At 40.0% G+C, this 126,712-nt stretch overlaps 2 protein-coding genes and 1 pseudogene across 5 annotated transcripts; 2 read left to right on the top strand and 1 right to left on the bottom strand.

Moving 5' to 3' along the window:
• The first annotated feature begins 19,470 nt into the window (after positions 1–19,470).
• Positions 19,471–41,647, top strand: LOC125396605 (uncharacterized). The gene is made up of 4 exons (XM_085692403.2): positions 19,471–19,598; positions 38,913–39,039; positions 39,243–39,303; positions 39,777–41,647. Exons 1-4 carry the CDS (start codon positions 19,596–19,598, stop codon positions 41,365–41,367), a joined length of 1,782 nt encoding a protein of 593 aa, XP_085548529.1. The 5' UTR covers positions 19,471–19,595; the 3' UTR covers positions 41,368–41,647.
• Positions 19,490–113,553, top strand: LOC125396602 (uncharacterized). Of its 4 annotated transcripts, XM_048428581.3 has the most exons (5): positions 92,998–93,129; positions 100,139–100,230; positions 109,301–109,427; positions 109,629–109,689; positions 110,234–113,553. In XM_048428581.3, the coding sequence occupies exons 2-5, from the start codon at positions 100,228–100,230 to the stop codon at positions 112,086–112,088; spliced, it is 2,046 nt and encodes a 681-aa protein (XP_048284538.2). In that variant the 5' UTR covers positions 92,998–93,129; positions 100,139–100,227; the 3' UTR covers positions 112,089–113,553. The 4 variants fall into 4 exon arrangements, with proteins under 4 accessions (XP_048284539.2, XP_048284537.2, XP_048284538.2 ...); XM_048428582.3 differs by lacking the exons at positions 92,998–93,129; positions 100,139–100,230 and adding an exon at positions 19,490–19,598; XM_048428580.3 differs by lacking the exon at positions 100,139–100,230 and having other exon boundaries at positions 92,994–93,129.
• Positions 82,375–83,615, bottom strand: LOC125396609 (large ribosomal subunit protein eL18 pseudogene; annotated as a pseudogene).
• Positions 113,554–126,712: the final 13,159 nt, after the last annotated feature.

The raw sequence follows: 126,712 nt of genomic DNA, 5'->3' as shown, positions 1-126,712 counted from the left end.
ACTACAGCTTTGGAGCCTCTCTTGGAACTAGCTGTTGTAGACCAGAATGGCCTTGAACTCACAAGAGATCTGTCTGCTTCTGTCTCCTAAGTGCTGGGGGATTAAAGGCATGCACCACCACTTCTTGGCTAATCAATATGTCTTAATATCAATGTACTCAATTCACCTATAAAAAGCCACAGATTAACAGTATGGATATGAAATGAGGATCCATCCTTCTACTGCATACAAAAAACACACCTCAACTACAAAGACAGACATTACCTCAGAGTAAAGTGGTTGGAAAAACACTTTCCAATCTGGTGGACCTAAGAAACAAACAGGTGTAGCAATCCTAATATCTAACAAAATAGAACTTCAAACTAAAATCAATCAAAAGAGAGAGAAGGACACTTCATACTCATCACAGGAAAAATCCATCAAGATGAAGTCTCAATTGTGAACATCTTTGCCTCAAGTACAAAAACATTTTCATATGTAAAAGAAACATTACTAAAGGTTAAATTACATATCAAATCCCTCACACTAATAGTGGGACACTTCAACACCCCACTCTCACTAATGGACAGGTCTGACAGACAGAAACTTAACAGGTATCATGATTCAAATGAACTCAACAGAAATCTACAGGACATTTCACCAAAACACACAAAAAATATACTTTCTTCTCAGAACTTAATGGAACCTTCTTTAAAATTGACCATGTACTTGGTCACAAACAGCAGAAACATCAACAGATACAAAAAATTGGGATAATTCCCTGTATCTTATCTAATCAACACAGCTTAAAGTTTTAATTCAACAACAATTGCAGTAAGCTCATAAACTCATGGAAATTGATCAGTGCTCAACTGAGTCACCCCTGGGTCGATGAAGAAATAAAGAAAAAAATTAAAGTCTTCCTAGAATTTAACAAAAATGAATGCACAACATACCCAAACCTGTGGTACACTTTGAAAGCAATACTAAAAGGAAAGTTTATAGCACTAAGTGCCTACATAGAGGAAACGAAGATATCTCACATTAGCAACTTAACAGCATACCTGAAAGATCTAGAACAAAAAGAAGCAGACTTATCCAGGAGGAGTCGACAGGAAATAATCAAATTGAGGGCTGAGATCAGTAAAAAGAAACAAAGAAAACAAAACAAAGAAATTAATGAAACAAAGAGTTGGTTCTTTGAGAAAATCAAGAAGAGAGAAAAACCATTATCCAAACTAACCCAAAGACACAGAGAGAATATCCAAACTCACAAAATCAGCTATGAAATGGGGGGCAGCATGATAAACACTGACGTATCCAGGGAATCATCAGGTCATACATCAAAAACTTGTACTTCACAAAATTGGAAAATCTAAAAGAAATGGGAAATTTTCTGAATAGATACTACATACCAAAACTAAATCTAGACTAGATAAATGATTTAAATAGGCCTATAACCCCTGAGGAAACAGATGCAGTCCACCACAAAAGTCTCCCAACAAAAAAAGTTCAGAGTCATCAGATAGTTTCTGTGCAGAATTCTACAAGAATTTTAAAGAGCTAACACCTGTTCTCCTCAATTGTTCCATAGAATAGAAACAGAAAGAATATTGCCAAACTCTTTTTATGAGGCTACAGTTACCCTGATACCCAAATCACACAAAAATACAACTAAGAAAGAAAATTACTAACCAAACTTCCTCATGAACATTGATGCAAAAATACTCAACAAAATACTGTCAAACCAAATCTAAGAACACAACAAAAAATCATTCAAATGAAAAAATAGTATTTAAATAAATTAAAAATAGTTTTTTAAAATAAATTAAAAGATAGTTTTTTAAAATAAATTTTAAAAATTTCAGTGAACAAAATCTTCTACCATGGTCATGGTGGCTTCTTCTCAGAGATGCAGGGATGGTTCAACTTACAAAAACTTGCTTATGTAATCCTCCATATACACAAACTGAAGCAAAAAAAAAACCTACATGATCATCTCACTAGATGCTGAAAAAGCCTTTGACAAAATCCAACACCCTTTATAATAAAGGTCTTGGAGAGGTCTACGACACAAGAAACATATCTAAACATAATAAAAGAAATATACAGCAAGCCAACATCCAACATCAAATTAAATGGTACTCGAAGTTCTATCTGTAGCAAAAAGACAGTAAAGGGAAACTAAGGGGGTACAAATTGGAAAGGAGGAAGTCTTTTGTTATTTACAGATAATGTGATAGTATACATAACTGACCCCAAAAATTCTACCAGGGAACTCCTACAACTGATGAACACCTTCAGTAATGTGGCAGGAAGCAGGATCAACTCAAAAAAATCAGTAGCCCTCCTATATACAAATTACAAAAGGGCTGAGAAAGAAATCAGAAAAATATTACCCTTTATAAAAGCCACAAATAACATAAAATATCTTGGGGGTAACTCTAACCAAACAAGTGAAAGACCTGTATTAAAAGAACTTTAAGTCTTTGAAGATAGAAATTGAAGAAGTTATCAGAAAATGGAAATATCTCCCATGCTCTTGGACAGGTAGGACCAACATACTAAAAATGGCAATCTTACCAAAGGCAATCTACAGATTCAATGCAATCCCCATCGAAATCCCAACACAATTCTTCACAGACCTTGAAAGAATAATACTCAACTTTGTATGGAAAAACAAGTAACCCAGGATAGCTAAAACAGTACTATACAAGAAAGGAACCTGTGAAATCATCACCATCCCTGATTTCAAGCTCTACTATAGAGCTACAGTAAGGAAAACAGCTTAGTACAGGCATAAAAACAGACAGGTGTGCCAGTGGATTCTAATTGAAGACCGTGGTATTAATCCACATACCCATGAACACCAGATTTCTGACAAAAGTATTAGTTAAAAGTATACAATGGAAAAAAAAATCTTCAACAAATGGTGCTGGCATAACTGGATTTTGACATATAGAAGAATGCAAATAGATCTAAATTTATCCCTGTGCACAAAACTCTAGTCCAAATGGATCAAGAACTTTAACATAAATCCATCCACACTGAACCTCTTAGAAGAGAAAGTGGGAAGTAGCCTTGAATTCAAGGGCACAAGAGACCACTTCCTTAATACAACCCCAGTAACACAGATATTGAAAGCAACAACTAATAAATCAGACCTTCTGAAACTGAGACGCTACTGTAAGGCAAAGGACACAGTCAGAAAGACAAAACAGTGACCTACTGAATGAGAAAAGATCTTCAATAACCTCACATCGGACAGAGGACTGATCTCCAAAATATATAAAGTACTCAAGAAACTAGACATCAAAATACCAAATAATTCAATCAAAATGGGGTACAGATCTCAACAGAGAATTTGAGGTCTCTCAATGCAAATGCAAATGGCTGAAAGACACTTCAGGAATTGCTCAACACACTTAGCCATCAGGGAAATGCAAATCAAAATGACTCTGAGATATAATTTTACAACTTTCAGAATGGCTAAGGTAAAAAACACCAAAGATACCTTATGCTGGAGGGGATGCAGAATATCAGGGGAACACTCCTGCATTGTTGATGTAATGGCCAGAACCTGGAAACAATGTAGGTTCCTCTTGACTGAAGAATGAATAAAGAAAATGCTGCACGTCTACACAGTGGAGCACTATTCAGAAGGAAAAAAAAACAAAAACAAACAATGCCATCTTGACTTTTTCATGCAAATAAATAGCACTAGCAAAAACCATCCTGAGTGAGGTAACCCAGAGCCAGAAAGACAAACATGGCATGTACTCAGTCACAAGAGGTTATTAGACATAAAGCAAGGGATAAACAGCCTATATTCCATGACCCAGAGAAGTTTGGTAACAAGAAAAATCCTGAGAGACATGCATGGATCTCCCTAGGAAGGTGAATTAGAGAAGAGCTTCTGAGAAAATTGGGTGTATGCAGGGATGGAGATGGGGTAGAAGGGAAGACAAAGGGGAGGGGGAAGGGAAAAGAAGGAGAGGGAAGAGGAGAGCATGAGGGAACCAGCTGGTTGAGATGGGGAAGGACAGAGAAGGAGAGCAAAGAAAGAGATATCTTGATTGAGGGAGCCATTATAGGGCTGGCACGAAACCTGATGCTAAATAAATGCTCAGGATTCCACAAGGATAACTCCAGCTAAGATGCTAAGCAATAGTGCAGATGGTGCCCAAACTGGTCTTCCCCTGTAGTAAAATTGCTGCCTACCTTAATTGTCATAGACCTGCCATCCACTACTGATGGAAGCAGTGCAGAGATCACAGTTGAGCACTGGGCTGAGCTTCCGGATACCAGTCCAAGAGAGGGAGGAGCAATACTATCAGCAAAGGGGTTATGACCATAATGGGGATACCCACAGAAACAGATGACCTGAGCTAGTGAGAGTTCACTGACTCTGGACTGTTAGCAGGGAATCCTGTATAGGACCAAACTAGGCCCTCTGAATGAGGGTGACAGCTGTGTAGCTTGGGCAGCCTATTGGGCCACTGGCAGTGGAACAAGAATTTATTTCTAGCTTGAATTGGAATTTTGGAGCTCATTCTTTTTGAAGGGATCCTTTGCTCAGCCTAAACATAGGGGAAAGGCCTTGATCTGCCTCAGAGTGATGTGTCAGACTTTGTTGACTCCCCTTACCCTCCCCTATCCTCTCTGAGGAGTGGATGGGAAGCTGGGGTGGGGGAAAGATGGGGGAGCGAGAAGATGGGAGGGAGTGGGAACTGGGATAGGTATGTAAAATGAGAAAGGATTGTTGTAAAGAAAAAATAAACTCAGGGGCTGGAGAGATGGCTCAGTGGTTAAGAGCACTGGCTGCTCTTCCAGAGGACACGGGTTCAACTCCCACCACCGACGTGGCAGCTCGCAACTGTCTGTAACTCCAGTTCCAGGGAATCCAACTCCCTCACACCAATGCACATAAAGCAAAGCTAAATAAAGTGCTAAAAACTTTTAAAAAGATAATTCCATAAAAACGAAAAAGAACAACAACAAAACAAACAAAAGAAAACGAAAGGTAACGTGGTGGCCATCATGTGGCTCAGCTTTGCTGGATCTTTGTCAGGCAGTTGTTCTGGCTTTATGGCTTTTGCTGTTCCCATAATATATGGCTGTGCCATTAACCTACCCTACAAAAGCCCATGTTACTCCAAGCAATAACATGGTCAGGTCTATCACAACAATACCCTAGTCCTTGCTACCAACATCTTTCTCAGTTAGGGTTTCTATTGCTGTCACAAGCACAGCAACTTTTATGGAAAAAAAATTAATTAACGTAGCTTGCTTACGTTTTCAGAGGTTCATTCCATTATCATCATGGTGGGGAGCATGGTGGCATGTGCAGGCAGGCGGGGTGCTAGGGAATTAGCTGAGATTCCTAAATCTTGCTGGCAACAGGAAGTCAACTGAGACACTGGGCAGTATCCTGAGCACAGAAAACCTAAACGCTCCCCACCACAATGACTTACTTCCTCTAAAAAGGCAATACCATTTCAACAAGGGCATACCTCCTAAGTGTGCCACTCCCTATGAGATTATGGTGAGCCAGTTACATTCAAATGACCACAAGCTTGTGCATCATTTTTTTAAAAATTAGCACAAATATTAAAATAACACATATTAGATTTATTTCAGGTTTATTATTGTAAGCCTTGGAACATTAGACAAAGAGGTGTGAGACAGATTCTGGAAGAATATTGAAAAGGCATATAAACAAGGGGAAATATCCCTGTTAAATTTTGGGTTACAGGCACTAATTTATACTCTTATCAAAACATTAAAGAAAGACAAACAGTATATTGATTATAAAAAAAATGGCAAGTTCCTTAAATGACTATAAACTAGATGATCAAACTTTTAATTTGGTAGGTAAGACCAAAAAGGGGATTTTCCCAGTGCAGACAAAATTTAAAGTAAACAGTACCAGGGACTCCTATGCCAGTGAAGATCCTGAGTTGCCTAACAGAAGCCTCTCTAAATATGAGTCTTCCATCGCCTGAAGACAGCCATTGAGCACCTGGTGGGAAATCTGGTAATATCATTTTGAATTTTCTGTATTGTTTGAGGAGGGTAAAGTAGAGCATATGAACATGCTAGCATTACAACCAAGGCATGCTTTGGCACAGCAGGGGAAAGGAATTTGTTTACCAGTTCATCCCAGACTCCTATAGTGGGCTTGATGTTTCCAGTGCAATTTCACCAAAATCAAAATATTTTTCATGGATTAGATATGCTTTAAAAAGCACGAATTTCTTATGCACTTACTGTTCTGTATAGTTATGGATATATTTTTAATTGCAGCAATGATGAAGAAGTGTTTCCATATGATTGTCATATAAGTGATAAAATGGTTCTTAGCCCTTCCAAGTTTCTTCAAGGGCAAACGTGGCTTACAGATAACATCCATTAAAAAGTCAACAACTAGAACTAAATGATAATCCTGGAAATATCACATATGAAATGGTGAGAGGAACTGGTACATAGATAGCAACAGATAATTTGTTACATAACAAATCTCTTACAGCCTTCCCACATATTAGGGACATAGCGTGGATACATAGATGAATACTGATACAGAATCTCACAGTGGTCTGCTTATAAAAAAATTTAACAAGTTCCCTCTGAGCTGTATGTTGATTTCATAGGGAGACTCAAAGATGGTATAAAGCAACAAGTAAAAGTGGAAAAAATTCAAGAATTATTATTGAAACAGCTGTCTTTTGGTGATATTAATGAGGGTCTGGTGCCCAACGTGGTCTACTAACTTCATGTAAAACCTAAGAAGGCTTAAAATGAAATTCTAGAACAAAAAAAAATTGCAGAGTTTAACACAGCTTTTTGCTGTTTGCTGGTAGTGTGCAGCAGAGAGAATTTCCTGACTTAGCATCTGTACAAAAAAAACATAAGCCATGCAGTTTTAAAATGCAGCTTCCTGGGCTATGCCGCCAGTACAAACACCAGCTATTAAGCATGTCAATGGCATTTGTGGGCCCTGGGCGTTTCTGTGCCCACTAGGGTTGGGAGGAAAGTGGCTGAAACCATGCCTGTGACTCAGTGCTCCCTGCCTGGGCAGGCAGTTGGATGAGGTTTACTAGGCGTGCACAAGCAGGAGAGCATGGCGGATTTCTGCCACCATAAAGAAAGATGTTTCCAGGCTGTGCAGTGCTCTGCCTGGCAGATTTGTCTATAACTCAGATAAAAAGAGTTTCTGTGCTGCAAGCTCAGTCTCAGAGTTAAAGTGCTGAGTGTGGCTCCTACCTGGCGGCCCCAGAGCTAGCAGAAATGGTAGGTCCACCATTTTGAAATTGGAGAGAGCTGGAGCCAACATCCAGAGCAGCTGCAACCTAGCTGCTTAGCACTTTAAAAGCTCTTCAAGACAGTAAAGAATTACAGATTCACAATAAAACAGATTCAGATATAAAAGACCTCTAAATGGGTCACAGTGTTGGATAAATGTATGTAGACTGAAAGAGTCAAGAAATAAAGAGTATAGAGAATCATAAAATAAAGTTATTGCTTTAAAAAAGGGTAAAGTCTTTAAAGAGACAGAGTACAGATAGTCATAGATTAAAAAAATAAAGAAAAATAAGCCACGTAAAAATAGAAAATTCACAGAGAGTATGGATTATGTATTTTATTGTGTTTTCTTTTAATTTTTTGACTGTAAAGGAGCTAAGTACAGAGGCACATCTCATTGTGTGGGCTCCTAAGATAAACCAGGATGTATATTATAAAGGTATCTTGTCTTCGGAATTTGAGTCTAAGGATATGATGCTTTGGGAAAGAGGTTCTTCTTTTGTTTTCACAGAAGATGAGACCCTGTGGATTGCTTCTAGACCAATATGGTTTCATGGACCCCTCCCTCCTGAAAGGTTGCTGTGAACACCCTCAAAAAATTACTTTGCTCAATTGCTGACTGAGAGGAACCTAGCAAACAGGATACATGAAAGACCTGATTAACAGCGCCCCCATACAGCATGAAGCAGTTTGGAGAGAAAAACTATGCCCATATTCCCAAATATTGTTTATAAATGTTCTTTTACATTTAAAGGGGGATATGATATAGATATGAATAATTTGCATTGGTATGGATTTTGCTTTATTGATATAAATTTAAGGTCAATCTTGTTATATGTATATTTCTGCTCTTGATTAAGGTATTATGATTATGTAGCTCATTTAAAAATGTAATGTATAATTAGGAAATATACATTGTTACTGGATAATCATCTATAATAGTCAAGCTTGTAGTCATGTTAGTTATATTTTCTAGATATATAGAGATATATTTCAGTTATATAGGCACTCTTCATGTCTTTCAAAGACTGCAAAATGTGGCATTTAAAATGTTTTAATAACTTAGGGCTTTTCATGACAATGAGACGTGTCTACTCCTGGCAGCACCAAGTTACTTCAAGAGGAAGATGGGCATCGAAGAGGCTCCTTATGAAGTTGATAACCCACTTGGGCAAGAAACTGCTCTTGCCTGGACTGTTGCATAAACTGGACATGAAGAACCCACAGAGAGAGAACTGCTGAACTTGCCTAAAGGTGAGATGATCCTTTGGGGTTCCTGTTTCATGAAAGAATCTGTGAGACATTCTGCAGGACACAGAAAAAAGTGACTGAACTGTCTTTAAAATTTCCTGCTTTATGGAAATGTCTGCTGGATACTATGGGCCTGTAGGCTGAAGATGGATGTCCCAATGGTAAAAAACAACTTTGAGTGACTGTCCAGGCAGCAATATGTCTCTATCATTTCTAGAGTTTTGGAATTTGCTTACAATCCATTTCCTGTTTACTTAGGTAATATTATATCTTTCTGAAGTCTTTGATGGAGTTGAAGAATGGTTAGTTATAGTTATAGTTTTCCTTTGTTATGATAAAAGATAAAATAGATAAAAATATTGTAACTGTAATTCTTGCTCAATAACTGTTTTGTTATATATAATTTTACTATGTTAAAGTGAAAGCCTTTCTTTTTTGTTTAAACAGAAAAAGGGGAAATAGTGTAGGAGGTCCTTCTGTATTTATATTGCTTTCATTGGTTGAATAAAGAAACTGCCTTGGCTTTTTGATAGGGCAGAACTTAGATAGGTGGAGTAGACAGAAAAGAGTGCTGGGAAGAAGGGCAGTGTGACAGATGCCATGATTCTCCTGCCTGAGACGGACGGATGCTGTTTAGACTCATGCTGGTAAGTCACAGTCAAATGGCGATACACATTAATGGAAATGGGTTAAATCAAGATGTGAGAGTTAGCTAATAAGAGGCTAGAAATAATGGGCTAGGCAGTAATTTAATTAATACAATTTCTGTCTGGTTATTTCCAGGGTTAAGCTAGCAGGGCGGGATAGAACAAAGGGCCCTGAGCTCCCTACAACAAGGGTCATCAAGAATTAACCATATCTCAGAGAAACAGGAAATGTTATCGACTTTCTAAATTATGTAACTATGTGAGGACCTATAAATATAAAACAAAATTACCTTCTTTAGGAACGTATGCTCTTCAAAGATAGATATTGGCAAAGTGATTGAATTACTGCCAATCTTGCCATTTAAAGAAACAATGTAAATGGACCTCACAAAAAAATGAATGCTTAGAATCAGTGGCCTTATGACTTATACCTTAAATGCAAGGAAGGAAAAGAATGTGCTAAGAAACATAAAACTGAAAATGATAATGGGACCATTCATTGTCTAGCAATACCACCAATACTATAACAATACTGTTGGAGCCCATGTGGCTCCAACACAAATATCTATTTTCCCTAACTGTACTGGTACGGAGGCACAAGGAATAACCAGACACAACTTACACCATTATTACGGAAAAGGGCATCTCAGGCTTCTTCCTCCTGAAGATCTCACCTGAAGATCTCTCCTGAAGATCTCTGCATTTATTCTTCAAACATCTTTTATACCAATACATAAACTGGGTGGGAAAATACATCGTCATACTGTCTCCTAGGTAACCAGGTGAATCGCCTTTTGTCATGTCCACATCTACCTGTCTGCTGAGTATGCCAGCTGTCACATAGGCTTGAATTAGCATCTCTATAAGGTATCCTCTAAATTACAAAGAAAGGGAGCAGTCAACATCCTGACCTTTGTCAGGCAAAGAGGGCCTATCTGCAGGGCTATGTGATCACTTTGGATGAGCCCAATGGCTTCAGAGCCTGGCTGCTATACCATAAAGAAATATGGGCCTACACAATACCAAACAAGGAGACTGGGAAATAGATTGATGGGCTCTCATGTCTTGGTTAGAGTTTCTATTGCTATGAAAAGACACCATGACCGTGGAAATGCTTATAAAGGAACACATTTAAATGGTGCTGGCTTACAGTTTCAGAGGCTCAGTTCATTATCACTCATAGTAGTGAGTACCCTAGTATGTAGACAGACATGGTACTGGCTACATTGTCATCCCAAGACAACAGGAAGTAAACTGAGACACTGGGCATGACTTGAGCTTATATGGGACCTCAAACCTGTACTCCACAGTGACATATGTCCTCCAACAAAGCCACACTGCTAATAACATCTCCCTGTGTGATTATGGGACAATTACATTCAAACAACCACAGTCCACTCCCTGGTCCCCATGAGCCTTGTAAGAACATAACAATGCAAAAATACGTTTAATCCAACTTCAAAAATCCCTGTAGTCTATCAGAATCTCAACAACGTGATAAAGTCCAAGGCTTAAAGTCTCTTCTGAGAGTCATACAATCTCTTAACCCCTACAAAATCAAAAAGCAGGTCACCTGCTTTCAACATATAGTGGCACCGGATATACACCACCAGGTATCAACAATTTCGATAAGGCACACGGAGAATAGTTCACACCTGTCTCAAATTCACAATATTGGCCAAAATTTTAACACTTGCCCAACCTTCTGTGGTGGTTCCCGTCCATCATGCCAGCAATTTGGTGGTAGAAGCAGAACACTAAAATTTAAAACAGTTTGGTATTGGGAGGCTTTGTCAGCCAGTCCTAACCTGACTGTACTGTTTTTGCCTGCCCAGAAATGAACCGACCTATGCCAATCATTTACTCAGACCACAGTAGTGATTTACACAGCTCCCCTGGGATAGGTAAAGAAACTTAATATAAAATCAGGTGCGACTTAAAGGCCATTGACATTTTACTCTGACTCCGAGTAGCCTGTAGGTGAGATAATAAAAGGATAATGGCTATGAGATATTAACAGCTACCTTTGCTCCTGTAAAAGGGAAACTGTGGAAAGTGATGAATTGGTCTTTTGATTGCTCTATAGCAGGAAGTAGAACAGTGTTCCTGCACAGCTGTGAAGTCCATGGATGATAGGGGAGTTTAGCCAATCACATTCTGTTTGTGGGGCATGTGACCCTTAGGCAAAAGTTTACCTATAAACTGGGCGAGTGCGCTTCCTCTCTCTCTCTCTCTCTCTCTCTCTCTCTCTCTCTCTCTCTCTCTCTCTCTCTCCTGGCTCCTGTGTCCGGACGGATCGTTGGGATTTTGGTGTAAGTCTTTTTTTTTTTTTTTATTAAAGTTGTATATTTTGTATTAAGCTAGTCTGGCGGATCTTTTTATTACCGATCGCATGGCGCCCCATCATCAGTTACTTCAGGCCTTAGTCAAAGTTGGTTGACTCAACATTGAATACGAGACTTTGGGTGATTGCCCAGGTATTCAGTTGTCTCTTCCATTTGTTGCACATTTCGGAAGTTTCCCGCTTGTACTTCTGGGCTGCTTGAGTAAAATTATTTCCCTTCTCAGATCTTTGATGGAGTTGAAGATTAGATAGTTGTAGTTACCATCTATAATATTTAGACTCCCTGAGATAGAATGTTTAGTAAAACTTTTGTTATATGTTTCTTGCTTAATATTGTTTGTTATTTGTGACTTTATATTTATTATTTGCTTCTATTGGATATAGTTGTATTTGGTTTGGTTCTGTCTTATTTTAGAAAAAAGGGGGAGATGATAGGGGAGTTCAGCCAATCACATTCTGTTCATTGGGCGTGTCGCCCTTAGGCAAAATTTACCTATAAACCTGGCGAGTGCGCTTCCCCTACCCGCCCCCCCCCCTCTCTCTCTCTCTTTCTCTCTCTCGCCTGGCTCCTGTGTCCGGACAGATCGTTGGGATTCTGGTGTAAGTCTTTCTTCTGTTTATTAAAGCTGTATATTTTGTATTAAGCTAGTCTGGTGGATCTTTTATTACCGATCGCACTGCGCCCCATTACATGGATGGTTGTAATACTCACCTTTCTGATATCTGCTTAAAATCCCCAATTTAACCCCCTTCCACACAGTGCGCTGTCTTCCATCTAAGGCTGCCTCCCTTCTGAAAGCTGGCAGTAAGAGTAAATTCATTTAATATAAATTGGAATAGAGTCTAAGTCTTTGGTATTTCCCTCTGAAATGGAACACCAAAAGATTCCATGATCAAAACCAACAGAAATTGGGGTCCCCAAAGTGGAGGTGTCCCAGGTGAGGAGCTGGGTTGAGAAGATAAAGGTAGACGATTGGAATTAGTAGGTCTTGTTTGAGCTGTTGGTTCATGCTTGACAGAGCACAGTGCAGGAGTGGTTCCCATCCACCAGGGCTGCAGGGTGAGGCTGTGACAAAGAGCATGACACAAAAGTACTTATTAGTGTGGCTTATGTTTTACTAGTGATGCAGAATTGAGAGAAAAATAAATCTGTAGACTTATATGTCAAGTGGGTAGTAAAATATGTGTAATTTAGTCATCAGAATATTAAGAGCCTCTATAGTAAATGTGGAGTGATTAAGTAGAAATACTGTAGTGGCATTTCATTTGTATTTTAATAAATAAAGCTTGCCTGAAGATCAGGTCTTCTGTCTCTGAGTTCTTATTAATAGTGCTTCAAATATTCTGTAGGGTTTAGTTGACTAAAATTCTGTATTTACATTGATGGACCTTTTCTACAGAATAATTGTTCAAGAGATTGCAGGGTATTTTTGTAGCATTAATAATAACAACCTAGAGAAAGTGTAACATGAGGGGGCCTGTTTGTTGGGGTTTTTTTTCTGTCCTGCCTGGCCCCCCAGCTGTTTAGTCCAAGAGAAAAATCACAGAAAGGACTCTGTAAGTTATAAAGCTGATTGGCCCTTTAGGTTAGGCTTCTTATTAGCTAACGTTCACATCTTGATTAACCCATTTTTCTGATCTATGTTAGCCATGTGGCTGAGTACCTTTTTCAGCGGGGCAGCTCACATCCTGCTGGTTCTGTGATCTGGGCAGGAGTGGGGGAATCAGCTTCCTCCTCCCCAGAATTCCTCCTGCTCTCCTTGCATCATTTCCACTTCCTGTCTGGGTTTCCCACCTACACCTCCTGCCTGGCCAATCAGCATTTATTTAAAACATGATTGACATAATACAGACAATTCTCCCACACCACTTTTCTGTAGGGTTTAGTTAACTAAAATTCTGTATTTACATTGATGGACCTTTTCTACAGAATAATTGTTCAAGAGATTGCAGGGTATTTTTGTAGCAAAGTCTTCCCTGGAACCCCACAGCATTATTACCCTAGAGAAAGAAATTGGGATTCAATCCCAAAATCAGAAAAGTAAAGCAGCCAAGCCACTAGAGAAGTCTTACCTTTACCAAGTGTCCCGCGCTACCGTCTCGCCAGCAAGAACCACGCGGTACACATAGGATCCTTCTGCAGTAAAGCTTTATGTCTCTTGAGAGGGAGAGCATAAGCTTACATGGCGGAGACCCAGATAAGATGGAACCCATCCCTTATAAAGGAAACAGACCCCGCTCTGGACGTGTCATTCTTTGATTGGTCAACTGCTCCCAGTCCCAGGTGAAACCTTGGAAGTAGTGGAAAATACCAACACATGTGAGCTTTCTAGCTCACCTGGCGGTGCAGCGCCATCTATGGTGGAAAGTGTGGTTGCGGCCCTCTACATCTCCCCCTAATTTTACTTCTTTGCAGAAAGGCAACTCCCTAGGAAGGTAAAGATAGAGGTCGCACTTCCCAAAATGAAAACATTAAAATGGGCTTACACGGAATCTGTCCCTAGGCTCATGACACCTGGAACCTATCCGGCCTGCCCTCTGCCAATTTTCTGGGAAAGGGAATATATGGCAGGAAACCCTTAAGCAGAGCGACTTATCTCTCAGAGAGGGCCATTCTCTGTGCGATGCTCTTCAGCTCGACAACCTTCAGGGCTAGCTAAGCCAAGCACTCCACCCTGTTCAATGGACCACAGTCCTAGGGGTGCAGGAGCTGGTTGGCTTAAACCTTACTGCTTTAACATAGATAACCACACATCAGTAGAGGCCCCCTGTTCCAGGGCAGCCAGCGCTGTGCAAAAACCACTTTATCCCTATGGCTTTGGGATTAGAGTCAGCAGACCATCCAGAGGAGAAACACTATTCCATAGCATAGGACTGTTCCAAACATTCCAACCCCCACCCATTCTTTGAAGTAGGAGATGAAGGACACAATCCAGGACTGGAATTCTTTGGCCAGGCTTATGTCCACTCGCGTGTAGTTGATTGTCATGATGGACCATTTCAAGGAGGACAGCAAATCATCAAAATTCTCCTGTAAGATACAAAGACAATTCTCGGGACAAGTTAGCCACTTTTATAAAGTTCTCATATAGTACACTGGTCACACATAAGGCTGGAGTTTTCCATTCACAGCCCAATTGGGCAAGCTGCCATAAGCTATCCACCTGTTCTTTATTTTACCTCTAATAGATGTATCTATGGTAGCCTGTTGATCCAGGGCTGTAGCCATTGTGGTAGATAACTGATTGAGGGTCTCTGTTTTTTATGATATAGGCCGTGCTGTCCCAGTGGCGCCTAGGAAAAACCCAGGCCCTGTTTGTTGATATTAGGTTTAAGATTTATTGGCTCCCGTACTCCTTGCCAGTACGGTGGCCTCGGGTTCCAGAGCCCGCCCGCCATCCAAGGGCTGTGTGCGGCCCTGGACCTGCTCGCTGCGCGGCTCCCCGTGTCCCGCTGTGCGGCTCCGCCTGTCCCAGGCCAGGAAGTGGCGGCTCCACCCCCAGGCGCCCCTGCCTTCCCCGCGGGGCTAGCCTAGTTCTCTGAGGCTGTGTTGGTGGCGGAGTGTGCGGGAGCCGACACTCAGACCGAGGCGGCACAGGCAGCAACATCTCAAGGTCCGCGCCAGAGCCGCTGCGGCTCAAGGGGCCAATGGGAGAGGCGGCGAACAGGGCCGCTTTCCTACTAACCAACTCTCAACACCTGTGCCACAGCAAAAGCAGCTGTAAACAAACTCTCACAGACCCAGCCAACGACCCAATCACCTTAAAAATCTAAGGGCTTTTTGCATCTACCTCCCTGTGGATCCTGAAACATTAGATTTAAAACCAAATAGTTGTAAGCTGCCATGTGGTCACTGGGGAATTGAACTCACGACCCTTGGAAGAGCAGGCAGCATTCTTAACCCCTATGCTATCTCTTCAGTTCCTTATTCAGATGGAAAATCTCTCGGGCTAGTAGCCAGCATTGTTCGCCCCGCCCGTTGCCCCAGGCTATTGGTCCGCCTTTGTTACCTAGGATCAGCACAGCTCAGCTCAGCCAAGCGGAACAGAAGCCACTCCAGCCTCAGAGCCCCTCACAGTTTCAGGCACATTGCAAGCCTTCTGACCTGGCAGCTTGTGGCACCGTTCTCATTCTCGGTACTGCTGTGATACCCTCCAGGCCAGGCACCAACTGAGCCAGTGCGACGTGCCCCCCACCATAGCCATCCAGCAAAGCTCCGCTCCAGCCACCCTCCAGCCGCAGTTGCATTCATTCCGAGTCCAAACTAGTGCACGGAGTAAAGCAGAACTCAGAAGCAGACTTGCTGGTCTGAAACCACTGTAACATAAAGCTTTTGACCTTGTAGGTCAGTCTCCCCCATTCTTAGAACCACCGGGGGGTCCTTTTTTCTTATTTCCTTTTCAGTCTCCCCCATTCCACCGGGGGGTTCTTTTTCCTTACTTCTTTTTCTTACAGGCGCACCTAACCTCTCACTGCACTCAGTTTCTGATATGCTATCCTGGACTTCCTCCAATACATTTTGTCCGTCTGCAACAACAGCCTGGCAGGATTTATCTTCTAAGCAATTTCAAAGTGATAAGAGAACTGCTAAGAAGTACCAAGGCCTCTACAAAATCTTTCCAAGGTGGAGACAAGTCAAGCCCAAAATCAAAAAGTCCAAGAATAGTCACACCTCTCTGAGCAAACACCCTGCAGTTCTGAATCCTCCTTGTGTCCAAGGGGTCTCCGGTGGTGCAAAGTTCTTCTTTTTCTTCTTCCCGGGTATGGCACCAGATGTCCCGCGCTACCGTCTCGCCAGCAAGAACCACGCGGTACACATAGGATCCTTCTGCAGTAAAGCTTTATGTCTCTTGAGAGGGAGAGCATAAGCTTACATGGCGGAGACCCAGATAAGATGGAACTCATCCCTTATAAAGGAAACAGACCCCGCTCTGGACGTGTCATTCTTTGATTGGTCAACTGCTCCCAGTCCCAGGTGAAACCTTGGAAGTAGTGGAAAATACCAACACATGTGAGCTTTCTAGCTCACCTGGCGGTGCAGCACCATCTATGGTGGAAAGTGTGGTTGCGGCCCTCTACAACCAAGGTTGAGTGACTGCAAACTAAGCAGATAGCCTCTCTCTCATTTTATATTCCCTCTAGTGCTGGGATTAAGGGCATATGGCTCCCTAGTGCTGGGATTAAAGGTGGAGGTCACCACCACCTGAATTTGTTTCTGCATTGATGTTGTGTAGTCCAGGGTGGCCTTGAACTCGCAGAGGTCCATTTGACTCCATCTCTCAGGTTAAAGGTGTGTGCCACCATTGCCTGACCTCTAGTGACTTTAGCTTTGCCTCTGGTCTTCAGGCAGGATTTATTTATCATAATACAAATAATATACCACTACAATTTCTGGTGCATACTTTTAATCAAACCTTCTTCTTCTTTCATTTTTGCAGAAATGAAAATCATAGCTGGCCTGATGCATGGCTGACTATGAAACTGGCAGATTTTTTTCCCTGTCCTTTCTTAGTTTCATAGCAAATCCAACTAGTGCTGAGAAACTACTCATCCGCTCCCATGAAGGTGGTCAGAGTTGCTCAGATGGTCCGAGCAAAGGTTCTAAGTACCACAGTTCTTTTTCTCTCTGGGATTTTGGGGAGCTTATCTCTTCACTCCGCAGGCTGTCACAGCGCTACAAAGGGCTTCGGGGCAGGGTTGGCTTGCCAGTCCAGACACTTGCTCTGACGGTGTTCTGAATGAGGTCTACTTTGGTCAATTGTTTAAGTACCATATAACTAGCCACTTTTTGGAGTTTTTAGTTTTGGTGATTTTTGTTTTTTCTGTTTTCAGTTTTCTTTTCACAAATTCTAAATTTGAGCCTTTTACACTTGTGTGGACACCCATGCCACAGCACGTGTGTGAAGGTAGGTCAGAGGACAAGTTGATCTCAGGCCCTTAGACTTGATTGCAAGAGCCTGTGCTCACTGAGTCAACTAGCTGGTTCCTGCCACAGTCCTCCCTTCTAACTCATCTGTTTCAGTATATTGGTAGTCGTTACTCTGTATTTTGGGGGGTACGGAATAATGTAAACTCATTCTAGAGCTCTCCTATGCTTGGCAAGCACCTGTCCACCGAGGTTTAAACAAAAAGTTATTTTGAGGCAGGGTCTGGTTATGTTGCCCACGTTTTTTTGTCAACTCAGACTGTAGCTATACCAGGCCTTAAACTTGTGATGCTCCTGCCTCAACCTTCCATGCTGTGGGGTTCCAGGACTGCACCACCACTCCCAGCTCTAAATTCATGTGGGAAATTAGCAATTTGAATCTGTCTTCTTTTAAAAGTAGTGTAGCTTAAGGAAAAAATCAATTATGGTTTTTAAAATTAACTTTTGGTGTCATTAATATTTTCTTATTTCCTATTATGTTAATTTCATCCCCAGTCTCGGCTAGTCTTTCTAAGCCTTTCCTTCCACGCATTGATCCCTTTGTTTCCATTTTCATACGTGTTTTTACTTAGGTTTGAGTTGGGCGTTTTGGGAGCCAGGCCAATCTAAGACTTTCTCAGATGCCCTGATGGAAGCTCCAAGGGAACCTTAGTTCTCTGTGTTTGTCCAAGGGCTGACTTGACAAGGTCTGGTCCAGTGCTTGAGTGAGCATCTTGAAGGAGACAAAGGAAGCAGGCCCGTTAGCCTGAGAGGCTGTTGTTATGTGTCAGTAATACTGTGAGCTCTGTCTGCAGTGCCCTGTACTCCTCTAACAATAAGTCTTAATTAGCTTTCTGCTGACAGCCCTATTCTGCCCCTACAAATGGTGTATCAAATGTGTACTTCTTAATAAACTTTCTTAGCATGAGCCATCAGCTTATGCACAACTGACTGATACCTCCCTGGCACCTTCAGTACCCCAAACCCTTGGTGTTTTATGTCATAGACTGAGCTGATCTAAAATTTGATGTCCTGGCTCTATGTACCCAGTGATGGCATGATACACCATTGCCATCACAGACACCTGGGAGTGTCTTTCTTTGTATAACAGCGTGCTACTGAGGGAAGCAGGAGCAATTCCGTGAGCCCTATTGAAATTGCTGATGTTTGGTGAATTTTAATCAGGTGGCTTAAATTTGACCTGGATGGGCTGGGCGCCATTTCAGCAGTCAGACAGGGGGACCACTTCAGTATTGGTGAAGTAATAAGTTGTGTATGCTAGATTCTGTGAATGGGAGAACAAAAAAGAAAGAAAAAAGGACAAGACTGGTCCCAGGTTTAGCCACCAGAATGAAAACAAAACAAACAACAAAAGCAAAACTAAAACAGGACTGACTGCTCCTAGGTCTGATAGAGGAGAAAGTTTGTTTTTGATAATGGGAAGACGTAGGGAGAGGCAGGGACATCTGGGAGAGTCCAGAATGGACATGAGCCTGAACCACATGAAAAGGGGATCGCGGAGAGACAGACCTAGAGGTCAGGAAGGTAAAGGGTAGATGAAGAAAACAAAACAAAAACAAAAACAAACCGGGTTATCAGATTGGGTAGATAGGGAAGAGCCGCTTATCTACTGGATTGGAGAACTTCGGGTTGGGGGTGGAGAGCATGGCAGTCATACCCTGTAACCAAGTAAGAACTGAAGAAGGCAAGGAGAACATGGCACCCAGTGTCTGTCTTTATACGTTAAACATGTACTTTAGCCTTTTATCCGAGGTTTGAGTCCTAACACCCTGTGCCCAGGTGGAAGAAGTGACTACTGAATACAGGAATAGTTCAGGGAAGACTTTGCAGTTCAGGCCCAAGTTCTGCTGCGACGCCAGTCTCGGCAGGTCTGTGACAATTCTGTGCGTGGGGTGGCAGCCAGGGCTGGGAACCACTGTGCGGAGTCCCTTCACAACACTCTGTAAGGGAGTTGCTCCTGTCACTCAGATCACATTAGCCAATCAGGACTCCTAAGAGGACTGCCAGTCAGAGTAGGGGAGGGCATTTCCGGTCCACATACTGGAGGTTCTGCTGCTCTGGACTCCGGGACTCTTATGTTCTTTGTGCCGTGCTGTGACCCGCTGTCGGGAGCTGTGGGGAGAGCGGGACGAGCTCAGAATCCGCCATGGTGAGCGAGGGCCGCCGTCCTCAAGCGGGGTGGAGCCGCGGGAGCGGGTGTGGGGTCCTCCCGGGGCTGTGGTAATCGGCGGCCGGATTCTGCACCCCTGAGGTCCGTGAGGTCCCTGCAACAAATAACTTCCATCTGCGGGATGCGGCTAGGGCTGCATCTAACACGATGGGGTACTGTGCATGCCTAGTTCCTTCTTGTGACGGCACTATGCAGCGTGCGCATAAGCGCCACTTTCATTATCGCCTTGAAAGGCAGATGATTTGCTAAACGACAGAGCTACTTTCTAGTGTCTTCTAGAAGTTCTGTACTTGGCACTAAACATTGAGGTGTAGGATCCGACTGCAGTTAATTCTGTGCAGGGTGTAAAGTCTGTGCAGTTAATTCTGTGCAGGGGATAAAGTCTGTGCCTTTAGCAAATCTGCATGGAGATGCCGGGGTGGACCAGTCATGTGTGTCAGTAAGGCCAGGCTTACTGGGTTTCTTGGCCTCATGTGTTCAAATCAACACTGTTTTAATTGTTATTTTGTTTCCAAATTCTCTCTTATGTTCCGTTGAGCAGCTTATTCTTTCCCAGACAGTACAATCTTTCTTGCAGTTGTACGGGAAGTTTTAAAGTCAGATGGTGTCACTGTGTGCTGTTTATTCCGTCTTGTGTTGACCAGTGTTTCATTCATGATGATTTTTGTCATCATTTTTCTGTTGTTGATAGGAAGATTGTTAAACTTTTGTTAGACTTTATTGGAGTGTTGCTGAATCTGTAGCTCAGATTCTGTGCCAAAATAATGTTTAGGCTTCCTGTCTGCAATCATGGAATTTCTTTCTGATCAAGTTTTTTTATTTCTTTAATTACATAAGTATAGTTTTGGCTACAGATATTTGTCACATTTCTGTGCATTTCTGACTTGTTTATCTATGATGACCTATAAGAGATATGAGAGTATGCATTTTTAATTTTTCTATATTTATTTCATGTGTATGAGTGATTTGTTTGCATATGTGTATGTTGACCACATGTGTGTTTGGTGTCCACAGAAGACAGAAGGAGGCATCAGATCCCCTGCAACAGCATCTAGGAATGATTGTGTGCACCATGTTAGTGCTGGGAACCAAACCCAGGAGGTCTACAAGAGCAACAAGTGGTGGTAACTGCTGAGCCATTACCCCAGTTGTAAACTTGGCAGATTTCCAAAACTTTATGTGTGCGCGCACAAGTACACGCTGAAAAGCCAGTGTCAAGAGAATTGAGGATTGCTTAAAAATCTGTGTTTGGGGCTTGGGAGATGACTCAGTAGGTATGTTGGTTAGATTTGGTCAGCTTGCCATAAGCTAGTCAGACTGGCATGTAGGCAAACCTATAGGGTATTTTCTTGTTTAGTGGTTGATATAATAGGGCCCATCCCACTGTGGTTGGTGCCACCCTGGGCAGGTCATCCTGAGTTGTATAAGGAAGCAAACTGAGCAGGCCACGATAGCAGGGGGCAATAAGCAGCATTTCTCCAGGGGGACAGCAGGTGTGGAATGAATAAGCCTGTGGTGTAAATGAGTTAGTACATCTGTTCCTGGACAGATCCTCCCTTTATTTGGTCAAGCTGGAGACTTGTGATTACTGAAGATATTTTTCTCAATGAATCTTTACATGTATGGCATGATTTCTCATTGTGATGGCACATTATTTTCAGAACAATATTTTAAGACAAAGTTTATCATGTTGACTTTCTCTGCCTTGATCCCGGGGTTGAGGCCCACAGGGCATTGACCCTGCTGTCCTCCTGACTCAGCCTCCTCAATTCTTGGTTAAAGGTTTGTAGCATCACACACTTCTAAAACTACCCATTGGAGTCACGGAGTGGGCTGTCCACTGCAGTAATAGAAAAGGTATTTGTGTGGAACACAGCTTCTCCATTGAGACCGGAATAGAAAGAATGGTTTATCGTATGCACTGCAGGGGAAAATAGGCTAGGCCATAGCTAGATTAGAGGTTGCTTAGTTATTTGACCTGTAGGTGTCTCTGTTTTAAAACAGGATCTGATTGGACAGAGTGAGCACCTTTCTGTCTGTTTTGCCAGTACGCATTAACTCATAGCATGTGCATGAAGGAAAACCAAATCTGTGGGTGCACAATTTGGGGAGGTTAGCTTGATCCACTGAAATTTTCGATTGGGCAACTCTGTCATGTTGATACGTACAGACCTGGTTGTCTCAGTTTAGTCAGGTGAGAGGATTGAGACGTTGAGCATTTGGCTGTAGCTTGTGTGTTGGCATCAGTTGTGTGTAGTACTTAGCAGCTAACATTTTACACAGCGCAGGGTCAAACAGTCTCTTATGATTGTGGACATGAGTTCTGTGCAGGATGATAAGTATAAATTTGTTTTCATTCTTCTACATGCAGACATCCAGTTTGACCAGCACCATTATTGAAGATGCTGTCTGTTTTCCAGTGTGTATTTTTGACTTCTTTATAAAAACCAGATATCCATAGGAGTGGGAATTCATGTCTGGCTCCCCAGTTTTATTCCATTGACTGAGGTGTCTGTTTCCATGCCGATACCGTGTGGTTTCTCTTGCCGTACATCTGCAGCACACATGCAGTCTGGAGTGCTGAGACCTCCAGCAGTTCTTCTGTTCTTCAGAATTGCTTTAGCTATTCTTGGTTTTCTGTTTTTCCATTTCAAGTTGGGAGTTTTCCTTTAGAGGTTGTAAAGAATTGTGTTGGGCTTTTGATGGGGTTTGCATTGAATCTGTAGGTTGCTTTTGGTAGGATTGCCAATTTTGCTATGTTAATCCTAGGGATCCATGAATGTTGGAGATTTTTCTATCTTTTCATATCTTCTGTTTCTTTCTTCAGAGAGTTGAAGTTTTTACCATAGACGTCGTCTACTTGCTGGGTTACAGTTACTGTGAGATCGTTTATATAGTTTGAGGCTATTTTGAAAAGCATTGTTTCTGTGCTTTCTTTCTCAGTTCGTTTGCCATTTGTTTATAGAAGAGCTACTAATTTTGTGAGTTAATTGTGTATCTAAACTACTTTGTTCAGAGTGTTTTTCAGCCATAGGCATTCCGGGGAAGTTTTAGGATCTCTTACATATCCTATCACATCATCTGCAAATAAAAATACTTCGACTTCTTTCTTTCAAATTTTATCCTTTTGATCACCTTCAGTTGTTTTATTGCTCCAGCTCAGACATCCAATTCTATATTGAGTAGGCATGGTGAGGGTAGATGACCTTGTGTTCTTCCTGATTTTAAGCAAATAACGTTGACTTTTTCTTCATTTAATTTGATATTGGCTACAGGCTTGTTGGAAATTGCTTTATTCTGATTAGGTATGTTCCTTGTCTCCTTTATCTCTGTAGAACTTTTGTCACGAAGGGGTGTTGGAGTTTGTCAGAGGCCTTTTCTCCATCTAATGTGAAATATAGTTTTTTTTTCTTTCTGATTGTTTATATGGTGGATTACATTTCCAGATTTTTGTATCTTGACCCATCCCTGAATGTCTTGAATAAAGACTACTTGATCATGGGTAGATGATCTTTTTGACGTTCTTGGATTTGGTTGTTGAGTGCTTTATTGACAACTTTTGTATCTATGTTCATAAGGGGAAAAGGTCTTTGATTCTCTTTGTTGTGCCTTTATGTGGTGTGGGTTTCAGGGTAACTGTTGCATGAAAGCTAGGGTGCTGGGGGTGTAGGTCAGGGGTAGAACACTTTTAGTATCTATGATGATGTAAACAAATACAACTAGACCATGCTCTTTAATAGCAGTGGTCAACCCCATACTACCACTGATATAGCTACACGTTAGTGATGAACTGGATTTTGGTGGGCTTGCGTCCTTATTACAGGAGTTGAGTGCCTTGAATGAGACAGATGGTCAACAAGCTAAGCTGTAAGGTAGGCGTGGGTGGAGTGTGGCATGTACCTTTCATCTCAGCACTGGGGATGGGAAATGAAACTGAACCCTTGCCAAGTTTGAGGCTATGAATGACTTTGCTTATGAGACTGTAGATATATTTTAATTTTTAAAATTATAATTATGTGTTTACTAGTTTGTATGGTATGGGGATCCCAGATAATAGCTTACATGAGTTAGTTCTTTCTTTCCAGTATGTGGGTTCTCGGGATCAAAAAAGTCAGAATTCCCAGCCATCAGGAAGCTGGGTAGGAAGAGCAAATTCGAGGCCATCAAGCCTGTCATCCTTTAACCACCGTGTCACACATTTTAAGTTCCCGACTGTACTCAGCCCTCACACCTCAATGCCCTTAATCCGCCTAGTCAGCCACCTCTGCAGTTCCAGGCCAAGTTCAGTCCCAATGGAGTCTTTTTCTCACATCAGTAGTATGCTAAATCTGTCTTAGCCAGAGGCTACCTTTACTTTGACATTCTCCAACTCCTAATCTGTTCTCTAACATCATAGTCTTACAAACACAAACCTTATCCTCTCATCTTCCTGATTCTGACCTTGAAATAGCTTCTCACGACACTAAAATAACTAGACAGTGGGTACCAGCATCGTGACACTACCGTCTCTGTTCAGGTTTTACTTTTGGCCACTTTTGGTTAAGGATACCAAAGTGTCAAGTTCATCCTGTAAATTCTGTTCTTTGTAGCCAATGATGTTAACAGCATCCCTTTAAACCCAGTGTTCTGGAGGCAGAGTTAGACAGATTCCTCTGAGTTCTGGCTGGGTCTAATGATGAGTTTCATTCTCGCAAGAATACATAGTGTAATACTGTCTCAACAACATAACCAAAGAACGAAGAATCAAGGCTGCATATAATTTGATAGCTTGGGCCAAGGAGATGACTGAGTGAGTGGAGGTGTTTGCGGGCATATGAAGCACATCGTGACCTGAATTCAGCCCCTAAAGCCCATGTAAAAGCTGTAAGGAGAGACTCCACAAAGTTGTCTTTTGAGCCCCACAAACACCATGGTGTGCAATGCCCCCTACCTCACAGAAACACAGGAACAAAGTATTTTTAAAGTGGGACAGGCTGGCCTTGTGATGAGTTTTATGTGTGTTCCTGCACCATGGACCCAGAAGATCCCGTGTTTCTGTTCTTATGGTATTAAATTTTATTTATGTGTATGGGTATTATTCTTATATTGTATATGTGTGCACCACATGCATTCAGTGCTCTGAAGAATCTAAAAGAGGGTGTCAGGTCCTCTGGGACTGCAGATTCAAGTCATTTTAAACAGGCGTGTATAGATACAATTAAGAGAAATTTGGTCCTCTGCAAGAGCAGACAGTGCTCTTAACACGATGAACATCCCTCCAGCTCTTTATTCAGATACGTACTACTGTATTTTTATTTCCAGGATCCACTTAGGACTCAAAATTAGGTCAAAACCATTTATTGCAGGGTGTTTTGAAAGCTTAGTTCTACCTGGCTGTTCTTCCAGAGGATTTGGGTTCAATTCCTAGCACCCACATGGCAAACATCAATTACCTGCAATTCAAGTCTCAGGGGATCCACCAAACCTCTTCTGATCTCTGAGGGCACTTCACAGATGTGAAGGATAAACATATATGTAGGCAAAGCGCCCATACATGTTTAACAAAGTTTACAAAAACACTTCTGTCTACCACTCAGTACTTTCTGTTCCCAGATGCTAAAGAAATATGTCTAGGCGCCCAACAGGTCTGGGGAAAAGAGCAAGGTATCCCTTCACCTGCCAGGCAAGAGCTGTCCTGGAGCTGCATACCGGCATAGCCCTCCGCAGTACAGACTGCTAGACAGCACAGCAGGCTGCTGCTGCTCCGCAGTGACTCTCAGGACGGCAGAGTGGGGCCTGTCAGATGGGAGGCAGGCAGTCAAGCCCTATTACACCTCTCCCACATCTATACAACACGGTAGTAGGAGGTGACCATGTGTGGTTGTCACCTTTCTGCATCTGTGTGGAGATCCCAGTGGTATCTGTGTCAGAGGCACCTGACAGCTGTTAGGAGGACTCATGCATGATCCAGCACTTTAGTCCCAGGGGAGTCACTGCAGATGTGTGTTCAATGGCCAACTCTTAAGATTACTATTCTTAAAGGCGAGAGGTGTCCATAATAAACTGTTCCCAACAGAAAGAAGCTTTATAATGAGCTGATGACCATAGAGCAAACTCAGTCTTCAATCTGGATGCTGTGTAAGCACTGCCTGGGCAGGTCTGACACAAAGTCCATACCACAGAGACAGACCTCCGTCATCCTGCTAAGGGACTGATTTAACAGACCCTGTGTTCATCATCCTTGTTATGAATTTCTTTGCTTTCCATCTTTCTTTCTTTGTTTTTCTTTCCTTTCCAGTTTGGAATAGAGTTAGTTGTTTAATCCAAAGGAAAGTACGTCAGAGATAAGGATTGTACGTCAGAGATAAGTATTGCTGTGAAAAACTATTCACCCCAAGGGAGCTCTGCAGTGCTAACTTGATGACTTGGTAGGAAGTGAACTGTAAATGCCTTGCTTCCTATTACCCTCCTGGCCATGTTCTGAAGGAGTTCTATTTTCGTCAGTGGTTGAGCTACAACAGAGCTAGCTATTTTGCTGGATGTTTTAGTTTTTTTTTTTTTTGTCTATCTTATTTTCAGTTTTCTTTTTAAAAAGTTGTGAATTTGGGCTATTGAGACACATGTGAGCACATATGCCACAGCACTTGTGTGAAGGTGAGGGGACAAGTTGGAGGTGTGGGTTTTCTCTTGGGTTTTGGTCTCAGGCCCTCAGACTTGGACAAGCATCTTTCCTCTCTGAGTCACCTAGCTGGTTCCTGCCTCAGTCCTCCCTTCTAGCCCACCTATTTCAGTATATTGGTTGTCATTGCTCTGTTTTCATTTTGGGGGCAGAGAATACTATGTACTCAGTCTAGAACTTGCTCATGCTTGGCAAGCATCTGTCCACTGAGAGTTAAACAAAAAGTTTATAATGTTTGTTAACTCCATTTCGTTTATAATGTCTGTTAGCTCTGTTTAGTTTTTGTCTAGGTTACCTTTCTATGGGGGAGAATGGAGTATCGATATCTCCTACTATCAGTTTGTGAGTTGTAGAAGTGTTATTTTTTATTTTTTATTTTTTTATTTTATTTTTTTAAATATTTATTTACTTATTATGTATACAATATTCTGTCTATATGTATGCCTGCAGGTCAGAAGAGGGCAACCATCATTACAGATGGTTGTGAGCCACCATGTGGTTGCTGGGAATTGAACTCAGGACCTTTGGAAGAGCAGGCAGTGCTCTTAACCTCTGAGCCATCTCTCCAGCCCTACTTTTTTATTTTTACTAATGAAGGTACCCCTTTGTTTGGGGAATACATGTTAAAAATTGAAACATCTGCTTGGTAGATTTTTCCTTTGCTGAATATATAGTTTCCTTCCCTGTAGGCTGAGGCTACTCATTCATTTCCCAGCTTCCCAGACCTGAAATAATCACATAGAAACTGTATTATTATAACCCTGCTTGGCCTATTAGCTCATGCTTTTTATTGGCTAGCTGTTATATCTTAAATTAACCCATTCTATTAATCTGTATATTGCCATGTGGTTGAGGCCTACTGGTAAGATTCCGTCCAGCGTCTGTCTCTTGCAGCAGCTACATGGCTTCTCACTGACTCAGGCTACTCTCTCCTCTTCTGTCTGCTTGGAATTCCTGCCTTGCCCTATTCTGTGCTGCAATAGGCCCAAAGCAGCTTCTTTATTAACCATGTATTCACAGCATACAGAGGGGAATCCCACATCACCTCTCCTTTTCTGCCTAAATAAAAAGGAAGGTTTTAACTTTAACATAGTAAAATTACATGTAACAAAACAAGTATCAAGCAAGAATTACAGTTACAATATTTACATCTACTTTATCTTTTATCATAACTAAGGAAAACTATAATTATAATCATCTATTCTTCAACTCCATCAAAGACTCCAGAAGGATATAATATAACCTAAGTAAACAGGAAGCATTGTAAGCAACTTCCAAAACTCTAGAATTGACAGTGACATCTCACTGTGTGGATAGTCACCCGAAGTTTTTCTGCAATGTTGGGGTATTCATCTTCAGCAGAATTTTTCATGAAGCAGGAAATTTCAGAGACAGTTCAGCCTATATTGGCAGTTTGTTAGTCACTTTCTTTTGTGTCCTGCAGAATGTCTGTCAGACTCTTTGATAAAAAGGAATCTTGAAGAACTGTCTTACCTTTAGACAACTTCAGCAGTCATTTTTCTGTGGATCTTGCATGTCCAGTTCATACAGCATAACATCAAGCAGTCCAGGCAAGAGCAGTTTCTTGCCCAAATGGTTAACCAACTCCATAAGGATCTTCTTTGATGCCTATCATCCTCTTGAAGTAGCTTGGTGCTGCTAGGAGCAGATGTGTCTCACTGTCATGAAAAGCCCTAAGTTTTTTAAAAAATTTTTAAATGCCATATTTTGTAAGTCTTTGAAAAATTTGAAGCATAACTATCCATCTAAAATATATCTCTGTATATCTAGAAAACCTAACTAATATGACTATAAACTTAACTATTATAGATGATTATCTATTAACCTGTATTTCTTAGTTATATATTACCTTTTTAAATGAGCTGCACAAACACAATATCTTAATCAAGAGCAGAAATATATACATAACAAAGTTGACCTTAAATTTGTATCAGTAAACCAAGATCCATACTAATGCAAAGAATTTATATCATGTTCCCCTTTAAATGTAAATAAACATTTATAGACAATATTTGGGAATTTGGACGTGGTTCCCTCCAAACTGCTTCCTGCTTTTTGTTGGGTGAAGTATTTTTTAGGGTTCATGCAAAGAAATTCTTTATTAAGCAAGGCAAAGAGACAGGTAGCTGAATCTGAATTGGACAGAAACAGTAGCAGGCAGCCTGGCAGCTATTCAAGAGGGAAAAGAGGTATATGTTAGAATGAGCTGGAATATATTGATAAGTTCTATATGGGTATTTTAATTAGGTTAGTCAAAATAATGAATTTCAGTCGCTGGAGCTTGACGTTTTAATAGTTGGACCTTGGCGATCTGTTGTTGAAGGAGACTGTTAATTCATTCCTGGCCATTCAGGCCCAAAATAATCACATAGAAACTATATTATTTAAATCACTGCTTGGCTAATGACGTAAGCATATTGCTAGCTAGCAATATATATAGATATAGCTTATATCTTTGGTTAATGTATTTATTATTTTATATTTTACCATGAGGCTGGTGGCCTACCTCCAAGGTTCCATCTGGTGGCTCACACTTTTCTCCTCTGGTGGCACCATGGCAACTCTGCTGGGTGGGACAGAAAACCACAGTCAACAAATGGTGCCAATGTGTGGACAGGTGCATCCACATAAAGCCTGAGAGAGCTTGGAAAGTTATTCTAGATAGAAAAGAATAGAGTTAAGCATGGCTTCTTGATAGCAGCACTTTCTCAGATGGGCTCTACTTGCTAGAGGCAAGCGCTCTCATCTAAGAGAGGCTTCCTGACTCAGCTTTAGGTGCAAAACCTTGCAGCTCTTTTAAGAGGTCTTGCCATGAAATGGTGTTGATGAGAAGCTGACCGCATGCTTTTTGGTGGTGGCAGGGACCTTGAAATGCCATAGAGTTATGGCAATAAACATGGCTCTGACTGGTACCTCCTTCATAAGTTTGGAATCTCAGAAAGCTAAGGAATGGACTGGATCCAGCCATCAGAGCCACTGCTTTAATCCTAGCCATATTGCGTAGCACATTAAAGGATAAAGTTCTTAAAATAAAAAGAAAGAGTAGTTGGGTATGGTGGCACACACCTTTAATTCCAGCACTTGGGAGGCAGAGACAGACAGATCTCTGTGAGTTCAAGGTGTGGTGGCACACACTTTTATTCCTAGCACTTTTGAGGCAGAGGCAGGCAAATCTCTGTGAGTTCAAGGACAGTTTGGTCTATGGAGTGAATTCCTGGACAGCCAGAAACACACAGAGAAACCTAGTCTCAAAAAAAAAAATTAAAAATAAAAAATAAAAATAAAAGAAATAGAGTTTAAAATAAGGCCACATAAAGATGGAAAATACACAGAGTGTCTGGATACTGTTTATTATTGTGTTGTCTTTGAATTGTTTGATGGCTGATGAAGGAGCAACATCTGCTAAAAGACATTTGTTTATAAATATGGCTGAATTAATCAAAGATAGGTATTTTGGAAATACCTTGACTTCAAAATTGAAGTCAAAATATATGTTACTTTAGAGAAGAGGATTTGCTTTTGTTTTTCCAGAAAATGAGAGGTCGTGGATTTATTCTGAGTTAAGAAAAATCAGGTTTGATCAAGAAAGACTACCTGAGAAATCTATGGTAGGAACAGATGGTCCAGATGTCAGAGTTCTGCATCCAGAACAGAGTCAAGACTGCTGCCTGAGATGATCAAGCCTCATAGGATAATCCAGTCATGACTTGATAATAATTCTAAATTTTCTTTAGGTCCCCATAAGATTATCAGCGCTCCCAATCAGCAGGAAGTAGTCTGGAAAACTATGCCCACATTCCCAAAAAATAGACTATGGATATTTTACTTTGTTTAGAATGTTGGTTGCAAGTTGTTATGGATAATGGTCAGGAGAAAAGCTAAACAAAGGATATTAGATTCAGAGTTCTTGTTTTAAAAAAAATGGGGGGATGCTGTGGGACAATGGTCGTTTATCTTGTCACTTGCATTATTTTTAATAAAATGATGATTGGCCAGTAGCCAGACAGGAAGTGTAGGTGGGACAACCAGACAGGAAGTAGAGGCAGGGCAACGGCAATTCTGGGAAAAGGGAAGTTTTTAAGTCCACAGTTGTGACCCAGCCTCAGAGGAAGCAAGATGTGACTGCCTCGCCAAAAAAGGTACCAAGCCACATGGCTGACTCAGAGAAGAATTATGGGCTAATGTAAGTTATAAGAATTAGTAAATAAGAAGCATGAACTAATGGCATCTTTCTCCTTTGAAAACTGTATGGCATCTCTCTAACTCTGCCTTCTTCCTCCCTGCATTCAGTTTAGTTATCCTGCCTATCTATATTCTTCCTTGTGATAGGTTGGTGTAGGAGGTCCTTCTTTATTTGTGTTGCTTTTATTGGTTGAATAAAGAAACTGCCTTGGCTTTTTGATAGGGCAGTGCTTAGATAGGTGGAATAGAACAGAACAGAATGCTGGGAAGAAGGGCAGTGTGACAGACGCCATGAGGCTCCTGTCTGAGACTGATGCTGGTTAGACTGATGCTGGTAAGCCACCGTCACGTGGTGATAACAGATTATTAGAAATGGGTGAGATCAAGATGTGAGAGTTAGCCAATAAGAGGCTAGAAATAATGGGCCAAGCAGTAATTTAATTAATCCAATTTCTGTGTGGTTATTTTGGGTGTATGCTAGCCGAGTGGGGTGGTTGAGACTGCAAGCAGCCCGCTTGCTCCTGTTACAATAGGTCAAAGGAGCTTCTTTATTAACCAATAGTAATAAAACATATTCACAGCATACAGAGGGGAATCCCACATGACCCCTACATTAAGGCTGAGCAAAGTATCCCACTTTAGGGAATGGGCTCCAAAAAGCCTGTTCATGTACCAGGAATAGATCCTGGTCTTACTGCCATGGGTCCCATAAACAGACCAAGCTGCAGAACTGTCACCCACATGCAGAGGGCCTCGTTTGGTCCCATGTAGGCTCCCCAGCTGTTGGGCCAGCGTGGGTAGCTGTCTCTGGGTTTCCCCATCATGATCTTGACCTGCCTTGCTCATATAACCCCTCTTCCCTCTCTTCAAATGGACTTCAGGAGCTGGACCCATTGCTTGTCTGCAGATCTCTGCATCTGCTTTCATCAATTACTGGATGAAGTTACTATGATAACAATTATGGTAGTCACTAATCTGACTACAGAAGAAGTCCAGTTCAGGGATCCTCTCCACTATTGCTTAGAGTCTTAGCTGAGGTCATCTGTGTTGATTTCTGAGAATTTTCCTAGCACCAGGTTTCTCTGTAACCCCATAATGGCTTCTTCTATCAAGATATCTCTTTTATTCCTCTCCCTCTCTTTCCCTACCCCAACTAGACCAACCCTTTCCATCATGTTCTCATCCCTCAACCCCTCCTCACTTTCCCCCACCCCCAGTTTACTGAGGTGATCTTATCTATTTCCCCTTTCTAGGGCAATCCATGTGTGTCCCTCTTGGGGACTGCTTGTTACTTAACTTCTCAGCCCAGTGATCCTTTGTTTTACAACTAATATCCACTTATGAGTGAGTACATACTGTATTTTCTTTCTGGGTGTGGGTTACCTAACTCAGGATGATTTTTTTCTAGTTCCTTTCATTTACAAATTTCATTTACACTACAAATTTCATAATATCTTTTTTTTTTTACAGTTGAGTAATACTTCATTGTACAAAAGTACCACATTTTCCTTATCCATTCTTTGGCTGAGGGGCAGCTAGATTGTTTTCCAGGTTCTGGCTATTAGGAATATAGTTGAGCAGGTGTCCTTTTAGTATATTGAGCATTCTTTGGGTATATGCCCAAGAGTGGTATTACTGGGTTTTGAGGTAGATTGATTCCCATTTTTCTGAGAAACCACCATACTGATTTCCAAAGTGACTGTATAAGTTTGCATTCCCATCAGCAGTGCAGAAGTGTTCCCCTTTCTCCATGTCTCTCCAATATAAGCTGTCATCAGCATTTTTGATCTTAGCCATTCTGACAGGTGTAAGATAATTCTGAGTCATTTTGATTTGCCTTTCCCTCATGACTAATGATGTTGAATAGTTCCTTGAATGTCTTTTGACCATTTGAGATTTTCCTGTTGAGAATTATCTATACTCCTTTATTAATTGGATTGTTTGGTATTTTGATGTCTAGTTTCTTGAGTTCTTCATTTATTTTGGAGATCAGCCCTCTGTCAGATGTGGGGTTGGTAAAGATCTTTTCTCATTCTGTAGGCTGCCATTTTGTCTTATTTACCATATACTTGGCCTTACAGAAACTTCTGTTTCAGGAAGTCCCAGTTTTTAATTGTTGCTCTCAGTGTCTGTGTTCCTGGTGTTATAGTTAGGAAGTGTTCTCCTGTTCCAGTGCATTCAAGGTTACTTCCCACTTTCTCTTTATCAGTTCAATATACTTGTATTTACATCGAGGTCTTTGATCCCCTTGGACTTGATATGGATCTATTTGCATTTTTCTGCACGTTGACATCCAGTTATACCAGCACCATTTGTTGAAGATGCTTTTATTCATTGTACAATTTTGGCTTTTTTGTCAAAAACCATATGCTCTTAGATGTGTGGATTAATGTCAGGGTCTTCAATTAGTCCACCTATCTGTTTTGACAACAGACACCAAGCTGTTTTTATTACTATAGCTTTATAGTAGAGCTTGAAGTCAGGGATGGTGTTGCCTCTGAAAGTTTCTTTATTGTACAAAATTGCTTTGGCTTTGCTGGGTTTTATTTTTTTTCATAAAAAGTTGAGTATTTTCTCTTGAGGTCTGTGAAGACTTGTGTTGGGATTTGATGGGAATTGCTTTGAATATGTAGGTTGCTTTTGGTAAGATTCCAATTTTTACTGTGTTGATCTTACCTATCCATGAGTGTGGGAGATCTTTCCATTTTCTGATATCTTTTTCAGTTTCTTCAAAGTCTTCAAGTTCTTGTCATACAGACTTTTCATGTGTTTGGTTAGAGGTACCCCAAGATATTTTATGTTATTTGTGACTATTGTTAAGGGAGATATTCCTCTGATTTCTTTCTCAGCCCATTTACCATTTGTATATAGGAGGGCTACTGAGTTCTTGACTTACTCTTGTATCCTGTCACATTACTGAAGGTGTTTATCAGGTGTCGGAGTTCCCTCATATAATTTTTGTGGTGACTTATGTATACTATCATATCATCTGCAAATTGTGAAAGTTTGAAATCTTCCTTTCCAATTTGTATTCCCTTGATCTCCTTTTGTTCTTATTGCTCTAATGAGAACTTCAAGTACTATATTGAATAGATATATAGTGGACAGCATTGTCTTGTTCATGATTTTAGTGATATCATCTTAACATTTCTCTCCATTTAGTTTGAAGTTTGCTGTTGGCTTGCTATATATGGCTTATATTATATTTAGGTATGTTCCTTGTACCACTGCTCTCTCATGAAGGTGTGTTGAATTTTGTTGAAGGTTTTTTCAATACTTAATGAGATGATCATTTTCTTTCAGTTTGTTTATATAGTGGATTACATTGACAAATTTTCATATATTGAACCATCCCTGCATCTCTGGGATAAAGCCTACTTGATCATGGTGGATGGTTTTGTTGTTGTTGTGTTCTTAGATTTGCTTTGTTAGTAGTTTATTGAGTAATTTTGCATTAATGTTCTTAAGGGAGATTGATCTCTAATTCTCTTTCTTAGCTGTGTCTTTTTGTGGTTTCCATATCAGGCTAACTGTAGCTTATTTCTTAAGTCCATTTGATTAAATTTTTTTCCCCAACCATTTACTCTGTGGTAATGTCTGTCTAAGACCTTCTGGCTTTCAGAGTCTCCGTTGAGAAGTCAGGTGTTACTCTGATTAAGTCTGTCTTTATTTATCACTTGTCTTTTTTCCTTTTTAGCTCTTAATATTCTTTCTTTATTCTGTATGCATAGTGTTTTGTGTTTTTTCTGTCCAGTCTATTAGATGTTCTGTAAGCTTTTTGTATCTCTATAAGGATGTCCTTCTTTAGGTTGGAAAAGTTTTCATCTGTGATTTTGTTGAATATATTTTCTGTGCCTTTGAGCTGGTATTCTCCTTCCTCTATCCCTATCATACTTAGGTTTTGTCTTTTCATGGTGTCTCAGATTTCCTCAATGTTTTGTGTTAAGGATTTGTTGGACTTAACCTTTTCTTTGACCAATGAATCTCTTTTCTCTATCATATCTTTAATGCCTGAGATTCTTCCATCTCTTGCATTCTGTTGCTTATGCTTACATATGTAGTTCTTGCTCATTTATCCAAATTTTTCATTTTCAGAATTCACTCAGTTTGTGTTTTATTTCCTGTATTTGAATTTTCAAATCCTGAATTGTTTCCTTCATTCTTTTTTTCTCTTTGGTTTCTTGGATTTCTTTAAGGAGTTTATTGATTTCTTCCAATTTTTGTTTGTCTTTTCTGTGGGGAGTGTGAGTTTTACAGCTCTGGAGCTACAAAAATGTCCTGACTTATCAGGAAGCCAGACTATACTTAGAACTGTAATAGGATAGCTGAAGTAGGACAACTGTGGAAGGATAGAGGACTGCTTTGGAGGCTGCAACCACAATAGAACAGCTCAGCCCTGGAAGGAAAGGAGCCCTGACTTTTTGAGAAGCTAGGCTACCTAAAGCCACAGCAGGACAGCTCTGGGTGGGTAGAGCTGCAGTAGAACAGCTGTGGAGGAGTAGAGCCATAATAGGACTTCTCTGGTGGCTGGAGCTGCAATAGGATAGCTTCACCCTAGAGGAAAAGGTGTCCTGACTTGTCAGGAAGCAAAGCTACCTGAAGCTGGGGTGCAGTGTGAAATGGTCTCCCAGCAGGATAGAACAATCCGGTTCCTCTCCTGGAGAGTCACTACAGCTGAACTCTGCTCTGTTTCCCTAAGGGGATGTCCTAGCAGAGTTATCAGTTTCTTCTCCAGACCAAGATATTACCTCTTTTGCTAACATTCTGCTAAAGGAGAAGCCACTGCAGAAATACAACAGTCTCCTTCTTCTTTGGCTAAAAGTTGTTACTTCTTTCTGCTCAGCCCTCCTAAGGGAACATCCCAGCAAGGTTCTGTTCTTCTGTTCTGCTCAGTCTTGCTCAGTGCCCAGCCCCCAAGGAAAAGTCTCAGCAAGGTTTTTCAGCTCAGACCCCTTCGGGAAGTCCCAGCCAGGTTCTTCTATTCTGCACTGGTGAATGAAGATTGTCGCCCAAGACTCTTTTGAGAAAGACATTTATTTGGGAAGGAGGATTCCAGGAGAGTGGCTGCCTTTGCCAGGGAGGTGAAACACAGCCCTCAACTGGACAGGCTTCTTAGGGGCAGAGTTTCCCAGGGAGAAAAGGGATTGGTTTTCTCTGCTCAGGGATTGGTTAGTTTTGTTGGTCAGGGATAGAAATGACTCTGATTTCAGTGCCAAACTTTGTTTCTTACACTGGTCCTTTCTGGCTCTAATCTTAGGGCCAGGGCACATTTCTTTCACTGGCTCTGATTCTAGGGACAAAGGGTGTTTCTTTGGCCCCAGTTTCAGAGTCAGGGCATGTTTCTTTGGTTTTGGGTTCAGGGATAAAGTTTTTGTTTTGTTTTGTTTTGTTTTTTCCCCTGGCTTAGATCTCACATTCAGGGTGTGTTTCTTTCACTGACTCTGGGTTCAGAGTCAGAGCCCTTAGGGATTTGTTGGAATCCTGCTCCAGTTGGCCCTTGTGCCCTACATTTTCCTCAACTTCTTTCAAGGAACTTCTTATCTCCTCTTTAAGGGCCTCTATCATCTTCATAAAGTTATTTTTAAGGCCGTTTTCTTCTGCTCCTTCTGAGTTGTGATGTCCAGGTCTTACTGTTGTAGAACCACTGGTGGTGCTAGGTCTGGCACTGCTGTGCACCCTTCTGGGTTTGGGCTAATTATAGGTACAGGTGGTGCCTTTAGCTTGGGGGGGGTCCTCTTTTCCTCCAATTGGTGCAGGTGGTTTCCATGCTTCAGGGTGCAGCTGCTGCCTGGGTGGTGGGGCTGCCATGGTGGGGGAGGGGCACAGGATGTGTCTCAGGGTTTAGAGTCTAGAGACTGGGGCTTTCCAGCTGGGACACCAGTGTCTCACCTCTTCCTCCAGTTGGTGCACATGGGATAAATGGCCTTTAGAATGGTTGGTGAGACTGCTGATTGGCTGCTGGGGCTGTGATGAGTGGGGGAGGAGCACAGGATGTACTCCAGGGCCTAGAGCCTAGAGACTGGACTGGTTTGGTTTAGAGACCTGTCGTTCACACCTCTTCTTCTAATTGGTGCAGGTGGAAGCTGTGCCTATGGGATCCTCTGATCATATTTCCTTTACAAATTAGGGTGCCCTTGTATTTGGGGACTAGATGTTAGAAATTGAAAGGTCATCATTTTAGATTTTTCCATTAATGAATAGGTAGTGTCCTTCCCATTTCTTTTGGATTAATTTTGATTTGAAGATCTTCAAATGCATTTTATGTACTTATGGGCATATTGATGAGCAATGAGGACGCATTTCTCCCCTGTGGGTTACGGATCAAACCCAAGTGTTTCACACATAATATGCAAATAGTCTGCCACTAAGTCATCTTTTACACAGAATTTCTTGAACTAGTTTTAGTGACACACAGTTGCAATCCCAGCACTTGAAAAGCTGAAGCAGAAAGATCACCACTAGCATGAGGCCAGACCAGAGTATAGACTGAGACTATGCTCTTAAAACACAAAACAATTTTGCGTTAAAGGGCCAAGATCTCACAAAGAAACATGCAAATTCTACAGCATATTATTGAGAAATGAAATCATGAGTTTTCCTAGTCCAATAAGAGACCAAGTGGTGATGCCTGTTATATGGTTAGACTTTCCATGGGCTAAAGTTAGAAGATTTAAAACCAATATGTCACTTTCACTTTATTTTTGCTATTCTTCAAGAAGTTGCCATATATCTCTGTATTATGGTTTGATTTAATTAGTGCATTAAATTAACAGAGCATGAGAGCACATACTTGCTATGCTCATAATTTGGAGGCAGATGCAGGAAGTTTAAGACTACTCTGACCCAAAAAGTGAGTTTCGGGCCTGCCAGAGCTACAAAGAGATCCTCTGCCCACAAGAAATAGAGATGTGTCTGAGTATAGGAGTGAGACCATCTGTGGGTTAGAATTCAATGGAGTAGTGCTGGTAGGAAAAGTAGGAAAAGTACTTGGTATGCAAGCCTGATGACCTGAGTGTGGTCCTAGGAACCCTTGGTAGAAGGAGGAATCAACTACTGAACACTGTCCTCTGATCTTCCAGTTCTCATTATGGCACTTCTGTGCCTGCCCTAACATACACATAACACACATGCAATACTACATTCTTAATTGTCTAGATGGGATAAAAGAATATGCTTTGGTCTTGAATCACACTTAAAATTTTTGATGGGATTAAAATATCCCATCAATTTATGTATAGATATTATTAAACAGTTAAGTCTTACAATGAAAATGACGTGTTTTATGTGGCACTGTGTCTCGATTTTTTTCCTAGAGTTCCTTTTAATTAATTGGGACCTTTATGTGTCACCTTAGAAAGACTTTGATTTTTTTGTTGTTTGCTTTTCTTTCTTTTTTGAAATAGGACCTTTTGGGTCAAAATCTGGCCTTGAAGTCTCATCCCTATTCTCTTGCTTTATTCCACTTCCCACTTGGTCCCTTTATTCTTTTTGATTTATTCAGATATTATAATTGACTTTGGTGCCTTCTTACATGCTTGCGTAAACTGTGTCTGCCTGGTACTCATGCAGACCAGAGTCAGATCCCCTAAGGGTGTAGTTATAGGTGGTGGTTGTGAGTGACTGTCGCTTGTCTGCCTGGTATCTACTGAAGTCAGAAGAGAGCATTGAGTTCTCTTGATTTGATGATAGGATTAGTTGGTAACTACAAGTGAGTGCTGAGAACTGGTCTAGGACAGGTGATCTTATGTGTTGACATATCTTTATATAATCCATCATTTTATTATTCTTTTTGGGATAAGCATTTACTCTACTAATGTTTTTGAGAACTCTTTGATCTGTCAGTCAGTAACTTACGAAAAATACATTGCTCCCTAGGAAGTATTAGCCGTACAATTCAGATTATGACTGAGAAGTACAGAGCTGGATTGAATATTTTAACTCTTTGAATGCTTTCTATTTGTTTGTTTGATTGAGACAGACTCAGTATGTAACTTTGACTGTCCTAGAAATCACTACACAGATGAGGCTATCTTGGAAATCATAAAGTATCACCTGCCTTTACCTCTTGAGGTTTGGGATTAAAGGTGGGCCCCAACATGCCCATATTGTCTACCTTTTTTTAAGTTGATAATTAAAAAAAATTACTGATGTATACCAAATAGTGTTATTCTGTTTACATGTCTCTCTGTATTTATTACTAGGTATTTCTCCTGCAATGACACATCTGTTTTAAGGCTACAGATATGGAAGGCATGATTCTCCTTTTCTGTTTCCTTTTAAAATGTGTTGGTTACTGCCTTTGTTATTTTATGACCAATGTGATACAATGTAATGAGCACAATGAATTATGTAAATATATTCTCAATGAAATATACATTTACAATGCAGTCAGTCTCAACAGTTCTATTATGTACATATGTGGGATACTTTAGGATGCAGTGACCTATGAGGATGTGCATGTGAATTTCACTCATGAAGAGTGGGCTTTGCTGAATCCTTCCCAGAAGAGTCTCTACAAAGATGTCATGGTGGAAACCTATTGGAACCTCATTTCTATAGGTAGGAATATGAGCTTTTTTTTACTTTTCAACTTATGAGACAATCCTCTCTTGATGATTGTTGCTTTTCAGTGATTTTGAACATGAAAGAAATAATCCAGTGAATAAATCAGACATTGTTCAATGATTCATGAAAGACAGGATATTCAACTATGCCTAATTTCCAATAATATATCATATACATTTTCTGGTACTGTATTTTAGGTTACATATGGAACGGCCACAATATTGAAGAAGATTATCAAAGTTCTAGAAGACATGGAAGGTAATTTTCATGTGCAAGCTGGTACATATATACCATGGAAGAAGTGTTACAACACCATGTATTCCAACGTCAGGTACCTGATTTGAAAACCATTCCTTTACGGATAAGATAAGGAAGCAATGCTATAGCACATGTCACAGTGTTAATCATAGCCATATGAAAAGCAGTTTGTAGAATTGTCCATCCCAATTATTATCCTGCCGTTCAAGCATCATATAAGGTATAGATATTGATAATGCAATTAATTACACTATGTCCAGGATCTTTTATAAACAAAACTTTCATATTAAACCTAGTGTTACTCATATACCTGTATTGAGTGACTTACCATAGTTTAGTGAGAGGAGCACTTTATGAGAGATGAGGAATTTATTGTGGTGTAGAAACCTGAATCCATACACACATCTGAGGCACAAAGTATTAGACTATGTGAATGCAATGTGAAAACTTTTATGTTATTCTTCATTTAATAGGCATGTCATCTGTCACTCTGGATACAAGCCATGTGAGCATCAGGGATACGGAAAGAAGCAATATACCTCTTTTCCTCCTGGAACAGTTAGAAGATATGCTGCAGTCCCCACTGCGGGAAGACATGACGGCTGTGATACAAGTTTACACTCTCACATTGGAGAAAACCCTGATGAGGACAAGGAATATGGAAACCCGTCTGTCTGTTCTGGTTCACATTGCTCATGCAGTATGACTCACAGTGTATGTTATACATGCAATCAGTGTTGTAAAACTCTGAGTTATTCCAGTTTTTTTCAAAGATATGAAAAAGCTCATTTTAGAAAAGGAAGTGAAAAATGTGAGCTTAGTTCTGAGGACTTTAGCCATCACAGGTATCTTCAAATACACAAAACAACCAATAATGAAGAGAATCTCAATGAATGTGATCAACATGATAAACCCATTCAGTATGATTCTACTTTAAAAGTACACCAAAGAACTCATTTGGAAGAAAAACCCCATGAATATAATCAAAGTGATAATGTCTCTGCATGTCATAGTTTTCATCAAGTACATAGAACTCATTCTAGAGAGAAACGTTATGAATATGAGCAATGCAGTAAAGCCTTTGAAAGTCCCAGTTATCTTCAAATATATAAAGCTATTTATACTGGAGAGAAACCCTATGAATGTAATCAATGTGGTAAAACCTTTGTACAGAAGAGTAATCTTCACAGGCATGAAAAGAGTCACACTGGAGAGAAACGCTATGAATGTAATCTGTGTGGTAAAGCCTTTGCACACAAGTATAAACTTCTCATTCATGAAAGAATTCATACTGGAGAGAAACCCTATGAATGTAATCAATGTGGTAAAGCATTTGTAGAGAAGTGCAATCTTCGTAGTCATGAAAGAAGTCACACTGGAGAGAAACCCTTTGAATGTAGTCAGTGTCACAAAGCCTTTGCACAGAAGAGTTCTCTTCGCAGTCATGAAAGAGTTCATTCTGGAGAGAAACCCTATGAATGTAGTCAATGTAGTAAAGCCTTTGCTCAGAAGAGTAATCTTCTCATTCATGAAAGAATTCATACTGGAGAGAAACCCTATGAATGTAATCAATGTGGTAAAGCCTTTGCTCAGAAGAGTAATCTTCTCAGTCATGAAAGAAGTCATACTGGAGAAAAACCCTATGAATATAATCAAAATGCTAACTCCTTTTCACAGAAGAAGAATCTTCTCATTCATGAAAGAAGTCATACAGGAGAGAAACCTTATGAATGTAATCTATGTGGTAAAGTCTTTGCAAGGAAGAGTCATCTTCTTAGTCATGAAAGAACCCATACCGGGGAAAAACCCTATGTATGTAATCAATGTGGTAAAGCCTTTGGACATAATAGTCATCTTCACAGTCATGAAAGAATTCATACTGGAGAGAAACCCTATGAATGTAACCAGTGTAATAAAGCATTTGCACGTAAAAGTCATCTTCATAGGCATGAAAGATGTCATACTAGAGAGAAATCGTATGGATATAATCAATGTGGTAGAGACTTTGCACTTAATAGTCATCTTCAAATAGAAGACAACTCATACTGGAGGCAAATTCTGTGAATGTAATCAATATGGTAAAGTCTTTGCATGTTGCAGTATCCTTCAAAATCATAAAAATATTCTCACTGGTGAAAATCTCCATCAATCTAATAAATGAGGTCAAGCCTTGCTGTCCACAAATGAAAAAGCCTACATTTTTATCTCAATGGTGCTTCAGTAAGATTAGTAGAGCCACTCCATAGTTAAAATATTGCCTCTTTTTCAAGTTGTAAACATTATATTCCAAGAATGTAGAAACATGATAATTTGAATAATAAAATGTATTTCCAATTGAAAGTAATATGTATATTGTCATCCCATTATTTTTGGGTCATGATACTTGGTTCTGAGATTAAATACGTATTTCTTATCATACTTTCAGAAACACAAATGAATGGCAGAGAATCTTATCAGTAAGGAAATGTGATTGCTGCTAAGCCTGATAACCTAATATTGAGTTCCAGGATGGTACTTGTTTATAGAGAGATCCTTTCTCAAAATCTCCAAAAAAGGGATCTGGAAAGATGGTTGCATTTTTTCAGGACCTGGCTTCAATCCCAAGCACAAACATAGAAGCTCAAAACTCTGGAAGTGTAGTTCTAGGGGATCCAACACACTTATGCAGGTATACATGCAGGAAAAACACCTTTTCATGTAAAATAAAAATAATCATTTTTAAATGTATGCATCACATTGTGGAACTTTCTGTTGCATAATATGGGCTCATTTCTAATCATCTAAATCATTTGTTGGGATCATTCACATCAAGAGAATTATGTTAACAACTAAAATAAGCAATGTGCAGAGTCTGTTCACAAAGGCATTAAATTCATTCAATTCGTCACTGAACAAGTAGCAAGGACTTTCATCACCTCCAAATGATGAGGATGGAATAAAGGAGAATATTCATTTTCTGAATTATAATGATATCTTTGAGAGCTGCAGAATTGACTCAGTAACATTGCATCTGTAGGGCATTCAAGTTTGGTTCCTCACACCCACATGAGGTGGCTCAGAAGTATCTGTAAATCCTGGTCCAGGAGATGTGATGCACTTCTTTGCCTTCCTTGGGAACCAGAATGTTAATGTTATAAAGGTAGATATATACATACATATACTTAACATACATATACATGTATATGTATATGCATATGTATATACGTGTATGTGTGTGTGATAGGAGAGAGACTCCATATTTTAAAAAGCTTTTTTCATGTATGTGTTTTTTCTTAAAATTGTTTTTGTTCAAGTGTATTATTGGAACACTGTCCTAGTTGAAGTTATGTGAGAATTTTGAGTATTTGTGTTTATACTTCAAAGAAACAGGACAAGCCTATTGTGATGTAAGTTTCTGCAAAACACAACGTGTTTTCTTGTTCCTTACAATATAGCAGTTAGGAGTGAGTTTACTTCTTTTTAGTCATTACTGTTTGTTGTTTTTATTTAGTTAAATTATACTTTATATGCCTTCGTGGAAAAAGTTGTTACTGTTCCATGTGTGTTGTTCATTTCCAGGCTGCTCAGACTCAAAATAATTACACAGAAACTATATTATTTAAATCACTGCTTGGCCAATAGCTTAAGCATATTGCTAGCTAACTCATATCCTAAATTAACCCATTTCTATTAATCTGTGTATTGCCATGTGGCTGTGGCTTACTGGACAAAATTCCAGCATCTGCCTTTTCTGGTGGCTACATGGCTTCCCACTGAGTCTGCCTTCTTTCTCCCAGCATTCGGTTTAGTTTTCTCACCTGTCTCTACTCTTCCCTATCACAGGCCAAAGCAGCTTCTTTATTCATTAACCAATAAAAGCAACACATATACAGAAGGACTTCCCACACCACTTCCCCTTTTCTGTCTAAATGAAAAGGAAGGTTTTAACTTTAACATAGTAAAACTACATAAAACTAAACAGGTATCAAGCAAGAATTACAGTTAAAGTATTTATATTTACTTTATCTTTTATCATAACTAAGGAAAATTGTAACTATCTATTCTTCACCAAAGACCCCAGAAGGATATAATATTACTGAAGCAAACAGGATGTGCGTTGTAAGCAACTTTCAAAACTTTAGAATTGACAGAAACATCACACTACCTGGACAGTCACCCACAGGTAGCATCTGTAACACTGGGGCATCCATCTTCAGCCTACGCCCATAGTATCCAGCAGACTTTTCCATGAAGCAGGAATTTCAAAGACATTTCTGCCTACATCAGCAATTTGTCAGTCACTTTCTTCTGTGTCCTGCAGAATGTCTGGCAGACTCATGAAGCAGGGACCCGAAGGACCATCTTACCTATAGGAAAGTTTTGTTATATGTAATTTTACTACGTTAAAGTTAAAACATTCCTTTTCATTTAGACAGAAAAGGTGAAATGGTGTGGGACATCCTTCTGTACCAATTGAGCTTCAATTTCATCCTGGGAAAAATCACAAACATCCCCTCTTCCCATACCCAAGTAGTGTTGGGACATCAACCCATGGATGGATCTTTCCATTAGACCTGAACAAATTATGTTGTGGTGTTTTCATGCCAAAATCTATTCACATTTTAAAAATATAAAATTTTAAATAAGACATGTATGGTTATAACCCTAACTCTACCTTTTAATTTTATTTTTAATTGAGTCTTACAACTCCCATGTGCTCTTTCAAAATTCCTTGACCCTGCAAAGTACATCATCTCATATCCTTAAGATGAGTTTTTTCCAGGCTGATATCAGGGGCTTTGCATCATTAGCATAATGGTACCCAGACAGTAATTATTTATTCAAGGCATCAACGACCAAAATCCCTGTGATGACAGAAAGATAAATTCCCCTTTTACCTAGCATTCCTGGGAGAAAACAGGGATGATGTATTCATTTCTGCAATTACTTCCTGCTGACCTTAGGATGTTATTCTCGGGGCCTGGAAGGCTAGAATGTTAGTCAAAGGCAACGAGGAAACTTAGAAGTATCTGGTTCATAGCCATGCTGAAAAACAGCAATCACATTGGCTGGATTGGTCCACTTCAAGTTTCAGCAAGTTCAGTGTTCATAGTTATTTGGAGTAAGGTGTTGACAATTGATGTTTGGATGGAGTTGTTAGCCAAATAGAAACCTGTTAAGAGAGATACAAACTAGGAACAGATGTTAACATTTATTAACTTATTTTAAAACTGTAGACTCATAGTCTCAATAATTAAGGAAGAAGAAGAGTCCCAAGACCAGGAGAGAGAGAAAATACCATAATCCTTTTAATTTGAGAGAAGTGGATCCAAGTTGTATAATTCTCTTGATTTTCTAAAGTTTGTTTGAATCTTCATTTTATAAAAGAAAAACATAAAAGTTGTAGATATATTGGCATTATCAATCTGTATTGAAATCCATATTGTAGAACAAGCAGGTAACAAGTATCTGTAAAATAGCCAGAATAATTCACATCCTTGGGTTTGAGCAAAAACTAGATTTGGGTTAAACAGCATGTAAACCTATGTTCAGAAGATAACCAAAAGAAATTTAAAATCTTGAGCTTGTGACTCAAACAGTAAGCAGTCATTGCTCTGTTAGTTTGTCAGAACTCTATTAATGTTAAATTCTGAACTTTTGAAATCCTAGTATAATAATATTATGGAAGGGAAACAAATTCTGTAATATTTGTATATACAGCTTAAGCCATTATTTCTTATAAATTGTATCTATATTTTTCAGAATATCCTCTCAGACCCATATAATCTAAGCTTTTATGCCTTCAGGTCCTTATTGATGTCCTAAGGCCTTTATATCTTTAGACTCTCAGAGTTTATATAAACTCATAAGCATTTTGTCCTATTATTAACCATTATAGGAGCAGTTAGACTGCAGTTTATATTTCCAGACCACAGATGTGATGTTGGCAGTTTTTAATAAACATATTTGGACTTGTCCATGAACGTCTGAATAGCTAAGAGCATTAGCTTTGTCAGTTCATAGGAGGCCAATCATAAAATCCTATAACTCAGGGGGTTGTAATACGTTGATTAATTATTAACTTGTATTTTTAACCTCAGTCCTTTTACATTTCATAGGAGGCCAATCACAAAATCCTATAGCTCATGGGGTTGTAATATGTTGATTAATTATTAACTTGTATTTTTAACCTCGGTCCTCCTTTTGCATTTACAGATCATGATCTCATTTTTAACATAAATATTCTGCAGTGAATAATCACCAGCATTTTTTATGAAGAAAATCAATCAGAATTAACATGATGAAATCTCCAACATTATTTATAGTTTTCCTTAAAACTCAATAGTTTTAAGATGAATAAAGAATTCATTGACAAATTCCTTTTACTGTATTATTACAGTCTCTTGTTTGTCCCCTAATCCTTCAGAAAACGTGCAAATCTCCATCAATGTTTCCTGTTGTGATTTCTTCCAGCAGTCCAGAACATTACATAGATACATTTCAAACAAGTGCATGTGTGTGTGTATCACTCACAATAAGAATAACTTAAATTTGCATTAACATGTAAGAAAACCTGTACCAATGTGAAACTTTCAAAACTAGCAGCAGTTTTTTAAATCTTTATTTTAGTTTTCTTAATCTTAATAATAATTTGTACCCAATTTCCTTAAAAAATGATTATTTTTAAATGATTAAAACCCACATATTTTTCTTTTCCTGTGCAAACAAGAGCATAACTTTCCCCAAACATAATGCATCTTTAACTTTTAAAAATCAATGCTTCTCCTCTCCCTCACCTGCCTCAGCTTCTCTAGCCAGCCAGCAGGAGAGGTCCTTGCAGGTAGGCCATTCCAAAACCCCAAAGACACAGACAGTGCAAGGATTGGACCAAGATGCCAAGACACTACTGGCATCAATTGAAGGAAGAGATGGATAGGCACCAATGCAAGAATTCACCCAACAACTGAAAGCAACATGGTAACACCAGAATCCAGTGGTCATATAATAGGAAGGTTTGATTATCTTAACCCAGAAGAAGCAGAAGAAAATGATTATAACATAACTTTATGAAAATGATGGAGACCTTTAAAGAGAAAATGGAAAACTCCCTTAAAGAAATGGAGGAAAAGGCAAACAAGATATTGGAAGAAATTAATAAATCTCTCAAACTCAAAGAAAAAAAAGCAAACAGGTGAAGCAAACTGTTCAAGACTTGAATTCTGAAATAGAATAAAGAAATAAAATACAAACTGAGGGAGTTCTGGATGTGGAAAATCTGAGTAAACTACATGGGAACTACAGATTCAAGCATAACTAACAGAATACCAGAGATGGAAAACAAAATCAAAGGGGCTGAAGATTCTACTGAGGAAATAGACTCATTGACCAAAGATAATATTAAATCCAAAAAATTCTTAACACAAAACATCCAGGAAATCTGGAACACCATGAAAAGGTCAAACCTAAGAATAATAGGGGTAGAAGAAGAAGAACTCCACCTCAAAGGCACAGAAAATCTATTCAACAAAATCATAGATGAAAACTTTCCCAACCTAAAGAAGGATATCCCTATAAAGGTACAAGAAGCTTACAGAACAACAAATAGACTGGATAAGAAAAAGTCCCCTTTCCATATAATAATCAAAACACAAAACATACAGAATAAAGACAATATTAAGAGCTGCAAGGGAAAAAGATCAAGTAACATAAAAAGGTAGACCTATCAGAATTACATCCAACTTTTCAATGGAAACCATGAACACCAGAAGGTCCTGGGCACACAGAAGTTCTGTATGTGGTGTAGATACTAAGAGACCACAGATGCAAGCCCAGACTACTATACCCTGCAAAGCTTTCAATCACCATTGATGGAAAAAATAAGATGTTCCATGACAAAACCAGATTTAAAAAATACCTATCCACAAATCCAGCCCTACAGAAATTACTACAAGGAAAATCCCAACCCAAAGAAGCTAACAGTACCCATAAAAACACAGAAAACAGATAACGTCACCCCCCCCCCCCCAAACAAGGGAAACACATGCACTACTACCAAAAAAAAAATAACAGGAATTAACAATCACTGGTCATTAATATCTTTTAATATCAATGGACCCAATTCACTTATAAAAGGACACAGGCTAAGGGAATGGATATGAAAGTAGGATCCAGCCTTCTGCTATATATACAAGAAACATACCTTAACCTCAAAAACAGATATTCTCTCAGAGTAAAGGGTTGGGAAAAGATTTTTGAATCAAATGGACCTAAGAAACAAGTAGGTGTAGCTATCGTAATATCTAACAAAATGCATTTCAAACTAAAATCAATCAAAAAAGATGGAGAAGAACTCTTTACACCCATAACAGGAACAATCCATCAAGATGAAGTCTCAGTCCTGGCCCCCAAATGCAAGATCAACCACATTTGTAGAAGAAACATTGCTATAGCTTAAATCACAATCAAACCCCACACACTAATAGTAGGTGACTTCAACACCTCACCCTCCTCAATGGATGGGTCAACCAGATGGAAACCTAACAGAAATGATAGAACTAACAAATATCATGACTCAAATGGAATTGACAGACATCTACAGAACATTCCACCCAAACATGAGAATAAACCTTCTCAGTACCTCATGGAACCTTCTCTAAAATTGATCACATACTGGGTAACAAAGAAAACCTGAACAGATACAAAAAAATTGGAATAACCCCTTTATCTTATTAGATCACCATGGTTTAAAATTAGAATTCAGTTACAACACTAATTTCAGAAAGTCCACAAACATGGAAATTAAACACTGCTCTCTTGAATCATAACTGAGTCAAAGAAGAAGTAAAAAAAAGAAATTAAAGACTCCTAGAATTCAATGAAAATGAAGGCACAATGTACCCAAACCTATGGGAGACTATGAAAGCCGTACTAAGAGGAAAGTTCATATCACTAAGTGCCTACATAAAAAAAGAAAGCTCACACTAGTGAATTAACAGCACACCTGAAAGCTCTAGAACAAAACAAAGCAGACTCACCCAGGAGGAGTAGAAAACAGGAAATAATCAAATTGAGTGCTGAAATCAATAAAATAGAGACAAAGAAAACAATAAAAAGAATCAATGAAACAAAGAGCTAGTTCTTTGAGAAAATCAACAAGATAGACAAACCCTTATCCAAACTAATCAAAAGGCAGAGAGAGACTATCTAAATTCACAAAATCAGAAATGAAAAGAGGGACATAACAATAGACACAGGAAATCCAGAGAATTATGAGGCCATGCTACAAAAACCGACAGTCGGCAAAATTGGAAAATATAAAATAAATAGACAATTTTCTTGGTAGGTAGCACATACCAAAATTAAATCAAGACCAAGTGAACACTTTAAATAGACCTATAACCTTCAAGTAAATAGAAGCAGTCATCAAATCCTCCCAACCAAAAAGAGTGCATGACTGGATGGTTTCTCTGCAGAATTCTACCAGAATTTCAAAGAAAAGCAATTATCTGTATTCCTCAAGGTGAACCACATAATAGAAACAGAAGAAACATTGCCAAATTCTGATAATGAGGCTATAGTTACTCTGATACCAAAATCACACGAAGACTCAACCAAGTAAGAGTATTACAGACTTTTTATTATTATTATTATTAAAAATTTCCACCACCTCCCATTTCCCTCCCCCTCCCACACACCTTGTCCCCCTCCTTCTCCAGTCCAAAGAGCAGTCAGGGTTCCCTGCCCTGTGGGAAGTTCAAGGTCCTCCCCACTCCATCCAGGTCTAGCAAGGTGAGCATCCAAACAAACCAGGCTCCCACAAAGCCAGTACATGCAGTAGAATCAAAACCCAGTGCCATTGTCCTTGGCTTCTCAGTCAGCCCTCATTGTCAGCCACATTCAGAGTGTCCAGTTTGATCACATGCTCCATCACTCCCAGTCCAGTTGGCCTTGGTGAGCTCCCATTAGATCAGCCCCACCGTCTGAGTGAGTGGGTGCACCCCGCATGGTCCTGACTTCCTTGCTCATGGTCTCCCTCCTTCTGCTCCTCATTTGGACTTTGGGAGCTCAGTCCAGTGCTCCAATGTGGGTCTCTGTCTCTATCTCCATCCACCGCCAGATGAAGGTTCTATGGTGATATGCAAGATATTCATTAGTGTGGCTATAGGATAGGGCGAGTTCAGGCACCCTCTCCTCAGCTGCCCAAGGAACAAACTGGGGACATCTCCTTGAACATCTAGGAACCCCTCTAGAGTCAAGTCTCTTGCAATCCCTAAAGTGGCTCCTTTAATTAAGAGATCTACTTCCCTGCTCCCATATCCACCCTTCCTTCATCCCAACTGTCCTATTCCCCCAAGTTCTCACCATCCTCCCCTTCTCCCTTCTCTCTCCCCATCTCCCCTTACCCCTCCCCACCCTAATCCCCAATCTTCTCATTTTTTCCTGGAAATCTTGTCTACTTCCAATATCCAGGAGGATAACTATATATTTTTCTTTGGGTTCACCTTCTTCTTTAGCTTCTCTAGGATCACGAATTACAGGCTCAATGTAATTTAATTATGACTAGAATCCACTTATGAGTGAGTACATACCATATTCATCTTTTTGGGTCTGGGTTACCTCACTCAGGATAGTGTTTTCTATTTCCATCCATTTGCATGCAAAATTCAAGTCATTGTTTTTTACCGCTGAGTGGTACTCTAATGCTTATATATTCCACACTTTCTTTATCCATTTTTCCATTGATGGGCATCTAGGTTGTTTCCATGTTCTGGCTATTACAAATATTGCTGCTATGAACATAGTTGAATAAATGCTTTTGTAGTATTATCTTTTGGGTATATTCCCAAGAGTGGTATTGCTGGATCCTGGGGTTGGTTTATCCCAAATTTCCTGATAAACCACTACACTGATTTCCAAAGTAATTTCACAAGTTTGCATTCCCACCAGCAATGGATGAGTGTTCCCTTTCCTCCAAATCCTCTCCAGCAAAGGTGGTGTTTTTGTTTTAGCCATTCTGACAGGTATAAGATTGTATCTCAAAGTTGTTTTGATTTGCAATTCCCTGATCGCTAAGGAGGTTGAGCATGACCTTAAGTGTCTTTTGGCCACATGAACTTCTGTTGAGAATTCTCTGTTCAGTTCAGCACCCCATTTTTTAATTGGGTTAGTTAGCATTTAAAGTCTAGTTTCTTGAGTTCTTTATATATTTTGGAGATCAGTTCTTTGTCTGATGTGAAGATATTTTCCCATTCAGTAAGCTGCCTTTTTGTCTTATTTACAGTTTCCATTGCACTAAAGAAGCTTCTCAGTTTCAGGAGATCTCATTTATTTATTGTTGCTCTTATTGTCAGTGCTACAGGGGATCTACCTAGGAAAAGTAGTCTCCTGTGCCCATATCTTGTAGACGACTTCCTACTTTCTATTCTATCATGTTCAGTGTGGTCAGATTAATATTGAGGTCTTTAATCCATTTGGACTTGAGTTTTGTGCATGGTGATAGATATGGATCTATTTTCATTTTTCTACAGGATGATATCCAGTTATGCCAGCACCATTTGTTAAAGATGCTTTCTTTCTTTCATTGTATACTTTTAGCTCCCTTGTCAAAAATCAGGTGTTCATAGGTTTGTGTATTAATATTTGGGTCTTTGATTCGATTCCATTGGTCAAAATCTCTGTTTTTGTGCCAATACCAAGCTGTTTTCATTACTGTAGCTCTGTAATAGAGTTTGAAGTCAGAGATGGTTATGTCTCTGGAAGTACGTTTATTGTATAGGATTGTTTTGGCTATCCTGGGTTTTTTGTTTTTCCATATATAGTTGGTTATTTTTCTCTCAAAATCTGTGAAGAATTTTGTTGGGGATTGCATTGAATCTATAGATTGCATTTGGTAGAATTGCCATTCTTACTATGTTGATCCTCCCAATCCAAGAGCATGGGAGATCCTTCCATTTTCTGGTATCCTCTTCAGTTTCTTTCTTCGAAGACTTAAAGTTCGTGTCAAATAGTTCTTTCACGTTCTTGGTTAGGGTAACCCCAAGATACTTTATGCTATATGTGGCTATTGTGAAAAGTGATGTTTCTCTGATTTCCCTCTCTGCTTCTTTGTTCTTTGTGTATTGGAGGGCAACTGATTTTTTGGAGTTGATCTTGTATCCTGCCACATTACTAAAGGTGCTTATCAGCTGTAGGAGTTCTTTGGTAGAGTTTTTTGGTGTCGCTTATGTACATTATCATATCATCTGCAAATAACGAAAGTTTGACTTCTTCCTTTCCAATTCGAATCCCCTTGATCCCCTTATGCTGTCTTATTGCTATTGCTAGAACTTCAAGCACTATATTGAAGAGATATGAAGAAAGTGAAAAGCCTTGTCTTGTTCCTGATTTTAGTGGAATGGCTTTGAGTTTCTCTCTTTTTAATTTAATGTTAGCTGTTGGCTTGCTGTATATTGCTTTTATTATATTTAGGAATGAACCTTGTATCCCTAATCTCTCCAAGATCTTTATCATAAAGGGGTGTTGAATTTTGTCAAATGCTTTTTCAGCATCTAGTGAAATGATCATATGATTTTTTTCCTTCAGTTTATTTATATGATGGATTACATTTATAGATTTTCGTATGTTGAACCTACCCTGCATCTCTGGGATGAAGCCTACTTGATCATAATGGATAATTTTTTAAAATGTTTTCTCAGATTCTCTTTGCCAGAATTTTATTGACAATGTTTGCATCGATGTTCATGAGTGAAATTGGTCTGTAATTCTCTTTCTTGGTTGGGTCTTTGTGTGGTTTTGGAATCAGGGTGACTGTAGCATCATAAAAAGAGTTAGGCAATAACTCTTCTGATTCTATTATGTGAAACACATTAAGGAGTATAGGTATCAGCTCTTCTTGAATGTTCTGATAAAATTCTGCATTAAAACCATCAGATCCTGGGCTTTTTTTGGTTGGGAGGTTTTCGATGACAGCTTCTATTTCCTCACAATTTATAGGTCTATTTAAATTGTTCACCTGGTCTTGATTTAAGTTTGGTTATGGTACTTATCTAAAACAAGTCCATTTCTTTTACATTTTCCAACTTTGTGGCATATAAGCTTTTGTCGTAAGACCTAATGATTCTCTGAATATCCTCAGTGTCTGTTGTTAGGTCCCCTTTTTCATTTCTAATCTTGTTAATTTGCATGTTCTCTCTCTGCTTTTTGATTAGTTTGGATAAAGGTTTGTCAATCTTGTTGACTTTCTCAAAGAACCAGCTCTTTGTTTCATTGATTCTTTGGATTGTTTTCTGTGTTTCTATTTTGTTGATTTCAGCCCTTAGTTTGATTATTTACAGTCTTCTACTCCTCCTGGGTAAGTCTGCTTCTTTTTTCCTAGAGCTTTCAGTTGTGCTGTTAAATACAGACCAGTCTTACTCATGAACATATGTGGAAAAATACTCAATAAAATACTGGCAAGCCAAATCCCAGAACAGATAAAAAAAAATCATCCACCATGATCAAGTTGGCTTCATCCCAGAGATGCAGAGGTGGGTCAACATGAAAATCTATTAATATAATCTACCATATAAATAAACTGAAATAAAAAACAATCTTGTTACATGCTGAAAAGGCATTTGAAAAAATCCGACACCCCTTCTTGATAATCATCTTAGAGAAATCAGGGATACAAGGAACATATCTAAACATAATAAAAGCAATATACAGCAATCCAACAGCCATCATCAAATTAAGTGGAGAAAACCTCTAAGTGATCCCAATAAAATTAGGGACAAGACAAGGCTGTCCACTCTCCCTGTGTCTATTCAACATAGTTCTGTAAGTTCTGGTTATAACAATAGGATAACAAAAGTAAATCCAGGAGATACAAATTGGAAAGGAAGAAGTCAAGCTTTTTGATTTGTAGATAATATTATAGTATACATAAGTGGCCCCCAAAACTCTACTAAAGAACTCATACAGCTGATGAATATCTTAAGTAATGTGGCAGGATACAAGATCAACTCAAAAAAATCAGTAGCCCTTCTATACCAAAATGCTAAAGAAGCTGAGAAAGAAATCAGAAAAACACAATTCATAATAGCCACAAATAACATAAAATATCGTGGGGTAACACTAACCAAAGTGAGACCTGTTCCACAAAAACCTTAAGACTTTGAAGAAAGAAACTGCAGGAGATACCAGAAAATGGAAACATCTCCCATGCTTTTAGATAGGTAGCGTCATCATAATAAAAATAGCAATCCTACCAAAAGTGATATATAGATTCAATGCAATCCCCATCAAAATTATAACACAATTCTTCACAGAGCTTGAAAGAACAATACTCAACTTCATATGAAAAAAAAAACCCCAGAATAGCCAAAACAATCCTGTCTGATAGAGGAACTTCTAGAAGCATCACCATCCCTGACATCAAGTTCTGTTATAGAGCTACAGTAATGCAAACAACCCAGTATTGGCATAAAAACAGAGAGGTTAACCAACAGAATCAAATTGAAGACCCAGATATTAATCAACAAACATAAATACCTGATTTTTGACAAAGAAGCCAAAAATATACAATGGAAAAAGAAAAAAATCTTAAACAAATGGTGCTGGCATAAGTGGATGTCAACATGTAGAAGAATGAAAATAGATCCATACTATGGCTGTGCACAAAACTCAAGTCCAAATGGATTACAGACCTCAATATAAATTTGGCCACACTAAACATGATATAAGAGAAAATGGGAAGTAGCCTTCAATTCATGGGAACAGGACACCACTTTCTAAATATAACACAAACACAGACAATAAAAGCAACAATAAATAAATGGGACCTCCTGAAGCTGAAAAGCTTCTGTAAAGCAAAGGACAGTCAATAAGACAAAAAGGCAGCCTGCTGAATGGGAAAAAAATCTTTACCACATCAGACATAAGACTGATCTCCAAAAGATATAAAGAACTCAAGAAATTAGACATCAAAATTCCAAATAACCCAATTAAAAAATGGGGTACAGAACTAAACAGAGAATTCTCAACAGAAGAATCTCAAATGGCTGCAAGACACTTATGGAAATTTTCAACATCCTTAGCCATCAGGGAAATGCAAATAAAAACAACTCTGAGATACCATCTTACAACAGTCAGAATGGCTAAAATCGAAAACACCAATGATAGCTTATGCTGAAGAGGATGTGGAGTAAGGGGAACACTCCTCCATTGCTAGTGGGAATGCAAACTTGCACATCCACTTTGGAAATCAGTATGGTGGTTTCTCAGAAAATTGGGAATCAACCTGCCTCAGGACCTAGCAATATCACTCTGGGGCATATGCCCAAAAGATGCTCAATTATACTACAAGGATATTTGTTCAACTATGTTCATAACAGCATTATTTGTAATAGCCAGAATGTGGAAACAATCTAGATGCCCCTCAAGTGAAGACCGGATAAAGAAAATGTGGCACATTTACACATTAGAGTACTACTCAGTGGTAAAAAACCAATGGCATCTTGAAATTTGCATGTAAATGGATCAAACTAGAAAAAACCATCCTGAGTGAGAAAATCAAGACCCAGAAAGATGAATATTGTGTGTACTCATTCATAAGTGAATACTTACAAAGAATATTGAGCCCATAGTTCATGAACCTGGAGAAGCTAAGTAACAAGGTGAACCTTAAGAAAACATACATAGATCTGCCTGGAAAGGGGAAATAGACAAGATCACTTGACAAAATTGGGAGCGTGGGGGTGGGGTGAGAAGGGAGGACAGAAAGGGAAGAAGAAGGGAGAAGGGGAGGTGGAAGAACTTGAGGAAACAGGATAGGTGAGATGTAGGAAAGAGATAAGAGCAAGGAAAGAGATATTTTGATGGAGAGAGCCATTATGGGGCTCTCAAGAAACCTAAAGAATGACCCCAGCTAAGACCCTAAGCAACAGAGGAGAGAATGCCCAAGTTGGTCTTGCCTTATAATCAGACTGATAAATATCTTAAATATTACTATAGATCCTTCATCCAGCAACTGATGGAAACAGAGGCAGAGACGTGCATTGGAACACTGGACTCCCAAAATCCAGTTGACTGGACTTTGACTGGGTGGGAGGAGTGAGAATATTAGCAAAGAGGTTAAGGCCATGATGGATACACCCACTGAAACAGTTAACCTGAGCTAGTGGGAGCTCCAGCTGGACAGGAAAGGAAACAACATAGGTTCAAACTAGTCCCTCTGAATGTGGGTGACAGTTGTATGACTGGGGCAGACTGAGGGGCCACTGGCAGTGGCACCAGGATTTATTCCTCGTGTTTGTACTGGCTTTTTTGGAATATATTCTCTTTGGATGGATACCTTGTTCAGCCTAGATATAGTAGGGAGGGCCTTGAACCTTACCCTCTCTGAGGAGTCGATGGAGGTTGGGGTGGAAGAGTAGGTGGATGGAATGGGCAGAGGGGAGGGAGAAGGAACTGGGATTGGTATGTAAAATGAAAAGATAGTTTTATTTCTTTTTTTAAAAAATAAGAAAATCAATACTTCTCAAAGTATATAGGTTGATATAATTCAACATTTTTTCAAGCAGTATCAGGACAGAGAAGGGTTAAGATGAGAAACTGCTGGCCAGCAGAAGAGACCTTGAGTGTTATCACATTGAAGAAGAGCTTGTCTTAGGAAAAAAACAGAGGGAGGGCAGCTCTGGTGGGCACAGAGTATATCCTTGGCTGCCAATATTCCTGAAGAGAAAATCATAAATTTCTCCAGCCACAGTCTCAGATTCTTTGTTTCACATCTGTGCAGTTTTTTAATTGCAAGCAATCAATTCTCTGCCACCCCATTCACATAAGCATGTCTCCCTGTAGTGTTCTCTCTGCCCAAATGAGCACACTCACCCCCTGCTCTCCACAGGAACTTCTGACTGGCTGTGGATCAGAGAACAGTGGAGGGAGTTAGCCCTTACCATTCCTCTCCTTTAGAGAAGTTTTTCTTTTGGCACTCAAGTCCTGGAACTGATCCAATAAAAATGCACAGGAGGATAGAGGCAGAGACTGCCTGCCTCTTCTCCAGGATAACAAAGATCAATAGACAAAATGGACAGTAATGACAGACAGGTACTGGTACCACTTAAACTTTCTAAATAAATGAACACAAAACCGAACAGCCACATAGTAACAGTCAAAACAAAGACTATGACAAAGAGTGCTCAACCACTCACCTTTTAAAAAAAATCTCTAGACTCATATTCCCTTCTGCAGGAAACAAGGGACACACATCCTTTACACATTTCAAAAATGGAAGCAATTGCTGTTGTGCTTCCTTAGTACCCCAAACTTTAAAACGTCTACAAGTAAATGTTCAAACTCTAAAAATTTACACAGTTGCTAATGTTCTACGTAAGTGCTTCTGGCTGTTAAATTATCTCTAAGTATTTACAAACAGCTGTTTGATGTTTCCTTGGCCCATAGCTACTTTTTACATTTTTCTTCAACTTACTTCTTATTCAAGTTATTTCTTACTGATTTTGCATCTATACTTGAGTTACTTCTTACTTGTTTTCTCACACTGCGCAACCAACTTCTTTTTCCTCTATGTATACCCTTGTGTCTACTTATCTTTATGTTTACACTGCAGGACTCCTGATAAACTCACCACAGATCTCCCTTTTATTGAGTGTACTCTTTCATCCCACAGTGACCATCACGTTTATCCCCCATGCCCAGCCCCATGCTTGGTGCCACTCTGTCTGAACCCACTCAAACAGGAATCAGCTGGGAGTGCCTCGAAGGGGGCAAAAGGTTACAGGAAATGGTAGATTAAGGGAAATGGAGACAGAAAACATAGGATAGATTGGGAGAACTGGAGGTGAGTATCAGACAGCCCCAAGTTTATTTCTCAGCCAGCATATATACTAATTATGGGCAAAAGGCAGAACAAAGAGCAGTACAGCCAGCTGACCTCCTCCCTGCACTCTTCTTGGGAGGAAGCTCAAGCAGATGCATTATCTCATTCAGTTAAGTAGCTTCTAATCTCTAATGAAGAGTGCCAGCCCAAATCTGAATAAATAATGTGTTCTTTTTTTTAAATTAAAGACTCAAAGGTAATCTTTATTGCCACCAGAGTCTGCATGAGGAACTTAGTCAAATAATGCAGACCCGAGCCGTATAGTCCTTTGCCTTTTATGCATAAAAACCACATTCTGGTTAACATGCACATGCAACACACACACACACACACACACACACACACACACACACACACACACACACACACTTCAGTTAGCAAAAGCAGAACTACAAAAACAACCAAATTAAAAAATAAACAAGGCTAGTACATTTGGGGACCTTCCTATAACTGTAGACTAGCTGTTTGATGGATGAGATGGAAGAGGTCTTTGTTCCCATTTTGCCAGGTGTTTGGGAGTCCACATGCTGGGTTTTAAGATCAGAATGGTGCTGCTAACATCAGTTGTACTAAGGTCTTGGGGTTTGTTCCTTTATTTATTTATTTATTAAAAATTTCCACCTCCTCCCCGCCTCCCTTTTCCCTCCCCCTCCCCACCGCCCCCTCCCTCTCTAGTCCTAAGAGCAGTCAGGGTTCTCTGCCTCTTGGGAAGTCCAGGGTCCTCTCCCCTCCTTCCAGGTATATAAAGGTGAGCATCTAAATAAACCAGGCTCCCACAAAGTCAAAGTCATGCAGTAGAATCAAAACCCAATGCCAGGGCTCAGAGGTTAAAAGAACTGACTGCTGTTCCGGAGGTCCTGAGTTCAATTCCCAGCAACCACATGATGACTCACACCCATCTGTAATGAGATTTGGTGCTCAGAACACTATATACATAATAAATAAATTTAAAAAAAACCCAATGCCATTGTTCATGGCTACTCAGTCAGCACTCATTGACAGCCACATTCAGAGGGTCCAGTTTGATCACATGCTCCATCACTCCCAGTCCAGCTGGCCTTGGTGAGCTCCCATTAGATCAGCCCCACCGTCTCAGTGGGTGGACGCACCCCTCGTGGTCCTGACTACCTTGCTCATGGTCTCCCTCCTTCTGCTCCTCATTTGGACTGGAGCACTCAGTCCAGTGCTCCAATGTGGGTCTCTGTCTCTATCTCCATCCATCACCAGATGGAGGTTCTAGGGTGATATGCAAGATATTCATCAGTGTGGCTATGGAACAAGGCCAGTTCAGGCACCCTCTCCTCAGATGCCCAAGGAATAGTCAGGGGACCTCTCCTTGGACCTGAGAACCCCTCTAGAGTCAAGTCTCTTGCAAACCCTAAAATGGCTCCCTTAATTGATATATTTACTTCCCTGCTCCCATATCCACCCTTCCTCCATCCCACCCATCCCATTCCCCCAAGCTCTCCTGAATCCTCCCCTTCTCCCTTCTCTGTATCCATCTCCCCTTACATCCATCCCCCCACCTCCGTGCACCCAAGTTTTGCCTGGCAATCTTGTCTACTTGCAATATCCAGGAGGATAATTATCTGATTTTCGTTGGGTTCACCTTCTTCTTTAGCTTCTCTAGGATCATGAATTATAGGCTCAATGTCCTTTAATTATGGCTAGAATCCACTTATGAGTGAGTACATACTATATTCATCTTTTTGGGTCTGGGTTACCTGACTCAGTAAAGCGTTTTCTATTTCCATCCATTTGCGTGCAAAATTCAAGAAGTCATTGTTTTTGTTTTTGTTTTTTACCGCTGAGTAAAATACTAATGTGTATATGTTCCATACCTTCTTTAAAAACATTCTTCTATTGAGGGGAACCTAGGTTGTTTCCATGTTCTGGCTATTACAAATAGTGCTGCTATGAACGTAGTTGAACAAAATGCTTTTGTAGTATGATAGGGCATCTCTTGGGTATATTCCCAAGAGTGGAATTGCTGGTCCTGAGGTAGGTTGACTCCCAGTTTCCTGAGAAACTGCCGCACTGATTTCCAAAGTGGTTACAGAAGTTTGCATTCCCACCAACAATGGATGAATGTTCCCCTTCCTCCATTCCAGCATAGGCTTTTTTCTTTGGTCCATTTGATTGGAAAACCTTTTCCTAACCTTTTACTCTGAGGTAGTGTCTCTCTTTGTGTTTGAGGTAACTTTCTTGTAGGCAGCAGAATGTTGGGTCCTGATTTCTTATCCATTCTCTTCACCTGTGCCTTTTTATAGGTGAGTTGAGTCCATTGATATTAAGCGATATTAATGACCAGTGGTTGTTGACTCTGGTTATTTTTCCTGGTGCTACCAGGTGTTTGTGTGTTTCCCTTCTTTGAGTTGTGCTGGTGGAGGGCTGTCAGATACTTGTGTTATTATGGGTGTTGTTGGCTTCCTTGGTTTGTGATTTTCCTTCTAGTATTTTATGTAAGGCTGGGTTCGTGGCTACATATTGTTTAAATCTGTTTTTGTCCTGGAATACCTTGTTTTCTCATTCGATGGTGAATGCAAGCTTTGCTAGGTATAGTAGTCTGGGCTTGCATCCATGGTCTCTTAGTTTCTGCAGCACATCTATCCAAAACCTTCTGGCTTTCATGGTTTCCATTGAGAAGTCAGGTGTAATTCTGATAGGTTTCCCTTTATATGTTACTTGACCTTTTCCCCTTGCAGCTCTTCATATGTGTTCTTTATTCTGTATGTTTTGTGTTTTGATTATTATATGGCGAGGGTATGCTTTTTTTTTTGATCCAGTCTATTTGGTGTTTTCTATGTTTATTGTTCCTTCATAGGAATATCCTTCTTTGGGTTGGGATAGTTTTCTTCTATAATTTTGTTTAATATATTTTCTGGGCCTTTGAGCTGCAACTCTTCTCCTTCTTCTACCCCTATTATTCTTAGGTTTGGTCTTTTCACGGTGTCCCAGATTTCCTGGATGTTTTGTGTTAAGAATTTGTTGGATTTGTTTTGTTCTTTAATCAGTGAGTTTATTTTCTCTGTAGTATCTTCAGTGTCTGAGAGTCTTTCTTCTATCTCTTGTATTCTATTGGTAATACTTGTCTCTGTAGTTCCCGTTCATTTACCCAGATTTTTCATATCCAGCCTTAACTCGGTTTTTGATTTCTTCATTACCTCCATTTCATTTTTCAAGTCTTGAACTGTTTCCCTTACCTGTTTGATTGCTTTTTCTTGTTTTTCTTGTTTTTCTTGGGTATCTTTGGGAGATTTATCCATTTCCTCTACCTTTTGTTTGCCATCTCTATTTCTTTATGGCAGTTTTTCACCTCCTGTTTAAGGTCCTCCATTATTTTCATAATGTTCTGTTTAAAGTCGATTTCTTCTGAAGTAGGGTGTTCAATTCTTCTTGTTTTGTGATCCCTGGTTTCTGGTGATGTCATGTTGCCTTTCAGGTTATTGGAGGAATTCTTGCATTGGCGCCTGCCCATCTCTTCCTTCAGATGCAGCCAAGAGAGTCTTGATGTCTTGGTCCAACCTTTTCTGTGGCTGACTCTGGGTGGATCTCCTCAGCGCAGGCACAGGAACTGTTCCCCAGTTGGCCAGTCTGAAAGGTTGTCCTCAGCACAGGGACAGGACTCTTGGAGGACAAAGGACCCCACAGGCAAAAGGGCAAAGGGTGAACTCAGGGCCGGGGGGAGAGTTGTGTGGAGCCAAGAAGCCCCTGCAGCAGGAGCTGGAGGTGCCGTGCACTCCCCTCCGGCTGGGCGGTTGCACACTCACCCCTCTGAGTGGGTAGCCTCAGTGAAGGAGCAGGACCTGTTCCTGGGTCAAGGACCTCACAGACAATGGGGCAGGCTTGGGGGGTGGGGGTGGGGGGTGCGCAGGGAAGTGTGGAAACAGAGAAGCCCCTGCAGCAGGAGCTAAAGGGGCCCAGTTCTCCTTTCCCTGATGTTCCGCTCAGTCCCGGGATGGCACCCACTCACTGGTCTGAAAGGTTATCCTCAGGGCAGGGACAGGACTCTTGGAGGACCAAGGACCCCGCAGACAAAAGGGCCTAATGTATTCTTTCATCTTTCTGGGCAAAAATTCTCTTTCTTATGGGCTTAATCAGAATTTTCTTGCACCCTCAAGGATGCAAGCAGAGCAGAAAACTTGAACTCAAATGTTTTAAGTCAATAATGACTCCAGATGGAAACTGAGTCACATGTGGGCTACTACACCTATAGTTACATTAAAGAAGAGATCTTTAGGTTCTTGGAGCAAGAATTTGTAACAATCTGCAGACATGTATTCTCCCTTTTAGATCAAGCTTTTGAGATACTTTTGGGCCTCAGTGGAAACCGAACATTAGACAATGAGCCACTAAATTACATGCAACCTGACCTGCATTCCCATCATGACCTGGGTGCTATCTGCTCAATCATGTCATATCTTAGGATATTAACAGCAGTAATCTAGTATCGAATGGAAGCGACGTATTTGTGATTTGCCAGTTAATGTCCTGTAGACACAAGTAAGTCATAGTAAGGTTTCCACTCAGAATTGCCTTGCAGCCAGGTATTTAGTTGTAGACTCAGGGAAGTGGGTTGGTCCCAGGATGCTTGATGATGGAGGGGGGAAAGAATGTTGGACTGTTGCTGTCATCAAAGAGACAGAAGCAGAGCAGGGTTGGGTGAGAAGTTGTGGGTGGGATTAGAGGCTAGGTAATGTTGGAGACATGGATGGGGGTTCAAGTTTGGGGAAAGCTGGGAGAAAATTTGGATAGGATTGATTGTTCATAGTGAATGGAGCCAGTGGTAGCAGTGGGAATTTGGGCACAGCCACATGAAAGGTGGTTCCAGCAGTGGGCAAGGCAGAGGCTTGGTCAGGGAAAGGAATGGGAATTACAAGTGTAGAAGTGAGTAGAACCAAGAGAGTTGGGCTGGTGTTGATAAGCTTGCCATGTCTGTCAGTGCCAGGTCAACCATGACATACCAGAGTTTCATACAGGCAACCTTTTATATTCACAACACTTCTGCCACACGCAACTTCTATAAACCCAAACACCCATGCAGACTTCTCCAAACACACATGTAAATATGGCACCCATGCTCTCACACTCACACATACCACAATCTTCAACACATGTAAATATGCCAGTAATAGTCAGATGCTTACCATAAACATATATTTCCATATTTCTCAAAATGTATAATTAGAGCCAGCAAGATGGAGCAGTCAATAATGTGGCTTTCTGCCAGCTCTGTTTACCTAAATTTGCTCCCCACATGACTGATCCAATTCTCAAGTTGTCCTTTGCATCTTCCACATATATAAAGTGGTATCTTGTACTCACCTGCAGATATACATAAAAGAAATAAAATATGCTAAAATATCTTTACAAGTACATAATTACATAAACATGCTCAAAGATGCTCATCTATTTGGGAGGTGGTGGGTGCCTTAATCATACCTTGTTCCACCTGGGATGTAGCCAGTAAGGGCAGGAGCACATGGTCTGCAAATCCTGCTGGATCACATAACCCACCTACAAAGGCAGTTGGTGGACTTGGGATCCAGGTATGAGAGGACAAGAAAGAGTTCTTCCATGTGAATGGCTACTAGGCTTGCTTTTAATGTAATTTCCCCATGACCCTTGGCATCTGTCTACATGTTTGTTCACACACAAGGTACTGCCTATTCAGCAAGAAGAGGTGGTTGGATTCCATGAAACTTTGAAGTTCCAGATGTGAGCTGCCATGTGGGGCTAGAAATTAAACTATTTTCTACAAAAGATACTTGTTAGAGTCCAGCTGCAGTGGAATTCTCATCCCAAAGAGGAGGTGTAGAGTCATTAAAGGAAGGAAACTGACAATATCTGAGAGTGAATTAGTATAGTGGCTGTTATTCTCCTGGGGAACTGCCTTTCCCAGGAGGCCCCTATGCACAGGCACAGAGTAAAGTGTGGTCCGCCTGACTCAAAAGACTTCATTTCCCCAAAACACATGCACCCACAATCCAACACGGACGCAGAACGCAGCGTCTGATGCACGCATATACTGGGTTGGTCTTTAAAAAGGCAGAACCACGGTACCCCCTCCTCTTTTCCCCTTCCTGCTTCCAGCCTGCACCGTCCCCACCCCCTTCCCTGTAATAAAGTTACACGTGGGTTTGTTTGTACCTCATGGTCTCTTTTGTATTCCGCAGAAACAACAACAGTGGCTGGTTTATTTTAAGTCATTACCACCTTTTGTAATCTATAATTGTGCAATAGTTTATTCTCAAGCAAGAATGAATGCAGACTTAATGATTTTGGGATGAAGCAGGCCATCAAACTTATCACAGCATTATTACTGAGACAAAAAGCAGTACTTTCAGCAAGTACCTAAATGTCTATTTGGATCTGAGCCCATTGTTTCTCTCCATAATGTGCTTCCATCCTTGAGACCAGGTGTGTCCTGTCTTCTATTCTTGGTGCAACTGGGGGGTGGGCACAATACAGATTTTTTTGTGGGAGTAGGCGGAGTTCTATATTCCATGACTTTTTCCAAAGAATTATTTTGTTTAAAGAAACTGCCACTTTATACATCCTCATTCTCCACTGAAGCCCACACAAAATTTCCCAAAGGAAAAAGCATAAGGAAACTCCCATAACACATACTGAGAATTACTAAAAATGAAAGTAAAAAGATGCTGGAGAATTGCGATCAGCAATGTTAAAACACTGGAACTTTGAGAAGCAGCAATAGTTGTGTTGTGCTCCGTGCCAGGTACTAAACTGTGAAACCATCTCAAAATTCTTATTTCTTTTAAAATTTAATGATTATTCTTTGTGCATACAAATGCAAAGTATAATTTGAAATCAGAAGACAGCTTGTGTGATGCAGTCCTCTCCTACCATCTGGGTCCCCAGGAACCAAAGCATGTCTGATAGGGAACTTCAGCCAATCATAGTCTGCTTAGGGTGTGTCCCCCTGGGGCCACACAAAACAAATAAAAGATCCAGGTGCACTTGCCGCTTCCTCTTTGCCCCCTGCGTTCTTGGATCGCTGGAACCCTGGTTTTGTAAGTTTTCCTTTCTTCTGTTTATTAAAGCTAAATCTTTTATATTAAGCTAGTCTGGTTAATTTTTAACAACCGATCGACCACACCCTTCACATGTTCATCAGTTTTGCTGGCAAGCCTTTTTTTTTTTTGTTAATTATTGCTTTTGAAGTTTTGTTTTTAAATCAGGCTCCTGAAGTTCAGGCTGACCTTGAAATCTTGACCTTACTGCTTCCACCATACCCTCTTTATGCAGACACAGTGAATACTTGCTTCTTGCTCTACTGAATGAGACCCATCTGAGCTGAAAACATTCAGCATACAAAAACTTAATTTCTAGTTACCTGGTAGAAACTCAAATCGGAAATCATGTACAGGAGGCTAGATGAAGCCTTTATCTACAATTAGTACTCTATATAACTTTCATGACAGAAAGTTAAAATATATACACATATAATTTTATAAATTTTGAGATAATATTTATACCTTATGAAAAGCTTAAAAGAGTTAAAATAAAACCAAAAAATTATGAGATTAACGGCAATAAAATAGTTTCTTAACTTTGGTTTTTCTTCTGTCCCATATTAGGTGGCTCTTTTGACATAAGAGAGATTTTAGATTTTCCTTTAAGAAGCATGCTTGGGTTTAGAGGAGAGAGCCACACTCCAACTCTAAAGCCAGCTTTAATTTTTAATTGAACTAGGACTACTAAAAGACCATTTGCCTTATATGTTTTGAGAGAACAGCATAAATAAATATTTGGGGATATTTATGAAATTTTATCCTGTTGGAAATGTGATATATTCTTAGGTCAATGTTCTCTTTTTATTGGGCTATTTTCTCTGGATTATTCATTCTTTTTCTTCGGATGTCTTTTTCCCCAGTAGTCTTCAGGTTCCTTAACTGTATGCCTTCATTCTCCACAAAAGACAACAACAGAATCCTGGTCCAATCCTAACCTTTGAGAGTTTCTTTTATGGCAAGTTATTGTTGATCAAATGAAAGTCATTTGTTAATCTTATATGTTAGTTTATCGTGAGTGGTCATGCTTTGTAAACTATTGCCTCATTTAATGAAGAGGTCTCCCCTGTTCAAATCTAATCTTTCTCAATGTTGAGGGTATCCATAGCTTTTCTTCTCCTGTGGAAACAAAAGCAAAATCTCTTTCCCAATGTAACATATAACCTGGCTTCCATTCTGAGATCAATACATCTTTATAGTATACAGACCGATTTAATTCAGCAAATGTTTTCTATTATTTAATGTCTCTCTGTAGCTGTCATTCTTTTCTCTTTAGCATTTAAAAATTAAGTTAATAAAGCATTCTGAAATTATCTCTTTGGGTCTTTATTACCCCTTTCTGTTTATTAAGCCTATTTTTTAGAGTGTGATTCAATCTTCCTATATCTGCTTGTTCTGTTGTTGGGTGGTATACCTTCAATATGTTTTATGTTGTGATATGCAAAAATCTGCTTCATTTTACTAGAGATATATTTTGGAGCATTGTCAGTTTTAATTTGTACAGATATCCCCATGATGTCAATAATTTCTTAATAAATATGTCATTACAGAATCAATCTTTTAGAACTGAAAGCAGTTGCCCATTGAAACCTGAATATGTATCTATGGTATGGCATACATATTTTTAATTTTCCAAACTCTGTAAAAAACGAAACATATCTATTTGTGAAACTTTATTTGAGTGCCATTTGAGTTTCTTTGTGCAGGTAGTAGAGTGTGATTATACAAAGAACAAATAGGACAGTTATTTATAATTCCCTTGGTTTGTTACCAAGTGATAGAAAACTCTTTTTACAACCCCTTGCTATTAACATGGTGCTTCTTATGAAATTCTGAGGTTTCTAACACATTTCCTACAAAAACTGATATTTTTCATCATTACCTTTTGCTAGAGGACCCGGTAGAACCATACGGGATCTGATATGTGTTACATACAAGTGGTGATTTCTATTTTTGGTAGTTTCTTTTAATTTAATTAAATTAAATTTTAATTTAATTTCTTTTAATAACATAGTTAATTCTGAATCACCTGGAATAAATTCAACAGTTTTAATATGTAAAACAATGTTTTTTGCATATTGAGAGTCAGTAACTATATTAAGAGTTTCTGGAAAATCTAATAATACCATTAGAATAGCATATAATTCTGACTCTTGAACAAAATCATAAAGGCTTTGAGCCACTTTACTTAAATTTTCAGACTTATATCCTGCCTTTTCTGATTTGTTTGCACCAGTATATAATGTAGTGACTCCAGAAATTTATATTCCCTGTACAATGTGAGGAAGGATCCAAGTAGTTTTCTTTATAAACTGAAGTCTCTTGCTTTGGGGATATTTGCTGCTAATCTCTCCAAAAATACTGTAAGCTCTTTGCCAATGTTCATTTTCTGCCTGTGATGAGGAAATCTCAGTATTAGTGAAATATATCACAATTTCCATTAGCTCAATTCCTGCTAACTGATGAAGTCTTAATTTTCCTTTCAGGATCACTTCAGAAAACCTTTCTACATAGGTCTTTAATTTTCACTCCATTTATATGGTAAAAAAAAATCCATTCTAAGATATTATCTTCTCTCTGCATTATCTTCCAGTAGAAGAATGCATGGAAGGTAAAATAAGAAGAAAAATCAAGCTGTGGATCAAGAGTTACACATATGCATCCTGTAATTTCTTTTCTATCAAACCCAATTCTCTCTCAGCCTCAGCAGATAATTTTCTGATACTATTTAAGTCCAAATAAACTTGTAAGGGTTTACATAAATAGTTCTTGAGCTGGCAATTAAATTGTGGGCCATAACCAGTTATTATCGCCCACCATTTTTGAAAATCATTATGAGTTTGTAATTTATTTCTTCTGATTTGTACTTTCTGTGGTTGAATTTTCTGGAAGCCTATTTTATATCCTAAATAATTAATATACTCTCTTTTTTGTATTTTTAAGGAACATTTTTCCACCAATAAGGCAAATTTTTTTTACTTCTTCAAACATTTTATCTAAGGTATCTGTATCTGAATCAGCTAATAAGCTATCTCTATAATTGTAAATTATATAAATTATGTATTATTTTCAATGGATGTTGTACAAAATATTGATACAAGGTAGGGTTGTTTAACATTCCTTGTGGAAGAATTTTGTACTGATATTTTTTAGCAGGCTGGAAATTACTATAAGTAGTCACTGTGAAGGCTAATTTTTCCTCTATCCTGCTCTTGAAAGGGTATAGTAAAAAAGCAGTCTTTTAAATAAATCAGTATAATAAACCATTCTTTAGGTAATAGAGAAGGCAAGGGAATTCCAGACTGTAAAGAACCCATTGCTTGACTGGCCTTATTAATATCTCTTCTATCTGTTACCATTCTCCATATTCCAGATTCCTGTTTAATGACAATTAGGAGAATTCCAAGACTTGTCAATTATTTGATATGTTGAGCATTTAGCTGCTCCTTTACCAACTGTTCTAATGCTTATAATTTTTCTGATGTCAAAGGGCATTGTTCCACCCAGACAGGTTTGTCAGTTAACCATGTTAATGGTAGGACTGTTGGTACCTTTGAAAGATCAGTGATGGTTATGTTCTGTATATGTACAATCTGAATGGTTGTTGACTGTTCTTTTTAATTACTTTTAGTATTTTTCTCAAAAACATACATTAGGTTATGATTTGTTTTTTAAACTGGAGGAATGTTAATCTGAATATTCCATTGTTGTAACAAATCACATCCTCATAAATTTACTGTTATGTTAACCACATATGGCTTTAATTTTCTTTCCTGTCCTTCCAGTCCTATACATTTGAACCATCTCATGTTTTATTTTACCTGAGATAAACTCCAATTCCGATAAGATTCACATTTACCTCCTTAAGAGGCCAATTTGGATGCCAAGGTTTTGGTGTATTTATTGTTACATCTGCCCCAGTATCTGTCAAACCCTCAATTACAATGCCATTTATTTTTATTTAACTTTGGTCGTTGAACATCCATAGAACTTAGCCAAAGTAATTGCTTTATGCTTGAAAAAGCTGCCCTATCATTCAGAGCTGTATGAATTTGCATAACAAGCATTAAGTCTATGGAGGATTTTGCCCAATGCTGACAGGGAATGATTGAACAAAATTTGATATGAGGGTCTGTGAAAGGCCTACCTTGACTGTTACATATTGATCTGCATTCATTAGTCCAATGTTAGTCTTTGTCACACGTTCTGCATGTTCCATAATGTTGGGGATTTATGTTTGGATTCTCTCTACAAAACACATTTTTCTTAAGAACATCTTTCCTACAATCCCTTTTCACATGACCTGGATTACTACAATTAAAATATCTAAACTTTTAAATTTTCTTAAAATTTTAGAAATCACTTACTATCCAAGTATTATCATAAAAATGAGATCCAACATCAGGTATATTTTTAATCCATTCATCTGTGGGTATAGATCTCATCTTTATAGACCTGATCACCCTTTTACATTCTGAATTAGCATTTTCAAAAGCCAAAGATTCAATTAAAATTCATCTAACTTCTAGATCAGATATCATTCTATTTATGGCTAAAGTCTTCTTTGTAAAAAAAAAAAGAGTCAGGAAAATTTGTTTTGTGGCCTTGTATAATTTTACAAAATTGCTCAGTCCTCTTTCCTAATTCTTCAACCTTGCCCAAAGCATTCAAATCTGCTGTATTACTTAAGACCAAGATGTGATCATCAAATGTAATCTGTATTTTTACATCAGTATAATGGCCCTCATCAAGGACTTGATTTTGGGTAATCTTATAAAATCTAATCCTACCTTGCTGTTCAATGGCCCTAGCTTTGTCTCTCCACCTGGTTCTCCACTGTAACTGAAGACTAACTTTCAATACTGCCGTAACTAAATCTTTACAGTCTTGTGGAACAATTATTTTTGAAGTGACCCATTAATTTAACATCTACTTCACAGAAGATGAATGCATATCACATGAAACTATTGTTTCCTTAAATCTCTTAAAATCTAACATTTCTATAGAATCTGATTTTACTTCTGAATAGCCTGTCATCTGATGGCTGTTCTTGAATAGTAACTGGATAAATTAAGGTTGGTTTTCTAATAACATTGGGGTGCTCCTCTTCCATTTCATAATGCAATGTTGTGGTAACTTCTGCTGTAAACTCCTCTGTCAATGCCTAAGTATTTTTCTTAGTTCCATTAGTCTGTCTTTGTCACATGAAGGCCTGCTTGTTGGGATTTCTGTCCTGCCAGTTCCCACAGCCAGTAAGGTCCCAAAGAAAATCACACAGAGGTCTACATAAGTTATAAACTGATTGGCCCATTAGCTCAGGCTTTGTAGTAGCTCTTATAGCATATATTAGCCTACTATTCTTATGTATGTTAGCCACATGACTCAGTACCTTTTTCAGTGGGGCAGGTCATATCCTGCTTCTTTGGTGTCTGGGCAGGACTGGGGAAAGAGCTTTCTTCTTCCCAGAATACTCCTGTTCTCATTGTCCCACCTCTACTCCCTGTCTGGTTGTCCCGCCTGTACTTCCTGCCTGGCTACTGGCCCATCTGTGTTTATTTAAAACATAATTGACAGAATACAGACAATTCTCCCACACCATGTCTTTCTAAAGATTTTATCTTATTAGTCATTTTTTTCATATTTGTCACTGATATCAACCAACATTTTTAGGGGTAAAACAAGAATTACCAAACTAATAATGCTTATAATTGACATTATTTAAACCCCAGATAGGTTAATTATCCTTTCATTTCATTGTTTCATTTTCAAACCAGTCATTGTAGAATCATACAGAGACCCAACTACCTTCATTATAATATTGTTTCCCATTTTAACATAGTAAAAAATCTTTTTTTTTTAAAAAAAAACCACTCACTCCTCCCCTATAGTATTCACAGTTGTCTCACCAAATATTCTGACAATACAGTGAAACATGAGGATGGCTGTCATTGCACAGCACAGTTGTACAGAGAACACAGACAGTGCACAGCCTGGCTGAGGGCAGTTGCAGCTGCTGGCATGTATATGAGCTCTGAGAGTGCGTGGTTTTAAAAACACTAGAAGATCAATAAGGTGTGGAGGTGTCTAATATAGTGTGACAGAAGATCCAGGGAAAGTCTGCAACCCATGGGGAGGGGCCAAAGATTCAGTCATCTGAAAAGAAGACATGGGTTGTAGACTTCCCATGATGGCAGAGCTGGTTATTTAAATCTGGAGTTTGGGGCTTGTGGATTTGGGGTTGCAGAGGAGGGTTGTTTTAGAGGCTGCAACAGGAAAATCCCATATGTGCTCAGAAAGCTTGGGTGAAGGGAGGAAAAAACCATCAACTGTGGTGGCTGTAGAGCCAATGGTGGCTGCACTTGGTGCTGCCAACTCTGCTGGCTACAAAGCCAGGGGCAAGTGGCTATTTCATGATTTCATGCCAGATGAAGTGTTTATCTAACTATTCTTTTTTGTCTATAGTGATATTTTGTGTTTTAAAAAAGTTTGCCTGAAGATCAGAATGCAGAGCTAAGCCTCTAGAGGCCAGGCAGTGGTGGCACATTATGAAGTAATTTACAGGCAGGCACACTGGCCACTAAGCAGATGCAACACTGCCTAACAAGTAAGACAGCCAACTAACAAAAGCCAAGAAGTATTGCTCCTTTATCCTTTGTTAAAAATGTAGATCGCCTGGGGAGAGGTGCTTGCTAAAGCCTATGACTAAGTTGCAGGTGTTGCCCTAGCCCCACATCCCCCAGAAAGAGAATATTAATGAGCTTCCACCTTAGTTTACCTGGGGGTTAAAAGGTGTTTTGTATAATAAACGCGGGGAGATCTTCTGGATGGAGAGAAGCCTGAGATGACCTTCCGTGATGACTGTGTGAACTGTGTCTGGTTATTTCTCGTGCCTCCATACAGGTCCAGAGATAGGGAAAGATAGTTTCTATGTTGGGGCCTATGGTCCCTAACAGCACATGCCTTTTATCCCAGGTCTTGGGAGACAGAGGCAGGCATATCTCTGTTAGTTCAAAGCCACCCTGGTCTACATGAAATTGATCCAGTTTAAAATAGAAACAGAGTTCACACAAAGGTGATCCTAGCACTTGAGATCACGTGCCTTTAATCCCAGCACTGGGTGGAAGGAGACAGGAGCTTATTGCAGTCTGAAACAGCCAGTCTGAAGAGGCAGTCTGAGAATAGAATTGCCGTTTTGGTCTGAGCATTGGTAGAGGTAAGAACTCTAGTGGCTGACCTGATCCTTCAGCTTTCACCCCTATGTCTGACTCTGGATTTTTGTTATTAAGGCCAATTAGAATTTGTGCTATATTGATCATTACTTTTTTAATTTTTAAGTTCATTCTACATACCATTTTTGTCTTTTTGGGTCCAGGCTACCTCCGGGACACTTGCTCAACTATGTTAATAGTAGCGTTATTTGTAACAGCTAGAACCCGGGAACAACCTAGATACTCTTCAACCAAAAAAAAAAAAAAAAACAGATAAAGAAAATGTGGTACATTTACACATTGTAGTATTGCTCAGTTGTAAAACCAATGATACGATATGATGAACTTTTCAGGCAAATCGAACTAGAAAAAAATCATCCTTTTTTTCTAGCCTAGGTCTAATTTCTAATTATTATTAATAAAAAATTGGGAGTCAGATATCAGGGTAAGAACCTGAATGATGAGAGAAGTGAAGAAGAAGATACCAATGAATTCTTTTGTCTTCTGCTCTTTAATCCAAAAGGCTGAGAACTTCTTACCATTTCCTATCTCCTATCTGTACTCAGTCATTCAGAATCTCCATGGCTCATTTTGGTCAGTAATGGCTAGCTCCACCCTCTGGCTCAAAGAAAACTTTATTGTCAGAATGTGATCAAAATATCACACAACAACAGGAGAAGGATTTGAATGTGCAGCACAACTTCTCATTTGAGACCACAATAGACGGAATAGTTTATTGTGTACACTGCAGGAGGAAACCATCTAGGCAATAGCTAGATTAGAGGTTGTTTTAGACTCAGTTACTGAACTGTACCACTGTTGGGGCACAGTGAATGCCTTTCTGTGTCTTTTCACAACATGCACTAGTTCATACCAAATTAATGAAGAAAAACCAAATTAATGGGTGTAAATTTTGAGAAGTTAGCTTGAGTCAATGATATTTCCAATTGGGCAACTCTCTCATGTTGGTAAAAGCAAATATGATTGGCTAACGTCAGACTTGTGAGAGGACTGAGACACAAGACATTTGGCTGTGGCTTGTGTGTCAGCATACTACACTCACCAGCTAACATGTGGTGGGGTCATACAATCTTTATTAACGGTATTCTTTCCACCAGGAAAGATCCTACTCTCTTTTAAAAATCACTATTGCTAAGTATAACAAATCTTTCTCTGTTCTACCAGCCAGCTCCCAAATAATGTCACAGAGAATTCTTATTAAGTATAACTGTTCAGTCTTAGGTTAGGCTTGTCCCTTATTAGTTCTCACAATTTAAATTAACCCATATCTTTCAATCCACATTCTACCATGTGACTTTTTAAAACTCTTTCCTTCATTCTGTACCCCCGACTCCCTCAGAGTCTAGCTGGTGACCCCTGGTGACTCTGTCTTCTTCTTCCCAGAGTCATCTCTTTGCCCAAAAGTACCACCCATACCTTGCTATTGGCCACGTAACTCTTTATTAAACCAATAACAGCAATATATCTTCACATAGCATACAAATGGCCCACAACAGTTAAGTGTTCTTTAGTTATTTTTATCTCAATTTAAAGCTAAGTGTTGGCATCTGTCTGTGTTCTATTGCTGTGAAGAGTCACCAAGACCATGGGAACTCTTATAACGGAAAATATTTAACTAGAGCTTGCTTACAATTTAAGAATATTAGTCCATCTTTACCATCACCTGGAGCATGGTAGCACAGAAGCAGGTATGTTTTCTAAGACTTCTACATCCTTTCCTACAGGCAGCAGGAAGAAAGAAGGGCTTGGGACCTAGCTTGGGACCTTTAATTCTGGAAGCCCACACAGGGTGGCAGACTTCCTCTATAGACTACATCAATGCCTATAAGGCCCAGCCTCCTAATCCCTCCAAAGCATTCCATGATGTCTAAACATTCAAACATGTTGATCTACAGTGACCACCCTGCAACAGAGCACCTCCTTCCAACATGCAATTTCACAGCATTACCATTAAAAAGGGTGGAATGGAAGCACAGCAAGGAACTACTAGAACAAAGCATAACCAAAGAGAAACTTGTCATACTGATAATTCTGTATCTCCATGTCTGATGTCAAGGCACTCTTCAAATCTCCAATTCATTTCAGTTTTGTTGACTGCAACACTCTTCTCTGTCATGGACTGGTTCAACACGAGGCAGATTTCCTTGGTGGGTATCTCATGGCTCTGGCTTCTCCAACTTTATGCAGTAACCAAGACAATCCAGACTTCATCTTTACAGCTGTAATGGTTTCTCTGGACTTCCACAGAGAGACACCCCTGACACATGTCTGACCTCAGTGGCTGTCCTTAGTCTCAGAGGGAGATTCCTCAATACCTTTTTAGTATCCTTGACTTGAAAGCCAGAACCAAGGCCAATTCTGCCAAGTTCTGCTGCTTGCTGGGGCTGATCTTGTAAACTTCCTTCAATTAAACTTGTACCAACTTTCCATTGCTGATACTTGCCTTCAATACTTAAGATTTTCTTTAATTCCTTTTTGCAATTAGGGAGGTTAGCTAATCTTGTTGTGAGGTCATTGTACTTTTTAAAAAAAATTGTTATCGCTTTGTTCACCAGACTTAGCTCCTTCATACTTTCTGGCCCTCCATTTCTGCTCCAATTCTTTTCCTTACTCAAATTGCTGCCTTTCATTATAACTCTTCACAAGAATAATCACTAAAAAAAAATGTAGGACAGAATCAATATTAGGCTGTTTTGACATCTCTTCTGACAATGTTATTAATTTAAACCTCATTAAATTAACCTTCTTCAGAAAACAGGGCAGAAAGCAGCCACATTTCTTTGCCAAAATATCACATGTTAGTCTCTATCTCACTTACTAATACTTCCCTCTAAAACCTCCTGAACAGGAACATCACAATCCACATTTCTCTCATCACCACTGTCTTTTAAACTCCTTCTATTATGTCCCATTTAGGTCCACTTAAAGCATTCAACCACACTCCTAATCCAAAGCCCTGAAGACCACATCCCACCAACAAGGAACATGTATCTTATATTGCATTGCAGCAATGCCCTGTTCCCTGGTACCAACTTCTGCCTTAGCCAGTGTTCTATTACTGTGAAGAGATAACCTGACTAGAGCAAACATTTTTTTATAGTTTCAGATATTTATTCTATCATTGTGAGGAACACAGCAGCACACGGGGAGATATGATGGCTCATAGTTCTACATTCAGATCTTCAGGCAGTAGGAGCAGAGCAAAGCAATGTACCTGGCTTGGGCTCTTAAAACCTCAAAGCCTACCCCCAGTGACAAATGTGCTCCAATAAGGCTACAACTAGTCCAACAATAATACACCTCCTAATCACTCCTAGCAGCACTCCTAGATGACTAACTACTAAACTATATGGGTATGGGGGCCATTCTCATTCAAATGCCATAGTGTCACCTTTTTTAATTGTATGTTTTACATAGATCACTACTCTAATCTGTAATGCCTTCTATTCCACAATGACTCCTAGTCATTAAGAATATCATTTGAGAGACACTACCTGCACCTATTGGAGGAAGAGGTCAGTGATTGACCTCCCAGCTGGACAGCCCAGTCTCTAGGTACTAGGCTCTGGGGTACATCCCATGTACCTCCCCAACCCGTCACAGCCCCCACTAGCTGGTCAGCATGTAAGACTCCTGCAGATATGCCAATCCACTACCCCTGTCTACCATTGAACCCTGTAATCTACAAGTCCCACTTCACCCATAAACCCAACCATCTCCCATGGCTTCAACAACTCCCAGATACATAGTCCCTGCTTGCACTGACTGAGGCAAGAATGACCCCCTGAGGCACAGGCATAGCTTGCATCAATTGGAGATAGAGATGTGTAGACAGTAGTTCAGGAATACATTCAACAAAATAAAAATTAATATGACATCACCAGAACCTAGTGGCTCTATAGCAGACCTGAGCATCCTGATGGAATTCTGGAAATGGAAAATCTGGCTAAATGAATAGGAACTACAGATGTAAGCATTGCCAATACAATGCAAGAGATGGAAGAGAGAATCTCAGGCGTTGGAGATACAATAGAAGAAATTGATTCATCAGTCAAAGAAAATGTTAAAGCCAACAAAGTCATAACACAAAAGGTCCAGGAAATCTGGGACAGAATGAAAAGACCAATATGAATAGAAGAAAAATAATAGCAGCTCAAAGGCACAGAAAATATATTCAACAAAACCATAGAAGAAAACATTCCCAACCTAAAGAAGAACATGCCTATGAAGATACAATAAGCTTACAAAATGCCAAGTAGACTCAATAAAAATAAAGTTCTCTTACCAAATAATAATAAAAACACTAAGCATACAGAATAAAGAAATAATATTAAGCTCTAAAAAGTAAAAGGGTCAAGTAACATATAAAGACAGACCTATAAGAATAACATCTGACTTCTCAATGGATATTCTGAAAACCAGAAGGTCCTGGACAGATGTTATCTGGACACTAAGAGACCATGGTTGCCATCCTAGATGACTATACCAAGAAAAACTTTCAATCACCATAGACAGAACAAACATGATATTCCATGACAAAACCAGATTTAAACAATACCTATCCACAAATCCCACCCTACAGGGGGTACTAGAAAAACAACTGCAGTCCAAGGAAGTTAGTTGCAACCACAAAACACAGTTAATAAATTATATCACACCAGCAAATACCAATGGAGGGACACACACACAATGACACCACTACCACCAAAACCAAAAATAACAGGAATTAACAATAATAATTGATAATTAATATTCCTTAATATCAATGGACTCGATTTGCTTTTAAAAAACACAGGCTAACAGAATGGATACAAAAACAGGAGCCATTTTGCTGTATACAGGAAACACACCTAAACTTCAAAGACAAACAATCAGCTCAGAGTAAAGGGTTGGGAAGCAACTTTCTAATCAAATGGACCTAAGAAGCAAGCTGGTGTAGCTATCCCAATACCTAAGAAAATAGATTTTAAACTAAAATTAATTAAAGGAAATGGAGAAGGACATTTTATATTCACCACAGGAAAAATTCATCATGATAAAGTCTTAATGCTGAACATTTATGTCCTAAATACAAGGGTACACATATTTGTAAATAAAATGTTGCTAAAGCATTGATTCCACATCAGACCCTACACACTAATAGTGGAGACTTCAACACCCCACTCTCACCAAAGGATAAGTCTACCACATAGACAATTAACAAAGATGTCATGACTCAAATGTGCTAAACTAACATCTATAGAACATTTTACCCCAAAACAAAATAATATACCTTCTTCTCAACACAGCATGAAACCTTATCGAAAACTGTCCATGTACTCCATCAAAAAGCAAATCTTAATAGATACAAAAAAAAAATGGAATGAACCTGTTATTATTGGACCATGATGGCTTAAAGTTAGAATACAACAACACAAATTAAAAGAAGTCTAAAAACTCATGGAGACTGAATATGATCAAGTGAATGACCACTGGGTCAAGGAAGAAATAAAAAAAAATTAAAGACTTCCTAGAATTCAATGAAAATGAATACAAAACATCCAAAACTTATGGGACACTATGAAATCAGTGCTAAGTGGAAAGTTTATAGTACTAAGTGCCTACATAAAGAATTTGGAGAAAGCTCACACTAGTGACTTAACAGCACACCTAAAAACTCTAGAAAATAAAGAAGCAAACTAACCCAGGAGGAATAGAAGCCAGGAAATAAATTGATGGTTGAAATCAATCAAATATAAATAAAGAGAGCAATACAAAGAGTCAATAAAACTAAGATTTGGTTCTTCAAGAAAATCTACAAGGTAGACAAACCCTTGTTAAAACTAACCAAAAGGCAGAGAGAGAATAACCAAATTAACAAAATTAGAAATGAAAGTGGGGACATAACAGACACTGAAGAAATCCAGAGAATCATCGGGTCATAATTCAAAACCCCGTACCCTACAAAAAAGGAAAATTAAAAAAAATGGACAATTTCATGGTAGCAATTTGAAGGTGAAAGAAGAACACCAAAATTTAAACCAGTTTGGTCTTGTGAAGCCATGTCAGCCAGTCCTTACCTGATGACACTGTTTTTGTCTGCCCAGAAAGGAACTGACCTAGGCCAGTTATTTACTCAGATCAGACTAATGATTTACACAGGTCCCCTGGGATAGGTAAAGAAACACAATGCAGAGCCAGGCATGACTTAAGGGCCAGTGACATTTTGCTCTGGTTCCCGGAGGCCGGTAGGTGAGATAATAGAAGGATAAGGGCTGTGAGGTATTAGCAGCCACCTCGCTTCTGTAAAAACTTCCTTATTGCTATGGGAAAGGGTGAATTGTTCTTTTATTGCACTGTAGCAGGAAAGTTAAGAAAGAACTGAGGGAATTAAAACAATTTTCCTGCCCAACTGTGGAGTCCATGGATGGTTGTAATAATCACCTTTGTGATATCTTCTTTAAAACCAACCTTAACCTCCCTTATACCCAGCATGTTATCTTGCCTCTAAGGCTGTCTTCCTTCTGTTAGCAATAAGAATGAATTCATTTAATCTAAATTTGAATAGGGTTTAAGTCTTTGGTCTTTTCCTGTGGATTAGAACATCAAAACATTCTATGTTCAACAACAACAACAACAACAACAGAAATCCAGTTCCCAAAAGCGAAAGTGTCCAGGATGAGGACCTGGGTTGAGAAATAAGATAGAAGATTGGGATTGGTAGGTCTGTAGAAGCTGTTGGTTCATGCTTGACAGAACAGAGTAGAGGAATGTCGTCATGTGAGAATTCTGAGAGCTTGTGAGAACACTCCAAGAAGACCAGAAAAAAGTTTTGTTTCCTCAGTTTCTTAGAAACAGCGAATTGTTGGAATGCTTTGTTTTGTTTATTTTTTTGTTTTATTTATTTTATCTATTGCTTCTCCAAGAGGCAGTAGATAGGAGTGCATTTTTTCAAATTAATTATTCTTGTTTGATGCAGTTTTTCATTTAAATGTTTCTGCCTCAGTGGAAAAACATGCTTTTGCCACATATTGCTTGTACTAGTGACTGTATACTGAATGAACTCAGGAGAAATTTACTCATGTGGCCTTTCTTACACCTCAGAATGTATATTTCTGAGGAGGTGAAAAAAGTTGACTATTGCATGTGATTCAGTCTGCTTCAATTCTGTCTCCATTTTCCCAGTTATCACTCACTCTAGGGATGTAAGGATCCACACCTGATCATTCCTCCAGCCCCTCAAGGAGGATTCTAGGCAGAGGCTCCACCCCTAAGGCATGCCTCCAGCCACTCTGTGAGGTATCACAGGCAGAGTCTGCGCCCCGAGACACAGTTCCATACCTAGGTTTCCATACATACTGCACTTCACTTGTTTTTATTGCCATAACTGTGTTTTGGTCCAGAAGATCACACTTTCTTTTGAACCCCCTGCCCTCACCTTTCGCTGGTTATTTCTCCCTTTTGCAGTGAGCTTATACTCCTGGGTCGAGAGTTCTAATGTAGGTGACATATGGGAAGTCATATCAGATAAAAGGTGATGGGAATCAGAGGGTCCGAGGGTAGGAAGCCCATCGTGTAGATTGATGGGGTCAGCTGGGCATCACTGGCTTGCCTTCCAGGGCATTATAATCCCATTGATCACCCTGGGTCCTGGGGAAGGATGTTCTGAAGCCTTGGCTTTCAGAAATTGAAGCCACAAAACAATCCCATACCAGTTAAGAATTATGGATAATAAAAAGGGTTATTTATTTAAGGGGAAAAACTTACAGATCACTGTCCCAAACAAGAGACCTCTCGTTGCAAACAGGAAACCGAGTCTAGCTGCTGGAATTGAGTCGGAAGAGAGAGAGCGTGCACGTGAGGAGGTTCCCGCTGTTTTTTAAAGTATAAGAGACCACACCCCAGTGGGCTGGTATCTTAAAGGCCCTTGGATGATGGAGCGGAAGGAGCTCCTGCAGCAAGAATTAAAGAGTGTAGATTCAATGTCTGAGTGTCCTTGTGTTCTCTGTGACCCTAAACCTGTAATTGCTGCATCTCCAGGATCTCCAGAATGCACTGCATGTCCTCATCCATCCGGCTCTGCAGTGAGATGGTAGGGGACACAGGCAGAGGCACAGCCTGGTTCACCAGTTGGTGACCGGTGCATTTCCCTCACGGAAACCCATGATTGTTAATGCTCCATCAATTAGAACTGTGGACAACGATGTTCCCAGAGCCACAAGCTTGCCCCAGAACAGAAGAGGAAACTGAGGCCCAGGGAGTGGAAGAGAAATTCTGAGAGAAGGAACACTGAGATGAAGTCTAGAGTCAGGGAACTCACCCACATGACCTACAGGAAAGGACTATTGTATAAAGTCACTACAGCACCATGCTCCAAGGCTCTATCTGTGGATGAGGGGAGGGAGAGTCAGAGGGATCAGAAGTTCAATGCCATCCTTGGCTACATAGTGAATTTGAGGTCAGCTGATGTACAGAAGATTCTGCCTCCAAACAAAGAGGAAGAGAGAGTAGATGGAAGGAGAGGAGGAGTAGTTGAAAGGGAGGCCCATCCATAGCCAGACATTCTCGTAGACCCTGCGCCTTAGTCAAAACCCCATGTTCAGTGCTGCTGCTGACTAATTCAGGAAAGTGACCCTGAGGTGCACTGAGCTGCCTGGATCCTGCCAGCCATCCCTGTCCACATCCTGACTGCTCTTCCTGTGCCCCCATCACCTGTCCCCAGCCCACAGAGTCAGTCCCTCAATCAGTGGCAAGGCTGTCACCTGACTACACAGAGCTAGCTCCTCCTTGAAGCTTTCTGGGGAGACCTGCTACACTTCCAGTGCCCCCTTCAGGATGAAGATAGCTCTGGAAGTTCTGTGATCTAGTGGAGAAAAGCATTCTGTGAGTGGCCGTCCTTATCTGGGCAGCCACCTCTGTACCTCTACTGTGCAGCTTGGTATGGGGTCATTGATATAAGCCAGTAGCTATATGGACTAGGAAGTTTTATTGCTATAACTCAGGGGCTAAAAACGTTCCTAATGTTTGGGTGGGGGCTCCAAGGTAATATCTCTATTTGTAACCCTGAAGGTTACAAATAGACATCAATCTGACATCTATCAATAAAATTTTAATGACACACAACCCTGTCTGCTCACAGCAAACAAGAAGACCCAGTATTGCCTACTGGTCAGGAAATACTTTGTCTCGTTCACCCTTCATAGCAAATGACCCTGTCTTTCCCACTCTTAGATTCCCTGTTGTTGAATGGTCATGCCCAGTAACCAACAAACAGCATTTGGATTTTAATCTCATTTTAGGGGATTCACAATATTAACCTGCAAACATGCACATGCACACAAAGAGCACAAAAGATCCAACTGTGATCCAGTGAGATGGCTCAGGGTACAAAGGTACTTCCTGGAAAGCCTGCCTCTAACTGAATTTGAACTCAGAGACCCCTGTGGTTGCAGGAGAAAAAGATTCAGGCAAGTTGTCCACTGACCCCCATACATGCCTGCCCTGCCCCCATTAGTAAATACATGTAATTTAAAGATATTCAAATAGATGGGAAATGAGTTCAAATTCTGGCTAATGATCCATTTTGTGACTGTGTGATCTTGAGTGAGCGACTTAATAACTCTGTACCTATTACTTCAAGTAGGGATAGTTAGGGAGAGCAGTGAAAGCTAAACTCTGTTACCATGGTTCCAATTACCAGTTGGACCATCCACATCTATGGCTCTGTCTATGTATCTCTTTGTTCTCTGTGCTCCAGATTCTCAAATTAGAAATGACCCGATTTCATAAGGCCTTGCCAGCTGGTAGAATCCTTACTCAGCTTCATGGGCCATGACAGACGCAAGGAAGGAATCCATCTTATTGTCCTTACCCTTTACCTTGTGCATCCTGTACATGGTTCTGGGGCTGTAATGCCCTCTTAGACTCTGTACAATACCCACACTGCTGCAACTGGGCTGTAGCCAGCTGTGCCTGGGCCACATGCCTCTGCTTCATCTTAAACAATGGTTCATGCTGCATCTGTGGTCCTAGATCACCCATGATTCTCTAGACATTTAGAATTCAAAGAGACTTGGATCCTTTGCCCTTCCTACCCTTCAATGCAGAGAAGTTGACTTTTCTACCTCAAGGAAGGTTCTGGATTATCACTTGACCTGAGGAATATTCTAGTTCTTTAATGCACCTTTGGCTACTAGCTGAGTGTCCTGTGACAGGTAGTTAAGGCTCTTTGTGCCCTAGCTTCATCACTTGGTGGTGCAGGCTTTTAATCTAGAAACATCACAGGGTGATATAGGAGGGTCAGAAGTTCAAGGTCTACAGTGTGAATTCATAGGCAGCCTAGGCAACTGAGAGAAAACTTGTCTCAAAACACACACACACACACACACACACACACACACACACACACACACACACTGTTGTAATGAATTGATTCGTTTTCATTTTGTTTTATTTTGTTTTTGAGAGGGGCTCATTCTGCATCCATGGATCACTAAGTCTGCTATATCAATGTTTTCAAACTCAGATGAATCTCAATGCATAGAATGATGGCCCAGCATGCACAGGGCCTCTGTGTAAACAAGGATTGTAGATAGAACTTGTCATCCTAGGTATTAGTAGGTGGAGGCAGGTGGGTGCTGAGCTCAAAGTCAGCTGTGCACACCTCTAGTACATGTCTAGAGGTGAGAGCAGAGTGTTCAGGCGTTGATACCTTTTTCGTCATTCGGTTATGTTGCAAGCACTTTCAGCAATTTGGTTTCACATAAATTGGAGTTTTAAATGTCTCCTTTTCTCGGCATTCATAAGCAACGTGTTTTATTGAAATAGAGTAATAAAGTTAGAGTCATCATAGTGTTTTTACCTAATTGAGTATTCGCTTTACTGATGACACGACATTTTATAGCCATCACTGTTCCAACTTAAAAACACTGGAGTATGGGAGACCCTATCTTTAAAAAGCAGAAAGCTTGCAGGTTGCGATGGCACACCCTTGTCTCTCCTCTATAGGTAGTGGGAACTAGGAGAATGGAGCCTGAAAATGAGGAGAACACAGTCTCATTCAACAGCCAAAGTTATTTAAAGTTCCAGACAGCTCAACTCTGTGCGTTTAGAAAAGGTCAAATGAGTAACATTCTGCTGAATCTAAGCTGTTTACTATAACAAGACATGTTGGACTTGGAAATCATGATTTTCTATAGGGATGTGTAAAGGGTAGTTTAAACATTTCATTGAACAACAACAATAAACACTAATGAGAGATCTGAAGTAAGCTCATTTCTGTTTAGTACACCTGAGAGTAACACAAAACACATCTAACAACAATGCCATGCTTTGAAGTAACTGAGGCCACAAGAATCCTGTCTTGTTCTCTTTTCTTTTCTTTTTTTCAACATCCAAAGCTTTTTTTTTTTTAATAACAGTAAGATCCAGGGTTAGTTTTTGTAGCCGAGGCTGGCCCTTCTGCCTCTGGCATGTTCAAACTTCTGGCTCTTGGTATGGCTGTGTGGGGTTCCTGGGGCCTGGCCAAAATGGCGGTACACATCTCGGCTCTTCCGAGGACCAGACAGGAGCACAGTGCCACGGCCCTTGGGAGACTCCAAGGCCAGCTGGTCGAAGGTGAGGATCTTACCCCCAGGCTTCAGGATGTGACTTTGGGCCCGGCTGCTCACCCGCAGTGCACACGCCTTCAGTTTGGGTACGTCGAGAATCCTCACATCATCTGTGGCCATCCCCACAACCACAGCCGTCTTGTTTTCTCGGCCAGGAAGCTTCATCTTTCGGATCATCCAGGACAGGGACGGAGGTGGCCGGTTGGTGCGACTCATGAATAACCTTTTCAGCACAACCTGATTGAAGGTGGAGTTGGTTCGCCTGGCCAGAAACCTGGACAGCTTGACCAGCAGCCGCAGGTAGAAGTCCTGGCTCTTGGGCTCCTTGCACCGAACCTTTTAGTCCTTGTTGTGGCGGATGTCAACACCCATGATGGTGCTTCCTGTTCGGCCAGGTCCAGAAAACCTGTCTTGTTTTCTTGAAGTGTTTCTATAAGCAGTCAGAATTCTTACATGACTCCAGTCCTGGACCATGTTCCACTATTTGCCCCATTTTCAAATATTCTTTTTAGATGCAGGATATCCCAAGTGGTTTTGATTTCAGATGTAGATAAACTTTATTGTCATTTGATGTATGAGTATGCTATAAGCAAGCAAATGTAAACTTGTTCTACAACCAAGAAGAAGAATCAAAACTATGAACAGTATTATTTGCTACATTATTGTTAGGGTCAAAGAAACCTAGGGAATAGATTGAATAGAGACTCATATGATAAGTAGTTCTGGTATATCTTGGAACTTACTCCATTTTGACTTTAATAGGAAAATAAACGTTGTGCTGTTCTATGCAAATGTGAAGTTATTCAAATCCCAAGGATAAATTTAATGTTCTGCCTTCTTAAGATGAATGAATGACTCTATTGCACTCTCAGGATTCAATAAAAAGCACGGACACATTAGCATTAATCACGGGAGCTGTGTCCATCCAATCCACAAATTTTACAAAGGATGATTAATGTTAGCCCAGTACACTCACTGCAGATGCACAGGTCAAAGTAGCTAACAGTTGGAGAGAAAATTCTCCAGTGACCTATGACTCTGTGTGTTTCATAGAATATATTTGCCCCCAATGTATAGGATTTTACTGTGGCCACTGTGGGCCAACTGGAATTCTGATGATAGGCTCGACATCTCCTTTTGCCTTTTAGCTAGACATTTGCTATCTTTCTTGTAATTTCCACTGTGTCCTTGCTGTGCACAGTTGTCCTTGATTGTCCCGGGTAGAATGGGCTGAATAATTTTTGCTTAAGGTTTCATGTGTACTTTAATTTATGCCCCAGATGTGAGGAATAAAAGGAATGCTTGTAATATGAGTAACAGTCACTCTTACAGGGAGGTTAGGGTGTGGATAAGTATGAATAAGGAACACAGGATATTTGCGGTTTTCTACCAGACATTGTAGTTCCTGTAGTATTTGGAGCAAAGCAGGATATGAATATAATTAAAGCAGTTCCTATTGCTGAAACTAGTCCTACAACATGATAAAATTTGAAACAATACTTGAAGGTTGATAAATTAAACATAATATATGAATCAAAAGAGCCAGTTTCATCTGTTGATCTCAGAAAAGACAAATAATACTAGATGGATAGTTCTCTGCACCATGAATTCCCCCCAGTACATTAGATGAGCTACCAATAAAATAAGGATCTGTCTGTGGAATAGAAGAAGGTCATACAATTTTTATAATCTTAAATTCAGTTTGTATAAGAAACTCCCATAGTTTGACAGCTGGATTTCCTATCTGTCCATAGTCATCTGTAAATTATTTGAAAGTCCATCGAGTTCTCTAATGTGCTTAAGCACAGTTAGTTAAGAGAAATCTATCTAATACAGCAACAATCAAATCCATATGATTGCTCATACAGGTTCCTGTCCTTATTTAGTAATTGAACAGGAAAAGTAAGGAAAGCAGTTAGTGTTTTCTGATGGTTAAAGTGTAGACAAATCCATCCCAAAGGGTTATCCTCTTGTGCTATAATACCTGTAGTAGACATGTTAGTAGGGAAATAAATAAAGGCAGAATCAACATGCTACAGAAATGCCTCTTTTAGTTTAGATTCAAATGGTTGTAGCTGTTACTTTGTCTCTCCAGGCACCATTTGAGGATGATCCAATGTCATCTCTCTACAATGTTATTATAGAGGCTGATAATCCTAAAGGATGATGTAGCCAATTGATATGTTCTAAGAATTTCTGAAAGTCATTATGTGATTTTAAATTATCTTGTCTAATAAACTTTTGGGATGATTTAATGGTTGTTCTAGTAACTTGCTGTTCCAAATATTGCCCAGTGTCTAATCTTTGTGCTATAATATGTAGCATATTTTATGTAGCATATCCTGAGTCGTGTCATTTATGGATTGTAGCTCTTTGGAAGTGGATAACCAAATATCATCTATATAGGAAGGATTGCTTCACAGGCTCTAAAATATCTGTAGACATAAAACCAATAGTGTCCACTGCCTCTGTCTCTCAAGTGCTGGGATTACAAATGTGCCCCACTATACCCAGCTGAGATGTTTTAAAAATGACCCATGTTTGAATTAGAGATGAAAGGATAATGTAAAATTTATGCCAGATTACTGATTGAACAGTGACATTTTTTGGATCCTATAGTACATTCATTTCATCTGACAAAACATGTTTTATGCCCTAAGTATTTTTGTTAATTTATTTGGTTTGTTAGTTTCAACTCTATAAAAATTTTTTAACTGTGTGTACACACTTGTAACATGGTATGTGCCAGTCAGAGAACAACTTCCATGTGTCAATTCTCTACCTCTTCCATGTTAGTGCCGAGATCAAACTGAGCCACTTGAGTCTGGCTGCAAGTGCCTTAATCCAGTAAGTGGATTCATTAGCTCTTATTTCAGTTTCAAAAGCGTTCACATATGTGCAGGTGTGTGTGTGTGTGTGTGTGTGTGTGTGTGTGTGTGCATATGTAACAGCCTAGGTACAATAATAAAAAACTTGTATGAGTTATGTGGGTCTTACAGAGACTAAATTCAGATCATCAAGATTAGCAGCAATTTCCTTTACACACTGAGACAGTTCTCTACTATTCATTTCTGTTTCCAAGAAAGTGTTAAGAGCAAGCAAATATTTAGTTCAATCAAAATAAAATGGATGGCAGTATAAATGTTGTTTTCATTTACAAATAGGTTTATTATTCAAATTGTCCTCTGTTTCTGCATTATTGGATGAGAGTGTGCTTACAATTTGAAAAATAGGCAATATTTTGATGATGGAATAGTTTTACTAATATTGAGGCCAGTGGGAAATGTATGTGGTGTACAAGGTATTAGCGCATTTATTAGGTTCATGGAATTTTTCACCAGTATGAATTCTTCCATGATTTTTTTTCTATACACGGTTTCTTTGTAGCTTTGGAGCCTGTCCTGGAATTAGCTCTTGTAGACCAGGCTGGCCTCGAACTCAACAGAGATTTACCTCCCTCTGCTATAATAACTCATATACGTATGATATATGTATGTAATAGAAATGGTCAAACTGACAGCATTGTAAATGGTTGTAAATGTACACTTCATTGAAATACTACTTCCATGTTACACAATTTCAAATGCAGTCACCAACTCATTTTAGAAGGAAACAGAGAAGCAGGATCATGACTCCCATTTCTGTGCCCACTGAATAAGATGTGGCATTGCAGAAGAAATGCTTACTGACATATACAGAAAGACATGCAAAAGAGCAACACCACTGAGTATATATTAACAAAAGTGTGTCACAATTACTAGTTCCAAGAAAGGACTGACAATGTGGGCATGGTAGCTCCCAGCTTGTGTCCTAGACCTTAGGATGCAGAGGATACACACACACACACACACACACACACACACACACACACACACACACACACACACAGAGAGAGAGAGAGAGAGAGAGAGAGAGAGAGAGAGAGAGAGAGAGAGGCCATGTAGCTGCCTGCAGGAGACAGACATATCAGAATCTTGCCAGTAAGTCACAGCCACGTGGCAATACACAGATTAATAGAAATGGGTTAATTTAATTTATAAGAGTTAGCCAAAAATATGCTTAAGTTATTGTCCAAACAGTATTACAATTAATATAGTTTCTGAGTGATTATTTTGAATCAGGGTGGCTGGAAAACAAGCTAGAGGCCTTCACCAACAGAATGGCATGACAACATGGTCTAAAAAGTTTGGGGCTGATGCCCACCACTCGCTTTGGTTTCAGATGCTTGTGTGCCCACTAGGGGTTAGGAAGAAAGAATATGAGACCCTGTCATGGCTCAGTGGCCCCACCTAGGCAAGAAGCAGGATTGGGTCTGCTAGGAGTGAATGGCAGATTCCTGCCACCACGCACAGAGAAATTTCCAGGTTGCAAAGTGCACTGCATAGCAGATTTAGCTTTTACTCAGATAAAAAGAGTTTATATGTGGCACACTGCTACCCAGAGTTGAGGTGGTGAGGATGGCTCCTACCTGGCAATCCCAGAGCCAACAGTGAACTACCTCTACCATATTAAAAGCCTGAGAGAGGTGAAGCCAGCACCCAGGGCCCCAGTGACCAATCTCCTTACCATTTTAAAAGCTCTCCAGGACAGAAAAGGATTACAGATACACAATAGGACAGATTCAGATATAAAAGACCTCTAAATGAGACACAGTGTGTTCAAAACTGTATGTAGGCTTGGGAGAAAGAAGAAAAAGAATATAGACAGTTATAAAAGAAGTAAATGGCTTTTTAAAAAATAAAACAAAGTCTTTAAAGAGACAGAGTACAGACAGTCATAGATTAAATATATAAAGGAAAGTAAGCCATGTAGGATGGAATATACACAAAGAGTCAGGATTATGTATAGTATTGTGTTTTCTTCGAATTTCTTAACTGAGAATGAGCTAAGTACAAAGAGACATTCCATTGTATGGGTTGCCAAGTTAAACTAATATATTCATTTTAAAGGTACCTTGACTTCAAATTTTGCGTCTAAGGATTTGTTATTTTGGTCCACCAAACCACATTTTTGTCACCTGAAAGGTCACCATGAATACCTCCAAAAATTACTTTGCTCAATGAAAAGCAAAAAGCAGTTCAAAGAGAACTACACCTAAATTCTCAATCATTGTTTATAAATGTTTGTTAACATTTAAAGGGGGGTATGTTATAGAGATGGATAGTTTGCACTGGTATTGATCTTGATTTATTGATAGACAATTAAGGTTCATATTGTTATATGTGTATTTCTGCTATTGATTAAGGTATTGTGTTTGTATTTAAAAATGTGATGTATAATTAAGAAATATAGGTTAGTAGATAATTACAATAGTCAAGCTTCTAGTCATGTTAGTTAGGCTTTCTAGATATATAGAGCTAAATTTCAGTTAGATAGGTATTCTTCACATCTTTCAGAGACCTACAGAATAAGCTATTTAAAAAGTTTTAAGAACTTAGAACTTTTCACGACAGTGAGACACATCTGCTCCTAGCTGCACCAATTACTTCAAGAGGAAGATGGGGCATTGAAGAGGCTCCTTATGGAGGTTGCTAGCCATTTGGGCAAGAAACTGTGGTTGCCTGGACTGCTTGATGTTAGGTTGTATTAAGTGGACATGTAGGACCCACAGAAAAATGACTGCTGAACTTACCTAAAGGTGACACTGTCCTTTGAGGTTCCTGCTTCAGAAAGAGTCTGCCAGACACTCTGCAGGACACAGAAGAAAGCAACTGATGGACTTTGCCATTACAAGGCAGAACAGACCTTCGGATGTCCTGCTTCATGGAAAAGTCTCCTGGATGCTATGGGCCTGTAGGCTGAAGATGGATGCCCCACTGTTACAGAAGAACTTTGGGTGACTGTCCAGGCAGTGAGATGTCTCTGTCAATTCTAGGGTTTTGGAAGTTGCTTACAATGCACTTCCTGTTAATTTAGGTAATATTATATCCTTCTGGGGGGTCTTTAATGGAGTAGAAGAATAGTTATAATAATAGTTTTCCTCGTTATAATAAAGGATAAAGTAAATATAAATATTTTAACTGTAATTCTTGCTTGATGCCTGATTCCACCTGCTAGTTTCCAAGTTCAGGCATAAATGAGTAGACCTAGGTAACTAGATTACCTTAGCCAGAAATAATAGTATACCAGACTGAACCTGTCATTCAAATGGTAGCGTGACTTGCAACAATCATGGATGGAAGACCTGCCAGCAGGGCCCAGGACAAAACTCTCCAGAAAGCAGTGGGGCATAGCGGTAAAGCAGCTGGAGAGGGATTCTTCACACCATTGCCACTGCTTCCGGTTGTTGCTTCAGCACCATCACAGATTCAAGGCAGGGATGTCAAAAAGTGGACTGTAGACTTGGGGGGCAAAAGTCAGCATGTCATAGTCCCATGAGTTCAGAACAAAGACTGATGTTAATGATACCAAAAACTGGGGTGAAAGACCCTGCACATGCTTTGCCATTTGCTCTTTTGAGATAGGGTTTTGCATAAAACCCAGGATTGCCTAAATTTCAGAGTGACCTCCCTGCCACAGTATGTTCAGTAGAGTCCAATTGCAAGTCACACCAACATTCTGTTTATTTAAAGAGTAAATGTGCAGGCATGGTGGTGCAAGCCTTTAATTTTAGCACTCTGCAGCAGATGCAAACTAACCTGCATGATTTTTAGGCTACCTAGGTCTGCATAATGAGTTCCTGAAAAGCCAGAGATAAATAGTGAGACCCTTATAAAGAATATGTTACAAGATTATCATGATGTAAAAATATTTATTTTTAATGTGGATTACTTAAAGTCTACTAATGAGAAAATAAATTTTAGACTCATATATCAAGTGGACAGTACATATATATATAATTTAGTCATCAAAATAATAAGAGGCTCTATAGTAAATATGTAGTGATTAAGTAAAAATACTTTGATCCTGTAGAGTTTAATTTACTAAAATCCTGTATTTACATTGATGGGCCTTTTATACAGAACAATTGTTTAAGAGATTGCAGATTTTTGGTGTATATTTTTAATCAAACTTTCTTTTGACAAAAATGGGAATCATAGCATGTCTTCCACAGCTGGCCTGGTATATGGGCATCTGTGAAACTGGCAGGTTTTTTTTGTTCTTTGTCAGTTTCATAGCAAACCCAACTAGTGCCCCAGAAATGAGTCCTCAACTTCCAGGAAGCTGGTCAGAGTTGAATCCTGACCCAGCAGGTGGATGGTCCCAGAAAAGGTTCTAAGTATCACACTTCTCTTTCTCTAAGGGATGGTGGCAGCTCCTCACTTCCACTCTGCAGGCTGCCATAGTGCTACCAAGGGCTTGGGGGCAGGGTTGGCTTTCCAGTCCAGACACTTTGACAGTGTTCTGAAGGAGTTCTATTTTGGTCAGTTGTTGAAGTATCACATAGCTAGCTATTTTTCTGAATGTTTTTAGTTTTGGTGAATTTTTGTTTTCCTTCTTTTGAAAACTTTTGAATTTGGTCCATTTAGATATGTGTGGGCACATATGCAGCAGCACATGTGTGAAGGTCAGAGGACAAGTTGGAGATGTATGTTCTCTCTTGGTTATTGACCTCAGGTCCTCAAACTTGGTTGGAAGAGCCTTTGCTCACTGAGTCAACGAGCTGCCACAGTACTCCCTTCTAACCCACCCATTTCAGTATATTGGTTGTAGTTGCTCTGTTTTCATTTTGGGGGTAGAGAATACTGTGTACTCATTCTAGAGGTCTTCCATACTTGGTAAGCATCTGTCCACTGAGATTTAAAAATAAAGTTATTTTGAGGAAACATCTGTCCACTGAGGTTTAAACAAAAAGTTATTTTGAGTCAGGGTCTGATTAAGATGTCAAAGTTTTTGGTCAACTCAGTCTGTAGCCATACCAGGTCTTCAACTTGTGCTGATCCTCAACCTTCCATGTTGTGGGATTCCAGGACTGTATCACTCCCAGATCTGTATTCATATGGGAAACTAACAATTTGAATCTGTCTACTTTTAAAAGAAATATAGCTAAATGTATATCAAGTATGGTTTTTAACGTCAACTTTTGCTATCACTGATACTTTCTTATTCCCTGCTATGTCCTTTTCATCTCCAGTCTGGACGAGTCTTCGAAGCCCTATCTTTCAATGCATTAATCCCTGCGGTTCCATTTTCATACATGCTTTTGTTTATTTAGATTGGATGTGGGCCTTCTGGGAGCCAGGCCAATCAACGCAAGGCTTTCTCAGATGCCCTGATGAAAGTTCCAAGGGAACAGTCTTTTTCCAAGGGCTGACTTGACTAGGTCTGCTCCAGTACCTGAGCGAGCATCTTGAAGGAGTCAAGGAAATCATGCACTTCAGCCTGAGAGGCTGTTGCTATCAATGTGATGCTCATTGTGAGCACTGTCTGACATAGCCTCTATTCCTGCTGTAGGGTAATGCTTTTGTATACTGTAAAGATTTGTCACTCACATTGGTTTAATAAAATGCTGAGTGGCCAGTAGCCAGGCTGGAAGAATAGATGGGGCAACCAGACTAAAAGAAAGTTGTGCAGAGGAATGACAGAGACGCAGTCACCAGCCAGATGCAGAGCACGAAAGATAAGAATGCCTCACTGAGAAAAGGTTCCAAGCCACGTGGCTAAACATAAACAAGAATTATGGGTTAATTTAGTTGTCAAAGCTAGTTAATAATAAGCCTGACCTAATAGGTCAAATAGTTTATAAGTTATATAAGCCTCTGTGTGTTTCTTTGGGAAGGACTGTGGGACAGGGCAGGACAGAAACTTCTGTCTACATATTCCACTTGACAGTATGACATAACAAACCTTCTGCTGCGTGTCCCACTCTCCCCCTACACATGGTGCATCAGATTTGTACTTCTTAATAAACTCTCCTCAGCATGAGCTATCAGCTTATGCGTGATCTACTGATACCTCCCTGGTCACCTCCTCTTCAGTTCCCAATTGTGTGTGTGTGTGTGTGTGTGTGTGTGTGTGTGTGTGTGTGTGTATGTGTGTGATAAACTGAACTGACTTAAAGTTTTGATGTTCTGCCTCGACCTTCCCATGATACACTATTGTCACCAAAAAGTCTGGGAAATGTTCATGTTTGGGTAACAATGTGCATCTGAGAGAAATGTAAGTAATCTTAGGTGAGCCTTATTGAAATTGCTGACGTCTAGTGAATGTCAATCAGGTCTAAATTGACCCGGATGTGCTGGGCATCATCTCAGCTGTCAGACAGGGGAATCATTCCACTATGAATTAAGTAATGCTAAAGGATTCTGTGAATGGAAACACAAAAAATAAAAAGGAAGGACATGACTTGTCCCAGGTTTAGCCCCCAGATTGAATAAAAACAAACAAACTAAACTAAAAAAGGAAAGGACTGCTCCTAGGTCTGGTAGAGGAGAAAGTTTGCTGTTGATAAAAGGGAGAGTGTAGAGAGAGACAGGGACATCTGGAAGAGTCCGAGTGGACATGAGTCTGGCCATGTGAGAAGAAGAGGTCGAGGAGAGGGGAGACGTAGACCAAGAGGCCAGGAAGGTAAAGGGTAGATTGAAAGAAGAAAAGCAAAACAAAATAAAGCAAAACAAAAACCGGGTTATCAGAATGGTTGGGTTATATAGGGAAGGGTAGCTCAACCCCTGGCCTGGAGAAGTTCAGGGTAGGAGGCGGGACATGGCAGTCATACCCGGTAAGAGCTAGGAACAGAGGGAGGCAGGCCGAACCTGTCAGTTTAATAGACACTTCAGCCTTTTATCCTAGGTTTGAGACCTAACACCGCGGACCCAGGAGCAAGAATGAAAAATGCTTACTAAGTGTAGAAAAAGTGCAGGGATGATTTTGCAGTTCAAGCTCAAGTTCTGCTGCAATGCCAATATCTGCAGGTCCGGGACAGTATTGTGCCTGGGAACCACTGTGCTGTGTCCCTTCACAACACTCTGTCCCCAAGAGAGCTGATCCTGTCACTCAGGCCACATTAGCCAATGATGACCTCCAGGCGAACTGCCAGGCAGAATGAGGGCGGGCACTTCCGGTCCGTCATGCTGGAGACTCTCCGGCTCTGGGCTCAGGAAGACTCCGGTGTTCTTTGTGTTGCGCTGTGATCCACTGCCGGGAGCTGTGAGGAGAGCGGGACGAGCTCGGAATCCACCATGGTGAGCGAGGGCCGCCGTCCCCACGCAGGGAGGAGCCGCGGGAGCCGGTGTGGGGTCCCGGGACTGTGGGAACCGTGGGCGGACGCGGCGCCGGGTGAGATCCGTGAGATCCATGAAATCCGTGAGATCTATTCTTCCGCTGCAGTTCCCACGTCCTGCGGCCACTAAATAACTTTCACCTGCGGATTGAAGTTGGGGCTGCAAAGAACACGGGGATGTGGGTACTGTGCTTGGACAGTTCCTTATTGTGACGTCACTATGCAGCGTGCGCGTCTGCGCCACTTTCATCATCGCCTTGAAAGGCAGATTTGCTAAGCGACAGAGCTACATTCTCTAGTGTCTTCTAGAAGTTCTGTCCTTGGCACTGAACATTGAGGTGTAGGATCCGACTGCAGTTAATTCTGTGCAGGGTATAAAGTCTGTGCCATTAACACATTTGCATGGAGATGCCAGAGAGGTCCAGTCGCGTGTGTCAGTAAGGCCAGACCTACTGGGTTTCCTGGCCTCATGTGTTCAAATCGACACTATTTTAATTGTTATTTTGTTTCTAAATTTTATTTTATGTTCTGTTGAGCTGTTTATTCTTTCCCAGACAGTACAATCTTTATTGCAGTTGTACAGGAAGTTTTAAAGTCAGACGGTGTCACTGTGTGCTGTTTACTCCGTCTTTGCCATCATTTTTCTGTTGCTGATAAGAAGATTGTTAAACTTTTGTTAAGATTGTTAAACTTTTGTTAGGCTTTATTGGAGTGTTGCTGAATCTATAGCTCAGATTCTGTGCTGAAATAATATTTAGGCTTTCTGTCTACAATCATGGAATTTCTCTCTGATGAAGTTTCTTGATTTCTTTAATTACATAGGTATAGTTTTGGTTATAGATATTTGTCACATTTCTGTGCATTTCTGACTTGTTTATCTATGATGACCTATAAGAAATATGAGAGTATATGTTTTTAATTTTTTATATTTATTTCATGTGTATGAGTGATTTGTTTGCCTATTTGTATGTTGACCACGTGTGAGTTTGGTGTCCACAGAAGACAGAAGGAGGCATCAGATCCCCTGCAACAGCATCTAGGGATGATTGTGTGCACCATGTTAGTGCTGGGAACCAAACCCAGGACGTCTACTGATGCGGGAGAATTGTCTGTATTCTGTCAATCATATTTTAATAAAACGCTGATTGGCCAGGCAGACAGTATAGGCGGAAAAACCAGACAGGAAGTAGAGGTGATACAATGAGAACAGGAGAATTCTGGGAAGCAAGGAGGTTCCTCTGCCACTCCTGCGCAGACCACTGAAGAGGCAGCATGTAACTTGCCCAGCTGAGAAAGGTACGGAGCCATGTGCTAACATAGATAATGATAATGGATTAATGTAAGTTACAAGGACTAATAAGGAGCCTAATCTGATGGGTCAATCAGTTTATAACCTTATGGAGTCCTGTGTGTAATTTCTCTTTGGGATTTGCCGGCTGTTGGGGTACCGGGCGGGACGGAAACCCCAACAAGCGGGCCCTCATGCTACAGTCTACAAGAGCAACAAGTGGTGGTAACTGCTGAGCCATTACTCCAGTTGTAAACTTGACAGATTTTTCAAAGCTTTATGTGTGCGTGTGCACAAGTACATGCTGAAAAGCCAGTGTCAAGAGAATTGAGGTTTGCTTAAAAATCTGTGTTTGGGGCTTGGTTAGATTTGGTCAGCTTGCCACAAGCTAGAGTCAGACTGGCCTGTAGGCAAACCTATAGGGTATATAGTGGTTGATATAATAGGGCCCATCCCACTGTGGTTGGTGCCACCCTGGGCAGGTCATCCTGAGTTCTTTAAGAAGTCAAACTAAGCAAACCTTTCTCAAGGTTCACAATGTATGTGGAATACATAAACCTATGGTATATATAAGTTGGTAAATCTGTTCCACACCTGTTCTTCTCAGAGTGTCAGCCAGATTGGGAGACTTGAAATTACTGAAGAGATTTTATCAATTAATTCTCTAAGTGTGTGGCGTGATTTCTCATTGTGATGGCACATTATGCACCTTCCAGCTTTTGGAAAATTATTTTGAGACAAGGTTTGTTGACTTTCTTTGCCTTGGTCCCAGGGTTGAGGCCCTCCAGATTCAACCTCTTCAATTCTTGATTAAAGGTGTAGCATCACACACTTCTAAAACTACCCACTGGAGTCACAGAGTGGGCTGTCCACTGCAGTAGTAGGAAAGGTATTTGTGTGGAACACAGCTTCTCCATTGAGACCGGAATAGAAAGAATGGTTTATTGTATGCACTGCAGGGGAAAATAGGCTAGGCCATAGCTAGATTAGAGGTTGTTTAGTTCTTTGACCTGTAGGTATCTCTGTTTTAAAACAGGATCTGATTGAGCAGAGTGAGTACCTTTCTGTCTATTTTGCCAGTACACATTAACTCATAGCATGTGCATGAAGGAAAACCAAATCTGTGGGTGCACAATTTGGGGAGGTTACCTTGAGCCACTGAAATTTCCAGTCGGGCAACTCTATCATGTTGGTTCGTACAGACCTGGTTGTCTCAGGTGAGAAGATTGAGATACCGAGCTTATATGTGTGTGTGTGTGTGTGTGTGTGTGTGTGTGTGTACACATATATATGCTCTAAGTCTCTCTCTATATATACATACATATATGTATGTATATATAGAGAGAGACTTAGAGCATACATATGTATGTGTGTATATATAGAGAGACTTAGAGCATATATATGTGTATATACATGTGTATATACATATATGTGTGTGTATATGTATGTTTATATGTATGTATGTATATTCTTAGAAGCCCTCAGAATCAAATGTCTGTCTGTAGTCAAAAATTCAAAGACACAATAATATATATAATCCAGACTCTGTGTATTTTTCATTTTTATGTGACTTATTTTTTTACTCTATTACTTTTTAATATTTATTTTATCATCTTTACTCCTTTATGACTATTTGTATTCTTTTTTCTCTCTTTCTTAAGCCTCTGAACATTTATCCAACTCATTTATGTGACTCATTCAGTGGTCTTTTTCATCTGAATCTGTTTTATTGTGTACCTGTAATCATTTTTTAACCAGGAGCGCCTTTTTTTCCATGCTAAACAGGAGTTATTGGACCAACTCTATGGCCCTGCCTGTTGGCTACACCCCATCCGACATGGTGGAGGTATGTTCATCTCCTCTGCTGGCCATGCTCACTGCCCCAGCTCCAGGGACACAGCAGTCTGTGTCACCATTAAGAAACTAGTAGCATGCTGCTCACAAACCCCATTCAAGTGCAGGACTTTCCAAAAGAGCCAGAGCCATCCGTGCTGAACCAGGAAGCCATTTCTTAAGGAAGCCTTGCAGCTTTTACTGCTAATACTGAATCAGGAAGCCTTCTCTTAAAGGAGCCACGCCACTGCTTGCCACCAGTAAACAGAACCTTTGTGAAAAAGTGCAGATACCAAGAAACTGCACTTGGCTTCCATTTTTGTGGGCCTAGGAGCCCTCTTTTTTTCCTTAAGCATTTTTATTAGGTCTTATGTGGATCCATGCTCCAGACGGTGGGCGCCATTTTGTAGGCAGAGACTGCTTGTTTATTTCCCAGCCACACAGACCTGAATAACACGCAGAAACTATGTTAATTACAACATTGGCCAGTGTCTCAGGCATATTTCTAGTTAGCTCTTACATCTTAAATTAACTCTTTCTATTAATCTGTGTATCACTACAAAGCTGTGGCCTACCAGTAAGGTTCTGGTGTGTATTTCTCCTTCCACAGCTATATGGCATCTCCTTGACTCTGCCTACTCTCTCTCTCTATGTTTTCCAGCCTGACTCTGTTCTGCCCATAAACACATACAGAAGAACATTTCACATCGTTTTATCATATAAGTCTTTCACTTCCTCAGAGTTACTGAGAGATATTTTATACAATTTGAGGCAGTTATGAAAGGCATTATTTCCCTGCTTTGGTCCCTTTGCCATTTGTTTATAGGATAGTTACTGATTATGCAAGTTAATTGTTCAAAGTGGTTTTCAGCCATAGGAGTTCTGTGGAATTTTTAGGGTCTCCTACATATCCTATCACATCATCTGCAAATAATGGTACTTTGACTTCTTCCTTTCCAATTTTATCCCCTTGATCTCCTTCAGTTGTCTAGCTAAGGCTTCTACCTCTCTGGTGAGCAGACATGATGAGAGCAGAAGGTCATTTTCACATATGTTTTCGATTTTGTAGATTGAAGTTGGTACTTTTGGAAACCTGTTCATGGTTTTGTCAAATTGTCAGATAAAAGCACCAATAGAGCACTACTTTTGTTTCCTGCCCAAGGGCATACTTGGGAAGTTCTGGTCTAGTGCTTGAGTGAGGGTCATGAAGGAGGCAAGGGAACCTGGCTCTTCATGGCCACTGTGAGCTTAGTCTGATGTATTCTGTGTTGTTTTTCCAACATTGCTAAATTGTCTTAATGGGATTTTCTCATTCTCCACCTACAAATAGTATATCAGAGCTATATATCTTAAGGAACTTAAGTATGAGCCATTAGCATATACAAGACATGTTGATCCTAAAATTTTTATGTTTAACACCTCATCCTGGTCACCTTCCCTTTTCTGATCCTAATTTGTTGTTCTTTGGTGTCATAGACCAAGGTGCTTTGTGGAATGACGCTAAAAGAAATCCCACACTAGCTCAGAATTGAGAAATAGATGGTTATTTACTTAGGGGTAAACTCACAAATCATAATCCTCTGCTTGAATAGAGAACAGAAACCGAATCCAGCAACCAGAAAGAGCAGCGGGAAGAGAGGATGGACACAAGCTCTACACCAGCATATATAGTATTAAGAGGCCACGCCCCAGTAGGCAGGTAACCACAAGCTGTAAGACTTCCTCCAGCAGTGGTTTAACCTTGTAATGCCCCTGTCTTAAGCTTCCAAATGCTAGCATCATAAGCGAGTGCCACCACAGAAGGCTGGGAAAGTGATACAATTTTGATCACCAGTGTGCAGCTGAGAGAGGTGTAAGAAAATACAGATTTGCCTTCTTTTCATTCTACCTCATTTTTCCCCATGTAACTCTTGTTGTCTCAGAGTTAAGTGAATAGATACATTGGGAACAACATAGAGAGCAGAGATGCGAGGTATCGTTAATACTTCTTATTGTAGTGTCATAGATTAGAACCATGTAGGTTCTGCTTGCACCAAATAGAAAAGAATAGAATTAAGATGGTTCTGTAATAATAATACCATCACCACACCTAGTAATGGTTGTGAGCTCTTAGTGTAGCACGGCGCTGGGAAGTTGCCTCCATCTCATCTAGAGGGAAGAGCTGCTCAAGAGCATCTATGGAAACTAATATCAACATTGGATAACATTTAGGTTTGGGAGGGGAATATAGGAAAAATACTTCTAATAATGAGACTATGTCCTCTTGTATAAAAATGTAGATCATACTATAATGTCATGTGTTCATCTTCCTTGCTTATAATTAGGAAAACCACTTTGAATCAGTCTAAAGGATATATGTCTTGTTCTATTTTTCTTTATATACATATTTAAATGCTAGTACTCCTATTATTTTGAGCTTCCAGAGCATTTATGTACTTTGAGCTCAGATTGGTGTTTGGATTCATGTACAGATGGAATGAATATCCACAAGAATAGCTACACAACATCTACAAGTGAATCTACAAGTCCATTCAACAATTGTGGTTATCATTGACTACATAGGGAGTTTGAGGCCAGCTTAATATAAATGACTCTTGTCTCACAAGTAAATAAATACATCAGTAAATGGGTTGAAGTACTAGGTGGTACAGATGACGTGAAAGCACAGGCTCCGTGCCCTTTTGTGCTCTCACATATGAGTGTGAAGTTTCAAAATTAAAATTGAAATATTTCATCATACAATATTTTGTCATGCTCCATAGGTTTGGGTTACTAGAATTCTAAATATATCTAAAGTGTATTTTACAAGAAATATACTACTCATGAGAATATAAACACATACACCTAGACAGTGGTCTCTAATAGGAGTGTTCCACCCAACACTGCCACCAAAATAGCTATATGTTCGTGATGAGCTAGACTTCTGTTTTCTTGAGTATTTCTTTCAGGAATTGGGTTTGTGGAATGAGACAGATGATCAACAAGTTGAATTGTAAGGTAGGAGTAGGGACTCTGGAGCACACAGGCTTAAGTGGAAGTGTGAGGTGGGGGGATATGGAACACACAAGCTGAATTGTGGGGTAGGACTGAGGAGTTTGAAGCACAGTGTGAATTGAAAGGTAGGGATGGGTGTAGAATGGCGCTTATCTTTGTTCTGAGCACTGGGGATCCTTCCTTAGGATCACTGACAAGTCCAAGAGGATGAGTGATTTCCTTTATCAGTACCTAGATTCATTTTATTTTTTAAATGGTATTTGTTTACTAGCTTGTATGGAAAGTAGCATGTCCATGTCAGTGTCCATGCGTGGATCCCACAGAGCAGCTTGTGGGAGTGCCTCTCTCCACCTTGTAGGCCCTAGGAATCAAACAAAATCAGAATTCCCAAGCCATCAGGAAGCTAGGTAGGAATTTCAAGTGTGAGGATACCAAACCCGTCATCATTTAGTCACTTTTACACACATTTTCAGTTCACTGACTTTACTGGGTACCCCCTTTAGTGCCCTCAACTCATCTTATCTGTCACCTGTACAATTTCAGACAGTGTTCAATACCAGTGGATTATTTTTCTCATGTCAATAGTCCTGTCTTAATCAATTTACCCAGAGTCTGGCTTTGCTTTTGACACTGTTCAAGACCCAGGCGATTCTATACAGCTATTCTTTTCCAAACTCAGCTATAATTCTTGCATCTTCCAGATTTCAACCTTGAAATGGCCTTTCATGACTATAATATAGTAAGACAGTGGGTACCGGCATCTTGTCACTACCCTCACAGTTCAGGTTTTACTGGCAGTGACTTTTTGATAAAAATACCAGAATGTTGATTCATTGTGTAAATTCTTGTCTTGCAGCCCCATCCTTCTTAAGAACATCCCTTAATCTCAGCACTCTGGAGGTAGACACAGGCAGATTTCTCTGAATTCTGGGTCTCCCTGTTTTAATGGTGAGTTTCAGGCCAACGAGAATACACAGTGTGGTACTGTCTGAACAACACAACCCAACAACAAACATAAAGGGTACACTACATTGGATAGGCTGCGCCAACGAGGTGGCTCAGTGAGCAGTGGTGTTTGTTGGCATATGAAGTACATGGTCACCTGTATTCAGGTCCCCAAAGCCACCTAATCACTATAAGGAGAGACTAAGCAATGTTTCTTTTGGCCCCTAAAAGCCGCATGGTATGCACAAGCCCCCACCATACATTACAAAAAAAAAAAAGAAAAGATTTTTTTTTTTTTTTTTTAAGAAACTGAAACAGGCTGGCCAAGGATTCCTTTTAGACCAGGCAGGTGTTGTAATGAGTTGGGATGTGTGTCCTTTCACCATGAATCCTGAAGATACTGAAGATCTTAAATTTCATTTATGTGTATGGGTATTTTTCCTACATGTACATGTGTGCCCCACATTTGTGCGGTGTCCTGAAGAAGCTCGAAGATAGTGTCACGTTCTGTGGAATGGCAGTTCAGTTTTGAGATGCCCTGTGGATCTGAAGAATTGAAATTTGGTCCCCTGCAAAGAGAGCCTGTGCTCTGCACAGGTTGAGCCCTCTATCCAGCCCTTTATTCAGGAACCTAAAAATGTATTTTTATTCCTGGGAGCAATGTAGGAATCAAAATTATTTCAAAACATTTTGTTGCAGGCTGGTTGGAAAACTTAATTCTCCCTGGGCCAAGCGCCCATACATGTAACAAAGCTTACGGAAACACGTTCTTCTGCCACTCCCTACTTTCTGTTCCCGGATGTCAAAGGCACCATCTAACAGCACCGCAGGGCTGGGGAGAAGAGCAAGGTTTCCCTTCACCTCCCAGGCAAGAGGTGTCCCTTGTATGGAAGTCTAGTAGAATCGTTGTGTCTAAGATGTCTTAGAGTGGAATAGCTGTTTTTCACTGTATATAGGATAAACTTCAGAAAGAATAGTTCTTTCCTAGAATTACTTTGATCTAGAAGAAATCAGGGTAGGAAGCAGGGATTGTTTCCTGTGTTTATTTATAGAGTTGGTTTTGTTTGTTTGTTTGTTTGTTTGAAGCAGTATTAGAGCTATTGCATGGCTTTAGTCAGGAAATCGTCCTGGCACACCTGGAGCTCCTGTACTATTGGGTGCTGCAAACAGCATACGAAGAGGACTAACGGGGCAGGGATGGGATGCTTTTCTTCAGCAAAATGTAAACTAGGTCAGGGGCTTTGGCATGAGGAACTATGCAATTTTTTTTAACTCTTTACTCTTTGATCTTTTTTCTCTTTGTTCTTTTTTTTTTCCATCCAGCTCCCAAATAAATCCACACAGAGACTTATTATTACTTCTGAATGCCCAGCCTTAGCTTGCCTTATTTCTAGTCAGCTTTTCTTAAATTATTCCATCTACCTTTTGCCTCTGGGTCTTTAATCTTTATCCTGTATACCTTACTTTACTTCTTACGCCGTGGCTGGCTGTGTAGCTAGAGGGTGGTTGCTGATGTCCTTCTCTCCTTTTCTTGTTCCTTGATCTTTTCTCTCGCTTTTTCTCCTATTTATTCTCTCTGCCTGCCAACCTACCTACCCTTTCTCCTACCTTGCTATTGGCCATTCTCTTCTTTATTAGACCAATCTGGTATTTGAGATAGGCCAAGTTCCCCAGCTTCACAGAGTTAAACAAATGCAAAATAAGGGAATACAACACATATTAAAATATTCTACAATAGAACTTGTTTACCCAGATATCAGCTTTCTGTAACAATCAATGTGGCTTTGGAGAGGTACTCAAGGTTCAGTCCATCAGAGGCTGGATCTTCTTGCTGCCGCAGGCCTAAAATTGGAGGGACTCTCTTATCTGATCATCTCACGCAATACAGAACACCTGACAGTCCCCGAGTGACCTACTGCACAGCACTCAGGAAGTGGTGCCTTGTCCTCTGTTTTAAAAGTCCAGAATATGAAGGACAGAATATTGTAAGACATTGCAGCAGGATGATGATGTCACCCAGGACTGCAGAATAGAGTCTGTCAAATGGAACGTGTGAAGGCAAACCTTCTAACACATGGACCATACCTATATAACACCAAATAAGAGTTTGACCATGACAACCATGACATGAGTTGTCGTGACATCCATGACAGCCAGGGATGGCTGTCATCTGCCTGGCACCTTGTAGAGAACTCAGAAGCATATATAAGTGTCTAGGCATAGGTCAGCAGGGTAGAGACTTAGACATGACATCCAGCACTTTAGCCCCTGCAGGAGTCACCCTCTGGGTGGGCGCTGAACAGCCCAGTCTTGAGATCCCAGATTCTCAGATGTGAGAAGGGTCCAGAGTCAAGTCCTCCTGTCACAAAAGTGCTCAGTAATGAGTGGGTGACAGGAGAGTCGACACGGTCTGGGTGCTGTGTAAGCGTGGCCTGAGCAGACCTGTGCGCGTCCTGCTAGCGGGCTGATCTCACAGATGCTTTATTCATGCATCTTGCTCATTTCATTACATATTTCTTTGCTTTCTGTCCTTTGTTTCTCTTTTCTTTGCTAACTTGGAGTAGTAATCTGTTGAATCTGTTGGACAGTAGTAATCCGTTGAATTTGTTGTTGAAAACAAAGTGTCCAAGAGGTAAGAATTTCCATGGAAAACTATTTGTTCCTGTTTTACCCCAAGGAAGGGGTGCAGAGATACCCTGATAGCTTAGCAGGAAGTTAGCTGTGAATGCCGTGCTTCCTCTCGTCCTCCTGGCAGTGTGGTGAAGTTCCCTTTTGGTCAGTGGTTATATTACAACATAGCTGGCTAATGCATTGGAGTTTTTAGTTTTTGTGCTTTTTGGTTTTTCATATCATTTTTCTGTTTTCTTTTTTTTAAAATTCTGAGTTTGGGCCATTAAGACATGTGTGAACACCTATGTGACAGCACACGTGTGAAGGTCCGAGGACTGGTCCAAGGCGTGGGTTCTAATCACATGCCCTCGGACGTGTTTGCGTGTGCCTTTGCTCACTCAGCCAACCAGCTGGTTCCAGTCACAGCACTCCTTTCAGATCCACCTATATCAATGTATTGGCTGTAGTAGCTCTATTTTCATTTTGGGGGGTAGAAAATCCTGAGTACTTCTTACAGAGCCCCTCCCGTGCTCGTCCTTTCTGTCCTCTGAGGCTTAAACAAAGTTATTCTGATGGAGGGTCTGTTTAATTTCCCCAAGAATTTTGTCAACTTCGTGTTTAGCCATCCCAGGCCTTAATCTTGTGATGCTCCTGAGTCAGCCTTCCATGTGGTGGGGTTCCGGGACTGCACCACCACTCCTCTCAGCTCTAAATTCATGTGGGGAATGAGCAATTTGGGTTCCCCTTCTTAGAAAGTAGATAGCTAAAGGTGTACCAATTGAGGTTTTTTAAAATGAACTTTTGGTGTCAGTAATTTACTTCCTGTTGTGTGCATTTCGGCTCCAATCTCTCCTCGTCTTTTCCTCTGTGCCCCTCCTTTCCATGTAGTAATCCTTTTGTTCACATTTTCATACCCATTTTTATATTGTGAGGTTGGAGATGAGCCTTTTGGAACCCAGGTTAATCCAAGGTTTTCTCAGAGGCCCTGATGGAAACACCAAGGGAAAACTCGTCCTTCATCTTTGACCAAGATCTGCTTAGGTGCTTGAGCTAGCCTCCTGAAGGCGTCACAGAAACCAGCCTCTTCAACCCGAGAGACTATAGTTATCAGTCTCATGGCCACTGTGAGCTCATTCTGAGCTATCCTGTTTTCTTGCCAGTGTTACTAAATTATCTTTCTGTTTACTGTCCACAGGGGACCCAGCCACAGGACATGCATAGAATTGTAAACTCTGTATTTCTTTCTTTCTATTTTTTTTCTGGATTTTTTTTGAGACAGAATTTCTCTGTAGCTCTCGAGTCTGTGCTGGAACTAGCTTTTATAGACCAGGCTGGCCTTGAACTCACAGAGATCTGCCTGCCTCTGCCTTCCTAGTGCTGGGATTAAAGGCATGCACTACCACCACCCAGCCCTGTATTTCTAAATCAAAAGATAAACCACAATATCTTTCCTTTCTCTCATACAGCCAGACATTTAAAGTGAGCTTTAGTGAGCTAAGGGCAAATGAATATGGTTACTGGTCTGTAGTTAAATTAGATAATACCTTCCTTGTGTCTGTTTATTTTAGTTCCCAGGTTCAGGCCTAAGTGCTGTGGAGGTTAGAGCATGATCCTGTATTCATTTCAAATGTCAGACTCAGGAGGAGTTTGAAGACAATGGAGTGGAAGGACTTTGGGGCCCGATGAGACCTTGATTTTAATGGGTTCATTATCCAGAGACTCCATTTGGCGGCATCTGCAGCTTCTGCTTTCTTGACCTGCGTGTGGCGCGTTCATGGTAAAATGCCAGCTATTTTCACTGTCATAGGAGTGGAGAGAATCACCATGTAGGGTCCTTTCCAGGTTTTGGTGTCCTTGCCTACTCACTTGACCCAGATGGTATCATTGGACTGGAACATGGGGAAACTGGTGGTGGACTCGGAGGTCAGCTGGGTCTCATCAGTAGTCCAATCAGTCATCATGGAGGACTGGAGTGCCTCTGGTGCCTTGAGAAAGCAAGGGTTAGACAGCTCTGAGCCTGGGAAACAGTGGGGAGGTTTCTAAAACATAATCTCATAGTGGGTAAATCTCATCCTGTAGTTCCAAAGTTATTTCAGTTAGTGAAACTGCTGATGCTCCAAGGTACCTGGTTTCATTTTACATTTTCTGACTGTCATGGATGAGTATCTGTGTCATCAGGTAAGAGAGTAGCCAGGTTGATGTTGGTGGGTTTCTCAAATTAGAGTCAGGTGGGCCAGTAGTAAGGGCCTGGTGCTGGGTCCTACACAGGCATTAGACAGTCCGTGTTTTGGTGCTCCTCAGAGGTGGACCTCAACCATGTCATGGTGTTCTGTCAATATAAGATCTTGACCAAGAGTTAAATTGTTTGTCTGCTTTCTTTAAACTAGCAGTACCTGCGATTGCTGTTAGGCAGGCAGGGCTAACCTATGCTACAGGGTTCAGTTATTTGGACAGATATGTTATAGGGCATTTCCATGGCCCAAAGCTTGAGTTAAAACCCCTTTTACCTTTTGTTTCATGGACAAACAGAAGAAAAGGTTTTGAGACATCTGGAAATTCTAGCTGATGCAGAAGTCAGATCTGTTTTTAAAGCTTCAAATGCCTTTTGTTTAGAAAGTCCAGATTAAGGACTCAGTGCCCACCTTTGTGCTGGTGTGTAGACACTTCACCATTCCCACAATCTCTGATATCCAGAGGCAACAATATCCAGTTGCACCTAGGGACTCTTGAGCCTGTTTCTTAGTATTGGTGTTGGGTTCTGAAGGATGGCAGCAACCCTGCTCTCAGGCAGTAATTTCAGTATTTTCCCTCTTTACCTTTTATCTGGATGGCCTGTCCATTGTTTAGAGTGGGGTATTGACATCTCCCATTATCAGTGTGTGAGGATCAGTACTTGATTTATACAGCAGTAGTGTTTCTTTTACAAGTGAGGGTGCCCTTTGTTTGGGGAGCAGCTGTTCGAAATTGAAATGTCATCATGCTATATTTCTCCTTTGATGACTATGCAGTGTCTATCCCCATCTCTTTTCTACTAATTTTGGTTTGAAGAGTCTCACATGCATTTTATATGCTTATGGGTACATTGGGTGAACAATGAGGCCACATTTCCCCCTCTGAGGGCTACGGATCAAACCCAAATACTCCACACATGATATACAAATAGTCTTCCACTGAGTGATATTTATTAGAGAATTTCCTTGACCTAATCATGGTGACTCAGTTGCAATCCCAGCACTTGAAAGTTAAAGCAGAAGGATCCCCACCAGCTTGATGCCAGACCAGAGCCTCGACCAAGACCACGCTCCAAACCCACAAAACAATAATGTCATTATAGGATCAAGATCTCACCAGGGAGCATGGTCTGCAAATTCAACAGTGTGTTGTTGAGAAATAAAATGCAATTTTCCTAGGCCAATAGGAGACCAAGTGGTGATGTCTGTTACGTGGTCAGACTTGCCATTGGCTAGAGTTAAAAGATCTTATAATGAGCATGTCACTTCCACTTTATTTTTGCCCCTCAAGAAGTTGCCATTCACCTCTGTATTAAAGTCTGATCTAATTAGTACATTGAATTGACAGCATGAGGGCACTCACCTGTCATGCTATTTTGGAGGCAGATACAGGAAGTTCAAGCCTTCTTCCAAGATAAATATGTCTTCTGCTGTTAATAACATTAAGAAACAGAAGCTACATTGTGCTTGAAGCGTTCCTGGGCCTGGGAAGATGGCGCAGTGTAAAGTGTGCACGTGAAATTTGCAGAAGATAGCGTTTATTTCCCACACCCAGCTTGCCATTTTTATTGACTGTGCATGAAATCCATACCTATTCCAGATTTGTGGCCTTTTGTAATCCTCTGTGTCCCATATGTTTTTCTCTTCTTTCTCCTGGGACATTCCTTTGTGATTCTTTTTGTGTTTTGTTTTGTGTGTGTGTTCCAGTAAAGCTTTATCTTTTTTCATTTCATTTTACATTTCAACCACTGTTCTCTCTCTCACCCCTCCTCCTGCCCCTTATGCCTCCCCCCAGCCCACTCCCATCTACTCCTCCCAAAGGGTAAGGCCTCCCATGGGGTGTCAACAAAGCCTGTCACATTAACTTGAGGCAAGACCAAGCCAGTCCACCTGCATTAAAACTGAACACAGCATCCCACCATAAGGAATGAACTTCAAAACCTGGTCCCACTGTCAGGGGCCCCACAGATAGACAAAGTTACAAGTTACACAACTGTCTCCCATATGCAGAGAGCCTATTTCAGTCCCATGCAGGCTCTACAACTGTCAGTCCCAATTTTCTGAGAAGTAATCATACTGATTTCCTAAGTGGCTGTACAAGTTTTCACTCCCACCAGCAGTGGAGGAGTGTTCCTCTTACACCACATCCTCTCCAAAAAATACTATCCTCAGTGTTTTTTAATCTTAGCCATTCTGACAGGTACAAGATGGCAACTCAGAGTTGTTTTGATTTGCATTTCTCTGAAGATTAAGGATGTTGAGCAATTCCTTAAATATCTTCTGGCCATTTAAGATTCTTCTGTTGAGAAATTATGTTTAGATCTGTACCCCATTTTTAATTGAATTGTTTGGTATTTTGATGTCTAGTTTCTTGAGTTTTTTATATATTTTGGAGAGCAACCCTCTGTCAGATGTTGGGTTGATGAAGATCTTTTCCTTTTCTGTATGTAGTTTCTTGTTTTGTCTTATTTACTATGTCCTTTGCCTTACAGACACTTTTCAGTTTAGTGATTGTTGCTCTCAGTGTCTGTGCTACTGGGGTTATACTTAGGAAGTGTTCTGTGCCAATATGTTCATGGCTACTTCCCACTTTCTCTTCTATCAGGTTCAGTGTAGTTGGATTTATGTTGAGGTCTTTGATGCACTTGGACTTGAGTTTTGTACATGGTGATAAATATGGATCTATCTGCAATCATCTACACGCCGACACCCAGTTATGCCAGCACCATTTGTTGAAGATACTTTCTCTTTTCCATTGTACAGTTTTGACTTCTTTGTCAGAAATCAGGTATTCATAGGTGTGTGGATTAATGTCAGGGTCTTCAATTCGCTTCCCTTGGTTCACATGTCTATTTTTATGCCAATACCAAGCTGTTTGTATTTTTGTAGCTCTATAGTACAATTTGAAGTCTGGTGATGCTTCCGGAAGTTCCTTTATTATACAGGATTATTTTAGCTATTCTTGTTTTTTTTTGTTTGTTTGTTTGTTTTTCCATATGAAGTTGAATACTGTTCTTTTGATTTCTGTAAATTGTAGGGATTTTGATGGGGATTATATTGAATCTATAGATCGCTTTTGGAAAGATTGCCATTTTTATTATTTTGGTAAGGGTTACAGTTTTACTGGTTTTGTCATGGAATATCTTGTTTTCTCCATCTATGGTGATTGCAAGTTTTGTTGGGTATAATAGTCTGGAATGGCACTCATGGTCTCTATCTACTTAATGTCTGTGCAGGACCTTCTGGCTTTCAGAGTGTCCACTGAGAGTCAGGTACTATTCTAATGGCTTTATGTGTTATGTGGCCTTTTTCCTTTGCAGCTCTTAATATTCTTTCTTTATTCTGTATATTTAGTGTTTTTATTATTTTGTGTTGAGGGGACGTTTTATTTGGTCTAGTCAATTTGATGTTTTTTTTAAATTTCTTGTACCTTAATAGCCATTTTCTTCTTTGGGTTGGGAAAGTTTTCTTGTATGACTTTGTTGAATATTCTATGCCCTTGAGCTGGTATTCTCCTTCTTCTATCCCTATTATTCTTTGGTTTGGTCTTTTCATGGTATCCCAGATTTTCTGGATGTTTTGTGTTATGACTTTGTCACTCAGTAACTTACTAAAAATACATTCATTCCTAGAAATTATTAGCTTTACAGTTTACTAGGAGTCAATTCAGTTTATGATTGAGAAGTACTGAATTGAAGTGAATGTTTTAACTATATGCAGGACTTTTGAGTGAATGTCTGAGTGTTTTCTATTTGCTTGTCTATTTGAGACAAAGTCTCACTTTGTATCTCTGGCTGTCCTGGATATCTGTGCACAGACCAGGCTGGCTTGGAAATCAAAGAGTATCACTTGTTTTTGCCTCCTGAGCTTCAGGATTAAAGGTTGGCACCCCACGCCCATATTGTCTATCTGTTTTTGAAGTTAATAATTTTGATTAAATTTTGCTGATGTATACTAAATAGCACTAATATATTTGCATGTCTCTCTGTATATCTTACTAGGCATTTTTCCAACAATGCCCTATTCTATTTTAAGTCCACAGAAATAGAAGGCATGAGTCTCCTTTTCTGTTTCCTTTTAAAATGTGTTGGGGACTACGTTCAGTATTTTAAGACTCTATCATAGTATACATTGAACATGATAAATTATGTAAATATATTCTCAGTGAAATATACTTTTGTAATGCAGTCAGTCTCAACATTTCTATTATGTACATATGTGGGATACTTTAGGAGGCCGTGACCTATGAAGATGTGCATGTGAACTTCACTCACGAAGAGTGGGCTCTGCTGGATCCTTTCCAGAAGAATCTTTACAAAGATGTGATGCTGGAGACCTACTGGAACCTCATTTCTATAGGTAAGAATGTGAGATTTCTGTCACTTTTTAACTTAAGGGGAAAAGCCTTTCTTGAAGATTGGTGTTCTTCTGTTATATGAAAGAAGAAGAATCTAATGAATAAATCAGGCATTGTTCAAAGACTCACAAAAAAGATAGCAATTTCAGTTGTGCCTAATTTCCAGTAATGTATCACATACATTTTCTGGTACTCTATTTTAGGTTGCAAATGGGAAGACCACAGTATTGAAGAACATTGTCAAAGTTCTAGAAGACATGGAAGGTAATTTTCATGTGCAAGCTGATACATATGTACCTTTGAAGAAATGTTAATAATGTACCCTGAACTTTTTTTTTTTTAAAAAGCAACAGTGTAAATTAGCACAGCTGTGTGATGGCTATTAAATTCTCACAACACCATGTATCCCAATGTCAGGAAGCTGATTACTGTGTGGAAAGTACTCTTTTATCAATAAGACAAGAAAACAATGCTATAACAGATGTCACAATTTTTATCAGCCATACGAGAGGCATGTTGTAGAATTGTCATGCTGTTCAATCATCATTTAAGGTATACACATTGATAAGAGGATTAGAGTATGTCCAAGGGCTTTTATAAGCATATCTTTCATATTAAAGCTAGTGGTCCTCATACACTTATATTGAGTGACTTACCATAGTTTAGTGAGAGGAGCACTTTTTAGGAGAGACAAGGAATTTTTCTTGGTATAGAATCCTGAATCCATTTACCACGTCTGAGGCACAGAATGTTAGACTATATAAATATAAAGCGAAAAACCTTTTATTTGCTATTGTTCCTTTAATAGGAATGTCATCTGTCACTCTGGATACAAGCCATATGAGCATCAGGGATACGGAAAGAAGCAATATACCTCTTTTCCTCCTGGAACAGTTAGAAGATATGCTGTAGTCCCCACTGAGGGAAGACATGACGGCTGTGATACAAGTTTACACTCTCACATTGGAGAAAACCCTTATGATTACAAGGAATATGGAAATTCGTGTGTCTGTCCTGGTTCACATTGCTCATGTAGTGTAACTCACAGTATTAGAAAATGTTATGCATGCAATCAGTGTTGTAAAACTCTGACTTATTCCAGTTCTTTTCAAAGAGATGAAAAAACTCATATGGAAATAGAAATTGATAAGTTTGATCTTTGTACTAAGGACTTTAGCCATCCCATGTATCTTCAAACACACAAAACAACCAATAATGAAGAAGAGCTCTATCAATGTAATCAGCATGACACAGCCTTTAGATATGATTCCTCTTTGGAAGTACACCAAAGAACTCTTTTGGAAGAAAAACCTTATGAATATAATCAGAGTGATAAGGTCTCTGCATGTCACAGTCTTCATCAAGTACATAGAACTCATTTTAATGTGAAAAAGTATGAATATCATCAATGTGATAAAGCCTTTGCAAGTCCCACTTATCTTCAAATATATAAAAAAATTTATAATGGAAAGAAACCCTATGAATGTACACAATGTGATAAAGCCTTTTCATGTTCCAGTTATCTTCAAATTCATAAAAGAATTCATACTGGAGAGAAACTCTATGAATGTAATCAATGTGGTAAAACCTTTATACAAAAGAGTCATCTTCACAGGCATGAAAGAAGTCATAGTGGAGAGAAACCCTATGAGTGTAATCAATGTGGTAAAGCCTTTGCACACAAGTACAAGCTTCTCATTCATGAAAGAATTCATACTGGAGAGAAACCCTATGAATGTAGTCTATGTGGTAAAGCCTTTGCAGAGAAGTGCAATCTTCTTAGTCATGAAAGAAGTCATACTGGAGAGAAACCCTATGGTTGTAATCAATGTGGTAAAGCCTTTGCACAGAAGAGTGATCTTCGCAGTCATGAAAGAATTCATACTGGAGAGAAACCCTATGAATGTAATCAATGTAATAAAGCCTTTGCACAGAAGAGTAATCTTCGAAGTCATGAAAGAGTTCATACTGGAGAGAAACCCTTTGAATGTAAGCAGTGTGGTAAAGCCTTTGCACAGAAGAGTAATCTTCTTAGTCATGAAAGAAGACATACTGAAGAGAAACCCTATCTATGTAATCAACCTGCTCAATCCTTTGCACTGGAGAAGAATTTTCTCATTCATACCAGTAATGCAGAAGAGAGACCTTATGAATGTAAGCAATGTGGTAAAACATTTGCAAGGAAGAGTCATCTTCTCAGTCATGAAAGAATTCATACTGGAGTGAAACCCTATGAATGTAATCAATGTGGTAAAACTTTTGCATGCAACAGTAATCTTCGCAGGCATGAAAGATGTCATACAGGAGAGAAACCTTATGAATGTAATCAGTGTGATAAAGCATTTGCCCGTAAAAGTCATCTTCAGAGTCATGAAAGATGTCATACTGTACCCTACACATATAATCAATTTGGTAGAGACTTTGCATGTAGCAGTCCCCTTCATATAAAAGAAAGAACTTATACTGGAGACGAACCCTATGAATGTAAGCAATACAGTAAAGACTTTGCACAAAACAGTCATTTTCACAATCTTGAAAGAAATCATATGGAACAAAAACCCAGTGAGTGTAATCAGTGTGGCAAAGTCTTTCCATGTTGCATTGTTCTTCAAAATCATGAAAAATTTCACACAGGTGAAAATCCCCATGAACCTAATAAATGAGGTCAAGCCTTACATTCCACATACATTTTTTTTCCACCATGCTAGCTCACTAGTACTTGAGTAAGGTTAGTAGAGCCACTCCTTAGTTAAAAAATTGTCTTTTCAATTAAACATACTGCATTCCAAGAATACAGAAACACATGATATTTTGAATAATAAAATGTATTTGCAATTGAAACTGCTATTTATACTGTCATCCATTATTTGGGAGTCATGTTACTTTATTCTGCGGATGAAATACTTACTCTTGTTATATTCTCAGCAACACAAAAGAATGGCAGAGAATTTTATCAGTTAATGTGATTGCTGCTAACCCTGATTACCTGATACTGAGTTTTAGGGTAGCTTTAGTTATATAGTGAGATATTTTCTCAAAAAAAAAATCCAAAAAAGGAATCTGGAAAGATGGTTCTGGAAAGATGATTGCATCTCCACAGGACCCAAGTTTAATTCTTAACACTCACATAGAAGCTCACAGCTCTCTGTTAGTCCAGTTCTTGGGGATCCAACAGCCTCACATAGAAATGCACTTAGTCAAAACACTTTTTCATGTAAAAGACAAATAATAATTTTCTAAAAGTATATGTTACTTTGTGATTTTTTTTCCGATAGTATAATGTGGACTCATTTCTGTTCAGCTAAGTCATTTGTGAGGGTCATTCACCTCAAGAGAATTATGTTAACAATTAAAATAAGCAATGTGTAGAGTCCATTTACAAAGGGATTGAAATCCACTCATTCTTTCCTTGAACAAGTAGCAGGGACTTTTGTTACCTGCAAATGATGTAAGGCAGAAGAAATAAAGAGGCAGGAATATCTTCATTTTCTGCATTATAATGACATCTTTGGACTGCTGCTGTTGGTCATACAATTTTGGTTCCTATCACCCATATCAGGTGAACCAGATGTGCCTGTAAATCCTGTTTTGGAGGTTCCTTGTGCACCAGGTATGTTAATGGAGTAAAGGCAGATATATACATATACATACACCTATATCTTTATGTATGTATACGTGTGTGATAGAGAAGAGAGGGACTCTATATTTCAAAAAATCTTTCTTTATGTAGATGTCATTTTTTTCCTTAAAATCACTTTTCTTCATGTGTATTGTTGGAACACTGACCTGGATTGAAGTCATGTAAAAACAAGAATTTTGAGTGCTTATGTTTGCACATGAAGAAAACAGAACAAAGTAATTGTTACTTAAGATTTTTCAAAACAGAATTGTGCTTGGAATGTGTTTTTGTGTTCCTCACAATATAGCAGTTAGGAGTGAGTTTACTTCATACTACTCATTATTGTTTGTTGCTTTTGTTCAATTAAACTATGCCTTATATGCCTTCATGGAAAAATATGTTTTTGTCCCATGTGGATTGTTTTTTCATTGTATACAGTTTCAACACACTAGAACTTTACTCACATAATCTTTCTTAACCCTCCCAGAATAAAATAGGCTCTTCCACGAGTCTTTAGTGTGCCTCATTTGTCAGCACAGTTCTCCCACTATCTTCTGTCTCTACAGTGGTGACATGTGACTCTTGAACAGGGACCAGAAATTGGCTAGATGATGAGAGAGTAAGGACTCTCAGAGAAAGAGGTGAGTAAGAGTAATGGTGCAGAAACCAGAAAGGCTTTGCCTTATTTTGAGCAAGTGCATCACTTTAAATGTAAGGATGAGCACAAGTATTAACAGCACAACTATTGTACATCATGCAAATTGGTTTTAACTCCTGATTTCCAGAAGATGTCAACTTAGGTGAAGAAGTATGGGAAAGTTCAGAAGGAAAATGAAGAGACATATAAAGAAGGGGGAAAGATCCCTGTTCAATTTTGGGTCACTTGGTCATTAACTTGGATTGTTGCCACAATAATTAAGGAGGATGTTAATCTTGAGGAAGTGATACCAAATTCTTGAAATGAATATAAACTTCATGACTAAACTTTAAAATTGATAAAAGAGACAAAAATGAATTTTTTCTGTTCAGGCAAAATCGAGAGCAAAGTGCCACTGACGTGGGTACTGGTGGCAGCTCCCTCAGCTCTCTTACTGGAGATACATATCCTTTGTTTTCTGAAAAAGATCCTGAAGCATTGGTTGAGTAATTTACTGATCAATCTAATCTTGAGTTTTCTTCATTTTAATGAGGACGTAGGAGAGTCTGTTGGAAAGCAAACCTTATTTACCGATTCCTGACCTCATAAACTATGATTGTTATTTCTAGTGTAATTTCAGCAAAATGAAAATGTTTAGGCTCTAATTATTCACTAAACACTCTGTTTAAAATTATAGAAGGATAGATAGTCTTTCTTCAGAGTTTTACATCAATGATATATTACCTTTCCATATCTACGTGTCATAACTTTGAAGGGATCTCAGTCACCTATGTCTTCCACAAAATATCACATTGGTGAACTATTTTGATGCTATTACTTTGATTGGACCATTTTGAGTAGGTGGTAACAACCACTTTGAACTCATTGGTAACAATATGACTAGGATGGTTTATAAATCAAAATTCAAGAGCCTTCCACCTAATTGAAATTCTTAGAAGTTGGGGGACCACCATGGGAGCAAACCCAAGCCAGGGACATCTTTGGGAACAGCCCCAAGCCAGGGACCTCCTCTACCAGAGCAGGCCTGAACCAGAGACCTCTGCTGGACCAGGCTAGAGGCAGTGACCTCCACAGGAGCAGGAACAGGTACGAGGGAGTGATAGCCAAGGAAGCAGGCCTGAACCAGAGACCTCTGTGGTACCTGCCCCAGGCCAGATACCTCTGTAGGAGTAGGCCTGAGCCAGGAACATCCCCAGGAAGAGGCTCACACCAGGGACCTCCACCAGAGAAGGCCTGAGTCAGCAACTTCTGCCGGAGCAGGCCCTTGACAGCAACCGCCACAAGAACAGGTACAAGGGATTGACTGCCAAGGGAGCAGGCCCAAGTCAGAGACCTTTGTGGGACCAGGCATGAGCCAGGGACCTCTGTGAAAGCAGGTCAGAGCCGGTGAACTCTACCAGAGCAGGACAAGCCAGTGACTTATGCCTGAGTAGGCTCAAGGCAGCAACCTCAGCAGTGGTAGCCCCAAGCAAGTGACCTCCATGAGAGCTGTCAAAATGACCTCCAGGATTGCAGAGTGACCCCTGGGAGCACCAAGCAGCCTCCAGGAACACTGTGTGACCTTCAGGATAACTGGAACAGTGACCCTGATTGCACCATGAGGAGAAACCATATGAGCCTTGGGTCCACTGGCACCTGAATGACTGATCACAAGAGACACAGTCCCAACCAAACCAATCAAGAAAAGATGGGTAGAGAGGGTAAGAACACACCCAACACCACAAAGAGCAACATAACATCAACAAAAACTAGTGGCTCTATGACAGCAAGACTTTGAACACCCAAATATAGACGAAGCAGAAGAAAATAGCCTAAAAAATAACTTAGGAAAATGTTTGAGGCATTTAAAGAAGAAATGAAAGATTCTTTCAAAGAAATTGAGAAAAAGACAAATTAAAAATTGGAAGAAATCAACAAATTCCTTAAAGAAAACCAAGTAAAAGCAATCAAACAGATGAAAGCAATGATTCAAGACTTGGAAACTGAAACAGAGACAACAAAGAAAACACAAACTGAGGGAACTATACAAATGGAAATAATGAGAAAATTATCTCAAGTGTTGAGGATACAATAGAGGAAATAGACTCATTGGTCAAAGAAAACAATAAATCTAACAAAAGCTTAACATTAAATATCCAGGAAATGTGGGACACCATGAAAAACCAAACCTAAGAATAATGGGTATAGATGAGGAGAAATCCAAATCAAAACCACAGAAAATATATTCAACAAAAGCATAGAAGAAAATGTTCCCAACCTAAAGAAAGATATGCCTATGAAGATACAAGAAGCTTGCAAAACACCAAATAGACTGGATAAAAATGTCTCCTAACCACATAATAACCAAAACAGTAAACATATAAAGAAAGAATGTTAAGAGTTGCAAAGGAAAAAGGCCAAGTAACATGAAGGCAAACCCATCAGAATAGTGCCTGACTTCTCAATGGAAGCAATGAAAGCCAAAAGGTCCTGCTCAAGTGTTAGGCAGATAATAAGAGGCCATGGATGCCAGCCCAGACTACTATACCCAACAAAACTTTGAATCACCATAGGCAGACAAAGCAAGATGTTGCATGACAGAACCAGATATAACCAATATCTAGCCACAAACCCAGCCCTACACAAAGTACTAGAAGAAAACTCCACAAAACACAGACAATAGATGGTCTCACAGCAGCATATCCCAAATAAGGCAAAAACACAGAATAACATCACCACCAACAAAATCTAACAGTAATAATAATAACAGGTATAACTAGAAATCACTGGTCATTAATATCCCTTAATAGAAATGGACTCAACTTACCTATAAAAAGACACAGGCTAACAGATTGGATACATAAACAGAATCCATTCTGCTGCATGCAAGAAATATACCTCAACCTTCAAAGACAGACATTGCCTCAGAGTAAAGAGTTGGAGAAAAAAATTTCCAACCAAATGAATCTAAGAAACAAGCTGGTGTTATCCTAATATCTAACAAAATAGACTTTAAACTAAGATCAATCAAAAGAAACAAAGAAGGACATTTCATATTACAGAAAAAAAACATCAAGAGGAAATATCAATACTGAACATCTATACCCCAAATACAAATACCGTCATATGTAAAAGAAACACTACCAAAGTTTAAATTGTACATTAAACCCCACACAATAATAGTGAGATACTTTTAGCACCCCACTCTAAACACTGGACAGTTATGCCAGACAAACTTAACAGAGAAATAAGTGAACTAACAGATGTTATGACTCAAATGAACTTGATAGACATCTATAAAACGTTCCATCCAAACATCAAAGAATATACCTTCTTCTCAGCACCTCGTGAAACATACTAAAATGAGGACCACATACTAGGTAACAAACAAACCTTAACAGATACAAAACATTGGAATAACCACATGTATCATTAGACCACTGTGGTTTAAAGTTAGAATTCCGCAGCAACACTAATTCCAGAAAGCCCACAAACACATGGAAATTAAACAATGCTCATTTGAATCATCAGTGGGTCAAGGAAGAAATAAAGAAAGAAATTAAAGACTTCCTAAAAGTGGGGAAAAAATGATATCTTGAAATTTGCAGCCAAATGGATGTATCTAGAAGACATCATATTGAATGAGGTAACCCAGTCCCTGAAAGACAAACATAATATGCACTCACTCATAAGTGGCTTTTAGACATGCAGCAAAGAAAAACCAGCTTACAATTCACAATCCAAGAGAACCTAAACAACAAAGAGGACCTTATGTGAGACATACATGTATCCAATCTACATGGGAAGTAGAAAAATATAAGATCTGAGAAGATTGGGAGCATGGGGATGGTGGGAGAGGGTAGATGGGAATAGGAAAGAAAGTTAGAGGAGCAGAGAAAATTTTATAGCTCAATAAAAACAATTTTTTTACAAGTCCAGTGGTTGTTGACATGCGAGATATTTCTCCTAATGTGATGGCCAAGTCATTACATCTGCCTCCTTCCACCATCTATCTGAAGCATAATGTTTATGTTTAGTGTGCCTGTTTAGATTCTGGAGACTGCACATTATTCTCTTGGGTATATTATTTTGGTTCATATATCAAGTGACATGGAAAGCTCCTAGCTTTTTGTGGGGCCTGGAACAAAAGGCGGCTCTACAACAGGTACAGGCTGGTGTGCAGGCTTCTATACTTGAACTTGACATACCAATGGTAGGTGAAGTTTCAATGGCAGATATGAAGTCTCTTAGGAGCCTTTGCTGGTACTCTGTAGTTGTATCAAACAAGAGATCTTTGGACATTAGAGCAAGGCTCTAAAACGATCTGCAGTTAAGTATTCTCCCTTTTAGAGTAAATTATTCGCATATTATTGAACCTTAGTGGAAAATGATCATTTGTTATTAGGTCACTGAGTTACATGTATTACTGACCTGCATTCCCATCATGACCTTGGTGTTATCTGGTCCATCATTTCACAAATGTGGACGTTGACAGTAGAAATCTATTATCAAATGGAAGTGTTATATTTGTGATTTGCCAAGTAATGTCCCAAAGGCACAAGCAAGTTACATTAGGGTTTCTATACTCAATACAATTCCCCTGCTGCCAAGTATTTACCTAGAGGGACATGAATGTGAATGAGTCCCAGAAGGGTTGATGCCAGACAGGGGACAAAATGTCTGGGTATTGCTGTGAGCACAGAGATGGTGGCTGGTCAGGATTGAGTTGGAAGCTGGTGATGGGAATAGATGCTAGGTGTGATTGGAGACTGGATTGAGTTGAAGTCTGGGGAAAGTTGGGGAAGCGTTTGGACAGGGCTGATTGAAGCATTCATCATAGTGATTTGTGCTAGTGCTGTCAATGGCAAGTTTGTCAAGCTACACCCAAGGAAAAGGCTGGGCTACAGAAAGAAGTTGTGCCAGTGTTGCCAATGGCCACACTCAGGGCAGAGACTACAAGTGCAGCAGTGGACAGAATCAAGACACTTGAGCTGGGCTTGATGACTTTGGCTAGATAAGTCAGTGTCAGGCCAACCCTCATATGCTAGAGCTTCACATAGGCAACCTTGCTATTCACAACACTCCTGCCACAATGGGTCCCACAAGCCCAAATACCCACGAAGACCTCCAAACACACATGCAAAGATGGCAACCATGCTGACACACACACATCACACATTCTCTACACATATAAACGTGCTAATGATTCTCAGATACCTACCACAAACATACTCCAGTGTTTCTCAAATTGTATAGTCAGAGTCAGCAAGATGGAGCAGGTAATGATGTTGCTTGCTCCCACACCTACTTACCTAAGTTTGCTCCCTGCTTGATAGAAGGTTAGAGCCAATTCTCAAGTTGTCTTGTGCCTGCCACCTATGCACATCTGTGCACCCACCTGCATATACACACAAAAGAAAAAAAATGATAAAAATAGTTTTACAGTATGTAATTACACAAACATGCATAGAGATGCTCATCTAATTGGAAGGTGGTGGGAGCCTTAATCATACCTTGCTCAACCTGGAATACAAGTAGGTACGGGAGCACACGGTCTGGGCATCTTGCCAAACCACAAAACCCAGCTACAGAGAAAACTACTGCACTTTCATGAGAAGACAGCTAAAAGTTCTGCAGGAATGGCTCTTGCTACTAGGCTGCCTTATGGTGTATTTCCCCATGAGCATGGGTATCTGTCAGTATTTCTGTCCACATCCAAGAACATTTTCTGTCCAGCAAGAAGAGGTATTTGGATTTCCTGGAGCTTTGAACTTACAGATGTGAGGTGACATGCAGGTTTTGGAAACTAAATTGTGTTTTCTGCAAGTGGTGCTTGCCAGAATCCATCCACAGCAGGGTTCAGGTCCCAGAGAAAAGGTGTTGAGTCAGCAAACAAAAGAGACTGACAGGATCTGAGGGTGAATCAGGATGACTGATGCTTTATCTTCAATGTCACGACAGAACCTTCATCTAGCAACTGGAAGCAGAGGTAAGGATCCACAGTGGAGCACTGGGCTGAGTTCCCAAAGTCCAGTCGAAGAATTGAAGGAGTGAGGATACAAGCAAAGAGGTCAAGACCACAATGGGGATACCCACTGAAACAGCTTACCTGAGATAATAGGAGCCCACCATTTCTGACCTGACTGGGAAAGAACCAACATAGGACCAAATTAGGCCCTCTGAATGTGGGTGACAGTTGTATGGCAGAGTGCAGGACTACTGACAGGATTTATCTCTACTTTTTGTACTGGCTTTTTGGAAGCCATTTTCTTTGGAGGGATAAGCTATTATATCTTGCTAAGCCTAGATATAGTAAGGGGAGCCTTGGACCTTCCCCAAAGCAATGTGCTAGACATTGTTGGCTCCCCATGGGAAGCCTTACCATCTCTGAGGAGTGGATGGGGGCTAGGGTCGGGGGAAAGGTGAAGTGAATGGGAGGAGGGAAGGGAGTGGGAACTGGGATTGGTATGCAAAATGAGAAAATATAGTTTTTTGAAAAAAATTAAAAAGACTACATCATTTATGTTCTATAATTGTACAAATGTTTAGCCACAAGCAAGATTGAGAGGAGATTTAATGATTCTCAGATGGAAGCAGCCATGAACATTATCATAGCATTTGTCCTGAAGCAAAAGCAGTACATTCAGAAAGTGTCTAAATGCCTATGTGGATGTGAGCCTGTTGTTTCCATCCATAGTGTGCGTTCATCCTTGGGACCAGGTGTGTCCGTTTCTCTACTCTCGCTGTAACTGGGGACAATGTGATTTCCTGTGTGGGAGTGGGCAGAGTTATCTTGTTATAAGGGTCCATAGTGGTGGGGATTTTTTCCAAAGATTTATTTTTTAAGAGACTATCATTTTATACATCTTTATTATCCGCTGAAACCCACACAAAAATTTCCTGAATGAAAAGACATAAGGAAACTCCCATAACACTGTAAGTCATGGCACCAATGTAATGGATTAAGAAAAAATGCTACAGGTCCCCGAGTGACTGCAGTGGGCCATAAGACTGAGCCACAGGCCCCCAAGCAGGGGCAGGAAGCGGGCAGAGGGGTCTTGTGCACCAGTTCCGGTGAAATTACCTGGCACCAGCGAGAGGAAATAAGGAACACACAACAAACCTGTTTAGGAGTTTTCACAGCGAGGAAAAAAAAGGAAAGGAAAGGAAAAAGAGAAAGAAGAATCTGAGGGACCCTGGGCCCCAGTCATAGGTTGATTGGCCCCAGGCCATTCCAAACACAATTTTAGCTAATGTGATGGTCTGTCCTGTCTCTTTAAGAGACAAACCACGCAAACCATGGGGCTCACTCCCTCCCCCATCTGCTGAGGCAAGCTGATTTTCAGCTTCCAGCCTAAATCTCTTTTCTGTCTCTCCCTTGAAGAGGCAGCTTCTGCCTTGCTCCCTTCTCCCCACTTCTCCTCTTCCCCCTTCTGTTTCTCTCTCTCTCTCTCTCTCTCTCTCTCTCTCTCTCTCTCTCTCTCTCTCTCTCTCTCTCTCTCCTCTTCTCCCCTTCTCCTTCTTCCCTTCCATAACCCACTAAATAAATATTCAACCTCACTATGTCACTATGCATGGCGTGCCTATCAATCCATGTCTCTGTCTCTCACCCACCACCATGTGTCTCCCTGCCTGGGACCAACCGCCATAGGAGACCTGTGGCATGGTCTCATGGCATGCCCTTCTGTCTGTCTCTCCTTGTGGCTTGCTGCAGTCACTTGGGGAACTGTGTTATCCCTGCCTGGGACTGGCTGCCCTCGGGACCTGCTGTTCACTGTCGGCTGCCACCGCTCAGGGACCTGCAGCATTTCTGCCGCGGCAATTGCCAGTATCCTGCAGCAATTTTTACTAAATCCATTACAAACACATAGTGAGAATTATTAAAACTGAAAGTAAAAAGATGCTGGAGAATTGTGTTCTGCTATGTTGAGATGCTTTGTTGTTCTGCCATGTTGAAATGCTGTGTGAAAATACCAGAACTTTGTCAAGCAGCAATGGTAACTGGTCCATGCCAGGTACCTACTGGGGAACCATCTTGTATCTCTTTTTGTTTCTTTTTATATTTAATTAATTATTCTTATCTTTTTGCATGCACATGAATAGTATAATTCTAAGTCAGATGACAGCCTTGGGACCCAGTCCTCTCCTTCTACCATGTGGGTCCTAAGGACCAAACCATGTCCACCAGTCTTGGCTATAAGCATGCTTACCTGCTGAACCCTGATCTATTTTGTTAGTCATTGCTTTTGAGGTTTTGTTTTGAAAGCAGGCCCATGAAGTTCAGGCTGGCCTTGAAATCATGTCTGTCCTGCCTCCACCTTCAGTTACTAGGATAACTGGTTTCAACACCATAACCTGTTTATGCAGAGGCCTGGTGCATGCTGGGCCAATGCTCTACCCAATGAGACCCATCTCAGCTGAAAACATTGATGTAGTTGGCATTTTGATATATAGGTCCACACTGAGACCCTATCTCAAAAACAAAAACTTCACACAAAAAATTTATTAAAAGATATTGTGTGTGTATGTGTGCGTGTGTATGTGTGTTGAGACAGTCTTTCTCAGTTGTAGAGACTCACCCAGAACCCACACTATAGCACTTAAATTCCTGCCTCTTTGCCGCAGCCTTGTAAGTACCTCAGGAATAGGCCTAGACTACCAAGGGAGAAAGCCAGGGCACAGAGAGGCCTAACTATGTGTTTGGGGAAACACAGTAGCCAGAGGTGCATGGCAAGATCGAAAATTCCTTAGGTGCAGGTGGGAATCCAGAACTTTTCTCGATGTGGAATGACATAAGTTAATCATGGAAGGAGAAGAGGAGGTCTGGGATACAATCTCTTTGTGGTCTAAACACCCTGAGAGTTTCATATGGGCTATGGCTAAGTGTGAGGCATAGTTGATGAAGAGAGGGATGGACAGAAGCAATGCCTACTTGGCCATGGCCAAGCTGCAGCTTCAGTAGTCTCTTAGAGAGCCCAAGTAGCATGCCATGGCCAGAGCTATGCCCAGGAGTCCCTGGACAAGGACAAGGAGAATGACAAAAGGAGTGTTCCCTCCTTCTCATTATTGGGTCTCACTAAACCTTGTTTACAGAACACTGAAGAACCTCACAGATGCCAAGGTCTTGCAAAATTCTCCCACTTCTCACATGGGAAACTGAAGCACAGAGAAGGAGAGGAGTCTCAGCTAGAGCAATTCTGGTTACTGATGTTCCAACTGCTTATTGTAACCATGGTAACAAGTGTGGCTTTTTTTATATCATTCATAATGACAGGCACAAGAAGGTGCCGCCATGCCCACAACATCACACAGTCACTAAATGAATTTTAGGACAGGATTTGAACTCAAGTTTCCCATTAGTACCCTTATAAAAAATTTAAGATTGCATATATTTATTAATGTAGGGGTGATGCCATGCATATGTGGAGGTCAGTGCATATCTTAACTGATTCCATTTTCTTCTGTAACCATGTAGGTAGCTTGGATGGAACTTAGGTAGAAAGACAGGCTTTACAGCAACTGTCTGGCCCCTAGAACTGTCATTGTGCATGTTCTTTGTGTGCATGTGTGAATGTCACATTTCAATACTGGACAATTCATAAATTGATAGCAAAAGCCAAATTGACTTTATGGACTACTGATAATAGTCAAGCAAATCCAGACTCTATGTTCTCTGAACTGTGCCAACAGAAACCCTAAGAAAAAGGTGGCATGGCAATTTTCTATGAAGGGCCAAATAGACAAAGTATCTGCTGATGTTTAGGTTACACAGTGTCTGGTTTCTATGTGCTGTGATAGGCAGGGCCATGGATCATTAAAACTTTATTGATAAATAACAAAATGTTATCTGAAATCCCTTCAAGGGTCACAAAATAATTCTTTGAATTTTTTTCCTTCTCAAACATTTAAAAATATGTAGAACATGTTTACCATCTTGGGTATACAAATACCCGAATACAAAGTCCTGAATCAGCTCAGCTCCTGCTCTGAATCTGTGACCATGTACCAAACTGCCAACTGAAGAGGTCCCTGGTTCCTCCCTGGCTCAGGGTGGTCACTCATGAAACCTGTGCCCCCTCCAGATTACAGAACTTTCCAAAGAAGTCTTTGTGCTAAAGGAAGCTTTGAAGTGCAGCAGGCTATCATGGCTAGATCTGAGGAGGAAACACTGAGTGGACAAATGACAGAACTTCTCCTGGCTCTGAGGAGCATGTGCAGGTGATGGGACATATAGACAAAGCACCTGCTGTACAGAGAGTGATAGCTTGTTTGATCCAGACTGGGAGAGGTGCCTCCGGGACTTATCTCTCCTTCAGCCATCTATAATGACCACTTTAGGTGGGGTCTTGATTCAGGTGGAGCAGTGTGGTATGGGTGTGTCTTGCTATAGAAGCAGCTGATGCAGACCCAGGTCTGTTGAAGACACAGCTCAGCTGTTTAGTCTCCATCATTCACCTCTGCAAACTGAAGACTCAGGGACCCCCTTCCCTAGTCTGCAGGATGATGAATGGAACTCTTCATGCACTGAGAGACCAGCATGGGATCTTACCCATGGTATTCAGCTGACCCAATCACACCACAGCTCCCCACACATTGTCCTCTGATTCACATTACTCTGTAACATGTTGGCATGTAACAACTTCCAATTGCCACTTCCTTTACAACCATCCACCCAAGGGTATAAGCTCACTCTGAAAGGGAAACAGAAGCAGTGTGGAACACAGGGTAATGGCAGGGATTGGGCAGGTAGCATCAGAAGGTAGTTTGAGCTCTTGACTACTCAGTTATAGCACAAACATACATGCTATGAAATCTTTAAAGAAATCCCATAACATTGTTATGGTTTTGGGTAAATACACTACGTAGAAAACCCCAGTCAAGAGCTTAGAGAATTTCTTAGGGCTAATACCCTGTCTAGAATCCCCAATGAGGTACTTGAACATGGCTTAGTACTATAGGTATTTGTAACATTTCTGTATATTTCTGGCTGTTTTATTCATTGTGACATAAAAGAAACATGGGGGTGTTTTTCGTATGGCATATTTATTTAGTTTATTTCACCTGTATGTGTGTTTTACCTCCTTTTATGTTTTGTGTCCACAGAAGAAAGAAGGACCATCAGATCCCCTGTAACAGGATGTAGGTAGACATAATTGTGTACCACAATGTTAGTGCAGGGAATGAAATTCATATCTTCTACAAGGAGAGTAAATGGACTTAAATACTGAGCCATCTCTCCAGTTCTGAACTTGACAGATTTTAGAAATTTTGCGTGTGAATGTGCATTCAGATCAACACACTGAAAACTTAGTATTAAAAGAATTGGAGTTTGCTTAAAAATCTGTGTTTTGGAGCTGAAGGTGACTCTCTAAGTGTGTGGGTTAGATTTGGTAGTTTGATGCAAGCTAGAGTTAGATTGATTTTGGGTGTTCTGGGTTGGGTGAATTGGTAAAAGAATGAGTTCATTCCAAGAGGAATTTTTAGGCTTGTGTGGCAGCAGGAAGGTTGATCCTCTGATGGACTCCACCTCAAACCACCATTGGCAGGCATATTTATTGATTGTTACAAAAGTTCCTCATACCAAGGTCCCTAATCTAATCTATATATTTCTGTACAGGAATGCATCATGTCCCCTGCTCCTTTAGTCCTTATTGTGTAGGATTTTCAGCACCCAGTAATCCAAGAGCTTCAGGTAAGCCAGAAGTGTCTTGTGACCAAAATCATGCACAGGCTGTAATTTCTCCTCAGAAAAAACAATCCTGCAAATTACAAAAAACAATCATTGTTTTCCACAATGATTATTTCATGGTCAAATTACTTCTTGAAAACATCTATTGACTCTAATGTTTACCCTAGACTCAGCTTAATCCCTACAACAAATTAATATGTTGACAAATAGAGTATTTTTTTGATTTATTTGTTTTTCAAGACTGAGTTCCTCTATCTTTGGAGCCTATCCTGGAACTAGCTCTTGTAGACCAGGCTGGCCTCAAACTCACAGAGATCCACCTACATCTGCCTCCCGAGGGCTGGGATTAAAGGTGTGCAACACCACAGCCCAGTGAGTATTTTCTTGATTAATGGTTAATATCATAGGGCCTATCATACTGTAGTTGGTACCACCCTGGACAGATGATCCTGAGTTGTATAAGAAAGCAAACTGAGCGAGCTGTGATAGCAGCAGGGCAGAAAGCACATTTCTCTAGGTTGACGGCGTATGTGCAATGCCTAAGTCTATGGTGTATATGAGTCAGCAAATCAGTTTCTGAACTCTTAAGCATTATACAGATCTGGAGCCTCGTTGTTATTAAAGAGACTGTTATTTTTTAAGGTGTATGTGTGTGGTATGATTTTCCATGGAAAACACATTAAATGCAGAACAGCTTTACCTCCAGACTTTCAGAAAAATGCTTTTGAGACAAAGTCTCTTATGATGACTCATGTTTCCCAACAGGGCTTTGACCTTGTTGTCATTCTGTCTCAACCTCCTTAATTCTTTTATTAAATGTTTGTAACATCAGAAAATTCTAATAGAACCCATTTGAGTCACACAATTCACTACAGTTACAGGAAAAGGATTTGTGTGTGCAACACAACTTCTCATTTGAGGCCAGAATAGAAGGAATAGTTTATTGTGTACACTGCAAGAGGAAACAATCTAGGCAATAGCAAGATTAGAGGTTGTTTCAGATTATGTCAGTGAGCCGCACCAGTCTCTGTTATAAAGAAGGTTCTTATGGGGGAAGGGTACAGAAATGGTCTCATGCCCACTTACTAATACAATCCTATAAAACCTTTGAGCAGGTCCATTATAATCTACATTTCTCTCGGGACCACTGGATTCCACACTTCTTTCAGTATGGTCCATTAAGGCCAACAAAAAGCATCCAACCACTTTCCTAATCCAAAACCCCAAAGACTACATTCCACCAACAAGTAGCATGGTCTGGCTTGTCACAGCAGTACCCTTCTCCCTGCCACCAACTTCCTTCTTGTCCAGAGTTCTATTGCTGTGAAGAGATAACATGACT

This window comes from Myodes glareolus, chromosome 8 (assembly GCF_982192425.1).
Source record: "Myodes glareolus chromosome 8, mMyoGla1.1, whole genome shotgun sequence".
Classification (NCBI taxonomy): domain Eukaryota; kingdom Metazoa; phylum Chordata; class Mammalia; order Rodentia; family Cricetidae; genus Myodes; species Myodes glareolus.
The sequence above is the reverse complement of the archived record's forward strand: the minus strand, read 5'-3'. Positions and strand labels throughout refer to the sequence as shown.

Bases quoted from the DNA above. Each gene is read 5' to 3' on its own strand.
- LOC125396605 (XM_085692403.2), top strand. The intron at 39,040-39,242 runs GTAGGAATATGA...ACTGTATTTTAG, and splicing joins TTGGAACCTCATTTCTATAG to GTTACATATGGAACGGCCAC. The intron at 39,304-39,776 runs GTAATTTTCATG...TTCATTTAATAG, and splicing joins AGTTCTAGAAGACATGGAAG to GCATGTCATCTGTCACTCTG.
- LOC125396602 (XM_048428582.3), top strand. The intron at 109,428-109,628 runs GTAAGAATGTGA...ACTCTATTTTAG, and splicing joins CTGGAACCTCATTTCTATAG to GTTGCAAATGGGAAGACCAC. The intron at 109,690-110,233 runs GTAATTTTCATG...TTCCTTTAATAG, and splicing joins AGTTCTAGAAGACATGGAAG to GAATGTCATCTGTCACTCTG.